The sequence below is a fragment of the Peromyscus maniculatus genome, chromosome 19 (assembly GCF_049852395.1).
Source record: "Peromyscus maniculatus bairdii isolate BWxNUB_F1_BW_parent chromosome 19, HU_Pman_BW_mat_3.1, whole genome shotgun sequence".
In the NCBI taxonomy this organism is placed as follows: domain Eukaryota; kingdom Metazoa; phylum Chordata; class Mammalia; order Rodentia; family Cricetidae; genus Peromyscus; species Peromyscus maniculatus.
This window is the reverse complement of record NC_134870.1, coordinates 35,220,853-35,365,031: the sequence shown is the minus strand read 5'-3', so window position 1 is coordinate 35,365,031 and position 144,179 is coordinate 35,220,853. Positions and strand designations below refer to the sequence as shown.

General features: G+C 39.2%; 3 protein-coding genes and 1 long non-coding RNA gene across 5 annotated transcripts; 2 read left to right on the top strand and 2 right to left on the bottom strand.

The window, feature by feature from the left end:
* The first annotated feature begins 50,196 nt into the window (after window positions 1–50,196).
* C19H5orf46 (chromosome 19 C5orf46 homolog) lies at window positions 50,197–66,766 on the top strand. Its single transcript, XM_006977678.4, has 4 exons — window positions 50,197–50,327; window positions 57,942–58,107; window positions 62,614–62,672; window positions 66,339–66,766. Exons 1-3 carry the CDS (start codon window positions 50,258–50,260, stop codon window positions 62,669–62,671), a joined length of 294 nt encoding a protein of 97 aa, XP_006977740.1. The 5' UTR covers window positions 50,197–50,257; the 3' UTR covers window position 62,672; window positions 66,339–66,766.
* Window positions 66,767–75,657: 8,891 nt separating this feature from the next.
* Window positions 75,658–79,011, bottom strand: Scgb3a2 (secretoglobin family 3A member 2). Its single transcript, XM_006977679.3, has 3 exons — window positions 78,854–79,011; window positions 76,191–76,390; window positions 75,658–75,824 (listed from the first exon to the last, which is right to left on the bottom strand). The coding sequence occupies exons 1-3, from the start codon at window positions 78,906–78,908 to the stop codon at window positions 75,801–75,803; spliced, it is 279 nt and encodes a 92-aa protein (XP_006977741.1). The 5' UTR covers window positions 78,909–79,011; the 3' UTR covers window positions 75,658–75,800.
* A 24,201-nt stretch (window positions 79,012–103,212) lies between these two features.
* Window positions 103,213–109,490, top strand: Spink1 (serine peptidase inhibitor Kazal type 1). The gene is made up of 4 exons (XM_076554698.1): window positions 103,213–103,327; window positions 105,104–105,135; window positions 106,246–106,352; window positions 109,367–109,490. Exons 1-4 carry the CDS (start codon window positions 103,276–103,278, stop codon window positions 109,410–109,412), a joined length of 237 nt encoding a protein of 78 aa, XP_076410813.1. The 5' UTR covers window positions 103,213–103,275; the 3' UTR covers window positions 109,413–109,490.
* LOC143269480 (uncharacterized) lies at window positions 105,945–125,756 on the bottom strand. Of its 2 annotated transcripts, none has more exons than XR_013045905.1 (3): window positions 125,524–125,756; window positions 121,262–121,379; window positions 105,945–106,156 (listed from the first exon to the last, which is right to left on the bottom strand). It is a non-coding gene; the product is annotated as an uncharacterized LOC143269480 (long non-coding RNA). The 2 variants fall into 2 exon arrangements; XR_013045904.1 differs by lacking the exon at window positions 105,945–106,156 and adding an exon at window positions 119,829–120,170.
* Window positions 125,757–144,179: the final 18,423 nt, after the last annotated feature.

Genomic DNA, 144,179 nt, shown 5'->3' with positions numbered 1-144,179 from the left:
AACATTATGAAAATAACATTAAGATAAATGAGCTAAAGACAACACACAGGGGTGTGGAGTAGAAGAACAAGTTCTCATCCCAGCTGAGGAAATGATGTGCTTGACTATTCCATCTATGGTGAATATTTAAAAGTATGTAGATAATATCTTGAAATTTTTACTTAAAAATTTCAAAATATTTATTATAATGATCTTGTTTCTAGAATTTGTTTCAGGACTTTTATCTGCCCTCATTAAGTTAGCTAAGCATTCTCTGTCCTTGCCTTAGAAATGGACTGATGCCTGGCGGTGGAGGCGCACGCCTTTAGTCCCAGCACTGGGGAGGTAGAGGCAGGTGGATCTCTGTGAGTTCAAGGCCAGCCTGGGCTACAAAGTGAGTTCCAGAAAAGGCTCCAAAACTATGCAGAGAAACCCTGTCTCAAAAAAAAAAAAAAAAACTAAAAAGAAAAAAGAAAAAGAAAAAGAAAAAGAAAAAAAGAAATGAACTAACAGCAAAAGGCAGAGTCACTTGTTTGCTCTTGCATTTACCTACCCAGGTACTATGACTTGCAAAAAATCAAGACAAGAGAGCATGCACTGAGAGATAATGTTCAGATTTCCAAGACACAGCAAACTTCTATAACTAGGAAGACTAGAAAGAGAGAGAGAGATGGGTCTTAAAGGTAAACATCAGTTGTGTAAAGATGAGGAGACACAGATAGATGGACCACAAAGGCAGAAGTGAGTCAGCATCTGAAGGATGGCCAGTGTTCACCTAAGTGTGCATCCGTGCACACTACACAGCCATATTCCAAGGACCTCAGCTACCGCCTTATCTATAAGCTGCATACATCCCTTAGACTAATGAGCTGGGATGAGTTACCCACTTTGGCAGAAGTCAGCATTTGGTAGGAAGGATAGCCTTACAAAACTTTAGACTTCAGCTTGGTTGCTGCCATCTAGCTTACCCTAGGAGTGTCAAGTCTTCATCAGCATCATGGGCCACTTGTATATCTATGGGGTGGACGTTAGAGAAGTGAATATACTGAGGCATGGATGAAAGACCATCTAAGGATTTCTCTGTATATTTGTCAGTCAGAAGGATAGATTAACATCTAAGACACATAGAATAATGACTCTCAAAGACTGTCCTCCAAGCCCAAGTCTGTGATGTGTAGTTTTTGGGGAACAATGAAACTCCATTTGTATGGTTAAGTTTAGCATCTTAAAATGGGACATTATCTTGGATTATCCTAGAAAGCCCAACATAATCACAATAGATGTTATAGAAGAGGGGCAAGGGGTTCAGAGCCAGGGTAAGAGCTGTGAAAAATGGAAGCAGAAGTTGAATGGATGCATAGTTGTGAGCCATGTAGTATAGAAAATCTCTAGAAGCTAGAAAATAATTTACCAACAGAAACAAGACAGATTCTTTCTAGATACTAAAGACCAAACCTTTCTTTAGTAGCACACTGTCTAGAACATTGCCTTAGATCTGCTAAGTCATAGTACCTGGATTTGAGCCCAGATCATTATGATCTAGCCTAACCTAACCTGTGACTAAAACATACTGAATCTAAGCCAAATCATGTTCCATAGCCCCTATTATGAATTTCAACATTTTTAAAGAACTTTTTCCCTCCCTAATATCGAGATCTAAAACAGGTTTCAAGATACTATGTAAATTAGATGCAGGTAAAATGAACTTTGGTTCCCAGCAAAGGACAATGCCCAGCTATAGGACAATGAACAGCAGCACTCTGTTGCTGTGGCCAGTGGAAGGGCTTCGCACGACATAATGATGACAGGGAAGAAAACACCATGGCATGGGTGATTTATGACACTGGCCCAAATGCCTAATGATTCCATGATCCTCACAGAGGCTGGGCTCCCTATTTGTGACTGAAGATGTTCTCTTACCTTCAGCTTGTTAATCTGAATGCTGACTCCACTTTGCTCCCTTGGCTTCTCCGGGCACAAGGAACCCAGGCCTGCCTGCTGAGTCCCACCAAAAACCTCCCTCTGTACCTTAACACCTAGGGTATGGCATCTGTGTTTGTTATTAGAGGGGAATGTAATGAGACTCCTATTCTATATTTCCAAATCTTTTGTTGTAGTGTATACTTTATGTCCTAATTCTTTCCAGACAGTCTGCCCACTGGTTCTGAAAGGTAGGCACTGGGTACTAAAAATCCTTTTGCCAAACTCTTCTGTGAACGTTGAGTATCAAAATCCTGTAAAACATGACAGAGGGAGACTGAAAGTGAGGGGAAAGGCAACAAGACAACACTGTCAAACATTATTTCTCTTTACAGTTATAACTTCCAGGGTCATGCAGGTAATGAGAAGAACCCGGGGATTACACCCACGGTTTCTGATGTTGTTCTACAGGACACTCTGCTCACTATCAGACTTCTCTAACTGGTGTACCCACGTCTAAATCACAGAAAATCCCATCATGGGTCTTAGTTCTGGAACAATGGAGCACTTGTGTACTTCCTTTCTCAGGAGTATATTCCATTCAGGCACTGGAATATAAAATTATATTGTTACCTGGGCCATCTCTAGACTAAGAACCACTGATTCCTTTGTTCCTATCCATAGTCACGATATTGCTCATCTGTTCTTCATGTTGGACCTCTTTTTGAACGTACTCAGCCTATGCAGTGTCTCTCTCTTGACTTTCACTTTAACAAGAAATCTCTGTCATTCCAACCGAGGAAAGTAAAAATGAATCACTAAAGCATTTCCAGTCCTGCTGTTCTTGGTAACACTTTCCTAAATCAGTGAGTGATGGGACCATGCAGATGCAGATCACTACTACATCTGTCTGTAAGAACCTTTCTCAAAGAAGATGTCTAGGTTCTGTTTAGGACATGTCTCAACCTCCCTCTGGAGGTCAAAGGGTACTCATAAGGCCATAATGTACTAAGAGTGCCATGAAGACTAGGGAAAAGATACAGAATGTATTATGTGTCAACATTTGTAGCATTAGAGAGTTCCTGAAATCACTCACTTGTGTCTTACTACAGAAACCATAAAACTGGGGAGCAAGGAATGAGGTGGGCAGGTTTGCAGAGTGATGCTGTGTGAAGAGCAGAAGCTATAGTTCATACTGTGGACCATCAGACAATCATTTTTACTTTTAGTTGCATTTTTCCTATTGTAAGACAAGGGAATCATTCAGAACAGTTTCCTAAGGTGTTTGTTTACTGATGTGAATTAGGGAAATGTTTCTTCATATATTAAAATAAATATTACATTTTATTTGTTCATGAACAACATGCAGAAGCTATTCTAATGTTTTCAGACTACAAGACCTAATAGAAATAAAATGATTAAATAATTATATTTTTAACAAAATAACACTTTAATACATCTTCCTATATCCTTTTGAATTATCATAAGGTGGCAATTTTTTTGAACAAAGCCAGATGATATATATTTCAGGATTCCTAAGCCAGATACATAGTGTTTTAAGGGCTTTTAAAAAATGTTACTACCCAGTTTTCTTGGTGCCTTTAGCTTGCATGACATCAATTTTTCATCATTTCGCCTTCAATCTCTTTGTATTTTTTAACATAAAATAATGTCTTCTAAATTTTAAATGGTAAAATGATTTTGGAGAAAATGTTGAAAATCTTTAGAAAACTAAAAATGGAATTATCCTATTATCCAGAGATCTCACATATATAAATATATGTGATATAGATAGATAGATAGATAGATAGATAGATAGATAGACAGACTGACTCAGAAATTGTAGCCTGTAAATTGGGGGCATTAGCAGCTCTCTCATGGTTACTGTGGAACTATTCATAATAGTCAAGATAGAAAAACAACCCAGGTATATTTCAGTGAAGAACAAAATATGTGATGCTTGCATGTAATGGACCACTATGCTGTGATGCTTTAGAATAAAGGATATCCTGTTATTTATAGCAGCATATATCAATCCAGAGTACACTATTTTAATTAATGTAAGATAGAAATGCACACTGGAAGATGAATGGTACATGATCTCACTTGAGAAATTTAAAAAAGATAAACTGAAAGGACTAGAAAGTAGAAAGGGGAGAATATAAAGAAAATTAATGCCAAAGAAAGGTTGATTACTTGAAAAACAAAAGAAAGAAAGTAGATTGATGGTGACCAGAGACTGACACAAAAGAAAAACAAGGACTGGATTGGAGTAGGATTCAAGGTTGTTGCCTGAGTGCCCAACTACCACCTAGCAACACTAATGGACTTTGGGAGGGGCCAGAGCATATAGAGGCCTGGGAAGACTAAAAGATATCTATTCAGTAAGGGGGGAATCTGTCTGTTATCGCAAACACTTCAACACATGAGAGTCATTTTTGTACTCAGTTTATTATGACAATAAATACAAAGATAGAATTGAACCTGATGGCATAGCTTCCAGTTTTTGAGTAATGGTATTGGACCCTCTTCTACGTGGCATGCAGTGGTTCACAGATACAACTTGGTGATGCAAACAAGGTAAAAGACTTGCATTTGTGTTCAATCCCCACTTCACAGAAAACTTTATGTTTCTATTCTGTTTCATTTTCCAAACTAGAAGGATTGCATCTAGATTGCATCTGAATGAAAGAGAGGGAGGGGAGAAAAAAAGGAAGGATGAAAGGGAGGGAGGGAGGAAAGAAAGAAGGAAATGAAAATCTCAAATAGTCTTTGTAGCTCTGAAATTATGCCCCATTCATCTACAATGGCACTAGATGATCAAAAACTTGGAACCAAATCAGAGTTGATGTTGAAATCAAAGCATTAAATCTAAGATCACTATAAATGGAAATTATGGGAAAGGACATTTTTTTTTTTTATATCTAGCCCTAAAGAACAACAACTGAGATCTTATAGCACCCTCTTGTGTCCACATGTAATCATCACACTGCTAACCTACTATTTAATAAATTTTAAGGTTAGCTAACAAAGTTGAATTCCTAGAGGTGTGCCATTACTTATTGGTCCTGTGTTTAATGTACCTATAAAAACAGTAGCCCCATCCAAAACACTTCCATTTGCTCCTGCCCACTCTTTGAAAGTTGATCACCTGTTGTGGAATAGTTGTTTAACTAGGTAAATATGTGTTTCATTTGCTTTATGTTGTGGAATATTTGTCTAAATATGAAAAGATGTATTACATTTGTTTAATTATGTAGAGATGTATTGTTGTGTCACCTTGCCTGATTAAGGCACCTGATTGGTCTAATAAAAAGCTGAATGGCCAATAGAGAGGGAGGAGGTATAGGTGAAACTTCCAGGCAGGGAGAATAAGTAGAAGGAGAAATTTAGGCTCAGAAAAGAAAGAAAAGGAGATAACAGAGGCTAGACAACCAGACACAGAGGAAGCAGGAAAGGAGGACATACAGAATAAAAGAAAGGTAAAAAGCCCTGCAGCAAAATATAGATGAATAGAAACAGGTTAAATTAAGTTAAAAGAGCTAGTGGGACAAGCATAAGCCAAGGCTGAGTATTGATAATTAAAAATAAGTCTACATGTCTTTATTTGAGAGCCAGTTGGTGGCACAAAGAAAATTCCAACTACAAATGGCATCCAACATGGGGCCTGAATTTCCACATAGAGCTGAGAAAGCTGGAAAAAATGGATATGGCTCCTTTAAGAGGAACTGCTGTGCAACAGAGCACTTAAACAGTCAGCCTGTTAAGTAGAAACGCAAGCTGAATAAAAATACCTGCCACAGTATGAGCATCAACTTCCTAGAGCAGACCAGGAGGTAAGACCTGCCCACCCCCGCCCACTGGACCCTAGAATCTATAAGCACCACTCCATCCCCCTCAAGCCCACCCTTCACCCAAGAATGGCAGCTCCTCCCTGAGACACAGACTCTGCCATCTCCAGTTGGACCAAGAGTAACCACTGGACCCAGAGCAGTTCCCTGAGACACTGACACCTCTTGCACTGATTGGAGAAAGAGATGAGTAGATGCCAGTGCAAGAATTCATTCAACAGCATAAAGACCAATATAGAACCACCAGAACCTATCAGTTCTACAACAGCAAAACCTGAACATCCCAACATAAAAGAATCAGAAGAAAATTACCTTAAAATAACTTTGTGAAGATAAAGGTCTTTAAAGAGGAAATAAAAAATTCCCTTAAAGAAATTAAGAAAAAATAAACAAAAAATTGGAAGAAATCAATAAATCCCATAAAGAAAGCCAAGAAAAACAAGAAAAAGCAATCAAACAGGTGAAGGAAAGAGTTCAGGACTTGAAAATTGAAATAGAGGCAATAAAAAAGACACAATCCAAGGGAATGCTGGAAATGGAAAATCTGAATAAACAAACAGGAACTACAGAAGCAAGCATAACCAACAGAATGCAAAATATGGAAGAGAGAATCTCTGACATTGAAGATATAATAGAGGAAATAGATTCATCAGTCAAAGAAAACATTAAAAACAACAAAATCATAACACAAAATGTCCAGAAAATCTGGGACACCATGAAAAACCAAACCTAAGAATAATAGGGAGAGAAGAAAGAGTAGAATACCAGCTTAAAGGCACAGAAAATGTATTCAACAAAATCATAGAAGAAAACTTTTCCATCCTAAAGATGGAAATGCTTATGGAGATACAAGAAGCTTACAGGATACCAACTAGACTGGAACCCCCCACCCCAAAAAGTCCCCTTACCACATAATAATTAAACCACTAAACATACAGAATAAGAAAGAATATTAAGAGCAGTGAAGGGAAAAGGCCAAGTAACCAAGTAAATATAAAGTCAGACTCATCAGAATAACACCCAGCTTCTCAATGAAAACTCTGAAAGCCAAAAGGTCGTAGATAGATGTTATGCAGACACTAAGAGACCACAGATACCATCCAGACTACTATACCCAACAAAACTTTCAATCACCATAGACAGAGTAAACAAGACATTCCACGGCAAAACCAGGTTTAAATAATACCTAGCCACAAATCCAGCCCTACAGAAAGCACTGGAAGGAAAAGTCCAACCTAAGGAAGTTAGATGCAACCACAAAATCACAGGCAATAGATAATCCCTCACCAACAAATTCAAAAGAAGGGAAACACACACACACACACACACACACACACACACACACACACACACACACACTACCACCAAAAAAATTACAGAAATTAACAATCACTGGTCATTGATACCCCTTAATATCAATGAACTCAATTTGCCCATAAAGAGACACAGGCTAACAGAATGGATACAAAAACAGGATCCATCCTTCTTCTGCATACAAGAAACATACCTCAACTTCAAAGATAGACACTACCTCAGAGTAAAGAGTTTAGAAAAGACTTTTCAATCAAATGCACTTAAGAAGCAAGCTGGTGTAGCTATACTAATATCTAACAAAATAGACTTCAAACTAAGATTAATTAATCAAAGGAAAGAAAAAAAGGATATTACATATGCATCACAGGAAAAATTCACCAAAATGAAATTTCAGTTCTTAACATTTATGACCCAAATACAAGGGCACCCACATATGTAAAAGAAATATAACTAAAGCTTAAGTCACACATCAAACCCCATGCACTAATGGTAGGAGACTTCAATACCCCAACTCTCACCAATGAATAGGTCTTCCAGACAGAACCTTAACAGAGAAATCAGGGAACTAACAGATGTTATGACTCAAATGGACTTAATAGACATCTACAGAACATTCCACCCAAACACAAAAGAATATACCTTCTTCTCAGCACCCCATGGAACCTTCTCTAAAACTGACTACATACTCAGCCACAAATCAAATCTCAACAGATTCAAAAAAAATTGGAATAACCCCCTGTATTTTAGCAGATCACTATGGCTTAAAGATAGAATTCAACAATACCACAGATTACAGAAATCCCACAAACTAATGAAAACTGAATAATGCTCAAATGAATCACTACTGGGTCCAGGAAGAAATAAAGAAATTAAAGACTTCCTAGAATGTACAACACACCCAAACTTATGAGACACTATGAAAGCAGTACTAAGAAGACAGTTCATAGCACTAAATGCCCACATAAAGAAGTTGGAGAAATCTCACACTAGCGACATATCAGCAAACCTGAAAGCTCTAGGACAAAAAGAAGCAAACTCACCCAGGAGGAATAGATGCCAGGAAATAAGTAAGTTGAGGAATAAAATCAATAAAATAGAAACAGAGAGAACAATACAAAAAAACCAATGAAGCAATGAATTGCTTCTTTGAGAAACTCAACAAGGTAGACAAAACCTTATCCAAACTAACCAAAAGGCAAAGAGAGAATTCCGATTAACACAATCAGAAACAAAAAGGGAGACATAATAACAGGCAAAGAGGAAATCCAGAGGATCATCAAAACACATTTCAAAAACCTGTACTCCACAAAATTGGAAAATCTAAAAGAAATGGACAATTTTCTGGCTAGGTACCATATATGCAAAATAAATCAAGACCAGATAATTTAGATTGACATATAACCCAAAAGGAAATAAAAGCAGTTATTAAAATCTCCCAACCAAAAAAAAAAAAGCCCAGGGCCAGATAGTTTCAGTGCAGAATTCTATCAAAATTTCAAAGAAGAGCTAATTCTAGTACTCCTCAAATTGTTCCACACAATAGAAACAGAAGGAACATTGCCAAGTTCTTTTTATGAGGCTACAGTTACCCTGATGCCCAAACCATACAAAGATGCAACAAAGAGAATTATAGACCAATCTCTTTCATGAACACTGATGCAAAAATCCTTAATAAAATATTGACAAACCAAATCCAAGAACACATCAAAAAATCATCCATTATGATCAAGTAGGCTTCATCCCAGACATACAGGGATGGTTCAACATATGAAAATCTGTCAATGTAATCCATCCTATAAACAAACTGAAAGGGAAAAAAACCCACATGATCACTTCATTAGATGCTAAAAAAAACCTTCCACAAAATCCACACCCCTTCATGAAAAAAGGTCTTGGAGAGATCAGGAATACAAGGAATATATCAAAACATAATAAAGTTTACACTAAACAATTTACAGCAAGACGACAGCCAACATCAAATCAAACAGAAAATCTCAAAGTGATTCAACTAAAATCAGAAACAAGACAAGGCTGTCCACTCTCCCCATATCTATTAAATATGGTGCTCAAAGTTCCAACTAGAGCAATACGACAACAAAAGGAGGTCAAGTGGATACAAACTAGAAAGGAAGAAACAAAACATTCACTATTTGCAGATGATATGATAGTATACATAAGTGATCACAGAAATTCTACCAGGGAACCCCTTCAGCTGATAAACACCTGCAGCAATGTGGCAAGATACAAGATTAACTAAAGAAATCAGTAGTCCTCCTATATACAAATGATAAATGGACCAAGAAAGAAATCAGAGAAACATCACCCTTTACAATAGCCACAAATAATATAAAATACCTTGGGATAACTCTAACCAAGCAAGTGAAAGACTTGTATGACAAGAACTTTAAGTCCTTGAAAAAAGAAATTGAAGATATCAGATAATGGAAAGGTCTCCTATGCTCATGGATAGGTAGAACCAACATAATAAAAATGACAATCTTACCAAAAGAAATCTATAAATTCAATGCAATCCCCATCAAAATCCTAGCACAATTCTTCACAGGCCTCTAAAGAACAATACTCAGCTTCATATGGAAAACAAAACAAAACAAACAAACAAACAAAAACAGGATAGCTAAAACAATCCTTTACAATAAAGCAGTTTCTGAAAGCATCACCATTCCTGACTTCAAGCTCTACTATAAAGCTAAAGTAATAAAAACAACTTGGTGTTGACATAAAAACTGACATGTGGACTAATGAAATTGAATTGAAGACCCTGACATTAATCCACATACCTACTAACAGCTGATTTTAGACAAAGAACCCAAATCTGTACAATGGAAAAAAGAAAGCATCTTCAGCAAATGATGGTGGCATAACTGGATGTCAACATGTAGAAGTTTGCAAATAGATCCATATCTATCACCATGCACAAAACTCAAGTCCAAGTAGATCAAAGACCTTAACATAAATTCATTTACAATGAACTTGTTAGAAGAGAAAGTAGGAAGTAACCTTGAATAAATTGGCACAGGAGACCACTTCCTAAATATAACACTAGTAGCACAGACACTGAGAGCAACAATTAATAAATGGGACCTCCTGAAACTGAGAAGCTTCTGTAAGGCAAAGGACACAGTAAATAAAACAAAAACAACAGCTTACAGAATGGAAAAAGATCTTGACCAACCCCACATCTGACAGAGGGATGATCTCCAAAATATATAAAGAATTCAAGAAACTAGACTTCATAATACCAAACAATCCAATTAAAAAATGGGCTAGAGATCTAAACAGAGAATTTTCAACAGAAAAGTTCAAATGGCCAAAAGACATTTAAGGAATTGCTCAACATCCTTAGTCAGTAGGGAAATGCAAATCAAAATGACTCTGTGATACCATCTTACACCTGTCAGAATGGCTAAGATAAAACACTGATGACAGCTTATATTGAAGAGAATATGGAGCAAAGGGAGCACTCCTCCACTATTGGTAGGAGTGCAAACTTGTACAGCTACTTTGGAAATCAGTACATCAACTTCTCAGAAAATGGGAAATCAATCTACCTCAAGATCCAACGATACCACTCGGGCATATACCCAAGGGATGCTCAATCATACCACAAGGACACATGCTCAATTATGTACATAGCAGAATTATTCATAACAGCCAGAACCTGGAAACAACCTGGATGCCCCCAACTGAAGAATAGATAAAGAAAATATTATATATACACACAATGGAGTATTACTCAGCTGTAAGAAACAATGACATCATGAAATTTGTAGGCAAATGGATGAAACTAGAAAATGTCATCCTGAGTGGGGTATTGCAGACTCAGAAAGACAAACATGATATGTACTCACTCATGAGTGAATAACCAAACTACAACCCACAGATCCAGAGAAGCTAGGTAACAAGGAGGACACAAAGAGGGATGCATGAATCACCCTGGGAAGGGGAAATAGATGAGATCTCCAGGAGTAAACTGGGAATGAGGGGGTCAATAGAGGGGAGGGGATGCGGGATGAAAAATGAGGGAATGAGATTGTCAAGCTGAGGAAGGGACATAGTGAGAAAGCAATGAAGGAGATATTTTAATAGAGGGAGACATTATGGAGTTAAAGAGAAACCTGGTGTTAGGGAAATTCCCAAGAATTCACATGGATGACATCAGCTTAGACTACTAGCAATAGTGGAGAGGGTGTCTGAATTGGCCTACCCCAGTAATCAGTTTGGTGAATACCCTAACTGTCACCATACAACCTTCATTCAGTAACTGATGGAAGCAGATGCAGAGATCCATAGCCAAGCACCAGGCCAAGCTCTAAGAGCCCAGTCAAAAAGAAGGAAGAGGGATTATGAGAGCAAGGGTGGTCAAGATCATGATGGGGAAATCTACAGAGACTACTGCTGTGGATATCACTTTATATAAATAAAACACGGATTGGCCAGTGACCAGGCAGGAAGTATAGGCAGGACAAGGAGAGAGGAGAATTGAGGAAGGAGGAGGAAAGAGGGGACCGCCTGGAGCCACCGCCAAGACAAGGAAGATGTAAAGTACTGGTAAGCCATGAGCCATGTGGCAAAGTAAAGATTAATAGAAATGGGCTAAATATAAGAATAAGAGCTAGACAATGATAGGCCTGAGTTAATGGCCAAGCAGTTTAAATAATGTAAGAGTCTGTGTGTTTATTTTATAAGTGGGCTCCGGGACTGGCGGGACTTGATGGGACCTGGAAAGAAAAGCTCTCCGGCTACAGACTACCGAACCAAGCTCAGAGGAACTCATGAACTTTAGACTGACAGGTGTGGAGCCTGCATGAACTGGACTAGACCCTCTGCATGTGGGAGACAGTTGTGTAGCTTGGTCTGTTTGAGGGACCCCTGGCAGTGGAATCAGAATCTATCCCTGGTTCATGAGCTAGCTTCCTGGAGCCCATTATCTATGATGAGATGCATGCTCAGCCTTGATGTAGGTGAAAAGGGCTTGGTCCTGACTCAACTAAATGTATCAGGCTTTGCTGACTCCCTGTGGGAACCCTTACCCTTTTGGAGGAGGGGATGGAGGGTGAGTTAGAGAGGAAAACTGGGGGGGGGGTAGTGAGAAGAGAGATGAGAGGGGAATCTGTGTAGAATGAGTAGGAACATTTCTTAAATTAAAATAAATAAATATAGTCAAACCATTACAAAGGTAAAAAAATTTTAAGTAAGTTCTTTTTTTCTTTTATTATTAAGAATTTTTTTTTCATTTTACATACCAATCAAAGATCCCCCTCTTTCCTCCTCCCACCCCTCCAGCCACCCCCTCCCAAACCATCCCCAATTCCTTCTTACAAGAAGACAAGGCCTCCCATGGGAAGGTAACATTTACCAGAGGCAGGCCCAAGTCCCTCCCCCTGCCTCAAGGCTGTGCAAGGTGTCCCATCATAGGTAGTGGGCTCAAAAAGCCCACTCAAGCACCAGGGATGGATTCTGATCCTACTGCCAGGGGGTCCCTTAAGCAGGTCAAGATACACAACTGTCTCCCATATGTAGAGGGCCTAGTCCAGTCCCATGCAGGCTCCACAGCTGTTGATCTAAATTTCATGAGTTCCCCCTAGTTTGGTTTGGTTGTCTCTGTAGGTTTCCCCATCATAATCTTAATGCGCTTACTCATAGAATTTCTCTTTTCTCTCTTTGACTGGACTCTTGGAACTCGGCTGGTGTTTGGTTGTGGATCTCTGCATCTTCTTCCATCAGTTACTGCATGAAGGCTCTATGAAGACAATTAGGATATTCACCAATCTGATTACTGCAGTAAGCCAGTTCAGGCACCCTCTCTACTATTACTAGTAGTCTAATCTGGAGGTCATCCTTGGGGATTCCTGGGAACTTCCCCAGCTCCAGATTTTCCCTATCCCCATGATGTCTCCCTCTATTATGGTATCTCTTTTATTGTTCTCCCATTCCATGTATATTCCAGCTTGACCATCCTGTTTCCTTATGTTCTCATCCCCCATCCCCTACCCTCCATTGCCCACCCCTCAACCCCAGTTTACTCCTGGAGATCTCATCTATTTCCCCTTCCCAGGGTGATCCCTGCATATTTCTTTGGGTCCTCTTTGTTAGCTAGCTTCTCGGGAGCTGTGGGTTATAGTCTGGTTATCCTTTGCTTTACATCTAGTATCCACCTATAAGTAAGTACATACTATGTTTGTCCTTCTGAGTCTGGGTTACCTCACTCAGGATGATATTTTCTAGTTCCATCTATTTGCAAATTTCATGAAGTCATTGTTTTTCACTGCTCAACTCACATAGTTGAGCATGTGTCCTTGTGGTATGATTGAGCATTCCTTGGGTATATGCTAAAGAGTGGTATAGCTGGGTCTTGAGGAAGATTGATTCCTAGTTTTCTGAGAAACCACCATACTGATTTCCAAAGTGGCTGTACATGTTTGCACTCCCACCAATAGTGGAGGGGTGTTCCCCTTGCTCCATAGCCTCTCCAACATAAGCTGTCTGCAGTGCTTTTGATTTTAGCCATTCTGACAGGTGTAAGATGGTATCTCAGAGTCATTTTGATTTGCATTTCCCTACTGACTAAGAATGTTGAGCAATTCCTTAAATGTCTTTTGGCCACTAGAGATTCTTCTGTTGAGAATTCTCTATTTAGATCTATGGCCCATTTTTTAATTGGATTGTTCATTGTTTTGATTTAAATTCTTTATATATTTTGGAGATCATCCCTCTGTCAGATGTGGGGTTGGTCAAGATCTTTTTCCATTCTGTAAGCTGTTGTTTTTGTCTTATTTACTGTGTCTTTTGCCTTACAGAAGCATCTCAGTTTCAGGAGGTCCCATTTATTAATTGCTGTTCTCAGTGTCTGTGCTACTGGTATTATATTTAGGAAGTAGTCTACTGTGCAAATGTATTCAAGGTTATTTCCTACTTTCTTTTCTGTCAGGTTCAATGTAACTGGTTTTTGTATTGAGGCATTTGATCCACTTGGACTTGTGCAGGATGATAGATATGGATCTATTTGCAATCTTCTACATGTTGACATTCAGTTATGCCAGCATCATTTGTTGAAGATGCTTTTTTTTTTCATTATACATATTTGGGTTCTTTGTCTAAAATCAAGTGTTCATAGGTGTGTAGGTTAATGTCAGGGTCTTCAATTCAATTTCATCAGTCCACATGTGATTTTGCCAATATCAAGCTGTTTTTATTACTATAGCTCTATGGTCAGGGATGGTGATGCCTCCAAAAACTTCTTTATTATACAGGTTGTTTTAACTATCCTGGGTTTTTTGTCTTTCCATATGAAGTTGAGTATTGTTCTTTTGAGGTCTGTCAAGAATTGTGTTGGGATTTTAGTGGGGATTGCATTGAATTTGTAGATTGTTTTTTGTAAGATTGACATTTTTACTGTGTTAATCCTACCTATTCATGAGCATGAGCAGTCTTTCCATTTTCTGAAATGTTCTTCAATTTCTTTCTTCGAGAACTTAAAGTTCTTGTAATATAGGTCTTTCTCAGGTTTTATGTGGATGTAGGTACTGGACATTTAGGTGCCATATGTAGTCAGAGTTTCTCTGTGTCCCAGCAGCAGCTCCCAAATAACTATTCAGAAACATTATTAATTACGAATGCCTAGCTATAGCCAGAAAGTTTCTCCAGTCCCACCTGAACTTGCAGTCCTGCAGCCACTTATAAAATAATCACTCAGAGGCTTAATACTATTTACAAACTGTAAGGCCTGTGGCAGGCTTCTTGCTAGCTAGCTTTTTCATCTTAAATTAACCCATCTCTATTAATCTATATTTTGCCACATGGCCATGGCATTACCAGTCTGCTGGCATCTTGCTTCTCCTTCCGCAGTGGCTGGTGTCTCTCTAGACTTTTCTTTCTTCTCTCTGTATATCTTCTTGGATTTCCCACCTGCCTCTAAGCTGCCTTACCATAGGCCAATGCAGCTTTATTTATTAACCAATCAGAGCAACAAATATTCACAGCATACGGAAAGGCATCCCACAGCACCTAGCCAATAGCTCAGGCTTGTTACTAGCTAACTCTTACATTTTAAATTAACACATATTTCTTATCTATGCTCTGCCATGTAGCTCGATACTTTTTCTCAGTATGACAAGTTCATTTCCTTATTTCTTCATCTCCTCCTGATTCTGAGTGACTCCTCCTCTACTTCCTCCCACTCTTTTTTCTGCAAGTCCTGCCTAACCTCTATCTGTCCAGCTATTGGCCAGTCAGCTTCTTTATTAATCCAATCACAGTGGCACATATGCACACAGTCCAAAGGAATATTCCATAAATAAGCCTCTGTGTCTTTATTTGGGAGATGGTTGGTGGTCTATGGTAATATTTTATTTGTGCTGAAATGTGATTTTATTTGTATGTTAATAAATAAAGTTGCCTGGGGGTCAGAGCTAATAGCAAGGCATTTAGCAGAAATCTGGAAGTGGTAGCACATTAATCTACTCCCATGGCAGGCAGAGTCTGTGTGTTCAAGGACATAGCCAGCTTGGTGACACACGCCTTTAATCCAAGTACCAACCATAGAGACCTGGAGGTCTGTATAGACAAGCAGTGACAAAGAAGTCATGTGTTTGGGTTTAGAACCAATGAGAAGGCAGAACAGAAAGTCAATAAAAAATTCAGACACACAGGAAGTATCTCTCTTTTCTCAGGGGAAAGACAGCAGCGGCTGGTAAGCTAAAGGCTACTTACTAGTGCTCTGATCTCTTGGGCTTTTAACTCTTTATTTGGCTCTGTGTTTCTTACTTAATAAGACTGTTTAGAATTACATCTACAGTGGCCCAAAGAAAATTCCAACTACAATCACCCTTTTTGCTTTTCCTTAAGTCACCATAATTATAATTTATTTGCATAGTCAAAACAGTTAATATAGAAGGATTTAACGTAAGACAAAAGTTTGAGTCTTGACATTGTTTTTCCTTGAATCTGTATCTCCAGGTATATTAACTAACCTTCTCTTCTAAGAACTCATACATGCAGTCATTTATCAAAGAATAGGTGTCACTCAAATAAGCACATTCTAGGTCACCTATGATGACTGACAAAAAGGTCACTTTGCTTTGGAAGTTACAACTGGAGGGTCAAGGACGAAAGAAAAGAATAACAATTTGGACTTCATCAAAGTTAAAGGTGTGTGTGTGTGTGTGTGTGTGTGTGTGTGTGTGTGTGTCTGTCTGTGTGAAAGGACACTATAGAGAAAGTTAAAAGACTACTCAGGGTACATATTTGCAAACCATTAACAGTGTTCTCTTCTTATTGATAATATTTTTAGTGCTTAGGTTTTAAATGTCTCTATAAACACCAAATTGATAAAGCCTGAAACACTGCCAATATGTGTGTAGTAGGGGGCAGGAAAGAATATGCATATATTGTCTTCACTCACAACATATAATGACTGTAGTGTCTAAATTTGTGATGGTTTAAAGTGACTCTATGCAGTAGAATGTACACTTTAATATTTTAGATTCTGATCATTTCTTTGGATAATAATTTGTACATGCTGTACAATGTTCTCACAGGGCTGGCAGTGGGAGTGAACCATAGATTCCAATAAACTATTTCCTTTCATTCACAACTAAAATTCTAGTGGTGGTGGTCAGTAAGTTAGGCATATTAAATGCATTTTCAATTCAGGATATTTTCAACCAGCTGTGGTTTTCTCAGAACATAATCTCATAAATTAAGGAATACATACACACATATGTATATATGTATATAATAATAATACTAAATCTTCAAAACAACCCAGGGTCTTGGTATGTTATTTTGTAAATGTGGATTTTACAGTTCATATATCAGGAATTTCACTCCCAACAAATCAATAATTCAACCAAATCTGCAACATGATTGAGAGCATCAAATTCAGAAACAACACAAATGCCTATCAACACATGAGTAGATAAACAAAATGTGTTGTATTTGTACTCTGGACTAATCAGCCATAAAAGTGAGATACGGGCATCACTCCATATTCCAAGGAATCGATGCCAAGGTGCTCAGTGAATACCAAATGTCTCAGGCCTTAAGAGTCCTGCACATGGGAAGATACATTGTTTACATATCACTTTTACTCAACAAATTCCTGATTTTCATAGCATCCACTCCAGTGCAATTGCTTTGCAAATAGCTATATGACCATATCACTTAGGTAATAATTGTAAGAAAAAGTTTGTACATCCTTGCTATAGACCTACTATAATAAATAAATATATAATTATTAGTTGAATCCAAGGAAGAAAAGTTTAGAGACATGGAGGACCAAATGACATCCTGCAAGTCCACAACATTACGCTAAAGGAAAGAAACTCCTTATGAACAGCCACTTACTGTGTACATCTATGCATGTGAAATATTCAGAACAGGCAAATCTAGTGAGAACCAAAGTGTAATAATGACTCCAGGTGCTATGAGGAAAATGAGGACCTACTTAATAGAAAAATAGTCTCATTTGGAGATGATGAAAAAAATTGGAATGAAATAGAAGTGAAGAATCTTCAGACTCTTGCTGAAGTATTAAATGCCATGGGATGAGCAAACTGAAGTGACAGACACTTAAGGTGTGTGTCTTTTGTAATAAATATGGACTACTAAATGTTGAGACTCAAGGCAAGGGAAAGATGGTCTTCATTCTCCAGATGCCAGCATGTGTGACATGGCAGTTTAGAAGTAATCCAACAGGATCTATTGCCTGCCAAGCGGACAAGGGGGTGCAAAGGAAGACATGCCACAGACAGGAGAGAACTGAAATCCATGGCAGAAACATTCATTCTGGATGGGAAGGAGCTACTCTATTTTAATGGCTGTAATTTCTGAATTCTTACCTGAATATTTTTCAGATACATTCTATTTCTCATGATGCTTATTTTGCCTTTCTTTAGGTGAGTTTTTATCTTGCAACTTGTGATCAAAGGCGTCCACTTACAGCATGCTCCAGATGAATAATTCCATGGACCATGGAGCCTACTGAGCCAAGGACTCCATTTTGAAATTTAATGTAGAAATTGTATCCTTTGTGGGCTTTTCTGAAAGGATGTGAATGGAACCACTCAACAGATCATAAGCCAAGAACTCTTCCTACCAAGTTATCAATTCACACTAAATAACTGTTATTAATAATGAGGAATTCATAGTCTCCATGGACAGATTAGTCCATATTTTAGCAACTGCAGCTAATAGAAAGTTACAGTGTATAAATAGGCATAAACCTAGTCATCCAAAAATGCTACAAAATATATATATTCATTTGGGAAGAAAAAATATTTGTATTTCTATAACAGATGTTTATTCATTTAGAGACCATGCACGTGTGTCCCGTACTCTGCCCTGTCACATGAACACATGCACACATGCACACACATATACACAATCTTCCCTCTACAAAATGATGATTCCACACCTGCAATGGAGACGTAGAACGGAGGAAAAACCAGAGGAAAAGAAAGAACCAGTGGAAGGTGAGGAGGGAGTACTGGAGAGAGCGGTGGGGGAGAAAGACAAAGCATAGAGACACATATATGAAGAGGCCATGATGAAAGATCATTACTTCATATGCTAATCTAAAACTTAATTTTAAAATGATGTTTCTCACAAGCACCTCGGAGCAGTTTAGACTCCAATGCTAAGTCTGTCTGGCAAGTCACACAGAGCTGAGGTCTGTCTCAAGTCTTGTCAGTAAAGCCAATGTTTCTGACTTGTGAATTACAAAGAAATTACACCATTAGTTTTTCAGTGAAAATCAGATGTGGTGGTATACATACTCAATCATATCAGGCATCTGTGGTAAGAGGATTGTGAGTTCCAGGTCAATGTGGACTTAGTTAGATTCTGTCAAAACAACAACAAATACTTAAAATAAAAGAAAAAATGCATCCATAAGAAGGACTTTTGTGAGCACTAAATAAAATTGTTCACATAAAGAATATAGTATACGAGGTATACAGTTAGTAATCCTGGGCTTTAGTGTGCTTTATTGTGACTGCTCTTATTAGTTACTATGGTTACTCTTCTCTAGCAACCTATTATTTCTGTCAGTGTATTTCAAACTGAGATACATAAAGCTATCCTGCTAGTAGCTCTGTGTGCTTACCATAAAATCAGGTGACATGAGGTTGGTGAGTGTCCTCAGATGTATGAAAAGGCTGAGGTAAGATAGTCCAAAGTAATCAGCAAATTTCAACACATGACCGCGCTGCTCATACTTATCCACAAGATGGCGCTCAACAACCGAGTGGCTTGTCCTGTTAAGCCCTCACTCTGCAAGAACTCAGAAGGCGAGTCCTACTTACCTTGACTAACAAAGGATCTTTCTTTTAAGAGAAAGACCTTTAACATTTGAGGAGGATATGTGTCTGTTCTTTTTTAAAGGTAAATCAAAATATTTAATCCAGGTTTGAAGAGAGTCCCAGATTGGGTTTCTATTGCTGTGATGAAGCACCATGACCAAAGCAAGTTGGGGAGTAAAGGGTTTATTTGGTTTATGCTTCCATATCGTTGTTCATCATTGAAGGAAGTCAGGACAGGAACTCAAGGTCAGGAATCTGAACACAGGAGCTGATCCAGAAGCCATGGAGGGGTGCTGCTTACTGACTTGCTCCGCATGTCTTGCTCAGTCTGCTTTCTTATAGTACCGAGGACCACCAGCCCAGGGATGGCACCACCCACAGTGGATTGATGGGATCCTCCCCATCAATCAATCACTAATTTTTAAAATTTCTATAGACTTGCATACAGTCTAATCTTATAAAATGCATTTTCTCGATTGAGGTTCCTTCCTCTCAGGTGACTTTATGTCGAGTTGAAATAAAACTAGCCAGAATAAGGAGGTTTGTCAGTAGGAAAGATATTTATTTATTTAGGAAAGATATATATTTATTATATTTATGTAATTGATATTTGAAGACAGCATAAAAGAAAAAGAGTGATTATTCATCTAATGATGAGTAATTGGATACAACTAACCCATATATGTCCCCATAACACAAACTTTACATGAAGACATCCACATTCAATCATTCTTTGGGAGAGATGGAAATTAGCCACAAGAACTACAGCTGTGTCTGCACTGATTTGTATTTATTAACTCTGTTCCTCACAACACGTTAGGGTAAATTCTGCATGATCTTTATTTTATAAGTCTCTTTCCTTCTTCAACCTCAACAGACAGATTCAGAACACTCTCGGATTTGCTTCTGCCCTGTTTTTAAAGTAGAACTAGTAAATGAGAAGAGATGAAGACAAAATTGAAGAGAGAAAAATTTCACCAGGAAGGCAAGTACTTACAAAAGTAAAAGCATAAAGTTTAGGAACTGAAAGAAGAGAAATAACAAGAAAGAGTCAAGCAAGCTCAGTTTCACTATTGTTGCTGTGATGGAAACAAACGGAGACTTGTGTGATCATGAAGGTTCAAATAAATAAAGGAAAGACTTGGAATCACCACAAATAGAATGAGATGCCAGGACTGTGAGGTCTGGAGAAAGGTATGGTAAGATGGTTTTAGTTATGCGCTGTATATGTATTGCCCTTTACCAAAAGACTAATGGAAAAATCCGAATGATTTTCAATTTGAATGCTGGACTTACTTTATTGAGTCAAATAGACATATTCCTGTCCCTGAGTTCACATAGTGACCCTGTTGGAGGAACCTATCCTCACATTTGGCCGATATGAACCAGTAGTTATCGCTTCCATTCTTTTGGATTCCAAAGCAGAAAATATCAAGTACATCATTTTCAATATACCCAGAAGCCAGGTTTGAGAGATGCCTTAGAGATTAAGAGCAATGGCTGTCATGTAGAGGACTCAGGTTCGATTCCCAGCACCCACATAATGGCTCACAACTGTCTGTCATTTCAGTTTCAGGAGATCCAATACTCTCTTATGGTTTCTCTGAGTACTAGGCATGCATGTGATATACAGACACACATGCAGGCAAAACATTTATATACATAAAATAAAATAAATAAATCTTAAAAAATACTAATAAGCTGAAATTCGACAAGTGTGCCCCTTAGCCACATTAAAGCATGTACTAAACACAAATCTTCGGTATATCTGCTGCTTCTTACATTGTTTTAAGCATCTGTTTCTGATCATAGGAACCTCACCAAATAGGTTGACAGCAAACAAGGGCACTGCTACCATTGGACAAGAGGTGGGAAAGCAGACTCAGAAGGTGCTTGGCTTTCATGAGGTCACCCATAGCTTGCACAAGGTCATCCAGTCTATAAGTGGGATAGCCAGCTTTTAACTTTGTTTTTTCATTGCAAGATGTTAATACTGAGGGGGAAGAGGAGTGGGTGGGGAGGAGGTGAAGAGGAGAGAGATGGGGAGGGTGGCTGTTGGATGAGTCATTCATAAGTTGCTCTTATTAGGTACTTTGTCACAGAAATGAGAAAAATAATGGACGTATCACATTTTCTTTATCCATTCACCTGTTGATGGACTAAGGCTGGATATTTTGAATAGAGCTGTAATAAACATGAGTTTTCAGGTATTAACTCAGTACCTCCTTGCCCATGCTCCCTTCTGAGCTGCCTAAACTCCTACATTAGTCTTTTGCTGTACGTATCACCAACTGTTTTTCATGGTGTGGCGCTAACACAGGGCAAACTTGTCAGCACGCTGTCCATCTATCAGCACACAGGAAAATTAAGCTCTGGTATCAGAACACGATAGCAGACAGGCTTTATTTGCCTCACCGTGAGGGCTTGTGAACTTTGCATGAGAGAATGTAAAACTCCAACACCTGTTGAGACAAGATGACCTCCATTCTAGATCATGTTTTGTTTCTGAAACACATGGTAAGCAAGTAGAACAGGTTTGGGCACTTAATCAAAATCTGTGGGTCCTTGACAAACCAAATGTAGGCCACCCCACCCTTACACTGCCAGAGGAAGTCCAGCTTTCACTGGGGAAAAACTGCTTCCGAGTTAACAGGAAGAAGAGCACCAGACATGGTCTTTGCCTTTTGCAGGCACCCATGCATGGCTTTCCGTTTACACCCAGGCAGGGAGGGGTCCTCGGCACTGATTTTTAAACAGCTCAGACAGAGACCTGGCCTCTTAGCTGAGAGGATGTTTCCACACCCTCTCACACCCTCTCACAGACACAGAAGCTGAAGACCAGACACTTGCTTAATGTGAGACAAGTCATGAAGTGCTCACTCCGAATCCCTGCCCTTCTACTAAGCCGGTGCTTAATCTTAGTTATTTGTTCCTGTAGAGAAGAAGTGTGATCCTTGCTTGGAAAAGTTCTTTCTTCCTCGCTAGCTAACAGAGTCTCAAACTACCCTGTGTACAAATGGTCATAGAGAAGCAGTCCCACGTAGCCACAAATTACTGTGACAAACAGGAGGAGGAAAGCAAACAGGTAGAGAAAAGGACAGAGAGAGAGAGAGAGAGAGAGAGAGAGAGAGAGAGACAGACAGACAGACAGACAGACAGACGACAGACACAGACAGAGACAGACAGAAAGAGAGAATAGGGGATCAAAGGAGGGCTCTATCGATACTCCATTAATAAGTGACAGAAATGTTGGGTTGCACTGTTTAAAACTATGCTTTATTTGATAGCTCCTGGGGCCTTTAATATGATTTAAAAGATATCGTGACTCCCCGGTAGAGGATTAAACTCCCAAGCTTTTTTAATCATAGTTGTTTTCTGGTCCCGTCCTTGAAGAAGCTCATAAAGTCGGTGTTCTAGGAACGATAATGTAGGCTTCTAAACTGGACGAATACCTGTAGTGATCACAGAGCTGAAGTTACTTGGTTGAGCTTCCTCAGCATGCTTTTTAAATGGTGCCCACCATCCACACCACATGTCCTCCCCTCTGAGGTCAATATGAGGTCTACTACACTGTTCCATAAAACTGTAGTCCAGGAGACTGAAACCCAGCCTCGGCTGCGCGAGGTCAGGAGCCTTGCCAGCCCTCTTGGGCCTTGAACCCATTGTATAGTTGCTGGCACAGTCAATGTCTCTATAATTTAAAAGAAAAACTTGGGTTGAAATTTCACACAGTTGACTTAGTAAGAATGACTCATGAGTCAGTCAGAGCTTGGAACCAGCGGAGGTGCAGAAAGCTGTGTTCCTCAGCCTGGGCAGCAGACTTCCACAGACAGAATACAAAGGCAGAGCAGAGGCATTAGATTGGATACAGGCGGGCGTTTGCCTTACTCATGCATAATCCAGGGGAGAGTCTCTAATTAGAAATTAGTTGGTAGTTTCTGGTTGTTTAGGCTTCTATTTTGCTTTATTGTTCATATCGAGTTGGGTTTTGATTTGCTTGCGTGGGAGCTCCAGTCACAGAGACAACTGTAGGCTAAAGTTTCCTTAATTGTTTTAGCAGTGTTTGATTAGTGAATAATCGCTGTGTGACAGAAATACATTGTCATCTTGACTCTTTGTGGTAACCTTAATATTATTGTAGTCGTCATATAGAAATTTGACATTTATAAGGAGGCTGTAACTTTATACATTTATATACAGCTGATAAGTACACACGTTCAAAAAAAAAGTCAACTTCAGTCCCACTATGCATGCCATATCTATGTCTGCAAACCAACTCACTAGTTTCCAAATTCTGGGTATCTTTTCTAGTGTAGATTCCAACACAATAAGTTCAGTGGTGTCTGAAATGGCATTTCTTCTAGTTACCAGAAGTTGATTTTTCATTTCCATACATTACTCTTTATACATTCTGTATTCAGAGGATGGAAGAGTCTTAAAGTCGTACTTAGGCAAGTAAACCATGTGACACCTGATATTAAAAGTTGTCTCTTTTTTGTCATTTATTGATACACACACCACCACACTAACCTATACCTAGCCAGAATTCCACTGAGCCCTCCTACAGACAAGGCACTGTGGAGGGACACAGCCGCACATGATAACAGAACAAGCAGCAAATTGAGAGAAGATAACCCACAATGCTTTCCTGCTGCCAATCAGTCACACTGAACAAATACAATGGGTAAACAGGATAAGAGGAAACCCACTGGTAAAACCAACTAAATCAGCTTCACTGATCAAAGAACAGAGTAGGAATGGGTGGCAGATGGATCTGGATGAGCAAACAGATGCTATCTGATGGACTTTGGTCCTCTAGAGCAATACCAGGTGGTTTGTATCTCTTTGACCTAGAGTGGAGCCAATTTTTTTAAAAAAGGAGTGTGGATAGGGAGTATACTTTTTATTGTGTGTCCGTGGATTTTGCCCACAACTGGACCATACTCCTGTTTGGGAAAGGAAATACAACTTTTCATTTGGGACCTTTTTCCAGTCTTCCTAGCACCATCACAAAAACTCCCCTTATCCTTGAAACTCTGTTTACTCCTTCAGAGAATCAACTCTTAAGTGTCTCCTGCAGATAATCTTAGCACTTCTTCACAAATTTGTTGGTCATGATCTGTCCTTGATTTGCAGTGATTAAAAAAAAAAACGCTACCAATTCAAATTCACACCTTTTGTTTTCTTAACGCTTTAACCATTCCATCCTTGGTGTCCCAGTGTCAACACCATTCTTCTAGTTCCATCTGCCGAAAGAAAAATACCCAGATGTTTAAGAAAACCCTAATCTCAACTCATATGATCCCCCGGAATTTGCCCTAATTCCTCTGATTTCCCTTGCCTGCTTCCTTTTCCTGATAAAGTCATTGTCATAGTCTTGATGACCAAGAACGATCAAGTCAGGCCTGAAAAACTCTAGTGCACCTGCCACTGTTATCTGTATCCTCAATTTAATCTGCACAGTGAAGTCTGTTGGTTGATTAATTGCCTTTTCCCCCTTTGTCTGAGCTCATGAGATAATTTTAACTTATTTCACAGCTTCTTGCTAATTTTCTTCCTAGTCCACTTTTTCTACCCCATAATATTCCAATATATAATCTGATCACATTACATTTAAAAGATGTTGCAAGCCTCTGGACAGCTGTGGAAGGGAAAGGAACTGTGGATACGTGTGAACATGGAGGAAGGGAAGGCTAAGGTCTCTTCTCACTACTTTGGACTCCCAGATACTCTGCTGCTTTTCTCCCACACTGTTCTGTGGTTGGTGAATGGTATATTTGTATTCCTTTTCTTGATTTTTTTCAAATCAGAGTTACCACAGGATGGATGAAGGGATAAGTGAAATGAGAGATAGAAGAGAAGAAGGAAGAGATTCTGTTTATGGAGGTTGGTTATAAGAGGACAAATGAAGGGTTTTGATCACTGTAAAGAACCAAGGATCCTCAGTATGACTGAAGTGAACTAACTGCGTGCACATGGAGTCAGAGGGACAATGTTGTTTCTGAGTCTGAAGCCTGGGGAGGAAATACCTAAACGCTAACTATTTCAGTTTTAGTGGAAACAAAGTCAAGATCTTTGCTTATTGGATATTCTTCAGACACTTAAAAACAGTAACACATCACCTTACTAATTCCAAGGGGTGTCAGTCCTAAAAGTTAGTGAGAAAATATTTTAACTGCCAGCGTAGAGCACAGAGGGCTTTGGTAAGCAGCAGAGTGAACATTAACTCTAGAGCCAGGCATTTTTTGTGAAAACAGCAAGTTTCTCTCTTACTAATGATTGTGTAACACTCCACGGTGTATTTGTACCACAAAAAAATTTCTTTGATATTCTTCTGTTGATGGACATCTATGCTGATTCAATAGCTTGACTCAATGGTTGTGAGTGGTGCCACAACAAACATGCATAGGCAGACAAGTCTATGCCTAGTTGGTTTCTCCACGTATATGCTCAGGGGTAGGATAGCTAGAGCTATGTAATATGGCTGTACTAAGTTTGACTAACTGCCATACTGATTTCCATAGCACTCATTCACATCACACTAACGTGTATGGATCCCTTTCCTCTATATCCTGATCAACATTTGTGGTTCTTACATATTTTTATTTATATTTTATTTTAATGATAGCCATTCTGACCGTGGTAAGGTAGATATCAATGTAGCTTTGATTCACATTTCACTGATAGCTAAAATGTTGAGCATTTTATTTTGTGCATTTATTGGCTATTTGTATGTTTTCATTCTTTTTTTTTTTGCATTGCTCCAGTGAATTTGTCCATTTACTAACTGGACTTTCTAGAGGTTTGATGTTTAATATTTTATCTTACTAATATCTCCTGTATAATAATCTCCTGCCAGATAACAAACTGGAGATGACTCCTCATCTGTAGCTTGTCTCTCCGTAGACATGGAAGCTTTTTTCTTTTTCGTTTTTGGCTTTTTAAAATTTTGTTTTTAAAAAGTTTTTTTTTCATTTTACATATCAATCCCATTTCCCTCCCCTTCTCCCTCCCCTTCTCCTGAACCCCACCTCCCCCAATCCCACCCCCCATGCACTCCTCAGAGAGTGCAAGGCCTCCCTTGGGGAGTCAACATACTCTAGCATACTAAGTTGAGACAGGACCAAGCCCCTCCCTGCTGTGTCAAGGTATCCCACCCTAAGGAATGTGTTCCAAAAAGTCATTATATGCACCTGGTCCCACTGCCAGGGGCTCCCAAACAGATCCAGCCATATAACTGTCATCCACTTTCAGAGGGCCTGGTTTGGTCCCATGCTTGTTCCCCAGCTGACAGGCCGGAGTCCATGAGCTCCCACCAGCTTGGGTCAGCTGTCTCTGTGATTTTTCCCATCATGATCTTGACCTCACTTGCTCCTCTGATCCCTCTTCCCTCTCTTCAGCTGAAGTCTAGGAGCTCAGCCCAGTGCTTGGCTATGGATCACTGCATCTGCTTCCATTAGTTACTGGATGTAGGTTTTATGATGACAATTAGGGTAGTCACTAATCTGACTAGGTAAGTTCAGTCCTTCGCCATTATTGCTAGGAGTCTTAGATGGTGTCATTCTTGTGGTTTCCTGGAGATTTCTCTAGCACCAGGTTTCTCCCTAACCACTTAATGGTTCCCTCTACCAAAATATCTCTTTCATTGCTCTCTCTGTCCATCCCTCCCTCCACTGGGCCATCTCAGTCCCTCCTGTTCCCATTCCTCATCCCTTCCCTTCTACCCCTTCTCCCAGTTTACCCAGGAGATCTCAACTATTTTCCCTTCCTAGGGCTCTCCATGTGTCTCCCTTTTAGGATCCACATGGAGACTTCTTATTAAGTATGAGTGCTTGACCTTAGATTATACTTGTTCCAACTAGCTCATAAAACTTAACCCATTTATATTAATCTATGTTCTACCACATGGCTCATTACCTCTCCTCAGTACTGTAAATCTGACTTCCTCTGTGTCTGACTGGTGAATCTCTTACCTCATATTCTTTCCCAGAGTTCCTTTCTTTGCCCAGAAGTCCTGCTTATCCTTTCAACCATGAAGAGGAAGAAGACGAAGATGGAAATCAAGTTAACAAAACTGAGGTGAAGGATGACTTGTTCCACCTAGATAAGGAAGAGGAAGACAGCAGGACCACCACAGAGCCATCTCAGAGCTGGGGAAAAGGAAAAGAATAGTTAAGGGATAAAAGAGAAGTAGGTGGTAGGGATAATAGCGAGAACGAAATAACACAATAAATAACACATTTAAAGCCAGACTCCCCAATGCTACTGGTTGTCAATTGCTTCTGTGCAAAGTAACATGGAACATTTCACAGAAGATCTGTTCTACATTTTATGATACTATGATTTTTACAATAAGTTTTATTAGTCTTTTATATTAATGATGATGTTGTACATAGAGAAAAAGTTTCACTGATCCCATTATAAAATTCCATAGAAATGTATTCTGAGTTCTATTTTCTTAATAATGAAGAACAGAAAATGGAGACATGCTTTTAATGCAGCCAGTTTGAAAAGAGGGACAAAGATATCCAGGGACCCTTCCAAGTCCATCTTGTGGGTTTTGACATGAGCTTAAGGTTTATGCAGAGGACCAGAGCAATGCACAGCCAAGTATTCCTGGCCACAGTTCAGTCCAGCCCCTTGTTGATCACTCATTGTCTCTCCAGTAAGGTTCTTTGGAAAGGTGTAAATCTCTTTCTGGGAGAATTTCCCCCTCTTTTCTAAGTATGAGATCCTGGAAGAATTCCAATTTCTTGGGATATAGTGTTTTCATAATCCGGAAAATAAATGGTGGACATAGTGTCTTTTTAGAATATCTTCACTTAGAACAGGCTGATTGCATTTCTCTGCCTTCTCTTTCCATATTTCACTCTTGAGGTGAAACATGTCTATGTCTAAAACAATACTATAAGCAGAATGCAAGTAGGTGCCAAAGTTAGAACACAATCAGTTAGTGCCAAGTAGCCCTGCTTGAGAGCTATTTCTGAATAACTTTTTGACTAGTATAAGTCAATAGTATAATTACTATTCCATCTCATTGGTTTGAGACAGGACAGGATCTCTAGGCTAGAGTCTAGGCTGGAGTCAAACTTGTGATACTCCTGCTTCAGATTCCCAAGTAGGTGCTAGGATTCATCATGGCCAACACTAAGTGTCTTTGATTAGCTAGTTATGATAGGTCCCCAAAGCGTGGCTGGTTTTACATAAGTTTCCCATGATTCATTGCATTAAGAATATGTTTGAGTTATCTTTCACAAAATGAAAAAACAGTTGCTACAGCATGCATGCTATGACAGTAGCTTCTCTCTTGAGTGACAATGGCATCATTTTCACTGCTGAACTCAAAATCTCCATTTGGAAGTTACTGCTGTTGTTGACTTACTTGGCAAGAATTTTAAATGATTTTTAAGCACCTTTTTTTCAGTTTTCTTTGTTTTGAAGAGAAGCAGTAAAATAGTAACTATTCTTTTTGGCCAGCAATTTACAGGTTCTCATAGTGTTCATATGGCAGTAGATATTTTATGTAGAAAGTTCCTCGAGAATCACACCTTAAAACATTGAATTTACTTGTGTGTATGTGAAATCTTGTTCTAAATAAAACCATATAGCATTTTAAAAACAACATAACAACTCTGGTTGTTGTTTTAGTGCAAAATATTATCTTTTTTCTTTGTATTATACCTTAAAATTTTAGAAATGGAATCAATTCTCATAAACTGGGTGTGTGTGTGATTTGTTTGTTTTGTTTTCTGAAATAAGAGCCATACAGTGGTTTCATATCCTGAACTGCATTGCTAATTGCTTCCCAATGCCCCATTCAATTCCCACACAGCCTGGGTGATGGCCAGAAGACTGATGGATGGGACCAGCTCCACCCTCCCAGCAGAGATTGGGTCTGCCAGCCTAAGCCTATTTACACTCCCTGTCATGTGTGCCATGCTGGATTTGTCAGGTACCCGTCAGCAAATGGCACTCCCTTAGCCATAGGAAAATCACACAGGAGTAGGCAGGCACATGAAAGGGCAAGTCTGGGAAAGAGCCGGAATTTTCTTTACCATGGGTGGGAGGACGATATGCTGTCTCTGTCTGAACTGGGCCTTTTGTGAACTTAAGCCTTACCCTGTGGGCTGGAGAGAAGGTGGTTAAGAACACTTGCTGTGCTTGCACAGGGCCCAAATTCTATTCCCAGCACTTACTAGAAGCTCAGAAACCTTTTGTAGCTCCAGTTCTAGGGTATTAGGTGCCCTCTTCTGGCCTCTCCAGGCTCCTGCACATGCATGGTGCACATAAACTCATGTGTATAGTACACAAGCACACATTCACATAAAATCAATGAAAATTCTCCCCGCCCCCCCTCCCCGACAATACAATTCAGCCATTTTTTTCTGTGGTAGAAAGTCAGGCCAAGGGTGAATGGGAAATGACAGTAAATAAATAAAAAGAAAAAAGCACTTGAATGAAAGCTTTGAAAAAAACTGTTTCTATAGCCTTTTAGATACCTGAAAGTTCTTTTGCTGTTCATGTCAGATTGAATTGAGCATCCTATATTTTTTATTACCAAAAACATTTTACTTCATCTAACAACACAGTGAAGTTTCAACTTTAAAAATTGTGTGTGTGTGTGTTTGTGTGTGTGTGTGTGTGTGTGTGTGTGTGTGTGTGTGTGTATCCTCTGATCACAAGCAACCTTTATAATTTCTCTGTGTGTTTCACCACTCCCAGGACAGCAGCACACAAGCGAACTCCCTGAGATGTGTTACGTGAGCAGCTGTGTTCTAACAAGCAAGCTGCTAGCCCTGTTTGGCTATTGAATGCAGAAAGGTGACAAGCATGGATGAAGAACTGCATTTTTAGTTCATGTGAAATAATTTTAATGCAAATAGTCACATGTGTCTGGTGGCCACAGCATTAGACATCCCAGCTTTCCCCTGGGGACAGTTCCCTTGATTACCGCCGTTTCCCACCTTCTTTTTCTATCTAGTTATTTCCAACTGACCATAATCTTTGTGTGCTGAAACATCACATAAGTGTAGCTCCCTTGTAAGTCAAGTCCAAATACAGAAATGTTAACACCCACAATACAGTGATTTATTTGTAATTTCCTGCCATTTATAAAATTGTATAAAAGTGTTAATAAGCACGTTACTTCAAGAAAATTTTAAAAATGCATCCATTCCAAATATTCTAGGAAAAGAAAAGTCACAGTCAGCCTTGACAATGCCTTCCACTGGTCCCTTTCTGCCAAATCATACTACTTACAATGGATTTCATTATAAGACCATTACCCTTTTTTCTGTTTTTCTTTATGTCCACACCTGTTATATTTCTATAATGTGCAAAAATGTCTGAGATCATTCACCAGGAACACCAAGGAATTTAGTGGTCAAGTGAATAGAATTAGCTCCTCAAGAAGGTCTAAAATGGTCTTCTCATGGAGTCTTAAACATTTCTAATCCCAGAGCCTCGTCTTCGCTTGCCTTGTCTCTGTAACATCTTTAAACAACTCAGAGCAAGTTTTTCCATCCTTCAGTTATCAGATCATCTGCATCATCTCCATTCTGAATGGATAGGGATGCTCTAGAGCACATTTGAAAATAGCAGGAATGTTGTAAATGAACCTTAATGCTCATCTTTTAAGGAACATTATAGGCATTGGAGTGAGAAGAGTTAATGGTAGGATAGCTGCTGTGGAGAATACTGTGTCCATTGCTCAGACCTGAGAGCAAGAGCTAAGGCCCGGGAGATAGAAGGAAAACTCTTGAAATGAAAATAACCAAAGAATATTTGACCAGAAAATTGAAACAAAAAGTACCCCTCACAACATGATCTCTGTGCCAAAGCTTACATTGTTTGTTTTACATGTATTATCTGATCTGTATCTCTTAGTGAGTCTCAAGCAAGAGGCAGGTGTTTTAATTCCTATTTTATAGACAGTAAAATTAAATCTTAGAAAGTTTCAATAACTTGCCAAACATATGCTGGCTGATGTTTAGATGAAGCAGCACCCAAACTTTATCCTTTCTGACTTCAAAGCCTGTGCCATATGCTCTCAGTGAGTTCCCCTGGGAACCACATTTATGGGGTGACTGCAAGTATTCCTGAGGAGCCAAGAAAGAAGCTCTGGACAGATGATTGGGAGTTACGTTCTCAACACTCTAGCCTTCCCAATTGCCATGGGACCTGATAGCTTGAATAGATTTTGAACATACACAGATGTATTCAATGGGATATTGTGGATATTGAACAGGTAAGCCCCCATAGACACATGTGTTTGAATGCTTGGCCCATAGGTAGTGAGTGACACTATTAGGTGGTGTGGTCTCACTGGAGTAGATGTGGCCTTACTGGAGGAAGTGTGTCACTGTGGGGGGTGGGCTTCGAGGTCTCAGAAGCTCAAGTCAGTCTCTCCTTGCTGCCTGCAGAACAAGATGTAGGACTCTCAGCCCTATCTCCAGCACAATGTCTGCCTGCATGCTGCCATTTTTCCTGCCAGGGTGATAATGGACTAAACCTCTGAACTCTAAGCCAACTCCAATTAAAGGCTTTCTTTTGTAGGAGTAGCTATGATCATGGTGTCTCTTCCCAGCAACAGAAACCCTAAGACAGATATTTCGTGGAGAAACAGCAGAATCAGCACAAACAAACTTCCCCTGTTCTCTTTTGTGTGTCAAGGTTAAAATTCATCAAGTTCTGCCCAGCATTAAGTCCTTCTCATCCCATTAAGCTTCAGAAGAGGAAAGCAACTGTCAGCGGCTGTGTTTCACAGACTTGAAAACTAATCTTCAAGGAAATGTAAACCCTGATGAAATCTGTCTTCTTGTTTCCTACAAACACTTCCCACCACTTTGATGACAGGAGGTCCACTGCACCACCACCTGACACTCCTGTAGGTGAGCAAAATTCTTGTACAACTTGGATTATCTCCTCTGTATAGTGTGTTTGAGGCTAGGTTACATGAGATCCCATCTTAAAAAAAAAAACAAAACAACAACAACAAAAAGACAATAACACCAACAAAAATGAACAAAAACCAACAGCACAATTGTCACTGGAATTATCTCCAGTCCTGCCTGGGCTGGCAGCCACTCAGACTCAAATAAACACACAGACACTTATATTACTTAAAATGTTTGGCCTAATGGCTCAGGCTTCTTGATTTCTAGTTCTTATATCTTAAATTAACCCATTTCTATTCATCTTAAGTTGCCACATGGCTTGTGGCTTACTGGTACCTCACATATTGCTTTTCATGGCGACAGCTGGCAGCGTCTCCTGACTCAGCCTTTCTGTTCCCAGAATTCTCCTCTCTCTTTGTCCTGCCTATACTTCCTGCCTGGCTACTGGCCAATCAGCACTTTATTTATTAATCAATCTGAGCAACACATTCACAGCATAGAGAACAACACATCCCACAGCACACAATAGAAAAAGTATCAAAGTGAAAAGACTCCCAAAACAGGCTTCAGTCTACCTGTTCCTCTGTATCATCCCTGCTCCAGTTCTACCTCACATTACTATTGTCCTCAGTACTATTATGGTGACAGTTTTTTGCAAAGCAAATTTTCTGAACAGTCCTGTTGCATTCAGTCTTGCTTACTGTCAGCTTCTGCTACAGGTGAACAATCTGACAAATACAATCGGGCCACAGCACTTCTCCACTTAAATCCCTTTTACATTGTCCTAAACAGGAATCTCAGCTACAGAAACTAGCCTACAGAATTCCAGACGTGTGGAGTCCTGGATATTTTCCAGCGTGCATGCTACCCTATGACACTATCCTGAACTCCTTGGATCTCTTATCGACTTTTCGTTTTTCTGCCGGTAAATCTTGGTCTGCTTGACACTCCCCTTGGAATGTCCCCTGGCCTTCCTTTATATGTTTGTAGCAAGCTATGAAGCGATGATCTTGTTGAGAAAGAATTCCCTGATCAGTTCATGTACATCCCCAGCAGGTTCCATGACTGCTGGAATTGTGCTTGGCTGGGCCATGTCTGTGTTTCTTGAATATAGTGTGGCTTTTGGCACCTTATAAGTGAGTATCTGGGAAGAAAGAGAGAGAGAGAGAGAGAGAGAGAGAGAGAGAGAGAGAGAGAGAGAGAAGCAGAGAGACAGAAAGTGACAGACAGAGACAGGCAGAGAAGTTAAGTCTAAAACATTGCCCAGGTATGGTGGCTTAAATGAAAACGATGCTATAGGCTCACAGGGAGTGGCACTATTAGGAGGTGTGGCCTTCTTGGAGTAGGAATGGTGCTGTTGGAGGAGGTGTGTCATTGGGGGGTGGTCTTCAAGATCTCAGAAGCTTAAGCCAGGCCCAGTGTTTTCTCCCTCTTCCAGCTGCCTATAGCTCCAGATGTAGAACTCATGGCACCTCCTCCAGCACCGTGTCTGCCTGTGTGTCCCCATGCTTTCTGCCATGATGATAATGGACTAAACCTCTGAACCTGAAAGCCAGTCCCAGTTAAATGTTCTCCTTATAAACATTGCCATGGTCACGGTGTTTCTTCATAGCAATAGAAACACTAACTAAAGCACCAGGTTTGTACAATCCAGGTTATACACTAGTTATCTGACCTTCCTTTACTGGTTTTATTAACACACAGCAACATGTGTACATCATACCTCTGCCTGTTAGCAGTGGTGAGGCTGATTTGTGCATTACAATGTCCACACCTTTAATTCCAGCACCTGGGAAGCAGAGCCAGGTGGATCTCTGTGAATTCGAGGCCAGCCTGGTCTACATATCGAGATCCAGAACAGGCACAAAAACAGAGAAAACCTGTTTCAAAAAACAAAAAAGAAAAAATGTCCACACCTCAATTTATTTTGTCATTGTTGGTGTTAGATTTTTTTTCAGTAATTACAAAATGAGGATAATTATACTCAACCTGACCTATATTTCAGGGTAGGGTAATTGTGAGGAATGCATGAGTTCCCAATGGGAGTGGGCCTAAAGAATGGAAATTTTCTTACTAAATTATTTGAGCTATTCAATCAAGAGAGGCAGAGAAAACGGAACACCTCATGTGCAAGATAATTGCTTGAGATTTGTTTTTGCTGTGTGTATTTTTTTTTTTATTCATTCCCAGGCTCTGGATTGCTGATGACAATGCATGTTCAGAGCTCAGTCACACACAGCTTGCCCAGTCATCGATAACATACACCTACTTGCAATGTATGGCAATATGCCAGGACATAAACCCAGCCCAGACTCCAGCAAAAACATCAGTTCTCAAAGATGGAGGGAGTATCTTTGTGGATTTCTCTTTAGCACTTTGTTTCTTCCTTTTCTCATGTGGTCTTCATTTACCATGGTCTCCTATTCCTTGTTCTCCCTCTCTGTTCTTGATCCAGCTGTGATCTCCCGCTCTCTTTTCCTCGACCCTCGCCCTTCATTGCTCCCACTCATGTCCAGGTTGTTCATGTAGATATCAGCCATTTCCCCATCATTGGGCGATCCTCGTGTCTTTCTTGGGGTTCTGTTTTCCAGGTAGCCTCACTGGTGATGTGAGTAGCAGTCTAGTCATCCTTGTTTCACATCTAGTAACCTCCTATGAGTGAATACATACCATATTTGTCTTTCTGAGTCTGGGTTACCTCACTCAGGATGATTTTTTCTAGATCCATCCATTTGCCTGCAAACTTCATGATATCATTGTTTTTCTCTGCTGAGTAGTATTCCATTGTGTATATGTGCCACAATTTATTTATCCATTTTTCAGTTGAAGGGCATCTAGGTTGTTTCCAGGTTTTGGCTACCCCCACAAAAGACTCCTGGCAATGGCCGAGAGACAGCCGGGACTGACCTACTCTGGTGATGGGATGGCCAAACACTCTAATACTTGTGCCAGAAACCCCATCCAAGGACTGAGGAATCTGGATGCAGACATCCACGGCTAGGCCCCAGGTGGAGCGCCAGGAGTCTAATTAGAGAGAAAGAGGAGGGTTTATATGAGCGAGAATTGTTGAAACCAAGGTTGGATAAAGCACAGGGACAAATAGCCAAATGAATGGACACACATGAACTATAAACTAAAGGCCCCCAACTGGATCAGGCCCTCTGAATAGGTGAGACAGTTGATTGGCTTGATCTGTTTGGGAGGCATCTAGGCAGTGGTACCAGGTCCTGTGCTCATTGCATGAGTTGGCTGTTTGAAACCTGGGACTTATGCAGGGACGCTTGGCTCAATCTGGGAGGAGGGGACTGGACCTGTCTGGACTGAGTCTATTAGGTCGATCTCAGTCCTCGGGGGAGGCCTTGCTTTGGAGGAGGTGGGAATGGGGGGTGGGCTGGGGGAAAGGGGAGGGGGGCAGGAAGAGGGGAGAACAAGGGAATCTGTGGCTGTTATGTAGAACTGAATAGTATTGTAAAATAAAATAAAAAGATGGAGGGAAACAAAGATAACCTAAAAAAATCACTTCATTTGCCATCAGAGGATGCCAAGGCAAGAGAGAATGCCAGTCATTATTCTTTCTACCTTCCTCTTTGGAAAACTGTAGACATTTGGACCCAGGAACAGAAAAAAAGACAAGTTCAAGTTCACACAACGAGTTAATTGCATAATTGGCACATAACATACACCACCGGTCCACGATTATCCTAAGCATTCCCACCACACCACTATCCTCAATGTTATTATAAGTATCATTTCTTTCCTTTTGTTAGAGTATAGTTTGTATGGAATAAAATATTCATGTATATTTTATACACATTTAAATAAATCCCAATGGAGTTTTCCAAACACAGCAAATTTTGTACCTATGTTCATACTCATGACACATTATGTCTCAGAGAAACCATTTCATGCTCACATGTACTCCCATATGCTCCTCTCTCCCTACCAATCACTCACCTGTTTTCTCTAGCTACGATATTTTCCTTCTGTGGAGAAGGTTATACAAGTGAAATTCTTCGTGCAAAGTTTTGCATTTAGATCCTATCATTTACAATGATGGTTTGAAGTCCATTCGTACTGTTACATATGTAAGTAGTTCACTCTTGAGGCTGCATAGACATCTACTTCAAGGAGCTATCTAAGCTTTATTATTCAATTACCTGTGAAGGATATTTACATTCATTTCAGTTTGGGGTTATTAACAAAGTCACCGTAACTATTTATGGGTGTATACATCTGTATATAAAGCAATATTCAGGAAAATATTATATATACATTAAGGAAACTGTTTAATGGGTCAATATAGCCAAGGATATGCTGAGATATATATATGTATATGTATGCACATATATCCATATATATATGCATAAAAATGGCAGAAACGGGACACTGGAGAATATGCTCCTATTTCACACTCTACCAACAATGCATATGAGTTTCTATTTCCTGTTGCTTTTTTTGTTTAATTTAATCCAGTTTGATAGATAGGTGGGAAAAGACATTTTGGGTTTTAGTTTTAGTCTTCTAGGACTAAGGGAGCAGGCTATCACTTCATATATGTCCTTATATCCATGTATGTACTTCAATGAGATATTTGCACAGATATTTTGTCCACATTTTAAAATTGGGAAATTTTCTAGTTTTTTCATTTTGAAAATAATTTGTATAGTCTGGCTTTAAATTTTACAAAGAAATATGAGTTTTTCTAGTGATGGAATATTTTCTTTTCTAAGCAGTGTCCCTGAGTATGTGTGTTTATCTTATATTTAGGGTTATATCTAAGAAACTTTTGTCTAGACTAAATTAAAAGATTTTTGCCTTGTAATTTTATTCCTGAAATTTTAAAGTTTTTGTATTTAGGTGTGTGACCCTATTTGAATCAATTTATGCATAGAACAGAATATAGCCCCAAACTACTTTTCCTTTTTCCTAAGAATACCCATATATTTAACTTGTGCTAAAAGGAGTCTTTCCTCCATTGGGTTACCTGTCTACCTTCAATGTATACAGTTGACCACAAATACTCCTGGACTATTCTATCCCATAAACAAACTTAGCCTCCCTCCTTTCAAACATTTCATATTTTTTTACACCATATACACAACACACACACACACACACACACACACACACACACACACACACACACACACACACATTCTGGTTGCATTGGTTCTTTACCTTTCTATTTAAACAGCAAGTTAAAAGTGTTTTCATTGACCTGGCAATCCCATTCTTAAAATCACTTTATAAGTTTCTGTACAACATCCTCTTAGAATTATAAGAGTTACATTTAATTTATGGATAATTCAGGGAAGACTGTTTTTTATAACACATTAAATTTCTTTGCTTATTTTTATTTATTTCAACAGAATAATATAAGTTTATGCGTACACGACATACTTATTTTCTTAGATGTATATTTAAGTATATTGCATTTGGTATTAGTGAGACTGGTACAATTAAATTTCAATTTCTAAATAGTCCATGCATATAAATGCTGTTGGTTTTCATGTGTTAATCCCCCTTCTCCCACTTGGTTGACTAAGCATTCGTTCTGTGTTGCTGGCTGTTCTGCTGCATCGTTCAGACTTTCTACGAAGTCAGTGTTTCTGTGAATAGAGTTGGCCTCAGTTCTTCCTAATGGTTAGGCAGAATTGCTTACCTCACTGCTCTGGGAATGACTTCCAGCACAGCACCTTAAGGAGCAGTGAGAAAGGAGATCTACGCCTGGTTTGTAATGTTAGGGGAGAGGCTGTCATCATGACTAAGCATGTCAGCCAAGGGTGTTGCATAGACTTTCGTTAAGAAATTTTCTTCCTGTTTCTTGTTTACTAGCAAGTACACACACACACACACACACACACACACACACACACACACACACACACACTGTATTGTATGTTTTACCTATATATTCATATAATGAATCTTAAACTGTCAAATGACTGTCACTATTATATTAATTACAAGAATTTTTTTCTGTTTTAATAGGTCCATATTGTAACTATTGACCTGTAATTTTCTTGCCATTTCTTTCTCTTATTTTGGTATCAAGATAATGTTAGCCTCAAAAAATGACTTGGCTAATAATCACAATGAAATAGACTCAGTGTCATTGGCTACCAGGATGCAAACCAAGATCGAACTCACATAGCACTTCACATCAGTTACAAAAGCCAGAACAAAAAGAAATGATAGCGACTGGGTTATAATATAGAGGAGACTGTAGCTCTAGAAAAAAAAATGCCTTTAAGAATTTAAAATGGTTCAGTTTTTAAGTTATAGTTCTCAGACCACAAAACCTCCCCCTCTGAACTATCCACTTCACTGTCTCAATACATTCATTGACCTGTTACAAGCAACAAATAAAGAGGTTGAAAGTCTTCTTAAGGCTAAGGTGAGTCATGAGATGAGCAGGTAATTCTATTGTCATATGATATCTGTGGAAACTGATAATGCATGTCCCCTAAAAGACTCACATGAATGCCCATCTCCTTGAAGGTTAATGCTCAAACAGCATAAACAATGTCTGCTAATGTGTGACTTGATGATTAAAGTTTAGTATATTCATACAATTCAGGAATACTATTCAGGAATAAAAGGAAATGGCATATAGTTATATAAAATAACATCCAAGAACCTTGATAACATTGTAATAAGTGAAAGAAGCTGGACGCAAAAGCCATAAATAACATTATTCCTATATAAAAAAGACAGCAACAGGCCAGTCTGTACCGATTATAAGCTGTGGTTGCCAGGGTGAGGAAGGGAAAAGTTCTGATGGAGATGAGCCACAACTGCTAGTATGTACAGGTTTCATTTGTAATTGATGAGAGTTTCTAAAAGTGCCTGTAACAGGTCAATAACTGTATTGAAATAGTGAAGAGGATACGTCAGAGGGGTAGGTTTTATGTTCTGTAGACTATAGCTTAAAAAAAACTTTTAAAATTGGTTGGAAATTGTTTTATCCTCTTATATATTGTGAATGAGTTGTAGCTCTTTTATTATTTGCTTGGTCAGTGTTTAAACATTTTATTGCTGAAGACCTCCTGCATGCCAGGGAAGTGCCCCACCATTGTGCTCTATCATAGGCCCTTAGGGTGTCATTCTTCTTGCTTTGGGTTTTTATTTTTCACTCATTTGAGACAGGGTCTCACTAAGTAGCTCACATTGATTTTGAACTTACCAGCAGGCTAATGTGGCCTCAAACCCATGAAATTTATGTCTTGGCCTTTCAAGTGCTGGAATTATAGGCATGTATCATCATGGATGAAGTTTTTCAAGTATATGTTTAATTTCTTAATAGACATAGAAAACTCAGAATAATTCTTCTTATTCTCCTCCTCCTCCTCCCCCCTCCTCATCCTCTTCTTTGTGTGTGCACCTGCATATCTGTTTGCATGTGTGTAGGGATACACATGAGTATGGAGGTCTGCACATACGCATTCAGAGGCCAGAGGACAACTTCTAACATCGCTCATCCGGGGCTGTCCACTTGTCTTTTGAAAGATCTGATTGGACTAGAGCTCACCAAGTTTCTAGGCTGACAGGCTATCAAGTCTCAGGAATCTTCTTCCCTTGTGCTGAGACTGTAGTTGGTACCACCATACCCATATTTTTATGTGGCTTCTAAACATCGAATTCATGTCTTTACCCTGGACCCTCTGAGCTATCTTTCCATCCTGTCTATTGTTTCTTCAATGATCGTTACTCATTTTTGTTTCAAGGGCACTGTCTGTTTGACCTAAATTAAGTCCTAATATTCCTACCTCAGTACCTCATCTTCAGTCTCTCTCTCTCTCCTCTTTCTTCCACTTCCCAGTCTCTTCCTCCCCCTTTTCCTCTTTCTTTCTCTCCCTATCTCCTTCCCTGACTGTCTCCCTCCTTCACCTTGAAAAACTGATCTGTCAGTTTTAGGGATATTTTGGAATCAGATTCTGATTCATTGGTTGTCCTTTTCTAAATTTAACTGATATATATTCTTTCTCTCGTAGATCTCTTATTTTAAATTACTCACTTTTAAGTATCTACCTGTCTGTCTGTCTGTCTGTGTATGTATGTATATACATGTCTGCATGGGTAGTGCACAGAGTGCAGATGCCTTTGGAGGCCAGAGGTGTCCAAACCTCTGGGCATGAGTCACAGGTGATTGTGAACCAACCAACCTGGGTTCTAAGAACTGAACTGGGGTCCTCCACATGAGCAGTTTGCTCTCTCAACTGCTGAGCCATCTCTCCATATTCTAGGTTCTTTTTCTTTATTATTTTAATTATTCTACTTATTTTTAGCTAAATTCACAGTCTCCCCTCTAGTTTCTTAAGGCAGAAGTAAGATCATTGATTTTCCACACTGCTATTGGAAGTATTTAATACCATAAATTTCCCTCCATGCACTGCTTTTACTTCCATCCACAAGTTGTCATTTGGCATATCATTATTCCATTTAAAATGGTCTTTTAGTATTTATTGAGGCAACTTTTTTGACTCAGTCTTAAGTAGAACTTTTAAATTTTGTTTCCAAGCATTTTGAGATCTTTGATATAAGTGATAATTTGATTTCTAGTTTGATAGATTCCATTGTAGGGGGAAAAAATCTCTCTTTTTATTACTTCAATTCTGATAATTTTGTTAATGTCATTTCATGATCCAATAGTCTATCTTGATTAACATTCCCTTTGCACATGTAAGAAGTATGTATCACTATATGGGATTTTTTTTAAGATTTATATTTATTTATTTATTTATTTATTTATTTTTTGAGACAGGGTTTCTCTGTGCAGCTTTGGAGCCTGTCCTGGAACTCACTCTGTAGACCAGGCTGGCCTCCAACTCACAGAGATCCACCTGCTTCTGCCTTCCGAGTGCTGGGATTTTAACTAGGTGTGTGTGTGTGTGTGTGTGTGTGTGTGTGTGTGTGTGTAGAAGTGTGCATGTCACTGGAATTGTGAGCCATCTGACATAGGACTTGACAATTCCTTTTTTTAAGTTTTAAAATTCTCTTTCACAAATGGATTCTTCTCTCATATAATATATCCCAACCACAGGTTCCCTTCCCTCTATTCACCCAGCTCCTCCTTCCAGTCTTCTCTTTCCCCCAGATACACTCCCCCTTTGTTTTCTCTTTAGAACAGAGCAGGCCTCCAAGAGACAACAGCCAAACAGGACAAAACAAGATATAATAAAGCCAGGCAAAAGTCCTCATATCGAGACTGAGCAAGGCAACCCAATAGGAGGAAAAGAGTCCCCAATGTAGGTAAAAGAATCAGAGATACACCCACACCCACTGTTAGGAGTCCCACCAAAATTCAGGCTAACAGCCATAACATAATCTCAGAGGACCTGGTACAGACCCATGCAGGCCCGTGCTTGCCATTTCAGTCTCTATGAGCCCATGTGAACTCTGCTTAGTTGATTTGCTGGGCCCTGTTCTCCTGGTACCCTCCATCTCCTCTGGCTTCTATAGTCTTTTCCTCCCCCTCTTCCATGTGGTTCCCCAATCTACAAGGGGAGGGACCCAATGGAGACCTCTAATTTAGACTCTTTCTCCTCCTAATGTCTGGTTGTGGGTCTCTGCGCCTGCTCCCTGCTGCTGGAGGAAGCCTCTCTAGTGATGACTGTTCATTGGCAAGAACAATATCCACATAACTCATTGAATAAAGAGAGGTTGAATGTGTGCCTACAGAAATTGACAATTCTTACATTTTTTACAAGTATAGTATTCATTTGACTGTGCAGTTCACCCTCTTGAGTGCCACATGTGTGCCACAGAGTGCATGTGGTGGTTCAGAGGACAATGAACAGGAATCAGTTCTCTCCTTCCATCATGTGTGGCCTGGGGGCAGCAGATGACTTTACCTTCTAAGTCACCTCACTGACCCAATCACTAAAGTTAAATCACACTCCATTCTGAGTACCATGATGGTGAAATTCCACATCATGCTACAACCCACTTGGAATGAGAATGGACGGGTTACAACCTTTCAGTCACTTAGGCTGACTGTATTATCAGATCAAGTGCCACTTGGTCCACAGCACTTCTGTTCAAGTAAACCTTACTTTATTTTGTAATGGTCCAGAGGGCAAGAGAAGCATGCTGTCAGTTCAGCTGAGCTACAGAGAAGCCACCTCTAAGTGTGAAGCCTCAATAAGGAAGGAAACTGTATGCTGAGATCAATATATTTCATTAAAATTATCATGCATGTTGTTAGAAATTGTCTCTATCATTAGTTATCAGGAGTTATGTGCCTCTTACTATGTTTGATTGGTGAATTAAACTGTATCATAGAAATGTATGGATGTTAGAACGTTATGTATAGAGTGTGATACTGTCTGCGGTTTTGTATATCCATTGGGGTCATGCAAACCATAAAAAAAAAAAAGAGTATGGCTCTAGTAACTCTTCTGCATTCTTCTTGATGTTATGATCTGTGAATCACTGGGAAACTTGAGCTGTCATTGGCTGTTAGGTTTTGCCCCATAGGTGTTATAAATCTGTTGTCATTTGTATAAACCAATCATATAATGTTTTCTTAATTAACTCTGTAGTTTTGTAATGCCTCCCCATGCCTTTGAATACTATTTGTTCTGAATATTATGTGTTTTGATACTAACATAAACAATGTGGGTTTTTTTAATTAGTGACTGAAGCTACATCTTTTTGTATTTTTAAAAACTTTTAGCATTCATTTATTTATTGGAGGTGTGTGTGTGAATTGCACAGGGCATGTGAAGGTCTGAAGGTATCATATGAGAGTTATTCCATCATGTGGGTACTAGGGATTGAATTTAGGTCATTATGCTTAGTAGCAAGTTTTCTTATCCACTTAACCATCTTAATGACTTTTCTTGCTTTTACTTAACGTAATTATTAATACATTAATATATTAATATTAATTCTTTTGTTTTCACATCCTTTTTACCTACTTTCATATTGCACATTTTTGTAATGATAATTTAGTGCTCTGGTTTTCAATATTTAAGAAAAAATTCTATTTTCTGTAATTAATTTGGCAAATACATACACACACATATATTCACACTTATATGTGGAGAGAGTGGAGAAAGAGACAGAGAAGGGAAGAGAGAAAGAGACAGAGAGACAGAGAGAGGACACACTGGAGAGGAGACTAAGGGGGTAGCTCTCTGATAGAATTAGTGTTTATTGTGCCTGAGGTCCTGAGTTCAGTTCCTAGAAAGATGATAGATATACATGCATGTACATCTGTCTCTCACACTTCATCCCATTTATCCAAGTGAGCTATGACAAAATTCGTCTTCTGGAATGTCACCTCCACCCTCTGCCATGTTTTAGCTACTAGCAAAACAAAAGCCACTGAACACCTAACCACCTTACTTGTTTATACTGGAACCTTTAGCTCAAGCCTTGAATCTCATGCCAATGGGCGTCTGAAACCAGCTCTGGAGTTAATTGTTATTCACACATTTAACAGGCACCCACTGGACACTCAATGTATTTATTCAACAGTCTTGACTTGCCAGTCATTGCCGAGTATTCAAGACAAAGGGTATTCAAGGATAAATAAATCATGGCTCATTCTTGAGGCACCTGTAGCTTAATTGGTGTGGCAGATATATAAGCAATAACTCATGATTCAATACAGTATATGCTATCATGAAGGTGTGTGCACAGTGAGCTGACAGAAGAAGTGATTGATTTGTCATGGATTAGATCAGTGACGTGATCACAATTTCTTTAAGAAGGATGCAATATTTAAACAATGAGTTGGTGGGAACTGGTTATTTCTAAGCAGAATATACAGAATGATAAGCATGTAACACCACCTGGGGAGGGTACTTCTGGTAAGATAATAGAGGGAGTGACATGCTGGAAGAGATCAAAAGGTAATAATCATGGTCAGAGAGTGCTGAAGTGTTATAGCATTTATTAGAAATACACCATGCCAAGGTCTTCATAGCATAATCTCAGCTATACCTATAAAATTTGTATGAAGCTGATACTCCAATTGCCTTCATGCTGGAAATGGGGACATGAATTTAGAGACCATAAGCTACTTGCCAAATCAAAACTCAGGAACTCAGAGAATGCTAAGTGATTTAGGAAGTAGGGTATGGACACCAACCCAGAATGTACACTGGATGTAAACAAACAGTGTGTACATTCCAGTACATGCCAGACAAATTCTCCCTCTGGTAAAGTCACAAATTGATTGGAGGCCCTCTGGCTGTGCTTTAGGAATTATTCTACTATATTCCTGAGAGGAAGCATCAAACGGCAAATGTGGATGATACATTGAGAGGTCTTATCTGCATGTAAGGATCCACAGTATTAGGTGAGGGAGGTGACAGAGGGTGTAAACATAATTATTGTTTTAGAAATTAAAAAATTGCAGCAATATGGCAGGTGACCTGGAGTGGGGACTGTCACAAAATAGAAACCTTTGGCTGCTCTCACTGTGTAACCAGATAAAGTTTCAGGGGTAACATTTCCTGTGGACACAGGAGAAACCATTTTAAGAATATCTGGAAAGAGAATCCACAGGACTTTGTTCAGAAAAATTGGTTCTTGGATGATAAAGAGCTCAAGAAATTTCCCATTTCTAAGTAGTAATGGGATGGTTGACAGTGTGCTTTTTAAAATTCTGGTTGGGAAACACAGCAGGATACTAACAACAGGCTGGGTTTTTAATATTTAGTGAACTTTTTTATTCCCTACCTGGAAACATGTCTTGCTCTCTACTTCCTCCCCCCTCCTCTTTCTTCATCCTTTCTTTTATCATTCACCTTTGCAGAGTAACTGAAGCACATTTGAGAATTCAGTCAGCTCGCTTTAATTGTTTCTAATGTGATCAGTCCAGAAGCTGAGAGCTAATTCCTAGAATCAGGCCTTATTCCTCCAGGAACCTCTGCCTGTGTGTGCTTCATTCCTTCTGCCTAAAGTGTCTTCTCTATACCTTGCTGGCATAGCCAACACTCATATAATTACCTTCCAACACCCAAATGACCCTCCATGACCCTTCACACACCCTGCTGATGCCCTGTAAGAATCTGTCACAACTCCATTAGCATCTGTCTCTGCTGTAGACAGCTATTGGAATTATTTGGTTACGAGTGTGTCTCCTTAAGCAAAACAGGATTAGTGTTATGTATTTTCCAATGCTAAGCAGAATACATGGCAAATACTACAAGCTCAGAAATGCACACTGAATGAAGAATTAATAAATGCATCTATGTCATGAGAATTAGCTATGTGACAAGTTACAGACAGAAAGGTCTTACAGTGACAGAGTGCTGGCACTCCTCAGCCACTGAGAATGAGAGTCTCCCCTACACTGTAAACATCCCTTCCAGGCCAGGTCTTGAACCTCAGCTGAATTAGAGCTGGAATAAGAGAGGGTCCTTGTGACTTCTAGATGAGGAATAAGGAGGCAAATATATTTTAGGTAGGATTCTCTTAGGGAATGCTCAGAGGAAAACACACTCCAGGAATTCGATTAAAGAGCATCTAGTGCCATGCATGATTTGGGCTTCGCACACACTATTTATTTTTTATGTACTATTCCTTCATCATGTACTTGACTCCCTTTTGTCCTCAATGTAACTCCATGATTTTGATGTATGAAAACATGTATGAGGGCATAGCCAAGCACAGTTACTAGATTCCACAAATAAGTATAGGATTTCCCTATTAAATTTCAGTGTTGGCTAAAAGAATAAAATCAGTTTTAGCTCAAAAAATAAGTAATTTGAATATAGCTCTATTCTGTGAAATATCTGAGATATACTTCCTATTGCTTATTTGAACTTCAGTGGAATTAGGTATCATGTGTGTGATCTTTAAGCTTTGTCTCCTGTTTGCCTTGTGCCAAGAATTAAGAAGGCACTACAGGCATTGAACATTCTATATATCAAACTGAGATCAAGCTATCATGTGTGCAGAAGAGCAATAATTCCTCCAGAAGCCAATAAGTACTGAAGAGGTCAATGCAAGGAACTAAGCAGATGCAAATAAATTAGTGAACTGGGCTGTAGACTACAGTGCCCTTTGCTTGATCCAGGCGCTTTACCAAGGCAGCTGGGTGGCGGTCAGTGCAATATAATGTCCTGCTTACTAGCAGATTCTTGGGAGTCACAAAACCTTGGGTCCTATCACCTGTTCTGTCTCACACAGAATTTGTAAGCTTTGACAAACTACCTAATCTTTCTAAACTTGTATTCCATTATATCAAACAAGATAATAACAGCAGCTTCAGGCTGCTCTGTTTATGTGTTGTATCTCATTTGTCATGTGACCAGAGTATTCTATTAGTAATAGTAGTCTTAATCTCAATGTTTCTTGCATGTTTAAGTGTCACATCTTTCTTGGGACAATCCAAGTGAACAGGATGGGAAAAGGGTGGGATGGGATCATATGAAGTGGAATATAAGGAAAGGGAACACAGAAGAGAAGAAAGAAGGGTGGAGAGGAGAGGAGGGAAGGGATGTTAAGAGGAGGTTGAGGGGAGAGAAGTCGGAGGGAGGGGAGAGAAGAATATTTCCATCATTTATTTTCCCTTAGTGTGTACAAGGCAGTGTGCCACCTGCTCACATATATTTTCCTGTTGAGTCTACAAACAATCACAAGAAAAATAAATGTTCTTTTTTTTTTTTCAGACATTTGGATCGAAGGTACGGAGAAATTGAGGAATATGTCAATGTTCGTAGGAGCCAAAGCATAGTTCTTTCATTTGCATACTTGCTAACCAAGTTAGAGATATGTTCTAGAAAAAAATCCACTGCTTCCTTTTACCAGCATGGGTAAAACCCTCTTTCATTTTCTCTTTATCTAAGTCAAGTTCATTTGCGTATGCCTGTGACTGACAAGACATAGCCAGTTAACTGCTATTAGCCTGACATGCATGAAAGGCTCTGTGCAGGTGATCAGACATTTCATCATTGCTATTTAATGTACTATGGAGACACGGGCCAGAAAACATTATGTTCTGATTTTACAGATAAGGAATCTGGAACTCAGCGTGGCACCAGATGCTCTCACACAGATACTGCCTGGCAGATCTACCCGAGGCATCCAGTTTAGGTCTGTTCTCAAAAATATCCACTACTTCATTTATTCATTGCACATGTATTAGTTATCATCTACACATAGACATGGTGCTAGCAATCTGATACTTATGACAATGCCATGTTCTTGCTATCCAACCTATAAAAGCCGTTCACTCAGGGTTTTTGCCTGATCCATGTCATTGAACTCCCAAGAAGCCAGCAGAATTCTATCATAAATCACACTGTCTAAAGCTTTTTGCTTTCCTGTGGTGCATTAGAAAAACATGCCCTTCTGGAATGTTCTCAAAAGTTATTGCTTTTCCAGCAAACAGCCACATGCCAGAATCCATGGCATGGTTTATGGACTATTCAAAAGGTAGTCACTGGACTGTCTTTTCTCCAATGACCCACAATATAAGCACAGTGCCACATCATAAGCAGTGTACCAGATGGCATAAAACTAGCTTGATGAATTTTCTGATGAGTGAGACTTTCTGAAGACCAACCTCTCTTTAAGGAGATCAATGTCAGGTCTTTGGAAGAAATGGATTGTAAAACCTTGACAGTATGTATTTATTTTTATTGAAAATTTTATTTGTAGATCGATAATTAGAAAAAGACGGAAGATAGATAACAGATTAGATAGATAGATAGATAGATAGATAGATAGATAGATAGATAGATAGATAGATCCACGGAATGAAGGAAGATAAATCAATTAAAGTCATTAACTCTTGGGCAATGAAATTAAGGGTTCTAAGGGCAATTAATGAAGGAAGAAGTTACAGCAGAAGTAATGTATGATAGATATCATAGCAATTACATAGAATGTGGGCATTCAGACCTAAGCTTGTAGAATAAATTGCAATGCCCCAGGGAAAGAAGATGGAAAAGTTATCCCAGCAACAAGAAAGAGTATGAGCAAAGGACCATGATCTGAGAGGGCATACCCACCTGTGAATAAGAAGTCAACTCTAAGCATGGAGAGAGACATTGATCTATATGTTTATTTTCGTGCCAGTAGGAGGCTGAATTCATCAGCTACTTAGTATAACTTGAAGTCTGGTACTGTGATAATTCCAGCAATATTCATTCTTCTTAATAGAAGCTGTTTGTAATTGATAGCTTCTGGGAATGGGAAAATTCATTTTCTTCAATGGAGTGACAGTGGGTATATCAACCACACTCCAGGGCCAACCCCCTTGCTCAGGAGCAATCAGCCAGCAAAAATTGGACATCATGCTTTTTTTGTCTGATTGTTTCTCTTTATTCAAGAAGGAGAAAGACAATGAAATTGAATGGGTATGGATGTGGGGGAGGATCTGGGAGCAGTTGGGTTGGGGAAAGAATGTGATGAAAATATATCCTATGAAATTCTCAAAAAAATAAAATCATTACTTAAAAAATAAACAATAAATTTAAAATACATTGTCTTTGCATGGTCTTTTCTATTTCCAAATAAATTTTTGCATTGTTTTCGTCTAGTTCTGTGAGGAAACTCATTGGAATTTTGGAGGGAACCGAGTCGTATCTTTAGCATGTTCAAGGAACAGTACTGGGAAAACCAGCTATCTACAAACTTAGATCCACATCACTCACCCTGTACAAAAAAAAACATCAATTTAAATGGATCAAGTACATGAATTTAAAACCCAAAATGCTGATGCTCCCAGCCGAAAATACAGGGAACATACTTGAAGTTATAGATACAGGCAAGAACTTTCTGAACTAGACTTCAATAGCATAGAAAATATCCCTAAGTATCGACGATGGGACTAGGTGAGATTAAAATGTTTCTGCACAGCAAGGAAACTATGGTCAACCATTTTACCAGCGACATCTCAGAGATGAAACTGGTATCCAGAACAAATAAAGAATAGCAAAAATTAAACACCTAAACCACAAACTGTCATTTGGTAAGTGTGCTGATGAACAGACAGTCCTGAAAAGATGAAACACAAAAGCCAACAAATATATATTTCAAAAGTTCAATGCTCTTAACCATAAGGCAATATAAATTAAAATATCTTTGATATTCCATCTCACCCCAATCAATTTGGCTATGACTAGGACAACAATCGACAACAAGGATCAATATGAATATGGAGAAAGAGAAAACCTTTACTCACTGTTGGTGGGAGTATAAACTAATGCAGCCAATCTGGAGGTTCCTCCAAAACAATTCCAAGTAGAACTACTGTGTGGCTTAGCTGTACTATTCTTGGGTATATACTCACAGGACTACATATGCTACCACAGAAGTATGTGTACATTCATGTTCACTGCTGCTGCTCTATTCACAATATCTAGGAAACAGATGTCCATCCACAGAAGCCTGAATATTGAAATGTAGCCTGCTAAAAAAAAATGAAATTGTGAGGTTTCTGGATGGAGAAATTTTGAGGTTTCTGGAAGGAGAATATTATATCAATAAGGTACTCTAGTCTCAGAAAGACAAAATTCACATGTTTTGTCTTATAAGGAAATCTAAACTTTTAATGTTTACATCAATGTAAAGCAGCAGTTGTGGGGGTGGGGTAAACTATGAAACTAGACAGGAGCCCTGAGAAAGAAACAAGAAGTAACAAGAAAGCAGGATAAACGCAAAAGATCACATGTGACTTGAAAGTTGATAGAAGGCTATTAGGCTATAACAAGGGAGAATGGAGGGATAGAGGAGAGGTCAAAAGAAATGACAAAGGTGAATTTTGTTTGAAAAAGGCCTAAATAGAACCCGATTCTTTGCAAGCTACTGAAAATTTTTAAAAAGAAATTGCTCTGATTTTGAAAGATAGGGCAGAGCCTATTGTTGGAGATCTCAGAGCAAGCTGTTCAGACATCTTGTGCAACAGCCTAAATTCCACAGCAGATGACGTCACCACAACTGTCCTATAAATGGAGCAAAGATTCAGGTGCATCTAAGCGATTTATCTGCACCAATACCCAGGTCGACAGGAATGGCTGTCTCGGTTCTTCGGCTGATGGTTGTCCTGGGACTGTGTGCCCTAATCCTGACAAGCCAGGCAGGTAAGTGTTTCAGATCACAGCCCAGAAACTTTGCTATAGTTAGCAGTAATGGGTGGAAGTTGGCACAGAATATGAAGGGGAGGGGCATTTTGGCATTGCTGAAAGAACATTTGGCAGGGAGGTTGGAAACACATGTAATACAAAGAGCAGTTGTATTAAGATTGATTTTGGTTGTATCCTGCATCCTCAGTAAATTATGAAGTTTGGAATGAATCCTTTCCTATATTCTTAAATGGTGAAGTGACACTATTACATTATAAATTCACTGAGGGGTGTCAGTGGGGTGATTTGATGATTATAACTAATAATGTTTAATGATGACAAAGATATAATTTTCAGTAGCACCCTATTGTGGTTCTACCACTAAAGAGAAATGTATATTCGGACAGGACATCTGAAATTTCTAGATGTGATACAAATAAGGGACATTAACTGCTAACAGTCTCACAAATGTATCATGAAATTTAAACAAAAGAGGCAACAGTCTGGAATAGTGTCTGCTCAATAAAAAAATCACTAAATAAATAGTAAATGTTATTGTTATTATGTATAAATTATTTTTAAGTCTATTAGAGTTTAAAAGAAAAACACCCCAGGTAGTTTGTATATCTCAGCATATATATGTGTGGTGTGTGGTGTGTGTGTGTGTGTGTGTGTGTGTGTGTGTGTGTGTGTGTGTGTGTGTGAGAATATCTCAGTTTGTATATCTTAGCTAAGGAAAAATAAGTAATGTTATTTAGGTTACCAGTGTGGAGATCAGCTACATGGTGGCTGGCAGACACAGGGCAGGGAGGCAGCTTAAGAAAAGAAGTTAAGAAAGCCCAAAATATCAGAAAAACACAAAGACATGGAAAGGTGCATGCTTAATATAGAGATAGAAGAAGATGAAAAGTTATGCTTTCTGAGTACTTCACACAATCAATCCAACTCACCAAGCTGCCTGCCTGTAACCTGCTGGGGGTGGGAATTCTGAGAGGAACAAGTACAGTGCCATTAAAGTAAACTTATTCCACCTATCTCTTTGGCATAGATTAAAATTCTTTGGAAGGGGTAGCCAGGTGGTTGATGTGGCACAAATAGAAATATTGGGTCTCCACCCAGTCCAGAAATTCTGTTCTCTTAACCAAAAGTGTCTTACATTAATGGACCTTTATTGCTACTCCCTACTAACCTAAGAATCATTAGGAACCATATCAGAGATCAGAGACTCCCAAACAGTTCTGGCATCTTTGGCCTCTGCTAAAGATGAGGTTGCTAAGAAACCCAAATACATTTCTTGCTTTTAGCAGAGAAAGAACTGAGTACTTCTAGGTTTTTGTGTTGTTGTTGTTGTTGTTGTTATTTAATCTTAAATTACTTAGCCAATTTCTACCCCCTGTTCTCATTATTCATGCTATAGAAGACCTCTAACTCAATTCCTTTATGGAAGTGTGGCAATGATCAATCTGGCTTCTTATTGCTGAAAGAGGTTGTTGGTCATAGTAGTTGGGGGACCACTTCAGTGGGTCTATTTAAAAGACCCCAAGCGAGCATTGGTAATTTCAATAAAGCCATGTTTAGAGAGGAAAGGAAGTCCTTGATTAGTTCCCAGAAAGACCTGTGAGAGAGAAGACAAGAGGAATTAGCATTGCAAACCTTAGACAAAGAATCAGGAGAAGCCAATACTTTTAAAATACCCAAACCAAAGCCCACTAGAATATCTTGATGGTCTCACCAGAGTATGCATCTATTGGTCTGGTCCTTGTTTTCCATTTTTCTTTTGGTCTTTGGATTGGACTAAAGTGTAATGAACTCAGGATATGCTATCAAGTACTTCAGTTAACTGAGTGGCTAGAAGGACAGTGTGAAGTTCCTCCCAGATAGTTTCTAGAATAGGAGAGAAAAATAAGATACTTAATCATCCTATGTTTTTCAGTTGAAGACAACAGTGGAGGAATCCCACCTCTCTTGGCTGCAAGTAGACAGTTCAGTGTTAAAATTGAACCAACATCCTGATATCTTCTATCTTGGGTGACATTTTCTTTACAAAGAAGAAAAACATTAGAGAGACCTGATTGTCTAAGTAGCATCTCATATACACTTAAGCGTCATGTCTTTGAGTATGATTCGGTATGCAGTCAACCAACATGCATCTTAACTTTAGCTGTACTTTTTGTCAGGTGTATAAGACCAAGCATATATTCAAACTTAATCATTTTCATTTTGTTTCAAGGCCAGTCGAGGTTCTGATCCTCAGGGGTCTCTGAGGATTGCAAGGAATCCCTGGCTCCTTTGGCCTCCCTTTTATCATTTGTCCCACCTTCTGAGAAAAAGTCAAAGGCCTTGATTGTCCTTGCCTTCACTTGGAAACACTAAGGTCATTTTTCCTTCGGTGTTGATCCTTTTGTTTGTAGACTAGACAGGCCCATCCAATGTCATCTCCATGGCCTCCTTGAACAAGAAGACAAGTGGCTCATCAGAGCTACAGGTCATTTGTAGAGACAGGCCAGGGGCCTAGTTGACCTGGAAGGGCAAGTGGCAAAATATTGTCTCTTTAAATCCCTCTGTACACATGACTGCCACACTAGGTCACTGAACATAAAGAAGGTCAGTTACACCAGCTTGGTTTTTTTAACCACTATGTAATGTTTAGATAAAACATAACCAAAAACAAAACATTTAAATAAACCTTCATTAGACATATGTTTTTGTTCTTTTAAGACAGTATTTGTAACTAATACCAAGAAAGCAGATTAATAAGAGAACCTCACTGATTTAAATAGAAGTTTGACATCAACAATATATATATATATATATATATATATATATATATATATATATATATTCTAAGTTTTATCCTTTACATACCTTAAATGATTTACCCAGATCCTCCATAACTTATTTAGTCTTTCTGGTTTTCTTTCTTATTCTGGAATCATATATAATTGTAATAGACTCTCGTAATAATCCCACTAAGTAAACATGCCATTCTCTCATTTTGTTTGATTGGTGCAAATTCAAGATTTGCAGGGGGAAGTTGTTTTCTTTATTTGTTTTGTTTTTTAGTATAGGCACAAGTGAAAGTTCTCTGATTGAGAAATCTGAGTTTCTAGGTTCTTCCCCTTGCAACAAAGCATGTGTTTCTTTTGTATCCCATGCAAGCACACAGGACTGCAAGCAGCATGCAGCATTCTCACTTAGGAATTTATCATTTTGTCTGCAGAAGCTGTGAATCCTTGAATTGTCTCTCTTCAGGGTGACACAGAAAGCAGAGTGTGCAACCACTTAGCAACAGGTCCTTTTGCATGTAAGCCAGCAGATCTCACAGCCCCAGGTGACTCATGGTTTCATCGATAGAAAACACAGGTGATAGATGCAAAAGTTGCAAAAGAACTATGCCAGAGGGGACATGGAATGTCTGTGCCCACTCTGCTTCTAAAGTCGCCAACACAGGGATGTGAAGGGTGAGATTTGCATTCTATTCTAAAGACAATTCTCATTCATCTCATAAACTGTGGAACTGGTTAAATAATCCAGTTTTGTGTTACTTTCCTTACCTATAAAATTACATAACTATTGATTTTACCAGATAAAATGAGCATACTTTTATAATAACTTTGTAAAATGTAGAAAACTATATAAATTAAAATGTGTTTTTTCAGAATTTTATAATCTCATTCAATTAAGAAATCCAGCTTAATATAAATAAAGGCTACTCTGTATTATATTTTAAAAGAGGAAATATTTAATTATGGACCTTGATGATTTGAGATTTCTGGGTATTCCAATAGCATTTAAATTTTCATAATATTCTAAAATGCGAGAGGAAAATGGAGCTACTTATCACTGTGTTGCTGTTTTTGTTAGTAATACTAATAGTAACACAAACCAATTACTGTGAGCTTATCCTGAGTCTGATTCTGTGTTGAGTGGTATATACACTACAGATATATATCTATATACACATTATAAACATAAACAATATATACAATACTTTTCATCCTAGCAACATCACAATGAAGAAACTAGAAGACAGTGGTTAAATGTGATTTGCAAAAGTACGTGACTAATATTTTGATGAAAACAAAATCAGATTGTAGGACCTTAAACCATGGGTCATACCACTCACTAACACCTATGTCTATGCATATAGACCAAAGACTGAGACTAATTCCCAATTTCCCATATTCTAATCTCCAGCTCTGCCGATATTGAAAAGCTAGTACTTAGTATTACATTAAAAGTGAATAAAACTGTTATATGTTGCAAAAGAGAACTCTTGTTTTGTGCAGGGACTTTCTGCACTACACGTGGCTGGTATCCTCAGAGAACCAACCTATGGGGGTAGTGTAATACAACCTGAAGACCATATTCCCTGGAGTTAGACAGAGTTCAGGGTCATACACTGACTCAGCTGAGTTTTACAGAGTGACTTTAGGTGAATCATTGAATTTCCCAGAAACTGTGACTCCATCACTGAGTGGGATAAGGATACAGGTCTGTGAGGATGTACTAGTCCAGCACTGCATGGCAGGTACTCCACAAAAGCATCTGTTTCTTCTCACAATGAAAATAAGCCCATTCTGGGAATTTTGGTCACACAGACTTGTATGTGAGGGTCACCATCTTTAGTTTAACTCAAGTGAAAAGGTTCTGTACATGCTCTACTCTGAAAGAAACTAAACCAAAGCAAAATGTGTTCTAAATGAAAAACTCAACTGTTAGATGAATGCATATTTGATTATTGTCTTTTATAAACCCCAGACTAAAAAGCCTGTCAAATATTTGATTATAACATAGTAAACAATAAATGCTTATGGAATTTAATGCTATTTTCCCTAATAGTTTCTATCTTAGAATATAACATAGATCCCATATTTTTTTCATCATTTATTAGCCTTAAAAGAGATGTGGCTACATGACCTTCAGCTGAGTCTAGGGAAAATAGTGTTACACAGTTGAGATTTTATGAGTCAAAACTTGTAGTGAGAATGCAAGAGAGATATAAGATACTACTGTGCATCTTCAAAATCATTTTATGCAAACAATATTTAATATTGATCTTAAAAGCTGGGCAGTGGTAGCACACACCTTTAATCCCAGTACTCAGGCAGAGCCAGGCGGATCTCTGTGAGTTCGAGGCAAGACTGGTCTACAGAGCAAGATCCAGGACAGGCACCAAAACTACACGGAGAAACCCTGTCTTGAAAAGCCAAAATATCTATATTGATCTTAAATTTCATAAACTTCCAGAGTCAGGAGCAAGATAAATTCTTTAATTCCTAAACATCACTTAAATGGACTTTTCTATAATTCTTTTTTTCTAGTACTATTGGGTACCTCAATAAAATACTTACAATTGATTTTCTTATAAATTTGAATTTTTAAATAAACAATGGATTATTGTTATTTTGATACTGTCCTAGATATCACATTTATCGGTTTTATCCTAAAAATAACCCGATGTTCAACTGAAATTGAATACTTCATCCAGTATTTTTGTAGAGTCTGGCAACATCATAGTTCTGTTAATAAAATGAAAAAATAAAGGTCCTACATCATCTTATTATCAAGATTCAGAGAGAAGGCAGGACACTGTATTTTATATCAGTCTCCCAGACCTTTTCATCTCATGAAAATGAAGAACATTAACACATGTGAGACACATATAAGTCCTATAGTCCCCATGCTTTCTTCTCTTGCATTTGCACAGCTTTCTGGCCTTCAAATATTACCAGTGTCTCCAACTAATAAGCTAAAAACTGCATATCTTAAAGCATCACCCAGGGAGAAAAATTACACAGCATTTGTAAAATCATTGTTCATAAAATTAATAGGTGATATAAAAATGACAGAAATTATTTATCATTTGTCTTCTGTTCATTCTCATAAATAAAATGCAGGTTGTATACTTCCCCTGCAAAGAGCACACAGTTTTATCACCGAATACTGTAAAAAAAATCTAGATTTTGTTATCAGACAAACACGACCTTGGATTATATTTCTATCACCTGGTAATTCTTTCTCTTTGGAACAGCTTTGAAATCTCTGTCCATTTCTTCAACTTCAATTTGGCTTAGTAATTTTCTTACTTCATAGAATTGTGAGGAAAAAAAATGACAGTGCATGTGAACTACCTGTTAGCGGTATTACACAACAAAACTACCCATGAAGATTTTTATCTTCCTTATTTATATTACCATTGGCATGGAAATCATGTGGAAACACTGGTGTTCTACATCATGTGGACAGCTAGGTTTTCTGTATCTTGAACCAGACACTAACAGCTACCACCACATGTTCACCATGTCCAAGCAAGGTGTTGTGGATTAAAAAAAGACAAAAGACAGTAGGTCATTCACCCCTGCAGAATGCGGAATGCGTTTATTGAAAGAGGGAGGAAACCTTAAATACAGGCTTACAGCACAGTGGAGGATCCCTGAGGGCAGAAGTTCACTACCAAATGTTCTACATTCTTGCATCTAAGCTGTTTACACCAAATGCAGGATATACAAACAAAGAACCTCTGGTGAGCATTCAGGAAGAAGGAAACTGGCAGGGAATCAGCATAGGGAGGACATCTGGTCAAGGTCCGCAAGCAAGGCAACAGCTACCCAAAATGGGGGGCCAGGGCCCTACACATTAGTGTAATATAATGTAACAACTTATTGTTGTACCTGTACATAAGAGCATCTCTCAGTTCTCATCAGAGAAGCCTCTACTTGTAGTAGATGGCAATTAACACAGAGACACACCGCACCACACACACACAACTTGTCAATATGCAGAGAACAAAAGACTGTGGAGTGATCAGCCCCAAATAGAACATTCCTATCACAACATTCTTCCCTAAGGCTCAGGGAATCTTCATGGAAAAGGGGCTTGGAAAGATTGTAAAAGCATGAAGTGGTTGATAACTTCAAGAAAACATTGTTTTCCAGACACACCAGGGAAGATGCACATATAAACCCACAGCAATTGTGATAGCATGCCCAAGACCTTCACAAGTCCAGCAAAATAAAATCTCAGCCTAGAAGGGGGAAGCTGGACATGAAACACCACTGACTGAGGAACTCTTGGTACTTGATAGCTACTGAGAGAAGTCAGTTTTCTTTAACACCTCACCTTGATAGGCTGACCAGACACCAGGAAGAGACCAAGTCCCAAAACTAGGTAGGAAATATAAACTGGACTTGATGGGGAGAGAATAAAAAGAATCTCAATGTTGGATGGGAAGGGATGGGAGAGTGCAAAGGATGGTAAAGGGGGGGGGGAGGGCCTGGAGTGAAGATGCTCAGTATACATTACATGAAATTCTCAAGGGATGAATAAAAAAAAATCTTCCAAAAAGAAAAATAAAGGTACCTCTGTGTGTTTTGTTTTCTTAGTAACCAAATATGATCATTGTCTACCTAAATACTTATGTCTGTTACTCATTTGTTTTTAGAAATAATGAGATAATGTTGTAAAGGATTCAACCAGACAAGCACTGGTTGCTCAGGGACAGGAAGATGTAACTAATGATTTGGTTGGATACCCAGGAGCTCAACAGTTCCTGTATGAGAAACAGATTTTCCTTTTTGATTGCTAAGAATCACACCTGAGAATTTTTTCTGTTTATTTTTTTGTTTTCAGATGACAACCCAAAGGAAGATGAGACCCCAGATGAGAAATCAGATAAAAATCCAGATGACTCCAGTAAAAAACCAGAGCCAGAGTTCCCCAAATTCTTAAGCCTCCTGGGTTCAGAGATCATTGAGAATGCAGTGGATTTCATCCTTCGCTCCATGTCCAGAGGATCGTAAGTACTGAGATAAACTTCGATATTGCCAGCATCACTGTAGATAATGAGCACACTCATGAAATGGAACAAAAGCATTCCCTTTTCCTTGAAAAAAACAAAATGTTTTCCTACCTTGTGGGGCGTTTACCCACCAACCCCACAGTTCCCCAGTTTTCTTGAGTGTGAGCAGCAGGAAATATTAGATAGAAGGATTTAGATTATGGAGATAAACAGATAGAAAATAAAGGACAGCCTCAAGAAGGCCTGGAACCTATTCCAATGGGCCCTGACTGTCTCTGCCTCAGGGTATTTATAGAGACACCAAGGGGTGGAGCAAAAAACCTTCCCTGGGCACAGCCAAGTGCAGATCATCTCAGACACCTGCACTCAGGCCCATGGTCCTAACCATCCTCTCTAACCTGCTAGGTAAAGCCATGAGGAACCTGAAAACAGGCTCCCACTCTACCTTAAGTTACATTTCACATATGAATGAATTGCCCTGAATTCTAGAGTGAGAGTGCTCCCTCCAGATCCTTCACACAGTATTTTAAAATCTCAGGGTGATAATAGAAAGGCAAAAGGATGCAGAACCAAGAAATGGAAAACAAGGCAATTCTCCCCTGGGGAGTCAGCCCAGCCTGGTAGACTAAGCCTAGGCAGGTCTAGTCCCCTCCTCCCTACACCAAGGCTGAGCAAAGTGTCCCAACATACGCTCCAGGCTCCAAAAAGGAGGTGGGAATGGGGGGTGGGAGGAGGGTGGACGGGGGAATCCATGGCTGATATGTGAAATTAAGTTAATTATAAAATAAAAATATTTTTAAAAAAGAATTTGTACTGTATCAAGCTGATAATAGAAAAAATAATAATAAAAGTAGTCATGTTCAGCATAAAAGAAATGGAAAACAAGCTGTGGTCTTGATAATGAATGTGATAAGTCCTGTGTTTGGTTTCTAGCTAGTTTGTGTAGCTCAAGAGGCCTGGCTGAAGTAGCTGATAACTCTCTTTAGACATAATGTGCAGAACTCTGAGGAGCAGTGCGTTGACTGCCATGGAGGATGACCCAGCCCAGTCTTTCTAATGTTCCCAGCCTGCTTCTTAATACCCCTTAGATCTGACATATTTTGGATTTGACATGACTTTTCCTTATTCTTCAGAGGTCTTTCAGTCTGCACCCCTGCAATTTACTGTTTTTAATTCGTTTTCATCTAGAAACCTAAGCATAGTTTGACAGAACTCTGATTTATTACCTACCAGTTTCACAATACAGTGGATAATTATGTTTGAATTAATCTTCCTGCATTCCGTAGTATAGCCACCCAAAGGCAAGGCTAAGAATGTGGGTTTTAACAAGCTTTCTGGGTAATTCTGATATGAAAGGCACACATAACCAGGTGTTCAGCTACAGAGCAGGGCCCTAAAGTTCTACTGAACGTTGAAGTTCTGTTCATATTCTATTTCAACATGAATTCTCAGGTTTTCCTGGGAAAAGTATACACAGCTTCTTAAACTCAACCAACAACAAATGAAGAGCCATTTTTATAAAGGGGTTGTTGGTTCTCTTCTTGTAGACTTTGATATGCTTAAAAATCTATGTTTTGTTGTATAGGATTCTGTATATGAGCCTTCTCCACACATTGTTAAAACTCAAAGATGATTCTATTTTATTGTTTCACTTCCTTTTGTGGAAGTTTTATTTGCATATGTTGCCTCCTCATGATTATTAATAGAAACAAGAAGAAAAGTTATAAGAAATAGTAAGTAAAACATTTGATATTTGTGCAAAATACAAAATAGCTAATAATGTCACCTACAAAGCATAGCAAAGCAAGGAGGCAAAATATTTACTTCTCCTTCACTAGGAAAGTCTCCTTATGCAAAATGTCAAACATGCCATTGCATTGCCCTGAAACTTTACTATCAGTTCCATTAAGGACTTAAGGTTCTGAGCTCAGAAATGTTAACTCTGTGCCTATACTTCTTATCATATTTAGAATAGATTCCTGCTTTGTGATACTAGAGTCTTTAATGAGGTCGGGCATGCTACCTTAGAGTTCCCTTCTGCCTGAAATTCTCTTTGTAGTTCGCACTGATTTCTCCTGTATCTCATCTTCAAGCTTCTCCTTAGAAAACAATTCTGTTATTCTTTTATTACTATTCTCTCCCTCCCTGCTCACTGTTCTCTGTCACTTTGCTTTGAGATGGTATAATATTACTTACTACAGTCTAAAATTATTTCTTTGTACTCATGTAGCTTAATGGAACACAGAAACCAGATAGGTCTATCTAGTACAATACAATATCATAGAATATTTCCCATGGTGTCAATCAGTAAATATTTATTCATTTGATGAAATAGTTAAGAAAAAAGGTCTTAGAGATTAGATTATACTTAAAACCCACCTATTTCAAATCAGCTATGGAAACCTAAAGAGTCTTTGTTCAAAGACAAAATATTCCTTGTTCAAGCGATCAGATGTACTTGAGAATGGAGTCAGGATGCAAAACATATCACAGAGTTCCTGTACAAAGGAAGAACACCACAGGTGTTAAGGAGGTGCTTCATAGGAGGAGGCTTCCAAAAAAGTCAGTTCTAGGGACTTAATATATAAAAAGATGGGATGAAAATTGTGAAGAACAAGATCTAGTCTATAAATTCCTTCTTAAAAAACCTTCAGTCTTTAAGGTTAGATAACATGAGCTGACACAAAGACAACTATAGATGCCTAGCAAGATAAATTCTATCTGAATATCAAAGATTACTTCCAGAGTAGGCAATGGGGAAAATGCCCATAGGAAAGTGTTTGGGGGAAATGTGAACTATAATTTAGACAGCAAAATTAGATAGTTAATAAATTTAGATATTTAATAAGAATAGATAAATATAGATTTGCATTTCTCATGTCATCATCAAAAATAAAAACCCACAAATTTGCTTATTCATTACCATTCCTGAAACTCTCCTATGAATTTCTATTGTCTACCCAGTGAAGCATAAGCCTAGGTTTACCGAGGTGGTGAAGGTCTATTCATGATGTCCTTGTCTTTCCTGTTAATTCCAGCATCCATCTCAGCAGACACCTAAGCCTGAACCACTGATAATATGTGTATGAACCCTCAATGTCTTTGCATAAGCCTTTTCTTTCTCTGCCATCAGTTCAGCCTGAAATCTATCATTCTTTATTTATTCAACAAACTGAGTCACTTTCTAAAGCCTAATTCAAAAACCAAGCCCTGAGAAGAAGTTACAGACTCCTACAGTTACAAAATTCAGGATTTTTGTTTTGTTTTGTTTTGCAATTTGGGATTCACAATACTTTGTGTTGTGGATGCAAAGCGGCTGCTTTCATCTTCAAGGGGGTAAGGAACCATTTATCCTGGAGCCATTTGGAGTGACCACGGCCGGGAGCACAGACTGAGGTTACTCCAAATTCCATGTTCCAACGTGAAGGCAGATTTATAATTTTACAGAGCAGAAAATGTCATAAATCAAGGCAAGTTTAAAACGTTGATGTGTACATCACAGAGGCAGGTACATTGAGATGGGAGAATCTATTCTGTAGGCTCATGATGCTGTCTGATGACATTCTTAGCCTTTGGGTTGGTAGAAACTAGTGGTCTTCTAAATGAATAGATTCCAAAAGGATTTAGTATACTGTCACAAGATAATAGTTCACATACGGGGTGGGGGTGGGGGAGTGGAGGTGGGTAATAAGTAATGGCTGTTCTGGACGGCTAGAACTAGCTCAAGATAAAATAATTAGCCTCTGGAATATATTCCAATCTCTCCACACTACTGAAATTCTCATTAACCAGGCAGTCTCTGCGGACACAGACTCCTCTCGGGAGTTTTCATTCACAGCCGATTGCAGCGTTTTGTCACGAGCTGTCATTCTCAATATGCATCTGTATGACAGTATCCCCACGTTTGTTTTAAAGACTGGTTCCTGAGTGTGTCCCTGTTCTCCATTAGATCACAGTCTGTCCAAAAATCATGCTTGCATCATCTTTCATCTTCTCAAAGACTACCCTGGTTTCCACCCAGCCTGTGGACTATAGGGGGCAGTATGCCTGGCATGTAATCATCACTCCAGAGAATTCACTTTTGAACTTTACAAAATCTATCAGCCATGTGTTGTGAAAATGTGGTTTCATCTTCTTTTTGTTGTTGTTGTTTTCACTTTTAAAAGAATTATAAAAATTAGTAAAACAAATACACTCAAATTCATACTGGATGTTAGGTCCCATTTTTAGTGCTAGCATAATACATATGTGTGTATGCATAGCTAACACATGCATATATACACAGCTAGCACTATATATACATACATATATAAACACACACACACACACACACACACACACACACACACACACACACACACACACAGTGTACTCCTGCTAGCAATCCCATAAATCTGCATAGTGTGCTCCTGCTAGCAATCCCATAAGTCTACATAGTGTGCTCAGGCTAACAATTCCGTAAGTCTACAAAGCTCCTGATTTTTTTTTCTTCTCTTTTTCAAGAAGTTTTATGGAACTCGATGAGGACCTCGGACAGCCATCTTCAAAAGTGACCTCCTAAGGTGATTTTTAACTTATACTTTATAGGTAAAATAATAGCATTTTAGAGACAGAAAGCAGAGGTTAAGGTAATCATATTCATAGATTTTCGGGAACTCATGCATAGTTATAACCATTAGATAGGGCTTTTTGGTTCCTTCTTTGTCCTAATTGTAGTTTGTTTCTAAAATTACGTTGAAATGTCTGTATTGTTATCATCTTACTTGTCAGCTTACCAGGAGGCTCTTAAGGGAGGAAGCCAAAAGTGGCATGAAAGAATTAACAATGGGGATGAAGAGGTCGGGTCCCTGCTACAGTTCTCCTAAGAACCTCCTGTTGGATTTTTGTCCCCTTGACAAACGTCTGACATGATCAGGTTATATAAAGAAATTATTTATTTTGGCTCTCAGTTTTCAAGGTTTCATCCTCCAATGCACTGGTGCCATTGGGCCAATGGTGAGGGCCTCATTACAGCAGGAGGCTGTGAACCCTTCAGCTCATGGCCTGGAAGAGAAAGGGGGGCAAACCAGAGTCTTATAATCACCTTCTGGTCATAATCTCAAGGCTGCGGACTTTTCACCACTCCCAATAGCACTGAGCTAGTGATCAAGTCTTTCACACCTGGGCCTTTGCGGGGGTATTACACATACAAACTCTAGCTTGCTTTGTACAAGTTCACCTGTGAAATAAGAGGGCCACGCACAGTTTAAAAAAAAAAAAAGGACTCATGCAATCATAGAGTTAGTGTGTGGTGGCAAGAATGGAATATGCTGTGTTTAATCCATGGAAAAAGCACCAGCAATTTCTCTGTCACACACACAGATCTTGTTTATGTGCAAACCTTATGGTTTGAGTCCCCAGAACTCCCATTCTTTCTTTACTCAATTATCTCCCCAGAACTTAGGTTGGGATACAAAAACAAACACTTTAGAGATGGCAAACTTGTATCAGTACCTGACTTGAAATGAGTTACTGCTCCATTTAATATATGGATATATGCCTAATTTATAGTCTCTCTGAAGACAAACACCATTATCTTACATTTCACAAATGAAGAGATGAAGGCATGGGAAAAAATGTTGATGGTCATATTAATTAGGAAGGAGGAAAGGACTGGAAATGAGTCCCAAGCCAGAATATGCGTCCTATAGCTAAGCCATATATCACTGCTAGAGAGCAGAAAATGGCACAGGAGGATGCAGCGGAGGGTAATGATTAAGTCATGATGCATGCTAAAATGAAACACTTCCCTCTTGGTTCGTTGATTTGCCTTATGTACACCTCCAGAAATCACGGCCTTTCCCAACTTCTGTTGTTATCTAAGCTGGGAAAGTTCCTTTTCTCTACTGGTTTCATTTCATAATTTAGGTGTGGCCAATGTGAGGTCAGAAAGCTACTCTTACATTAGCCGAGAACATAGCCTACTCTTTCATGAGCTTTGATGGATGGAAATAAGGCTTGGGCATCATAATCAAGATATGCCTGACACACATAATCCCGACTCTTGCTCAAAGCTAGATAAGCTTCTAAAAGCACTCACTTGCGTGTTCATGTTTCCATTTCCTCCTCAGGGAAGAACTTTCCTCTGTTTCAAGTGCCCAGTACTTTGTCTTCCTTCAAGTTGCTACAGTACATCTGGAATCATTTGTGCCCATATCCCAAATACTTGAGGGCCAACCTGGGCTTCAGTGTAGGAGTAATAATGTAGATGAGGCATTATGGAGGAGTCAAAAATCAGTTGGCATCATGATAATACAAGTTCAACCTGTACTGTGGACACCTGCTGTCTGTACCTCCATGGGTAGATAGGTGGCTTCACCTCCTGAAGCCTCATTTCCCTCCTTTTGAACTTGAAACACTAGAGGAATGAAATGGTTTCAGACTGTAATGGAATGATTTCTTTTTCAGTTACCCAAAAAATCTTGATGAGAGATTTCTGAATGAACTCTAGATAACTTAATGACCCATGAGGAATTAAGTGATTCACAGCAATGTCTGTTTCTCCAGCTCAGAAAATTTGGCCAAATTAATATTTGTTTCTTAAATTAAGATTTATAGACTATAAATTAATATTTATAGATAATATAATATATATATATTATCTTTAAAATGAGCTGGAGAAGTAGCTCAGCAATTTGAGTGTTTACTGCACTTCAAAGGACTTGTTTGGTTCCCAGCTCCCATGTGGGGCCTCTCACAAGTGCCTGACTCCAACTCCAGAGCAGCCAAGAATTCTGGACTCCCTAAACACATGCAAGCACACACAGAGAGACATATGTATACAAATAAGTAATAAAATAAATCTTTTAAAAAGATACACAATTAAAGGTAATTGACAGAGGATCAATAGATAGGTTCCTATGTTTCTCTTAGTAATGTGTTTAGCACCATTTTTATACCATTTACCATCTTTATTACACACTCCTTTAAAGAGTATTTATTCGGCCGGGCGGTGGTGGCGCACGCCTTTAATCCCAGCACTCGGGAGGCAGAGGCAGGCGGATCTCTGTGAGTTCGAGGCCAGCCTGGGCTACCAAGTGAGCTCCAGGAAAGGCGCAAAGCTACACAGAGAAACCCTGTCTCGAAAAACCAAAAAAAAAAAAAAAAAAAGAGTATTTATTCTACTCCAATTAGGTGTTAAACTTTGTCAGTGTTACCATTAGGAAGCTCATCATCTGTGGGAGCACTGTGCTCAGTGTACCCTGAGCACGTGCATATAAATGATAGGTACCTGTGGGAAGGCATGGGGAATGTCTTGGGACAGGGCAACAAGGAACCCCTGGAGGAGGGGTGAGTATGACGAGGGCTTTACAAAGAAGGTGAACTGTCTACACCCAGTATCAGGGGATGGAGAGAGAGCAGTATAGAGATCAGAAAAGAATGATGCTCCAGCAATTGAACACCTGGTTAATCTGAGATCCCCTCAACCTCGGCTCCTCCACACTGATGTGACTTCTGCTAGGCACAAGGTTTCCAAAAACTTTTAACTCTTATTGCCCCAAATTACTTGAAGCCACTTAGAATCAATTTGTCCCCTCTTATATCTTAAGTCATTGGACATAATTGTCTATAAACTGCCTTTTCTCAAAAACAAATGATAAACCTCATTAGATAATTAAGATCTGAAAAGACGAAGTAGTGGATGAGAATGTCCTTTATTAATTTTTAATTTTTATGCACATTACTTGGGTTAAGAAAAATACATATTTTGGACACACAAAGTCTTGTGCTTAGATTTACTATATCATACCTAAAAATAACTAAATTAAATGGAACGTTCCGATGCAACTAATTAAATTAACTAATTTAATTAATAATTAAAGTTGGGCACACTATCGCCTCTTCTCAGGTCAGCTTGCTCTCCTCCAATCATAAGATGTATATGATTGCTGTGTCTTTTCCATCTGCCTAGCATCCAGGTCACAGAGACAGTGATGTCTCTGTTCATCCTTAAGTTTATTCTGCATGCATCCCATCCTCACCCTTGGTGCTGAGTTTTTGCTTATCTATCTTGAGGGTTTTTTTGTTTTTTTGTTTCTGTTATTGTGCTTAATTATTTTCTCAAACCTATTTGACAATTGATTTTATCATAAGTCCTCTCATGCTTTAACATGAGATGTAGAAAGTCGTCACTCTATTTGTAAAATTGGAATGTCAATTGCTCACTTCTCTCTATCTGTGTTTTGAAGGACACACCCATCTGGCAGCAGGACAAAGCAAGGACAGCCAGATCCTGAACATCCAGTTCTGTTTCCCAAAGTCGTCCAGAACCAGAGACCTCAAGGCAGCTCCCAGCAAGTTACTGGGAACGAATCCCCATTTTCAGACAAATATAATTCGATCTTTTTGACCTTTCATTCCTCTTTCCACAAAGCCGGGAAACGGCATCCTTAGAGTTATAGAATTACATACTTGACTTTACAGAGATTTTATTGTTCCTGGCAATTTTCCCTGGCATCTTCAATTTTGTAATGAAGCAAAAAAATGAGATTACATATTACATATACAAATGTACATAAGCAAATTCAAGGCTTCTTTATATATACAATATACATGTATGGGAACATATTCTAAAAGATAAAGTAACACATTTAACATTAAAAAGCCAGTATGTAGTAAAAAGAGGATTTAATTGTTGCTCCAAAAAATAAGTTCTTAATTTCTAAACATATGTGAGGTTTCAATATTTTACACATTTTTTTTTTTAAGTTTTCCATTCAAAATATCTGAGCCTCATGTCCTGTGTTCGTGAACTCAAAACTGATCTACTGGTCTCCCTCTTTTTATTCAAATGTCTGTTTCTCATCCGTGGTCATTGTTCTGCTAGAACAACAGAGTATTGAGGAGGGAAGAGTGCCAAGACTGATGAGTGCAGCCCCTTCCCACTACCACCTCAGTGCACAGCGCTGAGTCCTTAGCAGCCATCGCAGCCCACTTGACAGACACAATCTCCCAAAACTACCTAATACGTTCAGGAGGACAAGACTGAAGTCGTGGAGCAAGGTGACCATGACAGGTCTAGCATACAAAGCCATTCTGTTTCCACTGTTCAGTCCACCAGATTTGCCCGAGTCCTGTCTTTCTCCAGCATTGCTGCTAATCCAATCCCACCCTGAACGCAGCCATTGTATTTTCAATAACCAGTACTTGTCTGTCTTGCTGGTTTTGTTTATCAGTGGAAAATGAAAATCAATGTTGCATTTTACAGTGAGTTGGGATGGCCCACTCTTTTCACTTTTTGGAGAAAGATGTCATTTTTCAAATACCACATCCTTCCTAACCAAGTTACCTAAGATATCTATTAAACTCAGCATCTGACAATTAGAATGGTTTCTATACCAACTGTGCTCTTAAAATCTCTTTCAGGGTTTTTTTTTTTGGGGGGGGGCGGGTGTTGTTTGTAGTACTGTGAATTAAACACAGTCTTTCACACTCTAGGCAAGTATTCTTCCACTGTGCGTGTGTGTGTGTGTGTGTGTGTGTGTGTGTGTGTGTGTGTGTGTAAGAGAGAGAGACAGAGACAAGGAGGGAGGAAGGGAAGAAGGGAGGGAAGAGAGGGGGAGTATGGAGAACAAGAGCAAAGTGAGAGCGAGAGTACATATACACCTCTGTGGGTACCAGGAGCATGGAGACTGTTGCATGGAGACCAGAAGAGAGTATGCATCAGTCTTCCCAATTTTTAACATTCTCTGCTTTAGTTCTTGGAGACAGGATGTCTCCTTGAACCTGGAATTTGAGTGTTTTAGATGCTTGACAATCAACAAGCCCATATGAACCTCATGTGTTTCCCTCCAAATGCATGTGTTTCCCTGGGGCTACAGGCCTGGGCAAGACCACACCCAGCTTGCTACTTGGGTGCTGGGCTACAAACTCAAGTCCTTACCATTGCACACCAAGCACTCCTAGCCACTGAGGTGTATCCTTAGCCCCTTTTAGACTTTAATTCACTAACTTGTACCTGTGCAGTAATTTTACTACAACAATCAATGCCATACCCATGCAAGCCACTCACTTCTGCCATCCATCTTGAAGTGACTCTTTCAGGGTAGGACTGGAAATGGGAACAGGTACCATGTCAACACTGAATGGGGAGTAGGGCTAAAGAAGTCTGGAAATTCTCAGTTCTTTGCAGAACATTTTCTCTTCTCTGCCTCTGGTGTTATCTACCCCACTCTCCAATGAGATCCACATATTCAGGCAGCAAATACACTCATTTTGAAAAACAAAACTTTCTTTCGTACGAATAGTGCTTTCCTTTTATGATCTCACTGAAACTTCATAATCACGGTGTGATTGAAGAGAGGTAAAGAGACTCCCTGTGCTCACCTGGGTTCAAGCACAGGATGCCAAAAAGCAGGAAGAGCGACTAGGTGAACACCAAAGAAGCACGTGTAACTCCAAACATAGCATCTGTGACCTGGTGGGCATGGTTCACACCACTGCTATTCTGACCTCACCAGTTCCTGCCTTGACTCCACAGTTTGTGGGGATCGGCACTATGCCCTTCATGGAAGTGCTGGGCAGAGGAGGGTTTCTAGTTAAATAGAATTCAAATTGTATCAGTTCTTTTGACCACTGCCCATCTTTTCTTCTGAGAAAAGGCTATGTTTTAGTTACCTCATGGTAGAGGTTAACCCCACCGGAGCTGCTCACCTGACACCCCTTCTGCTATATATCAGCCTTTCATTTTTTTCTCTCCAAGCATATTGAGGCAACCTTCAAGTATTTCTAGAATGCTCCTTTTCAGGTTTGGAATTTGCTTTTTCCCTTACTTAACATTTTCCCATACAGCATAGCCATGTAGCTGTGCCTTCCTTTCATTAAATCCTTTCTCCAATATAACCTTCTCAGAAAGATAGCCATAGGTTCTTGGATTTAAAATCCCATCCCCTGGAGAGTGTTTCCCATTTGGGATTATTCATTTCATTCCATCATGTCCATCTCTTAACATGATGTTTTAACTCAATTTATTTCATTTCTTCATTAGAATGTTGTATATTTATATTTATGAATATATGTGTATATATGCACACATACATGAATGTAACAATCTTTAATGAAAAAAAGGTCATGAATTTACAAGAAAGCAAGGATGGGTAGATGGGAGGTTTGGATGGAGGAAATGGGAGGGGAAATCATGTAAATACAATATAATCTCAAAAAAATAAAAGAAATCATTTTTAAAATAAAAGAAATAAATCTAAAAACATTTTAAAAATAAAAATTTAATCTCATGAGATAGGAATTGTGATTACTTTGGTCAGTGTTCCTGGCCCAGTTGTGAGCAATAAAAACAGACTCTACTAGCAAATACTTCTCCAGTAACTACTTCTCACATCCATCAATAAGGAAAAAATGGAAACCATAGAAACTTTCCTTAAGGTGAATGCATTATGAGTGCAAAGCAAACATCACTTCAAGTTCAATGTTGCTTTCAAGTGGCTCAGTCTCCACACAAAGGCTAAGTGAGTATCTTACCAACTGGTCACACACAGCATGGTGTAATCATGAGGCCAGTCATGGCAATATGAGAGAAGGAAGAGCATCCCTTATGCTCCCTGGAGAGATCTGGGAGGTCTTCTCAGAGGCAACAGTATTGGAGCCATATCCTGATAGAGAGGAAAGGAGAAGGAATGGCAATTCAATTGGGGCCAGGCAGGTGAGTAGTTAGCCATGAGAGAAACAAGGAAACAGCAGCGTATTGGTGGCTGTGTCTCAGTCAGAGGGCCAGTTTGAAACTGACATCTTCCTATACATCAGAGAGAAAGCACTGAGGCAAATTCCAGTTGCCATGCATATGCATTAATGGGGGATCTACATCTATTACCTTAAAAGAACCAGGTTTCATTACAGCATCATTTCCAATGTGATTTTGACTACCCCTTATGGGATTTTCCTGAGGGACATTGGTGGTACTTCATGGGTAAGTGCCCATTTTCAAAAGCTAGTGAATATTGTGAGAAAGACTTGGAGATACAGCCAATTCCTTATTGGTTCAAATTGACACTATAGTTAAATGGTAGATTAAATCTGTATCTCATGGTGCAAAAGTAATTTTATGTTTATTGGATCAAGATTGATGTATTATAACCATAAAAATTTGAAGTATGCATTTGAGGAATTTCAATAAGTGTCTACACACAAAACTGTCATGTAAGATACTGAACATATTCATTGTGCCTAAAAGTTTTCTTTTGTCACTTGTAATCCATTTGCTTTCGCTATAGATTGGCTTGCACTTTGTAGAGTCATTAGATTGATTTTAAAGTACTATATAGGCAATTCTGTCTTAAGCACTAAGACAACACTTGATAGCATCTTGGGCTTAGTTGGTTTATATGAGTCCTAGGCTACCTTGGGAAATCCTAATCCATTGTTAGCCCACTCCAGATTCAGATAAAATGAGAGGGAAGCCATCTATCTGGCTTTTCCTATTGCCAATATAGTTTGCTTGGCAACATGGGTAGAGAACGCATTAACCTAAATATAAATCACTAGAAACAAAATTGAGAATAATTCATCTCCTACAATTTCTTCAAAGTAAATATTTGGTAGAATATCTAAAGTGTTGATCATTCAGAGTTTTATCATGTTATCCATTCATTAATAAATTTCGTGGTGAGTGTTTTCATGCTTCATAGGCAATGGTGGATGCTATATTCTGCTCATTTTGAACTTCCCCAAAGTGGGGAACAAATCACATCCAATCATTTATGAAAACAATGTTCTGTTTCAAAAGAAATGTTCAGAAAGGAAAAATAGTGATTCCTTTTTATAATCTATTACAATTGTATCTTGCCAGCACAAGTGACCAAGGATATTTTAAAAGAAGTAATACTTGTGTTGATATGTGGAGGGTAAAAGAAAGAACTTGGCAGAATGGGACAAAACTCTCAAAGACAATGAAGAGGAGACATTTAAAGCTTAGTGTGTGACATTTGTAATAGTGCTACCGTGCTCTGGCCACAAAGGAAAGCCAAAGTAGCTGTAAGCGAGAATCCATAGAAGTCCAGGAGAAAAGTAATCTTACAGGATCTCACAGGGTATCCTAAAACTTTGCTTCCCAAACCTGAATCAGAGTGCTTAAGCAGTAGAATGAATGTGAACACCGTTTTACATTTTAAACCTCTGATAGGTTGATGGAGAGGCCAGAGGAAAGTGAAAGCCTGCACAGGAGCACTTGCAAGACAGAAACAGACCAGAGCAAAATAGTGTCAGTGAAGAAGTAGTGATGTGGAGGAGTTCAAGAAAATAGATGAGTCCATGCAGATGTGGTGATGAGTCAGATGGGATCTGTCAGGGAGAGGGAAGTATCGATAAATGACTGACTTATGTCTCAGTATGTGTGGGAGGACACTGGACACAAAACTACTCAAAGCTTTCCTAGGTTGTTAGAGAAAAAAGTGGCCATGATTCTGATACCCAACTCTTGTTTTCTACTCTTCTATCCATACAGCCTCTGTTCATGTTCACTGCATCTGCTCAAATGACTTCAGGCACACAGATGTGGCTTCATTTCTTTGAAGAAGCCATATTCTCTGCATTATGAGCATATTCATTCCCCTAGTAGCTTTCCAGAACATGTTTTGGCTAAGATGTCACAATGTAAGGTCCTTAGATGAGTGGGTCATGTTAGTTAAACTTGTCACAGTATGTTCAGTATCAATAAAAAATATAGCAATGTCCATTTATTGAATAAAATACACAAATCAAATAACATAACTAATAATTATTACTTTTAGTAACACAACACAGTAGACAAGTTTACAACTGAATGAGCTACACATCTGGTTAGGAGCATTGCAAAGAGTGATCTTTGACATAAGTATGAAACTAAGGAGCGTCTATGTCTGTGTTATAAATAGGCTAAAAATACTGAAAAACTCTTGAAGAATTTGAAGTTTGACTTAGTTTACTGTAGAAAATATCTTTCTTGTTGTATAGCTGATGGACTGAAATGGAATCTTTGGGAATAGAGAGAATTGAGAGATTAATATAGCATCCTGGTGGCAGTATTAAGGTTTAAAAAGAGTAGTTAGTACAACAAAAAATATGTAGGATTAACAGGGAAAAATATTATTGACAGAATTTACCTGCTATCTAGAAGGGGATGTTGATAAAAGAAAATATTTAGCATAGTTCCAAACCTTCTGTCTGAGAAAGCCATGAGAATTATTCTGTTATTAAACTGAGACAGGAAATTAGAAAGAGGGTTATTTATTATTTAAAAAAAAAGAAATAGGATTCATAGAAAAATAACAACAAACTCCAGAAGCAAATGAACAAAATAAAACCTCTAATGTGTGTGGTTTTTAAATACCCTTGTCAACAGCTTTAAATTTTTCATTTAAAAATTTTTTACATACAACATATTTTGATCATATTGTTCCATCCCTCAACACTTCCCAAATCCTCCCCCACCTCTCTATGCACCCAATTCTGTGTTCTTTCTTTTCTCCAGACTCCAAAAAGAAACTAAGAACCGAGATCAAAACAAATGAAGAAAACAAACAAAAAACCCAATAAGACAAAACATACCAAAACAAAACAAAACATACACACAAGAAACATACCAAACCAACAACAAAATAAACAAACAAAAAACAAGCAATCAACCAAACAACAACAAAAACCTCAACAACATGGAGTCGATTTTTGTGTTGGTGAACTACTCATGATCTTGTCTCCTGGGATCCTGGGCATGAAGGCTGTGTTGGAATGTGGTTGATATACCACAGATAATCCACTGGTGAAAATTTATTTTCCCTTTCCCAGCATGAATCAATCATAAATAGATTCTTGGTTAGGAGTGGGACTTTGTGTTCACTTCATCTTCTCTATATTAGGATTTTTTTTCTGGTTTGAATGCATGCCGGTCTTTTGCATGCTTTCACAGTTTCTGTGAGTTCCTAGGTGTGTCAGCTCTGTGTTTTGAAAGAGAGAAAGTTTAAATGCAGGCCTATTGAGGTGAACCTTAGAAGGATCATCTCTTAGTTGTCAGACAAGTAACTAAATCTCTTCTTTAAAAGGGAGATAAAGACCAATGATAGATTTCAAAGTTTAGAACAAGGAGAGTCTAGGCATACTAAGACTTCATACAAAATGAAATGAGAATACTCAAATTTAGAATCCTAGGAAAATTGTGGGGAAAATCAGAAAATAAGGGCCATTTAAAGAAATTAGTGATCAAATAGAAGTAAAGTAGATTAAAAAAAAAGGTGAACAATAAATAGGGCATAAAACTTTAAATATAATAGAATTGTATCACATAACAATTACCTTGAAGTGTGATTAAATATGTTATATTGATGCATATGTGTATGATACTTTTACTTCTTATTGAGGAACTATGTACTATATCCCTTCCAAAGTATGTCAGTAGTGATCATTCATTGACTAGCTTTGGACAATAAAAAGAATAGTTGGAAATGATATGTATCACCTTCAGGTAGAAGTTTTTAAAAACTAAGCATACTTTTAAATTTTCATCTATGTGTACTGTATTTTACATCATCCCCTGATCCTCCCTCCAACCTTCCCATATTCTCTTATCCACCCACTCTTAAATTCATAATCTTTTCCCTCATTAAGAATCCAACCATGATTTCACCAGTTTGTCTTTCTCTGTGACTATTTTAGTCTAAATTGCTGGAGAAAGAATTGGATAATATTTGGTAGACTATTGTCAACCAAACTCGGTCATATACTGTGAGTCAAATGTTGTATATATACAACACTAGGATTTAAGGCTGCTTATTACTGCACCTGGAAACTAACCTGTTATTACATATTTGGATAAAATGAGAAAATGAAATAGGAAGTTTCACCAGGTGCAACTACAAATTGTCCTGACTTCATGATTTTTCTACTTTACAATAGTATAAAAGCATTCTTTAGAAATGGCACTTCAAATTTTGAATTTGAGAGGTCAACATTAACAATAAGATTCTCTCTGATCATCCTGGGAAATGGTGTCAAGCCACACCTTCCATACAGCTACAAGGTAACAATGGTACATATTAGCATTCCAAACTGTCCTGTGAGGCCAAGCTATAATGTTCAGTAGGCTGGGAGTATTGAATGCTCTTTTTGCTTACAATGGATGTATTGTGATATAAACCCATACTAAGTCAAGAAATAATCTGTACTTTTGTGCTTTAGTTAAAAAGAAAGAAAGAAAGAAAGGAAGGAAGGAAGGAAGGAAGGAAGGAAGGAAGGAAAGAAAAATAGTCAATAAATGGTAGGAAATCAAGATTTATTTTAGTATTTTATTAGTCAAAATCCAACCAGGAAATAGAAGTACTCTTATGTGCTTAGACTACATAAAACATAATGCAAGGAGTTGATTCAGATGTTAGAATTGACTGAGTGATGATAGAAGAGCTTCAAATCATGTCAGCATTAGGAAGACAATCTAGAAACTGACAAGAGGAAAAGCCACAGTCACATCATGCTTGCTGGAGAATGAAAATGCATATGCAATCAGATAATCAGAGTTCAGAGACTGGAGTCTCCTGGCAAAATCTGGGCTCATTGCAGTCCTAACCATCAGAACCTAGAACCTTGGACACGGTGCTCTCACTTCCAGAGACTTCCATCAATGAGAAGCAAAGAGATCCACTCCCACAATAGGCTCCTCTCTCTTCGACTCCTGTCAACTGTCTGTGTCTCTCAATGTCCACTGACCTATGACCCACAGAAACACTGTGGCAATCAACATGCTATTTTCTCTCTTCCTTCAACAGAAACCAGAGTAGGACAAAGAAATATGTCTGATGGCAAATGTTTCTAAGACTGTGATAGGCCCAATAATGCAAAGAGAGTAACACTCTCCATAGGAACAAACTTGATTTTTCATGAAGGTCTGCTAGCACTAAAGGGGTTCAGTTATATGTTTTGTGTGGTTGTGACTGGAGTACACATAAAAAAATGATATTAATGAGATTAGGCATTTGAACAAAAACCAGATCATTAAGAGCCCTGTGTGTCATGCACAGAAGGTTGAAATCTATTCTGCAGGTGATCATAACATAAGCAAAAATTCTGTCATGGAAAGGTAAGTTCAACATTGTTGAAGATGCTAGATTTAGCAGAAGAAATAGATAATTTATAAATGCTTTGCCCAAGGATTCTGTAGTAAAGACTAAACTTGAGAGAAGACACATTAAAGCTATTGAATGGTCTTAATGTAGTCACAAACTTGGTAGAAATTAGCATCATGGGGTTTCAATGATATCAGCATGGTCTTTGTCTTATTAAACATTACTTGATCTTCTTTTTCATTTTTAAATGCAACTTTTTTAATGGGAGAATAGGAAGTTGATGAATCTAGAAACACCAGTAGATAATGGCAGGGAATGGAGATATTTGACACACAGAAAAGAGAAAGTAATGAGTATATCCTTCACATGCTAGACTATCTGTCGAATAACAGAGTCTCTAGAGACTGTGGCCCAGGAAGAAAACTGTCTAGTTAGGTTCCAGAATGAACACAGGCTGAGCCCCAGATCTTTTCATTGCTTTATTCATTCTTTTCTAGACTCAGTACGCTTTAGGACATTCAGTCTCCAAACGGTAGAATGAGATTCGGCCAGCCAGGATGTGCACATCCTTCTCTTTCCACTCCCACCTTCACTTTCTTTATGCAGATGTTACACTAGGTGTGATAAGGCCTCCTGGAAAATAGAAGCACAAAGATAAAGATGCCAGGCCTAACTTACATGTAATTAGCAAGTTTCAAAAATATTCACTTTCACTCTCCTATTTGACAATGTTTTGCTAATGTTGAAGCAAAGACTCAATGTGCCCTATCAAGGATTTTAAAGCTGTGCAGTTAGGTGAAGTCACACCTTGCACTGTTCAAATGTTCATTGTATAAATGCAGATATTTTGCTTCTTGGAGTCACTGGGATATTATACACATATTTCATGAGTATAATCAATGAAGAAGAAATAATATACTTATAAACAATGAGAGGGCATTCAGGTAGCTAAGGCTTCTCCCATGGAAACAAGACCTCCCCCACCCAAGTTGTGATTACCAGAAGCTTCTTCACAGCCTCTGAAGCCTCTGGTCCCAGTTCATCCACACATTTCTTCAGCCCTGCCACCAGATGTTCTACAGAGATTCCCAGAGTTTTCAGAAGCATCTTCAAAGGATCAAATAAGGGAAGAACATTGTCCAAAGGTAAAGGTAGGTTTTTAACAGGAAGAGGGACACTGTTGATGAGGAAGGCAGTGGCTGCAGAGCAAAAGAGAACAGATTGAAACACGGTACCCCCATCCCTGTCTAAGACCCCATTTCTTTCATCTCTGCCCATTGCAATCTCTAACCTCCATCCGTTCATTTGGATTTCCCATGAATATCTATGCCTTTGGGAGTTTGAATGTGGCAATCCATCTCCCTAGAACTTTCTCTCTCCTGGTAACTGTAGTCCTTTTTTCCTCTTGTGGTCTGGTTTCTTTTTACATGTTACCCCGTACAGAAGCCTATAGCAGCCACTATATTTGAACGTCATCTTCTGTTACTCTTTTCTATTATGTATGTGTTATTTTACCACCTTCATCCTCTCATTGGAATAGAAACTTCATGAGAGTAATGTATTTACTTTTGTTGCTGTGCCTGATGCTCAGAACTGACTATGGCATGTAGTAAGAAAAAGTGCTGAAAATGAATTCAGTAAATATTAATGGGTCATATTGAATAAGAAAGTACTTTGTATATAGGCTGTCTGTAGCCACAGCCTTCCAGCCAAAGGAGAGGTGCCATAAAGCTTCTCCATTCAAGGCCAAGCATAGATGCAATATGATATGTCCATGAAATCAGTTCAGTTCAGTGTAACACCATAATTGCCACCAGTTAGATTAGGAGCAATTCTGAGACTAAGGAGAGAGAAAACATTTAGACACAAAATCAATAAATCATTGGGATGTTAAAATGAATATATATACATATATATGCACACACACATATATATGTATGTGTGCATGTATGTGTCTATACACACACAAGATCAATAAATCATTGGGATGCTAAAATGAATACACACACACACACACACACACACACACACACACACACACACACACACACATTTAGTCTGGCCATCTATTCAGAGAGGAAGACCAGAGTGCAGAATTTCAGTGGGTATGCTCAATAGGTAGATGATAGGATGGTGCTGTAAAAATTCATTAAAATCAAGTTTTTAAAAGCCTTCAATGCCATACCCATAATTATGGAACTTTTTCCAGAGGATAGTAGGGAGTTATCAAAGTTTTTTCATGGGGCAATTGCATTTTACATCTTTGGTTTAAGTCACTAGTAATAGTAAGCAGCAGGGAGGATGAAGGATAAGAAGAAATCAGAAAGGACATTTAGAGGCTGAACAAGGTACTTATAGAAGGAACAGGTAGAGATACGGGAAACTGCCCATGATTAGTTCATGATGTATGAATATGTGCACATATCATGTAAAGCCTATTAATTTGTACAATTGACAAGTTAATAATTACAATTTAAAATAATGGTTTTTAATTTTCCTGCTTAAAAAGGAGGTAAATTACTTAGCATAGAAAATAAACAGAATAGAAAAATATGTGATGTACTTTATTTATTTTTTGGAAAACCAGTGCAGATACATAAATACATGTGTGCATGCGGGTATTCACATAAAAATCTATACCTTAGTAGCTAAGACTTTCCATAGTTCATTTTTTTCTTTGAAAAACGTCTTGATTCCTGATTCAAAGCATGAAACTGAGCCTGTCCCACACCCTGTCTCCATCTTCTATCACTTATTTTCCCTCTCAAACATTCTCCGCATAGGGTGCTAGTTATTTTAATCCATGCTGCTTTCCGCTGCCATATTTGTCTACAAAACTTTCTTTGCACACCAAGGGACAATGAAACATTCACAACTGTCCAAATTTCTCAAAAAAAATACAAAGAATGATCTTAGATCAGGATCTTAATTGCAGGTAGCACTCAGCATCTCATGGTTAATCCTCATACCATTCACATTAAAGTTTTCCATGAGTTTCTGTATCTTTCTGGGGGACATTCTTTGAATTTTTTACCCTTGGTGAACAACGACTACCAAGAAGAATTTTTCTCAGGGATCCAAACATCTCATTCTGTTAGTTACAGTGGTTCCCTCTAAAAGGAGTGGCTCAGACCTCTAAGAAGCCAGCTTCTGTACCTTATTAGAAAATTAAACACTTCAGGTTTCAGTACATCCACTGAACTCTGCCTGTATTGCCTGAATTGTGCAGTGCAATAATCTCTGCAGAAGTTTCATCCCATGCCCAACTGTAAGAACTTTTGCAACAGTTTTTATAGCCAACAAATGAAATTGTTTCAAGGGAATCCGCCTAGCAGTCTGACTAATTGGAGATAAGAGCAAGAATAACTTCAAAACACTGTTAAAAAATTAAGGGAAACTGTGATGTCCATTGTCCAACAGGAGAATGGGCTTTGTGGACCCTCAGTAGGAGCTGGCTAATTTACTATGAATTGAAGATCGTCCTTACATTGGGTTAGCTTGCCTGATGGAGGATCCCCACTATCTTCTAACAGTTACCAACATTTTCTGTGACTCTGAAATTTCTTTTATCGTGCTTCACTGCCGGTATGCCAGGCCTAGTTGTGTTATTACAATAGAAACAGAAAGGTAAAGAACTATTGATGCTCCAGATGGTGACTTACCAGTATAACCACAAATGCTGATGATCACCAGCAGAAAGATGGATATCACCTTCATAGCTGCTGTCTGTGATGGTTTCCTGGACTTTGAACAATCGGAAAGCCCAACGAATCCACAGGGATGTCTGCTTTGCCACACATGCACTAATATATGCACCGAAGACCTGAATTTCAACCATTGTCTTTTGACTCACCCCACAAAGAAGAGCATGAAGGGCATGCTTCCTAACCAAACACAGTGGAGGGCTTTCCACTTTTCATCACATTCTCAGGAGGACCAAAGCCACACACGGAAGTAGTCTCAAGTAGTTCTTTCCCAAGCCCTCACATGGAAACGATGGCAGACTGCAAAGAATTCTTCACCTGGAAGAACACTTAAGAAGAAGAGAAGGCTTTATGTCAGGATAAAGGCATATTTTCCTCCAGTTTGTTCTCTATTTATTTAAAGTTTAGAGAATTGCATTACCTGCTAGGCTTCCTCGATTTAGCTTAATGACATTGCCATGTATCTCTTGAATGTACCCACTGATCAATATTAACATACTGACTATGACAAGGTCACCAGATCTCTGTTATCTTTCCTAGTGTCCTCCAGTAATCAAAGGACAATTCAGGGTATGTTTATCTATCATCATCTAATACATATCTGTGTCATCTATAACATCTTGTACATTCTGAGAATCAATCAACATTCTGAGAACCAATCCATTTCCAAGGCTGTCCTCCCAGGATCCAGGGCTCAGCCATGGGACATCAGAATGACCACATCAGTAAACAACATTTACTGGAGTTCGTTAGGGGCATTGGCTAAGCCCTGAATACAAAAAAAAAAAAAACAGGTCATAAGAGAACATTCAATAGGAGAAACAGGACAGAGTCCATGTGGTTCCTGGAATGAGCTGAGAACCCATTGGTCATGTTTTGCTGCCTATTTCCAGTACCAGAAAATGTGAAGAAGTCATGTGTTGTCAGTCCCTTAATATGTGAGATCAAACTTGCCCTAACTTCCCCCCAAATGAAGGTATGGTATTACTATGAAGACTTCATAAATAGTACAAAGGCATATGCGTGCCAAATAAAAATTAATATGTAGGTCATTGTTAAGTTGTACTGTTTTACTGCTGTTAATTTCAGCTACTTGATAAACTAAGTGAAAAGACTACAGATGGCTTCTGTGCAAAATGAGTACTGCTTTCTCTATGTGCTGCCTCTAGTTCTCAGACATATTGATACCTATATTAATAACAATAATATATGGGTGGCTATGCTGCCTCCCATAAGTTTTATGTCATCATTTCTTTTGGCATACTAAACATCCACTGTCTTACACCAGGTCTGCCATGCCTAGTGTGATTTAAAAATCATCTTAATAGTGGTTTCTAGAGTTTCCCTCTCTGATTCAGGAGACATGCTGGCAGACACTGTGCTTTCTCCATGCCTCAAGCTCCTTCCTGCCAAGGCTTCTCCTGTGCTTCTAATGTTCTGAACTCTTATGTGAATTGCCTTTTGTAGTGGGTAGCCATTCCAGCTTGGATCTGGAAGCTCCAACCCCCATTGAGACTCTGGCAACTGTCACGCCTACAAGGCGGGGCGAGGGGAGGTGCTGGAAACCTGAGAGCTGGATGGGCAAGCGCTCGCTCTGGACGCGCTCTCTGCGCCTGGTTGTGCAGAGCTCCAGAGAACACCGCTGGATTGCTATACACCTTCCCCAGACCCCCGCAACCTATCCATTCCTTCATTTGTAAGTCATCCACTAAATAAATCTTCCTTTTAACTACGTGGAGTGGCCTTTATAATTTTCCCCAATAGCCTTTTTATTCCATATTTCTGTTATTTAAGACATGTAGAATCCCTGCTGACCCTGAAGACAATGGCTTCACCCAAATTCCTAATTCCTAGAGGTTAGGAGCAACTCAACTGTGAGTTCATTTTTTTTTTCATGTGCAAAACAAACAATTCAGAGTCCAAACATTTCCCCTGGGCAAGATCTCTGTTTGTCAAGACACTCTGAATCTCTGTTTCCCCTGTCCTTATCACTGCAGTCATGTACTAGCTGACTAAAGACAGTTCAGTAGGACTGGAGCCCATTGAAACTGTTCAAACTAGTCATTCTTTAGTTCATTACTCTATTATTCTTATCATTTCCCTTGGAAACAGCAATAAGAGCTCTTGGCCACATTTTACCTACTCATCTCTCTCCCCAGGATCTCGTTGCTCCCGTGAATTCCTAGGCCCTCTGCCATGCCATGTTGCTGTACCAAATACCAAATTCTGTTTACACTGCCAGTCATTTCCTGATGTGCTGGTAAGAATATTTATAAAATAAAATCTTTTTTTTTTTTTAAATTTGTTCTTTGAGAATTCTCAAACCCTTTCTTGCACGTTTGTCCTGACACTGCTAACTTTGCAAAGCTTTCTTTGCATCATGGATTGAAGTCTTCTTTCTAAGGTTTTGTTGAGAGTATCTTGAGAATGTTGTTTCCTCATTTTGGATCCCAGTACAGAGCCCAGCAAAGTTTGTAATTATGAGGAGTCTCGGTGCCAGATCCCATGTGCAATCATTTCAGTCTTATAATATACCCTCTATTGATAAGTTTTCATTGCATTTTTAAACAAATGACATGAAGCCAGAAGCATTGAGTTAATTGATGGGATCACTTAATCAAAGATGGGATTCACATTATCACCTCAATAGATACAGGTAAGCATTTGACAAATTCCAGCATTCCTTCTTGGTAAAAGCCCTGAAGAAACTAGGAATAGAAAACAAGTGTTCCAACATAATAAAAGGCTATATCCTATCAACCTTCAGCCAACGTCACACTGAATGGGGGAAAACTCATTGAATTTCCATTACAGTCAAGAAGGGGACAAGGGCCGGCCAGCGTGGCGCCCGCCTTTAATCCCAGCACTGGAGAGGCAGAGCCAGGTGGATCCCTGTGAGTTCGAGGCCAGTCTGGTCTACAGAGCAAGATCCAGGACAGCCACCAAAACTACACAGAGAAACCCTGTCCAAAAAAACGAAGGGGACAAGGGCTCCTACTTGCTCTACTTTTATTCAACATGGTCATAGAAGTATTAACTAGAGCAATAAGACAAGAAAGAGAAGGTGTACAAATAGAAAAAGTAGAAGGCTAACCCTTATTTGCAAATGATATAACCCTGTACATACAACATTATAAAGATTCTACCAGAAAGTTCTAACAACAAACACTTTCAGCAAAGTAGTAGACTACAAATTCAACAACTAAAGATCAGTAGCTTTTCTATATACTGATAGCAAATATGTTGATAAAGAAATCACAAAACCAGTGACATTCACAGTGGCTTCAAACAATCTTAAATACCTAAGAGTAAGTCTAATCAAGGAACTTAATGACTTCTCTGACAAAAATGATAACACACTGAAGATAAATAAAAGACACCAGACTTCCTAGACCCATGAGTTAGCTGAATTAATAGAGTGAAATACCTGTATTACTGAAAGTGATCTACAGACCAAATACAATTAAATTTCATTAAAATTTCAATGACTTTTGTTTGTACCTGCAAACTCATGAATAAAAGCTCTATGAATTTAAACAAAAAATTTTTTTTTCAATGGCTGGGACCCACCTAGGCCCTCTGAATGCAGGTAATAGTTATGTGGCTTGGAACAGATGTTACAGCCACATTGCCCTCATCTTTAGGTAAGGACTTTCTTAAAATGACTCTAATCACTCGGGAAGTATGACAATTGAGATTATTCTATGAAATTAAAAAACTTCTGCATAGTATGAAAAACATACAAAAACCAAGGTAAGAATAAGTCCAGGCTGGCGGGCTGACCAGCCCTGCAGCTACCCAGACCCAGAGCCAGGGTTATGTGTTGGCCCACCCCAACATCCACCTCAACTTTAATTTGCTGGAATGAGGGGCAGGAGGATCAGTCCTGAGGATTCCAGGGCAGGAACTCCAAGGCACAGGGAAGCATCAGGATGTCTGGGTGGGTGGGAGGTGGGGGGTGGGGTGCAAGAAGTCCCAGTGAGGGCCCAGTGTCAATGTTGTGTCAGAGATCAGGGGCCTCAAACCAGACCAATGATTCTTTGGGATGAACGCCTGTATGGATAAAGGGCTTTACTCCATGGCTCACTGTATTATACTGCAACTTCAATGAGGAGATTTTCCCTTTCTTCCTTTTTTTCTCTTTAATTTTATTTTGTTTTACTTGGGTGGAGGAGGAGATGGGTGGGATCGGGAGGCATAATATGAAAGATATAAAGAAATAAAAAGAAAGTTAAAAAAATTAAGTCTATAGAATGAGAGAAAGTCATTACTAGCAGTTCTAAGAGAGAAGTAATATCCAGAATAAACAATGGACTCAAAAACACTAGATGCCAGAAAGCTGATCAACCCATTCAATAAATGAGCTAGTGAAACAAATAGAGTTTGTAAAAGATGAAATATAAATCGTCAAGAGATTCATTTTTAAATATTCAACATCTTTAAATACTAAAGAAAAACAAATTAAACCATAGTGACATTCTATCTCACACTGGCCAGAAGTCCTATGGAAAAAAAAATTGCAAAATGCTATTGAGAAGGTAAATTAGTCTAACCACTATGGAAATGAATGTGAAGATTTCTCAAAATAGCAAAAATAGAACTACCACTGAACCCAGTTATACCACTTCTGGTTATGTACAAATGACTCCAAGTCAACATATCACAGAGATATTAAAGCATCAATGTTTACTGCAGCACTGTTCACAATATCTGAGTCATAGGACCAGTCTAAATGTCTATCAACAGATAGATAAAGAAAACGTGCTGTTGATATACAATGGAATTTTATTCCTCCATGAAACAATAAAATGATGTCATTGGCTATAAAATTGATGAAACTGGAGATTGTCATATTAAGTGAAATAAGCCAATCTCAGAAAGACAAGTATGTTTTCTGTAATTTGTGGATCTGGAGGATTCACATATTATGTGAATACATGCTGGGGGAAATACATGTGAAGACCAGAGGACAACCCCAGACACCACTACTCAGATGTGATCCACCTTGCTTTTTGAGACAGCGTATCTCATTGGCTAGGCTTCCTGGCTAGTGAGCCTCTGGAATCTATATTTGGTTTTTAAGGGAGCATAATGCCATGAATGCCTATAAACAGCATGAAAATAGAAGGGAAATTAGGAGGAGAAGGTTAGGTAGAGAGGGGAAATGAGGGTAAGGAAGACAACATAGCCAAAATATGTTACACATATGAAAGAAGTTGTCTTTATGAAACCCTATACTGTATACAGTGACAATATGCCAATAAATAAATTATAAAAATCAAACCGCATCCAGAATTTAAGGTCTTTCTATTCTTGTTTGCATTTTGCTATGTTTAAATGATTAAGATGTATTCCACGTAGCATTTGTTAAACATACTGTCATAATTAGTCTTCATTGTCAACCTGACTGGATCAAGAATCAACTCAGAGCTAAGCCTCTGCATACACTTAGAGGATCATGTTGATTGTATTAACTAATGTGGGAAGACCTTCCCCCTCCCAGAATGTACATGGCTCCCTCTCTGGCGGCAGGCAGGATATGAAAAGGTCCAAGATTAAAGTTCTTTTTTTTTTTTTTTTTTTTTTTTTTTTGTCAGCTTGCCTTGGATGGAGCCATACTTGTTTCTACATTATTGATACCTTGCTGATGAATTCATCTGCGCTGTTACTACTGTCACTATGGCTATCCTTCTCAGACACAAGAATCCAGCTTCTTTGGCCTTCCAACATGGGGCAGAGACCAGCGGCTCTTCAAAAACCCTCTATTGCAGACCAGCTCCAGGCTGCAGGCAGGGCTCAAAGAGAATGTCCCAGTGACTCAAAACTAAGACATTTGTTTCTGTCTGAGGGGTTAGAAATAATACACATTTCCTTCTATTTTCTTGGTGGTTACTTTTCTTTATTCTCTCATGTTCGCTCTGAATCCCTTTGTTCTTTACACACACACACACACACACACACACACACACACACACACACACACACGTGAATGTTGTATATAGGAGTTATATTTGAAGGTAACGTTTTATTTGATAAGAAAGAGTCATCCTGACAACACACTTGTAATAAATCTCAACCTCTTAATTGGTAGGGCTGCAAAGTGCAGCTGCAGCTGCAAAGAGAGAACAAGTCATTAAGTTATCTACCTAAAGAGATAATCTTATAAAGGATTAAAAAAGTTATAAAGCCAAACTATTGAGGAGTCTAAAAAAATAAGGAATTCGTGCATATATCTTTTTTTTTTTTTTAGTGTAACAAACATTTTAAACTAACATTTTGTGATTAACAGAAATACCAGGCTTTCTAGAGCTGGAAGTGTTTACAAAGAGAGCTGAGTCTTAAATGCTTTGGTTGGAACTCAGGTTTACCTTGAATCTCCTAATATAAGCCCTCCTGGCGTGTTCCAAGGCACAGTGACACTAAAAGCATTTTAAATCCTGAAATATATTTTTTCTGTCTTGCGTGTAACTTTAGAGCATAAAAAAGGGAACTTGTAACTCTTTTTAACCTGTGCAATTTCAGGCCCCAACATAAAAAAACAGTGAATTGGCTAAATTTTGAGTTTTGAGGTTACATGCCCATATCAGAAAACTGAGGTTAGGTATCTGTGCAGAGTTAATTGCTATCATATGTTATCAGCCAGACTTAGCAAGAGAGTCTGGAATAGTAATTGGGTTGCTTTGTGCCTTTAACGTTGGCTCAACAATTCAGACAGCTGGCTACTGTATCTTTGTGAACTGGGCGGCTTTTCCGAGGAATAGTTTATTTTAAAACCCACTAGCAAGGCACCTGGCCTAATCTAAATCTACTTTGAAGCTTTAAATCAGCTAATAGTTATCTTGGCAGCTGGGGAGATTCAACTATTTTCCTATGCCAACCTGAGCTGTGGTATAAAACAGCTTCTCCTGGAACTCAATCGGCCCTGACTGTGTCAAAATTATATAGCATCTTCCTGACAATCCACAGATGTGAATTGCCCAATAGATGGGATGTATTCAAGAGATAAACACACTACAATACAGGCAGTGGGAGACTCCTCACATCATATACATAGTAGCAGCAAGCATGCAGGGACGCAACAGAAGCTAAATACATTCTGGAGTCTTTATTCTCACAAGCCTTGCTTGAGCAATGATAGCCCATCAGAGAGTCCCTCTTCTGGTGGGCTGACATCTGAATTTCAATTGTCATCTGCTGCATCTCTGATATGGCTACCGCCACCAGCTACTCTCCAGGCACCACCCACATGGACTGAGCAGTTAAAGGTTCTCAGTATCTCCAGCATGAAGGCAGTCATGTTGCTTTAATCCTGTTTAGGCAAATAGTGCCATGCTACCTCAGGCTTCCTGCCAGTGGCTTTCCAATACTTTACAGGGAAATACCAATAGAATGCAGGCCTGGGAAGCAAAAGCAGAGAGAATAATAGATGAATTGAGAGAACCAAAGCAAAATTAAGGGAACAGCAGAACAGGAGGTAAAATGCCACAGCTGACTGGATGTTTTCAGTCAAGGCTACATGGCTTCAAGTGGTTCTTGAGTTTAAAGATTTGGGTGAGAAGACAGAAGAGAAAACTTAGAATTTGCAATGGTGTATATTAGAAAGTAAACTGAAGTCATTAAGTAGATTGATAATGGGTGGGTTAGAGTCTCTTAATTTTCTATTCTTTGTATTATTATTCTCTTTCACAACACATGCCCAGCACAAAAATCAAACATATGCTACACATGTTCACTTTAAATCAAATAAGCACTACGTGTGTCTGATAAATTTTTCTGGGAAGTGTGACACTAATCTAAACTATGACTAACTGAATGGGATTGGAATTTGATCTGGGAAGACCTAACCTGGAGTTTAGAATGGGAAACATTTAGAAACAAAGGGCAGTTAGACACACCTGTGTCCAGAAAGACTTCATGCTCATGCATTGCCCATGCAAGCAGCACCCTATAACTGGCTCTCCAGCAACAGGTGCTCCCAAACCTACTCTGTAGTCACCACTTTTTTTATGTGATCCTTTCTAGTGTGTGGGGCAATGCCAGGGTGCTCATGTCTTTGTTTTATACTTTTGTATTCTAAACCATAACCTGGAAAAATCTAACCATGATTTCTCCCTTTAGCCTTAGGCTTTGGCCTTGGCCCTGTCTAGTACTGTACAAGGGAGCTATGTTCCCTCCCAGTAGGTGTCAAACTTAATGTGACCACACTCAGTGACCTTCAACAGTTCAGACTGCACTTGGCCAAAGCACAGGCTGGTTTCAGTGTCTTGGCTAGGAACCATTTCCTTTTTCTTAAATGTTTACACTCACTGTGGTTTTGATGACCAAGACTCAGCCCTGGAGAGTTGCAGGGGCTCCTGGCCAGCATGGTATTTGCATAACACTTCTCCAGCTTCTTGAGACCTCCCAAACATTGAGGAAGCTCTTTTTTCCTTGAGTTCCTTGTTTTTGGTTCTTAATTATTAAGGACAGAGGTCCCCAGTGCCACATAAAGCAGCTTTGGTGTGTGTGTGTCTGTATTCTCAGCAGCCAGGAGACAAAGGCAAGAAGATCAAGGATTTAAGGTCATCCACATACAGACTGAGTTTAAGTCAGCCTAGGCTACAGGAGACCTTATTTTTATTGTTTTGTTTTGTTTTAAAGTGGGAATGGGGGAAAAAGTAAAAGTCCAAACTATGGGACATCCTTAGAATTTCTGAAATTTGAAACTGTACAGGAATTACTTTCAAATTGGTGGTACATGTATGCTCTCTTGTGGCTAAATTTGAGATTACACTACAGTTTGTCTACAAAGCAAAGCCTATTAAGAAGTAGTTGTCTTGTAGTTAGGAGAAAATAATTGATTATAAAGCTTAAAGTCGAAAAGGAACAATTTGAAATGGAAGATTGTTGCGTTCTCTCTGATGTGTTTGTATTGACTTTAGACTTCACTGGAATGATAAGTCCATGAAAAAGAAACATTATCTGAAGCAAACCAGAAAGTCTGCAAGATTTCTTACTGAGTTTAGTGATATGTGGGAGTGAGGGATGCAAGTACAGAGAGTGTTCAAATTGGCTGTTGTTCTTATGGTACCTGTTTCACAGTGCCTCTAAAGAGTTGACAGTGTGGATACCATCAGAATCATTCTGTCATGCCAAGACCTTGATAAATAAGCAGACATTCTAGTGAACACAGGCTGTAATAGTACTCAGTCTCCTTTTGCATTCTCTCATCTATAGATCTTAGTTCTAAAACTTCAAGATACTGCAATTGTGGGGAATATTTTGAAAGAATATTATACACACACACATATATACATACATATACATATACATATACATATACATATACATATACATATACATATACATATACATATATATATAGTGTGTGGGGGTGTATATGCTGTGTGTGTGTGTGTGTGTGTGTGTGTGTGTGTGTGTGTGTGTGTGTGTGTGTGTTTGTGTGTGTGTGTGTGTATCTTGGACAGGAACTTAGAAAAGTAGCACTAGTAAGAGTGAAGAACCAAAACATCTCCATTTTAAACAAGCCCCTAACCCCAGTTTGAAACAGGCCTGAGTTTTGAATCCTCAGAACTGCTGACATAAATTCTAGGAACCAGAAAGTACAAAGTCAGGATGTCAGGAACGGCCATCTGGTTATTGGGTGACAACTGATTAACCACAGAATGTCCCAACCTGGAGACAGCTCAGGAAAAGGGTTTAACAAAGAGTTAAACTGGTCATGAGAGAACAGCAGAATTCTGGAACATCCCTAGGCACGAGCCAATCAGGATTGTACCTGTACTGAAATCCCCCTGATATGGTAACCTGATGGTTTTGCCTTCAAAAACTGTACATTCTCAAGGAGGGGCACCTCCTCTAGCCTCCACTGCATCAGTGTGCTCAATGAGGTCCCTGCTGTGGCTTGAACTGCTCCAATAAACCTTGCTTTTGGAGCCAAACACCTACCTTTTTGAATGGTTAGTATAATCCAAGTATGGTATGTAACAATAATAAAAACACTAATAAAAATGATAATGACCAGAGTGCTGAATTTTTGCTTTATTAGATATATTTCTAAATATTTCCAAGAATTAGCTCCTTAAATCCTGACAACATCTCTGTATGGTACTCATATTATTTATCTCTGTAGAGATGTGTTGGGCCGTGTCCCCCACCCCCACCCCATTCCTTGAGTAGCAGTTGCCCTGCTTGCTGACTTTGACCAGATGTCCTCCCTGCCAGTTTCCTTCCTCCTGATTCTTTGTTTGGGTAGCCTGCATTTGGTGTAAACAGTTAGGATGCTAGTATATAAACATCTATAGCGAACTTCTGCCCTCCGGGGTTCTCCCATTGTGCTGTAAGCCTGTATTTAAGGCCTCCTCCCCCTTCAATAGACAGCATTTGGCATTCTGCCATTGTTCTTGTCTCATTTCTTGATCCTCAGCCCCTCGCTCGGACATGGTGAACGGGTAGTGGTGGCGCTAGCGTGGGCTTCACTGCTGCATAGATGAGGGTCTTGGAGTTCAGAAAGGATAGATTTCCTTCTTAGAGGATGGTGTTAAAATAAGATGATGCAAGTGATGCCTCACACGGACATCGAGACACCAATTTCTAAAACCCAGAGCCTGCTGTCAGATTCCAGCCACCAGTGGTAGTGTATGTGCACTAAAATTCACCCATAGGGAAGTGTGGAAGGGGAGGCATCGCAGGCATCTCAGAACCTTACCAACGCAATGGAGGCACTGGTAGGTTTGAAGACTGTCCCATCCTTGAAAGGTTTAAAAATCAAAATGAGAGAATAGAACAGAACCAGATGGCAATGCCGGCACCGTGAAACAAAGATTACTAAGATTTCCATAGAAACAGAGAAAGCAATAATAGCCTGGTCTGACCCTCACACCCGAATCCTAAATGCAGCCAATGTGACTGTCCTTCTCTAAGAGAGTACGGAGGCTCACTGGGAGAGCTTATCACGCTTAGGATATAGGCTTCAGGATACCCTTTTCCCATACAACAGGAGAGTGTGGTAGTGATGGGGACAAGTCAGGGTTTTTCCTAGAAAGAGATGGTTCAAGACACGGATGTGCCAGTAGTGAGGTGAGCTATGAAAATAACCCATCTGGCCAGAAGGAACTCAATAGTAAAACACGGTTTGCCTGAGTAGCATGAAAAATGTTAGTGTGAAGCCCAGGAAAGCTCTTTGGAAACCAACTTGGGAATATAAATAGGAATTCCTTTCATGTCATTCAGAAAGTGATATGCAGAGGGAACCAAATTGCAGGCATCAAATGTGAATTTTAAATAATCAGAACTAAGCTCAAAATCCACTTCTATGACCTTCTGTAACTTATTAACCTCTCTGAACCTGGGTTTTATCATCCGTTTTAACTAATTCTACTCTACAGATTTGTAGGCAGGAGGAATTAAATGTGATACATGCACAAGGTGCTAGATAGGCAATGTTTGCTTAATTTAAGTAATATTATAGCTGGCATAGAATAATAGTGCAGTCGGGAGGCGGTGGTGCATGCGCCTTTCATCCCAGCACTCGGGAGGCAGAGCCAGGCGGATCTCTGTGAGTTCGAGGCCAGCCTGGTCTACAGAGTGAGATCCAGGACAGGCTCCAAAGATACACAGAGAAACCTTGTCTTGAAAAACAAAAACAAACAAACAAAAAAAGACTAACAGTGCAGCTGAGAAGATGGGTATAAACAAGTAGGCAAAGGAGAAAGGAAATAGGAATGGTAGTGGGTCTGGAGGGGCACTTCATCAATGAGAATGGAGCAAGAAAGCCATCTTGGATTTTCACAACACAATGTAAGGTGAGAATTTATACAGGGCATAGTTAAAGGAGCTTGAGCCTAATGAAACCTGGGCTATATATGGTGCCATAGAAAATATGTGTGTTGATAGGTATCCAAGTGCCATTTCCATTGGTGTGATAAAATATCCCGGCAACAAGAAATTTAGGGAAGAAAATGTTTTATTCAGCTTGAAATCCTAGGTTACTGTCCATCAGAGAACTCACAGAAACACATCCTATCCATAATTAATTACTCTGTGGTATTTTTTTAAATTTTTCTGTAAATTTAAAATTATTCTGAAGTAAAATATCTACTTTTAATGACAAAATGTAGATCAACTGATAGTGGTCTGAACTAGGGAATTGCCAGTAAAAAAATATAACTAGTCAAAATTTTGGAAATTGGTTCATCATGGCCTGGTTAACTTGGTTTGTTGTAAGAAAATGACCTTTGAGAGAAAGAGGCAGAACAATGATTAGCAGGAGCAAGATACATACTAAGGTCCTCTGCCTCTCTGGGCCATTAGAACCATAGCCTCTCATCTATCAGAGAGACCATCCTAACTCACTTGCAGGGATAATCCTGTAACAGGGCACAGTGGCAGAAGAGGAACCTGAAGGACGGAGACAAAACATACATTTAGAAAGCAATGACTGGTTTTGTAAAAATCCTTGCAAGGCCTGGGAGGAATGGTGACTCCATGGGGTAAAAATGATGCTTCCAAAGGAAGTGGGGACATTCAGAAAAGGAGAGTTGACAAAAAGGTTAGACAGACTTGCATTAAGTAGTACCAGTGAAGTGATTTCGGGACACCTAGTAGAAATGCTCACAGAAGAGCAAAGCCAGGTAGAGTCTGGAAACACACACTGCGTGTCAAGGATGTGAGAAAGATCCTGGGATTCATTGGTAAAGTGCGAGAGGTTGGTCAGGAGTGGCAGGGCCTGAAGGGGATCTCCTCCAACTGTTGGCAGTTACTTCTCATATTTATGCTCTAGCTGTACTTGCCCCCTGCCCCTCCTGTGTTTTCTTATTTAAAATTTAGTAACTTAGTGGTTGATCTTTGCCCCTAGATATACATTATAATCTTTAACTTTTGAATTTTTTGGCATCTAGGTAGCATATGAATTCCTTTCTTTCCAATAAGCATTTGTATTTCACAATTGGAATGCTTCCCCCCTCTTCCTGCTGAGAACTTAGTTAATCATTGCTGAAGAGGACCCATGACTGGCGAGGGAACAGAGCATCTGGAATGAGAGACTGCGGCTCTACAGTGAGGAGCTGGGTGGGAAGGCACTCACGGGTGTTGTGTGTCGCATGCAGCTGACTTCCACCTGTGCCATTCGGAAAAACTGACATAAGAGAAGTTTCTGGAGATTCACGTAAATTAAATTTACAAGAGAGAAAGACTGCCCACAGAAAGAAAAAAGGCAGGAGATTGATTGCAAATTCAATAAGAGTGGCCCAGTAGCAGCAGTAGTAATCATTTATTAAGCTTATGTTGGTGTTTGTCATAATGAAATTTACATGCAATATCCTATTTATTTTCTGTGATAATTCATTAAATGGGTACAAGTTCACAGTCCTTATTTCAGTGTTCCAAAGCCCACAGAAATCTGAAAAATAAGTTTTCATTTTATGTTGTAGTTCAGATATAGTAAAATCTATCAAGACATTTAGGATATTTATTTTCTTTGTAGACAATGCCCAACTTAAAATGGTTTGACTTGCTCTTTTAACAATGCTATGATACTATCAAAGCATTCCCATATAGTCATCCTATCTTCCACTTTTATTCTCTCTCTCTCCCTCTCCCTCTCCCCCTCTCCCTCTCCCTCTCCCTCTCTCCCTCCCTCCCTCTCTCTCTCTCCCTCTCCCTCTCTCTCCTCTCCATATAAATCTTAAGAATAAAATAGGCTTAGTGCAAATTGATACTGTTAGGACTCAAACCCAGGACAAACTGCAGAGGTGCCTACTTAACATATCAAAGCAGACCTGGCCTCCAGGTTCTGCCAGCATCCCTCATTCCACTCCAGTTACAGGGTGGGGCTGGCATACCCCACCCCCTACCCGGAACTCTCCAGCCCAGGGGCTGGGCTGCCCTTCCTTGAGAGGCTCTTCCCCTATAATCCAGACGTTTCTGTTACCAGCCCCATTTTGTACCTTTGGCCTCCTGGCTGCTGCACCTCCTTTCCTCTGTTCCCTCCTCCGTCCCCTCCCTATCTCCCTATCCCATAAGACCCAGCTCAGCCTGGTCATGTCCACCCTGGACACTCCCAGCTGTCTCTGCCTCTGACTATGCTCTCCCACATGTCTAGAGTAAACTTTCTGCTCCACCATACCTAGGAGCAGGCATGTTCTTTCCTTTCCTTTTTGTTTCCTTTTTCATTCAGATAACTTAGACAATATGCATCCTGTAGGCATGTTGAGAGCTGCTAGGCTCAGACAGAATGTTCTGAAGGTTAAGTAGTATACTGAATGCATTTTCTATTACCAGTGGGTTTATCAGGATTTTACCAAAATTGTGACTTTTTGGTCTGTGTTTTGCTGCAGCATCACTGGCCTGTTTGATAAGAAGAGTCTCTGGTATTTTGATTAGATGCCACAGGCAGATACACTTGAACTTTCTATAATGTGCAGTGTAACTAATAAAACGTAGATAGATGATAGATAGATAGATGGATAGATAGATAGATAGATAGATAGATAGATAGATAGTAGATAGATAGATCAATCGATCGATCGATAGATAGATATATAGACACATAGGTGTATATGAGAGTGTGCATGTATGTATATGTATATGTATATACATGTATGTTTCTGTATTTTCTTGTGTATGTGAATTCTAACACTTGTCTGGTCCCAGGGATTTTTGCAGAAAGTCTTTGGAAGCCGAGTCCTGAGTGCGAAGCTTAGTTCACAGTCACGTAGAAAGGCTTTGAGTTGTTGACTATCCTCCCCACAAATTGGGCTTGGAGTCATCTTGTAGTACACTGGGAGCATTCATCTCTCAAAGGCTGGTAACACAATTCATCTGGTTACACAATAAATGAATAAATAAAAGAGCTGTCTTTATAGGGTGAGAGTCTGAAAAGCACCTGCTGGCATTACCTCATCAGGGCTGAGATTTTGTGGGGTTCTTCTGTAGACAAGAAACAAAGAACAGTATAATCAAAAATATGTGTTTGACTACTGATTGTGTGGAAATGACCAAAGATTTCCAGGGAGGAGCACATAAGAGACTCCTGGGTTTTTTCATGCATTTTGTTGTCCAGTGTATTATGATATTATCCCCTCAACTACATTTTTGCAAACTTATAAAATATTCTGTGCCAGAAAGTGATTAAATTTTGTGAATGGATAATGCCGCCACCCCCTCCCCAACACACACACAAATAATGTTGTTATTTCATGACATTGGCTGATGTGCTTGATTCTGGAGATAAAAGTCTTCACATCCAGGAGTTCAGTCTCCTTTTAATGCTTTCTCAAGGAGGCATGCATAAGGAGATGTGAATGGATGAAGGAAGAATTGAGACTGATGGTTGACAATTGTTTCCCATCTCAAAACCCTTTTTAATCATGTCTCCTTCCAACAACGCCAAGTTTTCTATCCCTTTAGAGCTCCACTTCAGATGGATGCTATTCCTTACCTGATCTCTCTGGTTTCATGAAAATGAAATTTATGTATTCAATCTGCCAACACACCTAATGTACAGTAGGTACAGATAAAACTTGTTGAATGAAAGGAAAGCTCACTTTGAGTTATTGTTTCCACATGCTAAGGAAGTAGGAAAGTTGAGGTTCTTCTCCTTATATGGGGTGTGAAGAAAAGGACAGAATTAAGAGCAAAAGCAAGCAGCCATTCATGAAGAGCATGAAAATCAAAGAAATATAGGCCCTGCCTATGCATAAAACAAGTAAAAAGTATGACTAACAGGAGAGAATTACTGCAATTTAGACGCCATTATCAGAGTTACGGGGGTGATGTGTAAACATTGCATTGTTCTAGAATAGCATTCCTCTTCAAAAATCACAAAAGTAAAACAACACCTTACAGATGAAAAGCTTTAAACAATGTCAAATGCGGAGTGCCTGCTACCCTAGCTCTTCTTAAAGAAGAGTTTAGGATGGACCTCAGACATTATTAACAAATATCTGAAGGGGTATCATGGAGACAAGTAGAATTGCTCTGAGGTCAAAGATTAGATAAATGGCAATTTCAAAAGAACAAAGGAGAAGAGATAAGGCTATATCTTAAATAGAGTGTAAGTAAACAGACACCTTTGAGAATAAGGGATTATTGTTCCTTGTACATTTTATTGAAGAGATGAAAAATTGCCTTTATCTTAGGGTAACATTCGCCTTAGGCATAGAAGCAGAGCTTGCCCTTTCTTGCCAACCAACACACAAGTATTTAGCCTTAATGCTGTTTGTTTTAACTTGAAGGTCACTAAGAGTTGCTATGAATGTCTTCCAACTGAGAACATGTCTAGATGGAATAACAACTAGTTTCGTATACTATAATCAGTTCGCTTTCTTGTTTTTTTTTTTCTTGTTTGTTTTTTGTTTTGGATTTTTTGGTTTTGTTTGTTTGTTTGCTTGCTTGCTTGGGATCAGGTCACATAAACAAGAGCATCTGTCGCTGTCAGCTTGTGCCAGGCCCTGCCATTGGTTCATCTAACCTTGCAGTTAGTCACAGGTCTAGTGAACTCTATCGCTCACAGAGGTGTGGGCTCTGTGTCTGGATCCACTGTTTCTCATCATCTGAAGTATTACAATTTGGGTTGATGACCAGTAGTAGATGGGCAGTACTTAAACCTCAGTCTGAGAGCCAGAAGCATGACTATTATCCTGCCCAATGCCATCAGAGGAACAGTTACGTATATTCTAGGGAAAGCTGAAGACCCTGGAAAAATATATTGAAATTGCCAACTAACATGTGTTTGATCTTACAATGGTAGTGCTAAAATATTTTTTAAAAGTCTTTGCATCCCCCTAAATGTGGCAGTAGATGTTTTTGTTTTGTTTTGTTTTTTGGTAATAGCTTGTCCTGAAAATACCACTTGCCTTCAAAGAGACTGAAGTTTCATCTGGTGTTGTAATCAAGTTAATAAATGCCCTGGGATCATTTAAAACAATGTACTCAATCTCTTGTCCTATTGTGTACTTCATCTCTTGAAGTTTAACTTGCCTTTGAGAAAACAATGGAAGCAACCTGACTTTGCCATGCACATCCAATGGAATCAGCTTTCCAATCTAAGTTAAATGCTTAGCTTTAATTTTAAACTATGTACTACTCTTCCACTCCCCTGGGCCAAAATAATATATGTATGTGTTTTTTGTGGTAATCACTTATGGAAAGCAAACAGGTTGAAAACAATCATAAAACAAATGTCTGATAAATAACGGCAGCAATCTGTGGTTGTATCTCAGTACATCCGCCCTTCCTTGATGTCTGCATACTGATATGCTCATCTCACAATCTTCCACATTCATTGTCTGTTTAAAAGTGAGCCAAGGAAGGAGAAAAAGCACCTCAACTCCAGTTAGCATGATGCTTAGATAAGCTCAGCTTACCTAAGGGTAGGTTGCGGTCTATTTCCCATACTGTTAAGCAATCTTTACAGAGTCAAAAACATCCTGGCAATAACAGAAAGACATAGTAAAAGGATGACTGCCACCTGATGTGCATCATCTTAACAAAGGTGGGGCAGTTGTGAGGGACAAAATGATCACAGGAGGGCCAGAAAGCATTAAGGAAAAAGAAAGTCCCATGGGCATGAGGTCCCATGTGGTACTGTAACCAGGGGAAATGGGGTCCACCAGCAGGTTCTTAGGTCTGCAGATTACAAATATTTAAAACTGTCTCAAAAGGAGCACAATAATAATTTTATCGAAAACTGGGTAAGCTGTGGTTCTTGGCAGCTGCCAGGAGGAGGAGAAAATGATAAAAGGAGATGAGGGGAATCTAGAAATTAGGCAGGCTAAGCCACAGAAGTCCTTGAGCAGTTGTGGAGTTAAGTCATCAGAGATACAGAGGATAGCTGGAGTGGCAGGGCAAGCAGGCTTAGATATTTGATTAGTATTTGCAGAAAGGAGATAAAAGAAGAGAAAGGGAAAAAAACAGTTAAAACTTTAATAGACTGTAAGTAAAAAGACATCTGCCTAGACAAGGTGGGAACAGTGGAGAACTGGGTGCCCAGAGTATTTTTTTCCCTTGTTTTTATCGAAAGGATGAAAATTGTCCTCCTCTCTGGCTGATGTGGGCCTTGGGTATAAAAGCAGTACGCCCCCATCTGGGGCCAACCAAGAAGGGTATACTTAGTTAGCATTTGTCCTTCACCTTCTAGTTTAGTTAGCTTTAAATCAGGGATGAATAATGAACATCTATTACTGTTAAGTTTCCTTTTGATTTGGTTAACTTTGGTCCAGTTTAAAACCCCTATCATCGGCTCACCCATAACCTTATGATTAGTGACAGTGGCTTAGGACTCCTTATCACTTCCTGAAAGGCTGTTTGTTGATTTGTTTCCAGTCTAGCCACTGGAGACCAGCAATGTAGAAGACAGTGCCACCAGCTTAGAAGTTGTCCCTCTGAAAGCCCATCTCCCTTGTGAAACCTTTCACTCTCTGTGTACCAGGATGTTACTGTTCCCTGATCATGATCATTTGACTCAGAGGAGGCTGACATATTGATTGTCATATTTTCCAAAACATGACCCAGAAGTAGATGTCTGCAGGGGCCATTAATTCCCTCTCTTCCTGGCTAGCATCCTCCTTCAGCATCTCAGCAAAGATAGAGAATATTCACCCACACATGTGTGACCAAATGGATTCTACCAAGAGTAACGTTGCATTGCATTTGGGGAAAAGTTGTTGATTTTAGTCATTGAAAATGATTCCCAAATCCATGTTGAAAAAGTTCCATTGTAACTTTTATTGACATCAGTCACTATAATTAATTGGGTAAACTGTTCAGCAATATTTTCATTTATTAAAAAACTAAGAATAAGTGAAAATATTGGTAAACATGACTCAATATTAAAAACTGTCATGGAGCCTGTGAAAATGTAAGCATCTCATTAGAAGGTGCTTAAAACAGATGTAACTGGGAAATGGGGGGTGGTAGAAAAATGTGAACCTATAAAACATAGAACATGTTGGAGTTGGAGAGATGACTCAGTTGTTAAGAATACTTTCTGCTCTTGTGGAAGACCCTGGTTCTATCCCCAGCATTCACAAAGCAGCTCAGAGCTGTTTATAACTCCAGTCCTAGGGGATCTGACTCCCTCTTCTGGACTTTAAGTATAACAAACACACACACACACACACACACACACACACACACACACACACACACTCAGTCAAAGCACTCATAAAAATAAAATTTTTTTTTTAATCAGACAGATTGTTAATGACAATAAAAGATTAGGAAACTTGCTTCCTGAAATCTAAGTCAGTGTTCTAATCATGTCATTAAGTTCAATTATGTATAAGTTCAGCTTGATCTCCATGGCCAGAAATGAGAGAATCGAAATCCTTGTGCTTCTATTTCCTTCCTTATAACATGGGAATAAAAGTGCCACAAGGATTAAGATGTGGAAATGAAGTACCACAGAGTGGTTGAATTTTCAGCAGTAGTATTTATATTTGTAAGGATGATGAGACTAATGCAGTAGATATAAATATCACAAAGCAATAACTTTATAAAGTGCTATGAGAGACCAGAAAGTTAAAAAAAAATTACTGATCCAATCAACTGCCCATATATCCTTCTAAGATTTAGAAGACAGGCCTATTAAAAATCTCTAGACCTAGTTCCAGAGCATGGAGGGAGACAAAACCAAGTGCATTTAATAAAAATGATGAGGTGGGGGATATGTTTCAAAGGGCAGGAGAGCTCACCTCATAAATATGAGACCTTAGATAAGATCCCCTGAACTCACATAAAAAGTGGGGTGTGATTATGCAAGCTCATTATGTCCTGCACTGGTGTTGCAGGGTTGGAGGGTGTGGGGGTGTGGGCAGAGATAGGACGATTGCTGGGGTTTACTGGTCAACCAGCCTAGATGGAAAGGGTGAAACTGCGGGACAGAAACTAATAGAGCAGGGCACCTGAGGTTCACTGACTTAGATTTCAGGAAGCAAGTTTCCTAATCTTTTATTGTCATTGACAATCTGTCTGATTAAAAAAAATATTTTTACATGTCTGAACTCTACAGGTATATGCATGGACATTCATCTCTCTCTCTCTCTCTCTCTCTCTCTCTCTCTCTCTCTCTCTCTCTCGTGTGTGTGTGTGTGTGTGTGTGTGTGTGTGTGTGTGTGTGAGAGAGAGAGAGAGAGAGAGAGAGAGAGAGAGAGAGAGAGAGAGAGAGAGAGAGAGTCTAAACAGTTATGAAGTTCCTTGAATATAAAAAAAAAAACTAAGTTGTGTTACAGGAGACCCTGTTTGAAAAAACAAGCATGAAAAAGACTTGGCTATGTGAAGGGCATCGTCAAATGTGAGATCAAACACCTTAGGATAGATGTCTCTTTTTTCCTTACATGGGAAACCTTTGTACAGGATGTGAAAATCAACAGGTACCTTCCCAACATCGTCATTCCAGTAAGTTTTGTCAGCATCCATTGAAACAGTTCTCCTAAGTGTTGTTATCATTCTCTGTTTATGTACATAATCAGCCCTTGCACCAGTGGGCAATAGGTCATGTCATATTTGAGTTCCCAATATACACCAAGAGGTAAGAAAGGGAAAGAGATTTCTACAAGGCTAGACAATGTAAGCATTCTAAACATGATCAAGATTGAACACAAGAGTATCAATCAGGGTTGTTCCAGTCAAAGCCTGTACCAATCCTCCAAGATAAACAACTGTTACTCTGTCCAGACAATGAGCACAGGAAGCCGAAATACATTGCTCCAACTCATGGAAGAAGGATCATATTACTACCAGTCAGCAACTGTAATTTCAGAATAAATATCATTGTGCAATACTTATGTACACATTCTAAGTCTATTCTCCTACCAAATAAATACATTTTGATGTATGTTTTTGTCCCTGAGGGAAGAGTGTCACCCCACAGCTAAAATAGTAGACTTAGTCTCGAAACCAGGCCTGCCTTGACTTCTGTGCAGACTTTCTTCACAGCCTTCAACATGATGCCACTAAAAGGCCATTCCCATCCCAATTTAATGGCCAATTTCTAACCAGAACTGTGTCCCATATTGTATCATTCGGAATCACAAGATTACTTGGAAATTACACTGCGGTGAAGTATTTCCCAGGGCACAAGCGGGGACTGGTGAGTTATGAGTCAGAATAGAATAAAAATACAAAGTCATAATGAAATTGATCTTTCTTTCTTCATGATTTTACTTATCAATCCATCATAACATGATTTTTTTTTCCTTTGGATTCAGAGTCAAAGAGTGTCAAAATCACTGTCAAGACTCTAGAATCAGCAAGCCTAAAGCAAAATGCTGTTACTACCGCTAATATTACTTAAAGGATGCCTAGGACAAGATTCTAGAGGACTCCCTTTCCCACACTATAAGACCTTCCCTTACTTTGTTGGATCAAAAGAAATAATCCTTTTCTGGAGGGCAAACTCTCCTTACCAGTGGCTATTGAAACTTTCTTGACAGCAATATGGCACTACACAGTGGATGACAAGAGATGAAACGCAAGAATTTTACTGATTCAAATACTTCATGGTGGCAGAAAACACATCCATGTCCTAAACATGCAAATGAGAGTTTACAGACAGAAGAAAACAATATTTTATTCTATCGAGACTTGAATGAATAAACTGCTAAATGAACCAAGAATGGAATACCATATGGAAAAGACCGAAAACACATGAATGAGCAAGACATAAACTTTGGTCTTTGGAAAAATCAGAATATTTACATTTTACTGAATGCGTATTTTCAGCAAATATTTATTTAATACCCAACATTTTGTAGGTACTTTGCTAGGTGCTAAACCAAAACAACCATATTTCTCCCCTAAAAGTAAAAAAAAAAAATCTTTTCTAGCAGTCATATAAGGAGATATAGATTTTAAATTATTTTTAAATTGTTATATATGTGAATTTTTTCTGCCTGCATGCATGTATGTACACCACATGCATGCCTGAGGCATGCAAGACCAGAAGAAGGCTTTAGATTCACTAAAACTGGAGTTACTGATGTTTATGTGGAGAAATGTGGGTTCTGGGAATCTAATCTAGGCCCTTTGGAAGAGCAACAAGTACTCTTAAATTCTTAAATTCACCTCTCAAGTCCATAGAATCAAAATTATTTTAAGTGACATGAAGAATACCATGACCATGAATGTAAATGAAGGGTAAGGTTAAGGAGGATTCAAGAAAAAAGGGAACATTTCATGAGAAAATATTTATTAACACATCTTAAAGTTTGAATGAAGAAGTTTATGTTTTACTTCTCAGGAAGAACACAGAAATGACCAACATGGCTGGGAATATTAAGGAGAATGCCATCCAAAGGTAAAGCAAGTAGAAAGAAGTAGAAAGAAGTCTAAACCCATTCCAAGGATCTTGAAGAATGGAAAACTGGAAAGAAGTATGGTCACAGTTGCATTCCACAGAGACTGTTGCATGGACAGAGCGCTGAAGTGGTTGGAAGTGTGTATAAGTTTTGGACATAAAACAGAGAGAGAGAGAGAGACAGAGAGAGAATGGTGAGAAAAAAATTGCAGACTTTTTTGGGCAATTGGTAAAGGAATCATCAAGATGAATAGTAAGGTTTTACTTGAGTAATCAATTTGAAATAAAAAAGCAACAGTCAAGAAAATGAAGAAAAATTCTAAGTGATTAAAATAATAGCACAGGGCATGCTACATTTGAGATGCCTATAGGATGTCCTGAGAAAGATATCAAACTTCATATCCCCAAATTTTCCCATTCATAAAAATCAATATCCTCACATGCCCCTTCATGACTCAGGCCCTTACTGTTTTCTCGGTATCATGCCCCACATTTCTCTCTCATTTCCCTCAAAATGGGCTGTCATACTCAATGATGGTGAATACATCAACTGGTTCTTGCCTCAGAGCCTAACCCTGAACTTTCTCTCTGCCTGGGATGAATATTCATAGCTTTACCCATAGTTCAATTTCTTACTTCCTTCTGTTTGGATGCTATCTGGTCATCAATGCATTTTCTTACCACTTTGTTATGAGTATCCCCCACCTTCCATTGACATCTCCCCAGTCTTCTCCATAAATTTGTCATAATCTTATTTTTATAATCTTTTATTATTGCCTATTGTCTGTCTCCCTCAACTAAAATGTATGGAAGCTCCATGAGATACAGAGTTCTATGTCATTTGTATCCAGTAATATATACCGAAAGATGGGTAGTGTTTAACAGTTCTGAAGACTTGAAGAAGGTCTGAGAATTTACCCTACTGGTTAGCTGAAACATTAGCCAGTCACCATTTGGGAATGTTGAAATAAGCCAGGCACCAAGGTCAGGCAAATGACTTAATTATTTTGTAACAATAGCTAGCGTGTCAATATTTGTATCAAAGTCCAATTTCCCAAAGATGATGTAAGGCAGACCATATGACATCTATGCAGAAAGTGTCCTGTGCTGTGAGTAAAAGACACCAAACTTAAAGTAAAAAAAAAAAAAAGTAAGTCTAAGTCGTTTTAAGGAGCAGTAACTCCACCTTAGTGCTGCTCTGAAATATGTTCTTTATTATTCTAGACAGTAAAAGAAAAAAACTTACCTTTCATGACAAAGGAAGACATTATTTCATATGTCAAGGCTGTTTGCTATACAAAAAACAAAAATCCTGGAAAAGATAGTTTGAAACAAAGTATTGATTATCTCTACTCACAAGACAAGCAGAAACTTGAAATAGAGAAGTACCACCATGCATGGTAGATACTCAGTACATATCAGTTAATGAAGGATCAATCCTGTGAGTTACTTATTACTGTTACATCAATTTTCAAATGCATAAATTGAAGCAATCAGAAAGTGAATTGATTTTCTAGAGGCATGCAGCTACTCTGGTAAGCACACACAGCCCCAATACAGGGAACTGAGGAGACCAGGAGACAGGTAACTGAGTCCTCTTTATCTTTTACTCTACCCTGCCATCAGCCTGTCAAGCATTAAAGAACGCATGGAGACTAAAGAGAGAAATGTGAAAAAATGAAAAACAGGAATGGAAGAAAAGGAAAGAATGGAGAGTACCTTTGAGCTGTCCACTTTTGCTCATCTGTTCAGAACTACAGAGGAGACAGGACTTTTGATCTCGCCTACAGACAAGAAAACCAGGTTCAGGAAAGCAGGGAGCATTTCTCAAAACCTGAAAGGATATCAGGAATCAAGGTAAGTAGCTGTTCCTGGAGAATTTGGGTCCAGCCTTTCCTGCCCTGTTTACTACTCAGGTAATATTTCCCCAGCCTGACAGCCTCACAGAGTCAATCAATAACCAAGGATATCTATCATACAGCACAGTGGGTGGAGCCTGGTGCTACCATCTGTCTATAAGACCACTCCTCAGTTTCTGAGGAGAAGTACAGTACTCCTGACCTTTGCACCTGGATCTGCAACCATGAAGGTGGCAACTCTCTTTCTTGGCGCCTTGGCCCTGCTCAGTTTAGCAGGTAGGTGTGTTTGCATATTCTTCAAAAATTAAAAAAAAAAAAAAAAACTTTGATCTATTGCTTTACTGAATATATCTCGTGGAAATTTAGATAGTCTAGTGTTAGCTCATTGGTGCCAGTGAATTGAAATGAAGTCAATGGAGTGAATACCAAGAAGAAGTATCTCTAGCGTGAATTACAGAAAGAAGTCATTTCTAACATAAATGAAGAAAGCATCTCCGGTAAGACGTGCCCAGAGATAGTCACGGCCTGCTCTAAAACAAGGCTGCTACTCCATTGGGGATGTGGTAGAGAAGAAAGGGTTTCAACCTAAAATACCCTTCCAACTCTGGAAATGGTCACTAGACCATGTGAGGCCGACTTACGAAACTGAAATTCCTATGAACTCGCACAAAATAGGTAACAATGACTGCCATTTAGTTTGCATAAAAGTCATATTTTGAGTGATTAGAAGTTTGATGTTTGATCTGTAGGATGTTTAGAAAGAAAACATCCTGTTTGAACCGGTGAAGGAATGCTCAAACTTACCATGAGACTGTTGGGAGGCGAATCTGGTTGAGATGGGTTTGGCTTTTGTAACTGGCATTGATGGACACTCTCCCCTCCCGTGGCTCAGGCAGAACTTTGACAAGAGCCTCATCTATGCTGAGCTAAGAAGGGGAACACCATTGCTTGTTGTTTTAGATAAATATTTATAGAAGAAAAGGGCCCTTTGTCCCACCTTAAGCCTAATAATTAATATAACTAGATGCCTGTAGTAAGCTTCCGCTCATTAATTTTTAGACTCGTTTACATTCTGGATCCAAAGGGACCCGAGCAGCCGCACCTTCTCTGATGAATCCCCACGTTCCTTTTCATTTCTTCAGAGATCATTGACTGAAAATTAAGTATCAGGAACATTTCTCCTTTGGGGGGCTATCAGATTAGATTCCTTTCCCTGGTAAACTCATCTACATTCACAGTTGCCATCTTCTCTTTTTAAAAAAATATAAATAAATAAATAACTTTTTGAGAGTTTAACATGATTACATCATTTCCCCCTTCCCTTTTCTCCTTCCAAACCTTCCCATATACCTTCTTGCTCTCTTTCAAATTCAATTTTTTTTCATTGTTGTTACATACAAGCATATGTATCATATGCTTCGATGTCAGCAAGACTTGTTTTCTGAAGAATGGAATCTTTTCTGAACTATGTAGATACCCAAAAGACAACATGGACCTTTAGTCAGTAAGTGTAATGCACCTGTGGGAAAATGTTCTTTGGGAACTGATGGTGAGCTGGCAGAAAAGCCCCATTTTTAACACTATTTACAAAAGGAACTTAATTACATCCCAAGGCCCGATGGCTATTTCCCATACTGCCACTCACACCCTGAGAAACAGATATTTCTCAGTCACTGATTGAGATGAAAATTCTATGGGATGCAGAAAGAACACTGATGGACACCCAGAAGGTGTCTGAATAATTAGTGCCAATATGTTTCAAACTCTGAGTACATAATTTCTATTCTCAAGGAAGTGGATCAAATTTTCTGAAATGCCAAATGGAAATGCTCAGTAGCAGTCAGAATTTTACTTAATACTTTTCAAGATCTTAGCAGGCAGGGAGTGGAGAAAACCTATCCAGTGTCCTTGAAAGTCTATGGAAATAAGAGGTGGGAAGTGGATAGTGGAAGCAGAGAAGTTTCTGTGAAAACTGCAGTCTTTTGTAAGTAAGAATAGATCTGGCTTCTTTACTTGGGATCCTAGTTGACATGTCTGATTTATGTTTTCTAGGTAATACTACAGCTGACTTCGTGGGCAAAAAGGTAAAGAGAATTGTATAATTTCTTGTTTCTTATAATTTATAATTTCTAAATTCTCTAATTTCCTATGCAAGCTGTTAGAAAGGTTGAGGGAAGGTCCCCCAAGTATTGATCCATGAGGAGTGAATGAGTGCCAGCAAAACTGGTGGTCGCGCACGCCCACTCGGGAGGCAGAGCCAGGCGGATCTCTGTGAGTTCAAGGCCAGTCTGGGCTACCAAGTAGTCCCAGGAAAGGCACAAAGCCACACAGAGAAACCCTGTCTCGAAAAACAAAAAACAAAAAACAAACAAACAAAAAAACTGGTGGTCGACGTCCTGGAACGGAGGGGTGATGATGCCACACCCAGGAGCTGGAATTCAGGGTCGAAGAATCACTAGCTATGTGACTTTAACTCAATTCATCACTTTGTGATCCTTCCATTGTGGAAGAGTGGAATGATAGCCTTACAAGATTGTTATTGAGTAGATTGGTGGATGGATAATTGACAGTTTCGATTATGGGGTGAGACTTTTCCACTAGAACGATGCATAAAAATAAGACAGTGCCCTATGAAAGGTGTTTAATAATAATCAGCAAGGAAGACTACCCTGTTAGCAGCTGGCCTTCAGGAAGCCAGCACACCAGGAAATGTGAGCTTGAGAGTTTTCTTCTTCTTCCTCTTCTTCTTCTTCTTCTTCTTCTTCTTCTTCTTCTTCTTCTTCTTCTTCTTCTTCTTCTTCTTCTTCTTCTTCTTCTTCTCTCTCCTCCTCCTCCTCCTCCTCCTCCTCCTCCTCCTCCTCCTCCTCCTCCTCCTCCTCCTCCTCCTTCTTCTTCTTCTTCTTCTTCTTTTTACCAAACCTCATCATAGCATCATGATGTAAGTTGGGAACTGATGTTTTCCCAGTTTGCAGATGAAGTGACAGATCAAGGGCGGAATTAGTAGACAGCCATAACTTGACTTTAATCAGATTTTCTGATTCCAGGGCAGATTTCTTTTGTTGTTGTTATTGCTTTCTTATACAACATCCAGTGTCATTATCCTAACTGAAAAAGATTAATTTAAATTTTTAAAAATATTTTAAGATCAAACATTGAAAATGATAGAAAGTGACTGTTCTTAATTCTGTGTTTAGGCTGATTGCAATTATGGAGTTACAGGATGTCCCAGGATTTATGACCCTGTGTGTGGGATGGATGGAATTACTTATTCCAATGAATGCACGCTGTGCTCTGAAAACAGGTGAGGATAAAAATCAATTTAAAAGTACTTATTTTAACTTACTTACAATTAGAATTTCACGTTATCCTATTGAAACCTAGGTCAATAAATAAACCTTTCTTTTCATAAATTTGGTATGATAATATGATTTAAAAATCGCTTGGATGATAAAAGCCCTAATTTTCTTAGCAATATAGTTAATAGTCTAGATTTTCAAAAAGCCTGTACATACAAAATAACTTTAATCTGAAAAAAATAATTCTCCACAATAGCTCAAATGGCATTTTCTAATGCTCTCCCAAATTAGCAAATGTGAGTTATATAGGTTTTAGTGAACAGAAATATATTTTATAACATGTGTATTCATGGGAATGAAATCTAGGCTCAGTGTAGTTTAATTTTCTGACGTGTTTAAAGTTGGGGAACAGGAATCACTCAGGACTATGGGACAAAAAGACGTATCGGTTTTTCTCTTGCACTATGGCCGAGCAGTCAACCATGTGCCAGTTATTATGCCTGTGTCCCATGTGTTTGTGACAGAAACAAACAAAACAAACACCAAAAACACAGCCCACCTCATGAGCATGTGTAAGAGCTTCTTATACGTGGTGGAAATTAACAGCAAAAAAGAGTGTACAATGTTGTGTGACCAAGCAAAGATGGCAATATCTTCTAACTGAAAGGGCAAAAAACAAAAACAAAAACAAAAAGCAAACAAACAAAAAAAATGTTTAATGAAAAAAAGTACCATTTAAATGAGACTGAGTTTCAACTAAACAACAGGGATCCCACATGGGACAGGAACCACTTAGATTTTCTAGAATTGACTCCATGTTAAAGACTTCAGCTCAGACTCAAGTGACTATAAATTGTCACTGTTCCTCTGCATGAATCTCCTCCCTGTAATGCAAATTCTTTTCTGGGATGGCTCTAAAAGAGTTCAGAAAAGTCTCAGAGTTTATCCAGGATTGTAGACATTTTTGACCCCAAACACTAGGCATTCAGCTTTATGGTGAGGATTCTGCCAGTGTGTAAAATATGCCAGGCATGATAGCACATGCCTGCCAACCCCACACTGCAGGCCAAGACAGAAAAAAAACTGAGTTCTAAGCCAGTCTGTTCTTTCACCTGTCAGCCTGGGCTACAGGCTGAGCTCCTGGCTCAGGCGTTTGGGGAGGAACAGGGGAAACTTGTAGAAAGAATACGTTTGAAACCACTTGTTAATTTTCTCATGACCTATGTTGTTGACATTAAGGTCAAGCATCATTATTTCCATCCACAGGGAGGAGGAAAGCCCCATAACACCCTTGAGACTTGTGAAATCTCCAAGTGTGAGCTCTAAAGTCTGAAGGCCTCTATTTAGAGCGAAGCATTCGGAAAATATGAGCAAAATGCTGAACACGCTCGCCTTTGACCTTTTAACCTACTGGTTGCAATTAGCTCTTTGTATTCTTTCAAATACGTGTGAATGTAAGAGGCACATTCCACTGCCCGAAAGTGCAATGTTTTCCCCTGTGTTCTGAAATAATATTTATGTCTCAAGATAGGTTTGTCTTTCTCAAACGTAAGAGGATGATCTGAGGTTTCTATAGTGGCTTTGTTTCGATTGCCCATTAAAAGTCATACATACAAACAACAAAATTGGACTCAGCAGGTTGTATCTATTTGTACACACACACACACACACACACACACACACACACACAATAATAATAAAAGAAAAAGAGCCTATCAATTTGAAAGTGAGTGGGCAATGAGGGTTTGGACAGAGGGATCTTGAGAGTGGTTAGAGAAGAAAAGTAATATAATTATATTTTAATTAAAAATGTCATCTTTTGAAGTTGCACAAAAATGACTTGTGTGGTAACTATTACTAGAGCCAGGCTCTGAGTCTAACTCCTGGGATTTGAAACACCAAACAGGCCTTTCCTGTGATAGGTCCCATGTGTATAAGGCGCCTGCCAGGCATGTTAAGTCAGGACATTGTATGTCAGAAGAAACACTTTGTCAGAGAAGCTCTTAACAACTCTTTTCTATAGGAAAGCAGTGTCTGACAGAACTTTCTGTGGTGCTAGAAGTGTTTTCTGTCTGTGCCGGCCAATACAGAGCCACTGGTGACATGTGCTAGTCACTGACTCTTAAGCACACATAGTATACTGAGAAACTGAAGTGTTAATGTTGTTAAACTTTTAAGTGTAAGTAACCCAATGTGGCTAATGAGAAGAAGGAACCAAAGTGAACAGCACAGCTGTGGATAGCAGACTTATATAAGCAACTTTGAAATCGGCATTATTATCAGTTAATGTTAATGTTAAAGTGAAGAAACAAAAGATCCAGAAAATGTACATGTGAAAATAGATGAGTATCACATCTTCTCCAATAATAGAGAAAAAATTGTTGCATTCCAGTCTGTTCAAGGAAACATTAACTACAAAGATAATGCTAGAAGCTGTCTTAGAACTAAGGAACAATTACAGAATTAAAGGGCATTTAGATTTTGTGAGAGAAACTGGTTTGGTAAAGGAAACATGGGAAGGGCAGAGAAGATTTTATCTACAGAGGCCTCAGTATTGGCTGCTATTATGAGACTCAAGATGGCCTGACAGGTTCAAGCCCCCATCTTCTAAGACAAAATGTTAAACAGTGAGAAGGCCCTGCTATAGCCTTGGCATCAACTAAGATTTCCATATTGTTAGCAAGTTTGCAGCATCTGCAGTAAAAGAAACAGTATTGAATTTGAGATTAATTTCAAAGGTTCCCAGTAACATTCCATTAGATCTGTAAATACTAATGATAGAAACGTTTACTATTCTGTTGTATCCCATGTAAATACAATAGAAAGCAACAAATACCCAGTGAAAAGTGAACGAATGAATGTATTGGAAAAAGAGAAAACTGGGAATAAAACATAAACCTCTCTTCTTTTAAAAGGGGAAATTATTTTTTTAACTTTCATTGTCATTCTCACATAGTCACTTATTTGTGCCAATAAAGTTCAAGCTGACCATTATTTGTTTTCTTCAATTCTTCTACAGGGAACGCCAGGTTCCTGTCCGCATTAGAAAATACGGGCCTTGCTGAAAGTCAAGATTTCGAACTCTTTTAAGACTACCACTATGCTTGGCTAGCCTGTTTGTTGAATAAATGCATCTGAATAGACCTTGTTCTTCCCAAAGCTTTCTGTTCAAAGCCATGGGAGAATATCTTGGGGATTGGGAACTTGGGAAAGATCCAGACTAGACTGATCTTCACCAGTTAACTCCTCACACCTGTAAAATCAGCCGTCAGAGATAATGACAACACACAGTTGAGCACAAACCTGTGCAATGAATAGGGTTTGGCTAAGAGTGAAGAATATATCCCATGCCATGCCCAGGAAGTCATCTGGCAAGGAGAAAGGGGGCCATCTACCCAAGGAACTGAGTGTGAACATTTTGTGTGGCTTGTACTGCTTCATTTGTAAGGCACCACAACTCTGCAGGGTTCCTCTTGTCTTGTGAGTAAACTTGGAAAAGTAAAATCACTTGACTATCAATGTAGCCAACAAGCTGCAGGGATGCTCTTTTAGATCGGGGCTGGCCTGAAGGTCAGTGCTGCTGCCATGAGCCCAGTCACCTCATGTGGATTATGCCTTGACTTTCTTCAGTAGGAATTCTAGATCATATCCCCCTATTTTAAGGTCTTCTGTGTCTATATTCAATAATAATGAATAAGATAGAAACAAGGAAATATTCCCAAGGGGGAAATATCTACAACTACTTAAAAATAAAAGGAAAAGCAACTTGAGATTCTGAGTCTCTAAAAAGTTAGTCTGCGATGGAGAGGGAGTAGAGAGCTAACACAAGCAGGCTGTGTCAGGATCTATAGTACAGTGGGGGGTGGGTCAGCCACTGAGCTGAAAATAATCAAGGCAAAGTTTTCTGCATTGGGGAAGCTGAGCTGTCTAGTCACCCACTTCTGATGACATGCCAATATTCCTGTCTTGAAATTGAACTCTGACCACTAGAGGGTGATGTAGTCTAGCAACTGACTCAACTGAAGCAGCCTGCCGGCTCTCACTAAATGCCTTGCTAACTCAAGTTATGGATGCAAGATGGCTTCCAGCATCTTATCTGTGATGCTAGAGGACACTTGAAGGACACCAAACATTAAAGAAGTCTGTGATGGTAAAATCAATTTAATCATTCAATGTTTTAAGTTGCCACGTGTAGTTAGACCAGTCTGCAAGTCCTCAAGGAAAAAAAATGATTTGTGTTTTTTAAAAATATATATAATTATAAGGTAATCTCAAATCATATATTTTTAATGGCTTTGCTTCCTGGGCCTCTCAGAAGGCACGTGGATTCTATGTCCATGTCTGGTGGTTGCATTTCAAAAGGGTGGATTCATGAACCAGAATATGCTTAAAAGAAAGAGACTATGAGCATTGATATCAATATAAAACTCCAACCTATGAAGAGCAATTAAAATAAGGAAAATTGGCTAACAGGAAAACCCCTTAGCACTTGGAAGGTCCTTCCAAACAATTCAGGGGTTAAGAATATCGAACAGCTCAACTCTAAACATCTGTTCATACACACACATACACACACACACACACACACACACACACACACACACACACACACACACACGAGCCAGAACGCCAGAGTTCAGAGAACATTGAGGAAGAAGAAGTAGAAATAGTACAAAAGTCAGAGAAAGAGGAGTTCTGTGAAATGCTATCTGTAGTTACCTATACAAGACCTGTACAAAGTTGCATCCATCAATATTCTATTATTAATGAGGAAGGGGCTCGTGACGTCACATCCCTCTCTGAGAAGCTACTGACAGCTAATGAGTGTGAAAGGAAAGTCAACAACACTCATTAAACTTATTAGGTCGTTTTTTAAAAGTATAATACAGGCGTTTTGATATTTGTGTTTTAAAATATAACATACTTCTTAATTCTCTGAGAACATGATATGTAAGCAATAGATTCTGATCATATTTACACATCCCCAGCTCCTCCCTTCCAACTCCTTCTGAGTTTCCCTTTCCTAAGTGTCCCCTTCCAACTTTATGTCCTGTTTTTAAAATAACTCACTGAGTCCAATTAATGCTGCTCATATACTCATAAATGTAGCACTATCCACTGGTACTGTCAATCTACCAAAGACTACACCCCTAAAGAAAATTGATTCTCCCTCCCCTAGGAGCCTTCAGCCATCAATAGCTCCCCATTTAGGGGTAGGTACTTCTGTGGTCCTCCCATATTTATGCTGGAATGTTGATTGGCTTGATCTTGTATAGGTAATCACAGGTGCTGTGGGTTCCTGAGGGCAAGAAACCTGTCATGTCCAGAGAAGAGTTTCCCCTAAGTCCCTCCTGATCTCTGGCTCTTAAGATATTTCCACCCTCTGCTGGAGGGGGGAATATCCATTTTCTTTAATGATGTGATATGGGGTGTATCAACCTCATTCTAGGGCAGGCCCCATGCTCAGGAGCAGTTTTCCATACATATAGAACTTCATGTTCTATGGTGACTTTTTTCTTTTGATTTTTGTTTCAGTTCTAATTTTTAAGAGAAAGAAAAAAACATGAAGTTGGGAGAGGGTAGAAGTGGGGGAGAATCTGGGAGGAGTAAGAATGTAATAAATATATAATGTTTGAAATTCTGCAAGAATAAATAAAAATAAAACTATCCACCCACCCTTCTATGTTTTCTGAGCCTGGGGGAGGGAGGTGCAATACTCATTTATGGCAGAGCACTCCACACAGACTTGTTCTCTGTACCTTCACCAGTTGGGAGTCTCTGTATCATCTACACAAAGATGTTTCTTTGATAAGGATTGAGAGCTGCACTATTTATGGATATAGATGTATGTTTTTGAAATCAGTTTTATACTATGTCCACTTAGCAGAATAATACTAGCAGGTTTACCTCTAGGGCTTATAGGTCCACAAGTTTGGGGTTTTGGCAACATTTACAGAACCTAAGACTAAGGTTCCTCATGTAGAACAGGCTTCAAGTTCATTCTGAAGGTTGATTACCCCAGTAGCATGCAAGCCACTTCTGCTCCCTATCATATCTTGCCAGAACAGTCAATTTTTTAGCTCCCAGCATTCATAACTGAGTAAGATGTTGCCCTTTCTCCCCCAGTATTTGCACAGCACTTTCTGATCCTCTGAAAGATAGCTAGCTTGACAGAAGCTCCTAGGTCAGTTCTAGCTTGATTTCTCTGTGACTAGAAGATTTGGTGTTTTCCTCAATAGAATCTTACCAGGAAGTTCTGACTGGAAACCGAAATCAATGGAAAAAAAAAATCTGCATTATTTGGAAAGCCTCTTGGATCCCACTAACCACCAACTTTTTAATATAGTCACTTGTAGCTTCTAGGAGAAACATGATTCTTCATGTATGATAACTCAATTTAAACAGTATCCGAGTTTGTGAAACAGTGGGTTTCTCTATGGGTCTTCAAATATTGTCAACATTGCTTAATCTTCCCTCAACTTCTTTCCCTTTATTACCTTCTCATCCCTCTACTTTGCCTATCCCCCACTAGTCCCATTTCTTTCTTCATAACACTCTTGTTCTACTATATCTCCTCCCTTAAGATCTTGCTTTCCCCCTCTGCCTTCCAATGGCCCCTTTCTAGTTTCCGGGCTTCTACAAGCACTTTGAGGTAACACACAAATCTGAAAATTCATTCAATGCTGGAAAGTCAAATGCCAAATATTCTTTCTCATATGTGGACCCAACCATCAGGTCATTAGATTTGTGTGTTTGCTGATAAGCTTTTTACAAAACCCAATGGCTGAGTCCTGGCAAGGCACCTGAAGGTCCTCAGTTGCTGTCCTAAATTTTTACTCATCTTAGATTCCGGGAACAGTAAGTCCCACCAACATCTATTATTGAAATTCACCCCATACCTTGTGTAGGAGCCATTATCCGATATTGGAAACTGAGGCTCTCTGCAAACAAGAATGATCATCTCTTGGGAAGTAAATTGCTTACTCAAAAAACAATGGTGATGACTTCTCTGAAGTTGTCTGGGGCCTCAGGGTTGAGATACTGCCTCACTCTGCTGCACACAGCCAGAAGAATCACATTAAAAACTTGTAATGGACTATAAAGGCAAGCTCTCTAGAGCTTTCTATTTTTTGATTTTACAAACTTCATTATTAAAAAACTTGCAAATAAAATAAACATCATACACAAAAATAAACCAGACCCAAAGTTTATATATCTCAGTGAACTTCTATCCAGTTAGAATAGGCATTCTGAATCTGTAGAGCTTCACATTGGATTTTACACTTTCATTATTTATATATTTTTATGTACTTATTCACCGCCAACCTGAAAAATTAATACCAGAATTAGAACTAGAAAAAAACAATTAGCTTTACATACTTTTATAACTTGTATCTATTACTTGTATTCAGTCTTTCCTCATTCCCTGATATTTAGCCTTTCTTATTCTCTTTTCTACCTGTTATACTGTATCCACATGTATGTTTGTTTACATATGTCCATATAATACTGGATAAGTTCTACATATGAGAAAGAGCATGTATTTTTTTCTGAGCTTGTTTGATCTCACTTAATATTATACATTCTAAGTCCATCCACCTTCCTGCAAATTTTATTTCATTTTACTTTATCTCTCTATAAATATATGTATCACATTTTTATTATTAATTCCTCTGTTGTTGGACAACTAGGCTGATTCCAATTATTTGTTATAGTAATTAAAGCAACAATAAATATTGTTGTTAAAATATCTCTATGGTAGGATATTGGGTTCTCTGTGTATATATATACCCAGGGGTGAAATAGCTGGGTCATATAGCAGTTCTAGTTTTAATTTTTGAGAAATCTCTAAAATGATTTCCATAATGACTATATTAATTTGCATCCCCACCAACAGTGAATAAGGGTTCCTTTCTCACCACATCATCCATAACATTTGTTATCACACTTGGTAATAGTCCTCTGACTGGGTAGTATCTCAAAGTAGTTTGAGTTTGCATTTCTCTGATGACTAGGATTATTAAACGTTAAAAGAAATAGTTGCTGGCCATTTCCACTCCTGTTTTAGTTAACTGTCTACTCATTTAATTTGCCCATTTCTTGGACTTTTAGGGACCCTCACTCAAGTAAAGATTCTTTGCTTTGCTACAGAAAGAATTTCAAGAAGGTTCAGTACAAAGCAGTTTACTAAAAGACATTTTCATGTAGATTCAATCATAAGGATTAAAAGGAAGCACTAGGAAAAAAGTAAGACAGACTTAAGAGCATGTATCCTTCTCAAAGGGAGGGGGGTCATACTTCACTGTCTGTATAGTCATCACATAGAGGACTTTTGAGGTTTTTTTTTAAGTTGTTACTTTCAAAGAGTGGCTTAGGAACTAAAGTGAGATTACAGGGAAATTCCAGATGTGCATCCAGAAGCAAGGTGATCTGTGCTATTAAAAAAAAAAAGTTAATAATCTAGTTTGTGAGATTCCCAGAAAATATCTTGGGCAGGAATGAAGCTATCTCTGAGGTCACATATGCTCTGGCTTTAACCCTTGTTTATCACTATTTCAACATAAAAGAAATATTTTCCCTGTATTGAAATCCTTCACATCAATTGTTAGTTGTGTGGGAATTTTTGGTTCTCGGCTGATTAGAGGCTTCAATCAGACTCTGCAATGAGGGGCTCCTTTCCTTCCCATGTCCTCATAATGCTCCCTGTCTTTTTCTCTTGACCATAGCCATTTCCCAGAAGCAGAAGAGGGATCGTCTAAAGAAAGCTGGGTACAATGGGCTTAACACAATGATTTAATTCCTACTTGGTAGGTGTCACATGTGGTAGTTTGAATGGTAATGGCTCCCATGAGCGCATAGATTTGAATACCCGGTCAGCAGGAGCGGTGCTGTTTGAAAAGATTACCAGGTATAGCCATATTGGAGGAAGTGAGACACTGAGGGTGGGTGGGCTTTGTAGTTTCAATAAGCCCAGAGTCTCTCTCTTCCTGCTGCCTGCAGATCTGGATATAGAACTCTCAGCTACTTCTTCAGCACCATGCCTGCTTGCACGCTGCCATGCTACCTGTCATGATGATAATGGACTAAACCTCTCAAACTGTAAGCAAGCCCCAATTCAATGCTTTCTATTGTAGAGGGGCCCCAAAACAGCTTGACCATATAGCAGCCGTGACAGGCTTTGGGGCCTAGACACAGCTTCTGTGACAGGCTTACTTGCAGGCCACACCCAGATCCAGGAAAAGCCTTAAGCTGATACCACCCAGGGGTGAGGAAGTCCCTGACATCCCAAACTTTCCAACCATTAGATAAGGTGGCCAGATGTCCTTGAGTCTACTACACACTTATTTTTTTTTTTTGTTGTTTTACAGATACCCCTGGACAACTGTCAGCCAATCAGGGTCCTGGACCCTGGAGATCCCCTCACCCCAACCTCTGCTATGATAAAAAAAAAAAACTCTGCCCCACCTGAGCTCAGGGCTCTCTGCTCTCACGCTGTGTCAGACAGACAGATGGACCAAGCTCTGGTTGAAATAAAGGCTCTTTACGTTTGGGATTTGGTCTCCGTGGTGGTCTTTTGGGGTCCCCATGATGTGGGCATAACACTATTATAAGAGTTACCATGGTCATGGTGTCTTTTTGCAGCAATAGTGTGAGACCAAAATGAGCCATCTTAGAAATAAGACCAAAATGCTTTCACCCTAAAATTAAGGCCTAAGATTTCTCCTTTTGGGAATAGGCCATTAGTTACTGAAACCAGTCAGTTCAGATTCAAGAAACCAGGAAGTGTGAACGTATAGAGTCACAAGATAGTCACGAGGTAATGCCTGCCAGACTATGGAATGTCCTCTCCCTGGTTTCCAGGGTAACTGACCACAGAAATGCCCTCACCTGAGAACAGCCAATGAGAAATGGTGGCGGGCAACCATGCCCTTAGAAGTAATTTCTAGAAGTCCCTAGAAGCGAGCCAATCAGAATTGTACCCGTACTAGCACCCCTAAATGATGTAACCTTGTGATTTTTCCCTTTAAAAGCTGAGGTTGCAGATAGGTGGGCACTTCCTCCAGCCTCCACTGCGTTGGATGTATTGGACGAAGTCCCTGCCTAGGCTTGTATATGCAGAATTAAACCTTGCTTTTGCATTCCGGCATGCTCGTCTTTGGTGGTCTCTCTGGGGGTCATGATCTGGGCACAACAATAGAACACAGACCAAAACAACATAGTATGAGAACACCTAGGAAGCACTGTGTGTGATTATTTGGAATTTGAACCAGAAAGTAAAATATCTCAATTTTGCTCTTAGGCTTCCTCAGATTATAATCAGGGGCATTAAAACTGTTAGTTATTTTGTGGCACTCTTACCCTGCAAGGAAATGTCACAAAACAAGACAGAATCCACTAATAAGAGTTTCATTAAGATAAAAGGGACAGAGAGTGCTCAGGCCTGTGGAAGACACATGTGTAGAGAAGAAGAAGGAGCCGGGAATATGGTGCTGGCTTATAATAGCTGGGCGTGCACAGGTCTAAGTAACTTCTCCATGCATGTGCATAGATCACATGGCTATGCTGCGCACTACATAACCATGCAAAGTCACGGATCCTGGTCACACGAGACGCCTTGACCGAGAAATGGCTATCTTGACCTGGAACTGGCTAGGCAGAAGTGTCCAGGTCTGCCGGGCATATGCAAACACACCCAACCATGGAGGCGTGTTGTGAACCCTTCAAAATCTCCCTCACCATTATCTATACTGTTTTGGGATATTTGATTGCACTGTGATACTCTGAGATGGTTAATAAAGTTAAACCTTGAATCAAGGAGTGGAGTCCACAACTAGGTGACTGGAATTAGCCATAGAAATTTTGGAAGACCGAGATAGAGAGGCAAAGGAGAGATAGAGAGGGGCTTGGAGAGATGTGTGGCTTTTTTCAATCTGGGAAGATGGAAAAAGAGGGTCAGCTATTCATTCCTATACTGCTTTCTTGATCTATCAGGTTTGTACCCCAATATCTGACTCTCGAGTTTTTATTAATAATAGGGCAATTTAGGTAAATGTTTCACTGTACTTTTCACCTTTTTTCATCATACAAGTTCAGCTACCCTGGGAGCACACAAGGGCACTGATCGCAAATCACTGTGAGGACCAAGGCACAAGCTGCTGTTGGGCCACTTCTTCACTAGATCATTAATTCACTCAACACATGCTGGTCACCTACTGAATGCCAAATACGATTCACTATTCTAATCAGTGGGGATTAGTATTCAACGAGTCAGAGAGGGATGCCATCCCTCTTGGAGCTCATACTCAAATGGAAGAGGAACATTCATCATCAAATGCAAGTTAACACACAGCTATTTTCAAATAATGTTAGGAACTATGGAGGAAAGAAATGTGGCGATGTAATAAAAGGGATGGTCAGGCACAGGAAAAGGGGACGTGGTAGATTAAACACAGACAAGGATTATTATAACAAGCCCCATCAAGAGGTAGAATGTGTTTGTTACCCTACATCTTGGCTAATTTTGTTTCAGACTTTTACCAAAAGAATGCAGCTAAGGTAACAGATGCTCAGTTTCAGAGAATACCCCAAGAGACATTGTAGTTTCTATTCTCATCCTTTTCAAATCTGAGATGTCCTGATTGATGGAAGGGTCTTACGGGTAAAACTTTCAATAGATCCATACTGGAAACTCAGACTGGTGAGGAAGGCAGCCTAGAAGTGGTCTCTTAGTGAGTTTCCAGTTGACCACAGGTGCCCACAGGATGCAGCAGACAGACTAGTCCCAAAAAGCCTGAAACAGTTCTGTTGAGTTATGAGCAAATGAACAAAGCTACATGACAACAGACAACTGAAATTGAAACAAAGATGTTTTCAGCTTTAACTGGAGTTGTCATCAGGAGGGCATCAGCAAGGTGTCTATGTTTGAAAAGAAACCTAAGTATTAGCCAAGCCAGCCATGCAGAAATTCATGGAACATATTTCTAGGCAAATGCAAATAAGTTCCTAAGGCTGGAAGAATAAAATAAGATGCACTACAGAAACAAGAACACTACGTATGGAGCAAGATGAGTGCAGGGAAAGAAAGGCAACATGGGGACAGGAGATGAGGCAGGAGAGTAAGAGGGGCTGTATCATATAGAGCCTGGTAGACTGTGCTCTCAACATTGGATTTCATCCTAGATAAAGCAAAAGGATCGTGAGAGATTTTAGGAGTAAAGAATACAGTATTTTAACAAATAAATATTATCTCCAAGAACAGATCACAGAAATGGCAAATAAGACCAGTTAAAAGGCAGTTGAGTTATTCCAAACTACAGACTGAATATAATGACTTTGCATGGTACTGACTTTGAAAATGAAGGAAATATTTAGATTGTATTTTAGGTACAAAAGCTATAGGGCTAACATGATTTGGATGAACTGAATGGCTGAGGAGAGAGGATAATCAAGAATGCCTCTAGGTTTGAGCTGAAATTAGATGGATGAATCACAGAGAAATACACTGACAGCAAAAAAAAAAAAAAAGGCAACAAAGATTAAATTTTGATGATGTTTCATTATCTGGTGTGAAGATGCAGAGAAGGTAATTGGCTATCTGTCTGGATACAGGGTAGAATACACAGAGAAATGAATTTGCAATTTTTTAGCATGTCAGTGGTATTTAAAGCCATGGATAAACATAACTACTGAGTGTGGATGAATAAAAAAGTTTACTCACATAGAGATGAGATAAAAAGAGTGACCTGTTAAATGCATAAGCCATAACCATATGAAATCATGAAGGACACACTACAGAACATAAGGTTTTTAAAAGAATGGGACCTAATGCTACCAAGAAGTTTAATGATGGTCTGGGGGAAGGTCTGGTGGACATTTTCACAGAGAAGTCACCGGTGACAAAGTCAATAACAATTTCGAAGAAATAATAATCAAACTAGAAGGCTATCATGGGATGAATTGAAGAATGAACGGGAAAGAAAGAATGGAGTAAAGATAGTTATTTGAATAAATTTTGCTGATAAGGAGGAGACAATTAGGGCTATCTATGGAGTAAAATGAAGTCAATGAAGGATCATAGGTGGTTTCAAAGCATGTTTGAGTCTCCCATACCTGCAGTTGTATCCTAACATTGATCTCTTGAGCACACAGTCAATACAAAAAAATGGAATCTTCTATTCCATGTTGGACATTGCAAGCCATTTTATTTAGTATCTACTTAGCTGTTGACTCCTGAGATCAGTCATTACCAGATTACAATGGTGGTTGATAGACCTTCAGAGATTTTGCCTACTTTTGCAAAAAGGCTTCATGCAATACATGTGATGCTTACCTCATTCTGTTTCACAGAGTTAGAATAGTAACTGAAAAACATGCAAGCTTGCCTAAAGGGGTGAGAATGGAAAATTCATCCACACATAGTATAAGGGTCAGGCACAGCTAGGACGTTTTTGAGTAAGTCACAGAAGATATATACAATAAAGTGAATGAAAACAGTCTTCCAACAGATTTTAAATGATAGTTAGAGCTTGAGTGAAAATAGCTTGCATTAGTGGGAAATATACTCCTAGAGACCAAGTCATAAATTTATTAAAGAAAAATCACAGTGCCAAGAGTAGGCTACCTACCTAGGAATTACTATCCATAGAGGCCCTTTAGTTCCCCAGAACAATAAAGACCATTGTCACTGTTTTTGGTTGCCCATCAATGTTAAGGTCCTACTACTGAAAATTGCTGCAAAGAACATGGAGATATTAAGTTGAGGCTGAACTGGAGTTTCCTCACTGCTTTCCAGATTTCAGTGCCAAAAGTTGCTTTGCAGGTTGCTGGGAGAGGGGGTCATGGAATGAGAAGCAGAAGAAGGAAATATGAGTATCACTATAAGTCTCATGATCTATTAACAACCATTATGGAAATGATGATGGTGACTTTTACACATGATTTATCTTGCCTTTTCTGTTCCACTTGTATGTGCTAATCAATTGTTTATTTATTCTCTTCCTTTTTCTACTCTACATTATACCAGAAATGGGAAGTAGGCAATCTTACAATTTAGTATTTAAACTATAGAATATTTACAGTGAGATCATTTTGGCTTATATGCAAATTTGTCCATTTCATTACATAAAAGCATGACATCATTGTTATTATCATTGAATAAAGTTCAAATCAGAATAGATAAAAGAGGGATGACTGAGCACTGTATCACCAAAGGATGAGCTTTGTTGACTATCTGTCTAATAGTTGTCAGTCCTAGACTCTTTAGCATGGTTGTGGTTTTTGTTCACTTGGTTGGTTAGGTTTTTTTTTTCTGCCATGAAATTGGCAGGAATAGGAACCTGCAAACCATATTTTCCAGGTTCCCTGGACAGCCAGTATTAAAATGACACAGAATGAAAGGAGGAAAAAGAAAGTTATTTCATTTCTGTTGTCTGCGGAACACCAAGAAATGACAGCACCACCCATAGAGTGTCACCCAGATCCCTGCCCAGTTGTGGTACAGCACTCCCAGTTGTGGAAAAATCATCATCATCATCACCACCACCACCACCATCATCATTAGCAGCAGCAGCAGCAGCAGCAGCGGCAGCAGCAGCAGCAGGAGCTCCTGCATCCCTGTTCAAAGGCAAGGATGCAGTCTTGGCACCTTCATCTGACAGCTGCCGAGGGCGGCTAGGCTTCCGTCCGGATTCAGTAGCAGCTTCTGGTTTTGAGCCCCAGCCTTTTCTCTTTTCTTCCTTTCTGAGCTTGTTGTAATGGACTCTCTGCACTAAATCCCTTTTACTTGAAGTATCAAGAACGCTCTATAGTTTCTGGGGTTGACACCAACTGATGCAGATATGAATGCCAGTTTTACAAAGTACGTAAGAAAATAGTTTTCCAAAGCTGGGACCTCTTTCTGGTAAGTATTACCTACCTGAGACTTGAATTGTTTGGGAAATTAGGCTTCCCACCTCTCCAGGGAGAATGGGGCATAGTGAAGGAGCAATTATGTCATCTTAGGCAAGTGAAATTATTTTTCAAAGCAGGTCTTCCTAAAAATGGAATAAAAATATAAGTTTGATAAGAGAATAGATGCAATTATAGAAACCATAAACACAATTACAATTATTTGTTTCTGTGAAATTTTGAATGATTTCAGAAAATGTAAAATCAATAGGACAGGTGACGTTACCTGACTACTATGAATGTTTAGAAATTTCTATCTGTTAGAACCTTATTCTCTACCCTCCCTTTCTCTTTTGCCATTTCTATCTCTGTCTCCACTTCTCTACATTATTTTTCATCATGTTAAAAATTAACATGAAAGTACAGGTTTTATTATATTTTCCTATCATGTGCTTTGCTCATATTCACCCTCCAGTACCAGCTCTTGTTCATTTTTCTTCTATTGTATCTTTCTTTTCTCCTACCATATATACACCTCTGATTTCATGTCACACATACACACACACACACACACACACACACACACACACACACACACACACACAGAATAGGGTGGGGGTGGGGAGCCCACAAAAGCTTCCTAGTGAGATCTGAGCTTGCTTTACACAGCATAGCTGCATTAGGGGGATGGCTTGAACACGTGCAGGGTCACCAGGTGTCTGGGATGGTCTCCACTTGGTTGTGCTAGGGAGAGGTCTTTTGCTCCATCCCTTGGCATTCCTTTAAAAGTGCTTTAGTAGCCGGGCGGTGGTGGCGCACGCCTTTAATCCCAGCACTCGGGAGGCAGAGCCAGGCGGATCTCTGTGAGTTCGAGGCCAGCCTGGGCTACCAAGTGAGCTCCAGGAAAGGCGCAAAGCTACGCAGAGAAACCCTGTCTCAAAAAAAACCAAAAAAAAAAAAAAAAAAAAAAAAAAAAAAAAGTGCTTTAGTAGAGACAGAAGGGGCTGGTGGGTTTTGACCCAGGTCTTCCCTAGCTAGCCTATGTTTCTGTTTCTCTTCTTTATTCTTTTATCTACATATTTCTCACTTCACCTTCCTCACCCTCCTCAAGCATACTCTGGGGGAAAAAAAAGGAGCTGATCTTCCTCAAGAGAAAGGGAGAGAAAGAGGGAGAGGGAGAGAGAGGGAGAGAGAAGAGAGAGAGAGAGAGAGAGAGAGAGAGAGAGAGAGAGAGAGAGAGAGAGAGAGAGAGAGAGAGAGAGAGAGAGAGAGAAGCATATATGCCGTATGTTTCAAACCCTTCAGAACTGATATTCAAATGTCACTTCATTAACTGGAGATTATATTATACCAGAATAGATTCTTGACAGATCTGGGAACTTCTGAAGAACATGGCTAAGGAAAAACTTGCTCATACTAAAGGTAAAGAGTCAAGGTCCCAACTGAAGATGAAGCTCTTGTGGTGATGGACCCCCAAACAGGCAAAAGCCATTGTTCCCTCTATTGAATCAGAATCCTTGTAAGTAAAGATAAAAAGGATGAAAATTAAAGGACGTGGTGGGTCTGTGAGACAGTACATGGAGGGAGGTGCAAACCCTAAGAAAAGAGAAAAACACAGATTATACCTTCCCACCATGCAGAAATGCCCCGTGCCCACACGCTGCTCACAGGGAGTCTTGTGAGTCTTACGGTATATGTGATATATATGACACAGATTCTGCATATGACAGCGAACATGCAAACTGACTTTTTCTGAGTCTGACCCAGATATTCAGCCCCTCCAGTCTCATCTAGGACAGCTTCTGATGACTGCAGTCAAACAACATGTCCTGATCACCTGTGGCTGAGACTGCTTATTCATTACAAAGCGAAGAATTTTGAGCTGGATGAAAGGACCGCTACCAAGGGCACAGGGTGGGGACACAGCAAATCAAGGAAGGAAAAGGGGAGCGACCTGGGACTGGTGCCTTTTGGTACCTTCTACCTCCAGCATAAGATGTTGATGTAAACAGAACTTCTTAAGAGGCAGTTTAAAATCCTAGGCATGAAGAAGCCCAGCTAAGTTTCAGGGCAAGTTATCTTCAAAGGAAATATTACCATTGTTCTACTGTGATTTATGAACCACTTCTCACAGATCCACCATTCTCTCTCCCCTTACCACATTTGACTGCGCTTCTACTGCAAGAGAATGAAGCATGTCTCTGCCAACTGTGTCTCAAAAAACAAACATGGTTATTCTGCCTCTCTGACTAGGAAAGATATACTTGCCAATGTATGGTTTTAGAAAATTATAGAGACTTCCCTCTCAGGCATAAAATGTCAGAAATTTTACATTGTATAAAATATTCCCTTCTTATTTTTGAGTAGGTGTTTTAATGGAGTGAAATGATTTACATAGAATCAGAACATCCACGTTTGTTTTGTAGCTTTGCTCATTGTCAGTATAGATAACACTGGGCCAACATAAATAATACTCTACAGATTAACCATAAAAACCAATAAATTATGTGACACAATTATGTTTGCATGATTTCGTCTCACAAGTCACACCTAAGTGTAGCACGAATCTTAAAGGTGTGTAGCCCGAATCTTAAAGGGTCTTATTAATAAAATCAAACCAGATGCCAGGTACTGGGGTCAACACTGGAAGATCAGAGAAGCAGAACAAGCCACAGCCACCTCACCTTGCCAATTCCTCAGCTGATCCTGTTTTCCTCAGACTGGATGCCTCTCAGCTGAACTGTGCTGCTCAAAAACCTAAAAGCTTAACCAGCTTTAGTTCCTGGTCCTCATTCCTTAAATACATTTCTGCTTTCTGCCATCAATTCCTGGGATTAAAGGCACAAGTCACCATGCCTAGCTGTTTCCAGTGTGGCCTTGAACTCACAGAGATCTGCCTGGATTTCTGCATCCCACGTAATAGGATTAAAGGCTTGTGTGCCACCATTTTCTGGCCTCCATATTTAGTGGCTATTCTGTTCTATGACCCCAGATAAATTTATTAGGGTGTACGATATATTGGGGAATACAATATCACCACACCTAAGTAAATTTGTTTTAATATTTCAGATTATGTTGATGAAAAAGAAAGTATAAAATTATTTAATCCCATGACTTCTTTTATCTTGTATATATCACTCAAATGCTAAATTCTAATTTGCATTGATGTTAGAATTACCTCTAACAGTTGATATGACAAGTTGATATTATGATATTTTCCACTGGTATAACAGTGCCACAAATGTTATGGTAGTAACCAACTATTTTCTGGTTGGATTTAAGGCTCACTTCATGAGATGTAACTTCCAATGGAACTAAAATGGTCATAGGCCCTAGGGGAGAATCCAATATTATGGACATAGTATCAAAACAGCTCCTGGAGACTTACTGTTATACCCACAAATAAGTTCATTCCTCAACTCTCATCAGGGAAGCTTCTCCTTGAAGTATATGGAAATTAACAGGGACCACAGCCTGCAGAGTGTTTATTTCTAAAGGGTATGTGCACATCACACACCTCCCTGACAAGGCTCAGCAATCTTCATGGAAGAAGGAACAGAAAGATTGTAAGACCCAGAGGTGATGGGTAACTTCAAGGAATAGTGTTTACCAGACACAACAAGACAGTTGAATATATGGATTCACAGTGATTGTAACAGTGTGACTGAGACCTGTACAAGTTTAAGTCAGAAAAAGAAAAACCTCCCAGCATGCCCAGCATGGAGGGGGTAGGCAAAAATGTAGTGTATTTTAAGTGATATTGTTGAGTGATTTGTACCAAGAATACTCAGTTCTAACAGAGATAGAGGAATAAGTGCTCCCTTTGAACATCACTAAGGCAGGAGAGACAGGGACTGGGACAGAGGGAAGACTCCAAATCCATTCAGCACTTGATTTCTGGAGAAGCCAGGAATCAGCCTCTGGTAACCAACAAGGCTAAGGGAGAATTTTCACTATGGAGAGATCCATTTATCAATGAGGACAGTTCTGAGGGTGAATTAGTCACTTCTCGTCACTGTGACAAAACACCTGGGAAAAACAATCCCAAGGAGGAAAGACTGATTTGGACTCATGACTTCAGAGATTTGAGCCCATGTGGGTAGCTCCATGGTAGAGGTGAGGCAAACATCAAGCAGCAGCAGCTTGTGATAAAGGAGGCTGTTCATCTCACAGTGACCAGGAAGCAGACAGACAGAGAAAGGAAGAGATTGGAAGAAAATTATACTCTTCAGAAGTATCCTTCCAGAAATCTACCTCTTCCAATCAAGCTCCACCTTCTACAGTACTTACCACCTCCCAATAGTTGACTGAATAACAAGCTCATTAATGAATTTTTTTCCATTAATTGTGACAGTAACCTCATGGTTGTTCAATCACTTTCCAGATGCCCAACCTCTGAATCTCGAATTTGGAATCAAACTTTTAACATAAGAGTTTTGCAGGGACATTTCATATCTAAAGCATGAGAGGCAATTTGCATTGACCTACAAGGGGTGAACTAACTTAGCAAAACACATAACTAGTTAGTCTAACCCTGGAAGCCCTTTATTGTTCCAATGGAGCTTCTCTTGGAATTCAGAAGTCCTCAGGGGGTACCTTGATGTTCTTTGTGATGCCCCCAAAAGATCTTGACACCAACCAATCAAGTTTCCATGTAACTTTCTACTCATCCTTTCAAATGAAGGGAAGTTCATGGATCTCTTGTTTTTTCCTTCCTATAAATGGAGGACAGAGGGTTAAGCATCATATAGAAGTATCTGTTATTCTCAACTTTTTATTTCCACCTTTTGGAAGTCATCAAACCCTTAGATGTTTGAATTCTTTATGAAAAATGAGATATATAGAGGAATACCTTTTTAATTTTATCTCCTATTATGCCTTCACAGACAGAAGCCAGTTGGTCATACTCTAATATAACTACCTTTAGGTTGGCTAAGTTCACTAGGATCAATTGCTCACCCTGAAGTAAGAGAAATTACTTTACACGTGAGAAACAAGATAGGTATAAGGGCACTAGTACAAGACTAACTAAAATATATTCATATGAAGAAAGTCACAGAACAAACACAAATCAAATACTATGGTTTCTTGGGCTTAGATCACATGCTAGGTTCCAGGTTAACCTAGGTACTCACCTGACTCAGTTTCTAAACCCCATCTTTACCTATTTTCCTTCTGTTTTCTCTCTTTCTTTGGGTGGGAATATCTATTGCTTAAGTAGAGGAGGAAGGTAGTTATAAATATTTACATCTCTCTTCAGATCAACTTAAATTTAATAGATATGTGCCCCTTGCTGCACGTCAATAATTTTTTTGTTGTTGTTGTTTTGTTTTTTGAGACAGGGTTTCTCTTTCCTGATACTCGCTTTGTAGACCAGGCTAGCCTCGAACTCACAGAGCTCTGCCTGCCTCTGCCTCCCGAGTGCTGGGATTAAAGGTGTGCACCACCCCCGCCCAGCTGATAATTTTTTATTACTGCTTTAAGAAAAGTGTACTGGCCCAGTTGTTGGAATTGGTCAGGAGAACCCAGAGCACCCAAACAATACAAGCTTTAACCAGTTTCCTTTGTCACCTACCCGAACTAGAGGCTCTATTGTGAAGACAGCATCCATGCTACTATTATTTAACTACATTGACATGATCCAATTGCCTTCTAAACATCAATGTTTATATGTGTAGACAAAATCTACTCTCATAAAAGGCTTTCTCTGAAGTAAATGATAGTATGAGATACAGGGAAAGCATGCTAGACTTGAGCTAGAAAGTTCTACAATACTGGCTAGATTTCAAAGTGGTGAAAAGTATCATTCTGGCTCCTGGGGGAAAACAGACATCAATCTTCTTACCCAGCTATGACTCTTGTGAACCACAGAACCAACTTGCCAGGTAAAATAATTTCATGACTGTTATAGAGGTAAACAACTATTCCAATTGGATTTGAGTCTCGCTCTCCAGGAGAGGGCCCATTCCTAGTATTGTAAGCCCAATTAACAGCCCATGCCTAGGAACATCCTAGGCCCAAGGAAACAACTTATTACTGTTGTTTTAACTAAGTGATATGGCATCAGACTATACTATAAATATGTATAGATGAAAATAGATGAAAGTTATTCTTGGTTTTAATCAGAGAAGCTTCTTTTCGTAGTGAATCATGGTGAATATAGAGACCCAAGGCTCCTCAAGATGCTGAGAATGACTGATGGGTGAGAGGGCCTATTACCAAACAAGACATCTAAAGCACACCCTCTAAAGCATGAGAAACTTTGTGAAAGAGAGGGAAGGATTTAAGAGACACAATATAGTGCGAAGGGTTATGAAATGCTATCCTCTTCATTTAGTATAATGTCTACAGCCATGAATTAATTGACAACTGCAGTCAGAGAGACGCTGCCAGCCACCGCCATAACAAGCAACATGTAAAGATACAGGTAAGCCACAAGCCATGTGACAACTTACAGATTAATAGAAATGGGTTAATTTAAGATAGAAGAAGTAGATAACAAGAAGCCTGCCACATCCACACAGTTTGTAAGCAATATAAGTCTCTGTGTGTTTACTTGGTTGGGTCTGAGCGGCTGTGGGAGATTTGTCCTGACTGGGCCAGGCAGGAAAACTCTAGCTATACACCTTGTCTGCTTACCTTAGCTTCAATGTTAACAGTCATTGAGAATGTCCTTCTGAATTGCAGGGAACTCTTTTCTATTTAAAGAAACATGTTTCTAATATTCTCATACTTAGCATATTTCCCTTACAATGTGGACTAACAGGAAATCACATCAATGTCAATGCAGTAAGACTTGTGAGTGGATAAGAAAAGCAGAGTGAACCTATTTTTTTTTAATTCTCTTACATAAGAATAAGTCATGCAGCACATTTGACCTGTACATTGTTGGAGAATAATTACATTATAAAATTAATCAACAATGACATGACAGTTATTACTGGACCATGAGAATTAAGATATATCATAGTCATTCAAAATTTCAACTTAGCTCACTTGAGTGAGATCCACAACCTGAGAATTACATAAGCAGGGGGATTTCTCATTCCCTACCTCTTCTGGATCTTGCTTTCAGTTTCTCGGAACTAAGTGTCTTTTCCATTTGTGCTGCTGCAGCAAAATACGACAGGCTAAGTAATTTCTTTATAAACCACAGAATTTGTTTCTCATGGTTCTGGAGACTTGGAAAGCCAAGGTTGCAGTATAAGTATGTTTGATATGTGGTGAGGGCCCCTTATCTCCTTCCAAGGTGGTGTCCAACTGCCCTTACATGGCAGAAGATAGAAGGGCAAGAAGAAGCCCCAATAAAGGTCACCAATCCCTTTCATGAGAGAAACTGCATGACCTAATCATCTGCTAGAACAATGCCTACCACTATTGATTATGCCAAATACTATACAATTAATGCTGGTTTAGTCTAAGCACCTGGATTTCAGTCAAGCACTTGATCACTTCACTAACTGTGGTAGTGAATTTTATTTTATTCACTAATTTATTAATTTCATTCACGAATTTATTGGATGGCTTCATCATCTCTGAGAGGTCAAAAAAAATCAAAGGACTGAAATGTTTAACAGGTAACTGCTCAGTGGTGTCTAGGCCTATAGAGGGCTTTGAGAGGCAAAGAAAGGGGCCATCAACTATCATGGTGAACATCTTGTATTTTCATCAAGATAAATAGTCACATCTAATACAAAGCATCAACATATAAAAGTAGTTCAGTCTCTATACTGGGAAGAGGATAATAGATGTCTGTGAGACAACCACTAACCACTGTGCTGTGGGATGTTCTGTATGTCAAATTACTCTGATTGGTCAATAAATAAAACACTGATTGGCCAGTGGTTAGGCAGGAAGTATTGGCGGGACTAAGAGAGAGGAGAAAAGAAAGAACAGGAAGGCAAAAGGAGTCACTGCAAGCTGCCGCCATGACAAGCAGCATGTGAAGATGCCAGTAAGCCACGAGCCATGTGGCAAGGTACAGATTTATGGAAATAGATTAATTTAAGCTGTAAGAACAGTTAGCAAGAAGCCTTCCATTTCCGTACAGTTTGTAAGCAATATAAGTTTCTGTGTTTACTTGGTTGGGTCTGAGCGGCTGTGGGACTGGCGGGTGACAAAGATTTGTCCTGACTGTGAGCAAGGCAGGAAAACTCTAGTTACACCACTGCTTTTTGCTTTTGTTTTGTTTTGCTTTGTTTTTTCTTTTGGTTTTTCAAGACAGGGTTTCTCTGTGTAGCTTTGGGGCCTGTCCTTCAACTCACTCTGTAGACCAGGCTCGCCTTGAACTCACAGAGATCCACCTGCCTCTGATTTGCTATGGTTGCCATACCAGAGAAATAGAACACAAATGAGAAATTGTTAGACAAGGGTGTTTTTGTCTTGTTTTCTTTTTATTTGTCTGAGTGCTGGGATTAAAGGCATGCACCACAACCACTGTTTTAAATGTTATCATTAGATGTAGACTGTATTCTTTAGCACAACCAGGAATATCAGTAAAAGTTCTTAGATAACTAGAAGCCAAAGTTGGCCCACAGAGTCAAATCTGAATAGTTCACTGAGAATTGCAAAGGAAATATGGTTTATAGCATATGCGAAGATTTAAGGAAAGACAAGACTAGAATAATAGGGACCAGAGGAAGGAAGGAAGGAGGTAGGAGGGGCTTTGAAATTGTGATGAACTAAATTAATTTTGAATGTCTGGTTTTAGAATATGCACGCCATGAAAGATCATTTTCTTAGAAAGAACAAAAGTCAGTGTATCCAAAATATTTTTCTAAAATAGTTTCTGGGATACACTTTGCCACCTGGCAGACCTACTGAAGGTGTATTTGCTTTACCTGAGAGGTGGTAAAAGCCTCTAGTTCCACATTTAACCAAGTTTCTAGTAGAGCACTTGTAAAGGCTATGGACTAGGGAATATCCAATAGATACAACTGATTATAGACACCCGACTGAATTTCAGGTGTTTATGCTTTGCTTTGTTTTATGCCCAGCATGTGGTATGCTCTCCCCAAATTTAATGAGGAATAACTAAGTATAAGATGTGTTATTTGGGGAATACTAGGAAAACCTCCAAAGAGGGGCTCAAACATGTTCTCTAGTGACTTTTGATTTTTTAATATAGGCTTTGAGCCCCGAAGACAGTATCAGTGCAATGCTCAGGAGTTCCAAAGGGGTCTCATAAAATAATACCTTTTTTTCTTTGCTTAACCTTATCTACATCACATCTGGACCACAAAGCAGAGATAAAAATATAGAAGAAGTGTCTGAAATAAAATAGAGCCTTTTGCTCTACCTAGCAATGATGTCATCTATACTGACTTTTAAAACCAAGAACCAACTGGAAGCAAGTGTGTTCATCACATTCTTCTTACCTAAATGTGTTGTCCATCCTCAGCTGTGACTCATTGGCACTGGCAAGTTGTTAAAGCTCTCAGAGGGGACAATAGAGAAAATATCACATGTATTTGAGGATGCAGAAAAAGGAGATGAAGACCTCTTTGTAGTATCATTTCTTTAGCTGGACCACAAAGATCTTTCTGAGTGAGCTCTACAGGCAAGCAAAGGCTGCATAAAATCATCCTTTGTTGGGATTCTTTAGTCCCTGTGTGAGTCCTTTTCCATGAATCTGAGGACAGGGAAACACTAGAAGATGAGAATGACTTTTCCGTTTGTTCTTCCCTGGTTCACAGTGGGTGGATAACTTGAACTAGGATGAAGTGATTTGAAAGAATGCATAGAAGTGTAGTGAACATAACATTCATCTTCACTTCTTCAGATTTCAGCGAAACTCTTCTTGTGATCCCGAGAGTTAAAATACTATTTGTGTTCTCCTTGGAAAAACTAAGCATCAAATCTAAGATGTTAGCTATCAACCACCCCAAAGAAAATGATAGAATCAAATAAACTTTAAGTTTCTTTACTTAACTTACAAAACTGATTTGCTGTGGTTGCCATACCAGAAAGCTGGAACACAAATGAGAAATTGTTAGACAAGCGTGTTTTTGTTTTATCTTCTTTTTATTTTTCATAACAGTACTCTGAGAGCCTCCCACTCTGACAGAAAGATTTGTTCCCCTAAGATTCAACAACAGGGGCTGGGAAGATGACTCAGCAGTTAAAAGTGTTTGCTGCTGGCACTGGAGAGATGGCTCAGTGGTTAAGAGAACTGGCTCCCCTGCCAGAGGATTGGGGTTCAATTCCCAGCACTCACACTGCAGCTTGTAACTCCAGCTTTATGGGATCTGACACTCTCACACTGATGTACATATACCGAAATTAATTACTTAAAAAAAATTAGTACTTGTTGCTCTTCTAAAGGACACAACTTGAGTTCTCTTATGCAATATTGGGTAGCCCACAACTGCCTATAACTACAGTTCCAGGGGAACAGGTACCCTCTTCTAACCTTAGGGGGACAACCCCAGACATGTGACATACCTTCAGACAAACACACACACAAATAAAAATATATCTAACAATTTTTTTTAAATTAAACAATAGAAAATTTGGACATGCCCAAGTTGTAATGGATTCTTCCAAGAGAATCTGCCATGCTGAGGACTGACTTGCAAAGGCACCTTCTAAGTAGTTGTGACATACTTAAAGGAGGTTTCAAGAGATAAAATGTTTTCTTATTTCTCATACTCTTCATCCCATGGTCACTAAACATGATTGCTGGGTCCACGAAAATGGCAAGAAATAAGGGCATTATTTGAAGCAAATGATTCTGTTCTTTTTTTCCCCTAGGTATCTAAATACATCAGGACTTGGGGAATTTGGGGAAAAATAAAGAGACACATTTGAGATTACAATGTGCAGTTGTAGTTTTTCTAATTCCCCTTCCCTGAACTGTCCTTGTTAAAGCTTGCCTCTAATTTCACAAGTTAAACAAAGAGCATGCCTTATTAACAATGTGATGATGTTTTTCCAGAAGACAGACTCTGTAAAAAGTAGAACTCCTTCCTTAAGGTCTGTGTCTGAGAGCTCTGGTAATGCTCTTAGGAAGGGATGGCATTCCTGTAACGGAAGCATCTAGCATCTAATAAAGTCTGCAGGTAATAATCAAATGATATTTAATATTCTTCCTTGGAGAAGATCATATTTGTTTGCATATAGTAGATTCCATAACTATTGACTTGAAAAACTTTCTGAATATTTTATAGGAATTTTTAACTGTAAGAATACAACATAATGTATTCCCTATGGGATGGAATGGAATCCTAGAAATTTTGGGTATACACAAGTTGGAGTTTTGCTTACCTTAGAAATAACATGAAGCTTGTTCTGCAAGGTTGAGTGTCATGCTGGAAGAGATACCAGGAAGGTTCCAAAGCCACTAATACTCTGACCTGTGATACTAGGATAGAGATGGAGAGAATATGATCCTCACTGCTGCTTTGCAGACAGCCAACTCTGATGATAAGGAACACTCAGAGTGACTCATTGTTATTTGCTTTTGTCTGAAGGTTCTTGTAAGCATCTCTGAGCATCTTCTTTACCAGGTCACAGCAGTTTCTTCAACAGTAGTAGATGGTTCACACCACACTATACAGAATTAGGCTTATCCTTACTGTGACAGACAACCACACCAACTATCCAGGGTTTTCCTCATGGGCTCAAGTCAATGACATTGTGAACAAATGAGAAGTTCACCTTCCTAAGAGGCTTGAGTTTAATTCCAAGCCATTCCTCCAAGAATCTATGTTTTAACAATTCCATCTCTTCCCATATTCCATCAGTCTTCTGGAGATAGTGTCTGATTTCTTCCTTTTATGTTACACACAGCCCTCTTCTTTTCCTAATTGTATAGCAGCTGTGATGAACTTTATCTTATTTGATGAAACAATCATGGTATTTGTTTCCAAATGGACCTATTACATGCTCTGCTCCTCATGTTTCCTCCACAAAGAGGGGATAGGAAAGCTAGAGCAAAAAGGTGTCCCTGGGAAATAAAGAATACTTATTACCTTCTAAGCACCTATAGCATGAAGTATAAGCAGACACATATGTATGAAAACATCATAACATCAATTAATTTTGGAAGGTAAAAAAATTGATAATGAAAAAAATTTGGAAAAAGAAGTGAATCATTTGTAGAGAAGCATATAAGACATTAACTCTACTCTCTATTCAAATCCAAAATTCAATTCATAAATCTCTTAGCTTAATCTTTGAGCAGAAGAAAAATAGCCTTTCTCCTTAGCCATTTCTTGAAAGATCCTTTTTGTTTTGTTGTTGTTGTTTTCATTTAATAAAGTGTGATATTTGGAATTAATGGTCTGGAGATTCATGTACCACCACTTATTCTTTCTCTCTCTCTTGCATCTCACCAACACAATTTATATGTATTTATTGCTCTGTGACTTCATCACTAGAAGCTGAGTCTTTTACAATCGGAATCTGATTGTGTAGCATCTCAAGCCAGTCTTACTCAGATCTGGGTAGTTGGGAGACACAGGGTGATCAGAAGTTAGAAAAATGCTTTCTCTGATGAGACAGACTATGACTGAAGCTCTGCTTTGTGGTTTTCATTGCAAGGCAAGGTGAGTGTTTCTGCAAACACTGTCCTTATATTCTGTTGCCTACAGAAGACCAAAGAAAAACTGGAACAAATTACAAAAGGCACATGAAGTCCTGCCTCCAAGGCCAGTGTTTGAAATTAGATATTGGAGTATTAAGACTCCTGATAATTATTATGGCATGTTCAAGGGTAACTCAATGAAAAGACATCATCATCTCCCCTCTCCTAGAAACTACATACAAAATTTTAATTTGAACACAATTTAAAGAAAGCTGGAATCTTGAAAAGATGGGTGTGTTACATGAAGGAATTATATTATTGTACTTTGTTCTTTCCTCAACTTTGAAATCTTGGCCAGAAGAAAAATGAGAAAGAGGGTAAAAGAGTTAGGATCAAGCTCCAGCCTACCTAAAACTGCCATAGCAATTTGTTGACCAAAATATATGTGTTAAAACCCATACCTTAACATTAAAAGATGCAATATTATATATATATATACATATATATACATATATATATACATATATATATGTGTGTGTGTGTATGTGTGTGATTTAATAAGATATATCAAACATAAGATGACTTAATAAAATATACATTATATATAATTGTATATACATGATTAAAAAGATAAAAAACAAGATTATATTATATATAATATATGATATAAATAAGATATATATCTTATTAAACATCTTATGCTGAAATAATAACAGTTTTCTCACATCTGAGAGGAAGAGAACCCCATAAATTTTTCAGTTCTTAGGTACCAGGCAAGAAAGGTCCACACAGAAGAGACTGACAACATGGCAGTTGCTGAGACCATGAGGCTCAATGCCTCAGAAGTCCCAATCTGTCATTGGAAACATAGAGGGTTCCTGAAGAGCTGCTGGTTGTTGGTCAGTGATGGAATCCTGGAGACCAGGGTTCTATAACAATAGCAGCAGCAGAATAAATCAAGAGGACATCAAGAGGGAAGGCCAAGTGAGCCAAAGGCCAGTAGTCTTCCTTCTACCATGCCCCTTTACATCTGGGCAACTACCAGAAGGTTCCATCCACCTTTGGGGCATCTTCTCCCAGAAGTTAAGGCAATCAGTGTAACTTTTCAATTGAGGATCCCTATTCAATTGATTTTACTCTATGGAAAGTGACATTAAAACCAACTATCATAAGTACAAAAAGGAAGAATAAGTGATGGCCAAAGACAAAGAAATAAGGTAGGTTAGCTAAATCCTAAGAAATAGGAGAAAGTGCAGGCCTGTATGTCCAGCTACTTAGGACCCTGAAGTGAGAGAATTGTAAGTTGACTAGACTTGAAAATTTAGCAAAATCTCACAAAGTAATTCGAAGGCTAGATAATTCAGCTAATGGTAGAGCTCTTCTTTGGCATGTATGAAAGGTCCTAAGTTTAATCTCCATTGTGAGAGAAGAAAAAGAAAGAAGAGGAGAGAGGAGGAGGAAGAGGAGATAAAGGCACAAAAGGTAGTAGTCTTCCAAGCATGAGGTTCATTTTTTTTTTCACTTCAAACTATTTGCTCCTACAATCCTACATATAGGGTCTTACTTACATTGATCTGAGGGACTGAAAGTGAAAAATAAAAATTCAATTTCTTCCTATTTTTGGTCCAAGCCATTAACAAAGACTATCTCTATATAACTTTAATAAAATTTAAATTTGAAAGGTCAGGCTTTTGACATAGTGTTATTTAGGTTAAAGAGGTTACAATTAGGCATAAAATATTCATTCTAAACCTGATGTCCTAGGCACAGCTCTGGAACATGAAGATGTCTATTCAGAGAAGAACCATGAAGCAAATCTCTCATTTCTTGTATATTACTACATGCAGCAGTTTGATAGAAAATTGCCCCCAAAGGGAGTAGCATTAGTAGGAAGCATGGTCTTGTTGGAGGAAGTGTGTCACTGTGGAGGCAGGCTTTGAGGTCTCATATATGCTCAAGTCATGCCCAGTGGGACAGATCACTTCCTGTGAAATAAGATGTAGGACTCTTAGTTACTTCTTCAGCCTGCACACCACCATGTCCTACCATGATAATAATTGACTAATCCTCTGAAAATAAACCACCCCATTAAATGCTTTCCTTTATAAGACTTGCCATGGTGTCTCTTCACAGCAATAGAACCCCTTCTAAGACACTATATATCCAGATGTAGGCCACTTTTCAGAAAATTATATGAAACTGGGACATTGTATGACACAAAGCACTTTTATCTCTTGATATCATCATGATAGAATGTCTTTGGGGACAAATGATCATTATAATGGAAAATTCCAGATATAGCAGTTTATATCTAAGATCCCAGTTCTTGGAAAACACAGACAGGAGAATGGTAGATAGCAAGTTCCAGAGCAGCTTTAACTAGATAGTGGGACCCTGTCTTAAACAACAGAACACAGAGTACCCAGGAAGGCAGAGTGCTACAATATATGGGAGATGCCACAGACATAAGAAGGGGGCAGACTTGACTGAGAGTAAGATTCACAGGTGGGTAGAGTCCCACAGTATGTGGAGGATGTTGTAGAAGTGGCGATGAAGCCAGAGCTGACCCTGGGTAGGGTGCTTAGGCACAGCCACATCGGACAGCAGCAGATGCTAACACCTGCCAGAGTTATGACGACATTTGGTCATGGACTGTCATTGCAGACAGTAGCTGACTCTCGGTGGAAGATTAGTGATAGAGCCAGCAATCCTGTATACCAATCCCCAGGAAAAAATTGTCCATTCAACCCTAATACTATTTAGCCCTTTCCTTAATATTGTAAAAACCTCTGCTTAAGAAAGAAAGCTATCTTAAACTGAACAAGGACAACAACAATGGACATGCTAAATGTGCTGAGGGAAAGCCTACAAGGCCTCAACTCTATTCAAAGAACTATAGGCAACCAAGGAATGCTGAGAGTGGGGGACATAGTCTTCCCTAGAGAAAAGGACACCAACTGGTTATTCAATACCAGAAGAAGAGGGCGAGGGGGAGGAGGAAGCTGTCAATGGCAGAAAAAAGTTTGCAATAAAATCATAGAAGTAGCTGGGCGGTGGTGGCGCACGCCTTTAATCCCAGCACTCGGGAGGCAGAGCCAGGCGGATCTCTGTGAGTTCGAGGCCAGCTTGGGCTACCAAGTGAGCTCTAGGAAAGGCGCAAAGCTACACAGAGAAACCCTGTCTCGAAAAACCAAAAAAAAAAAAAAAAAAAAAAAAAAAGATCATAGAAGTAAATAAGTATTTGTATTGTAATCATAATATGGTAAACCCTCATTGATGTAGCAATGAATGAACTCTGATCTACTCATTTGGATTGGTCACTTGGCTCCTCAATCTATTCCATGACTTCCTTCTACATCTTCAGGTCCAGTATTTCCTTAAAAGTCCCCAATAGGTTACTGTAGGAGACCAAGAGATGGTACAGCAGTTATTCCCTCTAACATGCTTCTAGATGCACCTCACAGAGGTCTGCATCTCCTGCCACCCTGCAGGAAGGCTGATCTTCATGGCATATCAGTTGACTAGTTGACCTCAGCTACCAAATGTTCTTAACACTGGCAGAAATGCTTAGCTATCTCTTTCAAGGTAGAAATAACTCAGTTAGACCTCTTTTTTTGTGCTCTTTTTGGATATATAAGAACTTTGCCTTCTATGTGAAACCTTTTTAGAAAAGAGAGAACAATTCCCTTTGAGCAGAATTTCTTAGGCTTCAATGTATTGTGTATCATCAACTTTCCAGTTTTCTCACAGTTAAGCACAGTGTCTTAGTTAGGGTTTCCATTGCTGTAAGAGACACCATGACCATGACAACTCTTATAAGGGAAAACACTTAATTGTGGTGGCTTGCTTACAGCTCAGAAGTTTAGTTCATTATCATCATAGCAGGACATGGCAGCATGTGGGCAGACGTGGTGCTAGAGAAGGAGCTAAGAATTCTTACATCTTGACTCACTGGCAACAAGAAGTGGTCTGTCTCACTGGGAGTGACTTGAGCATATATGAAACCTCAAAGCCTGCCTCCACAGTGACTCACTTCCTCCCACAAGACCATACCTAATCCAACAAGGCCATACCTCCTAATAGTGTCACTTTCTTTGAAGGCTATATTTTTTTTTTCAAACCACCACACACAGCATGTTTGGCACCACCATTCTGACTGGGTGAAAACTGACACAGGTCTAGCATCCTAGTCAGTGTAGGGGAAAAGTTTTCATATATTCTTTTCTTGTCTTCAGTTTTTAGTTATTTATCTCTCTACCATACATATAAATTGGGAAGACACCATGAGAAATAAGGCACAGATAAAACACTCATCCTAATATTTGTCTTTGGGCATGCTGTGAGTCATAAGATGATGCTAAAACCATGTGGTAAAATCCAACGAAAGTTTTGATAAAAGGTAGATTTCATTTCTCTGACTTTAATATCAGATCAGTGTGGTCTTAATACCCTGTGTACAATATCTTTTAGGAAGAAGAAAATAGGTTGATATGGAGGTTGATATGGAGGTGACAGAAGATCTGGCTTTTGTGACCAACAAAAGGCAACCACTAATTCAGCTTAATCAAGGTCACAAAGGTCACTTCGCATATAACATTTTATACTAGGGTTTCAGAATCAACTGCAATTTCAAAACCAAAGTTAATAGTTGTCCTCTTCTGCATAGGCACTTCAAAATAACTTGATTCTCTAATGTTATTTTGGATAGTTGTAACACCTAACTAATTAAATCTTTGACATATTTATTTTGCATTTGTCCAAGAGTCTTGATTTTGTCAGCTTTGAAAAGGATACTTCAAGAAGAACTAAGAGGTGATCTATTTGTTATCTCTATCTATCTATCTATCTATATCTATCTATCTATATCTATCTATCTATCTATCTATCTATCTATCTATCTATCTATCTATCTATCATCTGTCATCTAATATCATCTATCTCTTTATCTATCGTCATCATTCTCTATCTACCTATCAATCATCTATGTATGTAATTATTAAATATTGAAAACTTATTAAAAGGAGAACTGAATAGAGAAAAAAGAAGAATTTTTAATTTGGAGTAAAAGAAGTTTGAAAGTTAAAATGTGGGAAGCTTCCTTTCTAAACTACCTTCTCTAGTTTTGGCTCAGTGTTTCCTTCACTATTTTTATTGAGATCCAAATCCACCAGTCCAGGAAAGGCATTTCTAACATCTCAGTTAGTTCCTTTAGCTTGTAAGAAGTAACTGCGACCAAGGGCATGTTAACCAACTGATCTCTAGGAGGACGCAGTGGGGCAGAGGGTATGCAGGTTTCTTCCAAGGACTTGTCCTCAGTGAAGAAAGTTAAAGGAAAACACACCCCCACCTCAAACCCTTCCATTGTGCATTTTTCTAACACGGAATTATGGACAAGTGCCAGCTTCCCAATTTCATACTTCAGATCAACAGTAAGAAACAAATCCAATAGTAATAAAAAATAAATTCAGGATGTAAATATTTAAAGCAAGCTGGCTCATAAATATAAGAGACAGAGCATGAAATCTGGGAGCTTCATGCTCTGAGAGCCCTTTCTGCTCCCGTCCTACAAACAACTTGTTTCTTAAAGGAATATAAGCACTCAACTCTTAAGGTCTTTAAGGGATAGTTTTGGAATCTTTAGGTGGACAGTATAAGGAACATTTTTCACACACATGGGTGGGGGAACTGAAGGAAAAGGCTAGACTTCCAAGCATTTCACAGGGAAGTCAGAAACTAAAGGGTGAGTGATTACAGTTTACCAAAGCTGGGGTTCACAGAGTCTCATGTGCCAGACATGAGCTCAGATTTTTTTTTTCATTTTTCTTTATTAAGCAATTTTCTACTCACTCCACATACTATCCACAACCCCCTACCTCCCTCCTCCCACCCCCAGCCATCTTTCCCAACCCACCCCGCAATCTTACATCCCCCAAATCGAGGTCTCCCATGGGGAGTCAGCAGAGCCCAGCACACTGAGCCTAGGCAGGTCCAAGCCCCTTCCCACTGCACCAAGGTTGTGCAAGGTGTCACACCACAGGCACTGGATTCCAGAAGCCTGCCCATAGACCAGGGAGAGATCCCAATCCCCCTGCCTTGGTACCCCCCAAACAGTTTGAGCCAAACAATCACCTTCCATATCCAGAGGGCCTAGTCCAGTCCCATGGGGGCTCCTCAGCCACCAGTCCAGGGATTTTTTTGTTTGTTTATTTTTATACTGGTTTGCTTACATGTGTATGTATACACGTGTGTGCATGCCACACAGTGGAGATAAGACAACTTGCAGTGGTCCTCTCTTTCTACTATGTAGGTTCTAGAGATTGACCACAGGTTGTCAGGCTTAGTGGTCATCCCAGTGAGACTGAGACATGTATTAGTTTATGTCCCCTTACTGTGACAAAATGCCTGACCAAAGCAGCTTAGGGGAGAAAAGGTTTGTTTTGGATCACAGTTCCAGAAGGAAGGCGTCCATCATAGAGAGGAAAACATGGCGACAACAGAGCAGTCGCAACAGCGGTAGCAGGAAGCTGGTTGGTCACATTTCATCTGCACACAGGAAGAGGGAGGATGGGAAGTGGGGTATAAGACTTCAAAGCCTGCTTCCAGCAAGGTTCCACCTTCTAAATGTCCCATAACCTTTCCAAAAGCAACAGCAGTTGATGGCTAAGTATTCAAACACCTGAGTCCATAGGGGGAAAAACAGAAGATATACTTTACCAAGTCTCATAGTTATGGAGTGAGAGTAAGTCCTACAGAGAAGGAAGGCAGGCTAGTTCCAGTGGGGAGTGGAATTTAGAGTGTTGGGAGACCCTGAGGAGAGGAAGGCAGTTTCTTCTTTGCAACCCACTTTTCAAGGACCTTGGAATTTTCAGAATGAAAAGAATCTAAGACCGGGGCCTCTTTATAGTCTTCTCAGCCACATCGTTCTCACTGTGGCAGCAGGAGCTCAGCGCTCATGTTCCTTAGTGCTGAGCTCAGAGAAACACCAGGCCTGGGGACTTGAGCACAGGAACCATGTTAGTCAAGTATTTAAAACCCCCTGGGCTTTCACACACTTCCCAACTTCCCAAAGCCAGCACGCTGAGCCTTTTACTCACTGTAAAATGCAAAGAAAGTAAAGCTTAACAGTGCATCCTTCTGAAAGAAGACATTGACTGGCAACCATCTTTGATACCTTCCTTGCCCTCAACCTGGAGAGCTAATCCATGAGTAATGCCTCATCATTCTACCTGTAAAATATCCACGAAGCAGTTCAGTTTTCCTTATCTGCACTGCCGCCACACTAACCTAGCCATCAGCATGCAGATGCAGCCACTGGACTCATCACTAATGAATTTTCCATGAGGTCTTTAGTCAAATCTTCACCCCGGCTTACTTCCCCAAATACCTCTCAGAATTAGTTTGTATTTTATCACTATACCCTATCTACACTGCACTTTTGAATATGTTTCTCATTCCTGTATTTTTCTTACCCCAGAGGTCATCTTTCAAACCAGATCTCTTTTGTCAGCTGCTATATGACAAATACAATCCAAATTTCACATTTTGGCTCCACAGTGGATGCCATGGCGTCATTACCATTTTACCATGCTATTGGTTATTTTTTCCTTATACCCACACTTAGACTGAAAACTCCACAAGAGCAAGAAGTATGCCTGCTTTGCTCCCTGTGAGATGTGAGCACTCATTGTACATCAAAGCTCTTGATCATGTGTCTTATATTGAAAAATGACTTTGAAAGTCTCTAGACAATATTATGTCTCTACAAATACAATGGAAAGATCCACACTTCCTATAGATAACTAAAAGATGAAGTAAAACGTGCATGTGTGCTGGGATTGACCTAGACTGTTTATAGGTTTTATGGTTGCAAATGTTAGAAACAGCCATTGAGACAAAACTGTTCTTATGGCTTTGGTGTCTCTTTTGAGGTTTTTATTGCTGCAATGAAACAGCATGACCCAAAAGCAAGTTGTGGAGGAAAGGGTTTATTGGACTTACACTTCTACATTGTAGTTCATCACTGAAGGGAGCCAGGACAGGAACTCAAACAGGGCAGGCACCTGGAGGCTGGGGCTGATACTGAGGACATGGAGGGTTTGCTCCCCATGGCTTGCTCAGTCTGCTTTCTTACAGAACCCAGTACTATTAGCCCAGGGATGACACTACCCACCATGGGCTTGGCCTTCCCCCATTGATCACTGATTGAGAAAATGCCTTACACCTGGATCTCATGGAGGTATTTCTTCAGCTAAGGCTTCTTCCTCTCTGACGACTAACCAGTTTGTGTCAAGTTGGCACACAAAACTAGCCAGTGCAGTGTCTGTGCTGGTTTTATAACAAATTGACACAGGATAGACTCATTTGGGAAGACAGAATCCCTGTTGAGGAAAAGCCCCCAGTAGTTGGCCTGTGGCTAGCCTATGGGGCTTTCTTGATTAATGATTGATGTAGGTGGGACCATCACACATGCCATCCATGGGTCCACTGTCTAGAATGATATAAGAAAGAAGGACGACCAAGCTCTAGGCAACAGGCCAGTAAGCATGTATTCCTCCGTGGTTTCTGCATCAGTTTCTTCCCTGAATTCCTTAGATGATGGACTGGAAGGTATAAGATGAAATAAACCCTCTCTTCTTCCAGTTGTCATGGTCATAGTCTTTTATCACAGCAGTAGAAACCCCAACTAAGCCAGAGTTCCTGGTTTGCTGGTGTTTTAAACCTAAATGTTATCTACCACTAACCCCTCTGCAATTGCCCAGGACTTGAAAGGGAAACCTGCTTTTTGTTTCCACATCAGAGCAAAGGTTTGTATTGCTAAATGCACTTTAAATCTATAATGGGACAGCTGTCATTGTCCAGGGCCCAGGTGTCTTTTTGTATTGTAAGAAAACTAATCCTTTGATTGCTTTTCTTCCTTTTTATCCTGACAACTTTACAGATTCTTAGATATTGATAATTCTTTACCTTCCAAACAAATTGACCCAAGAAACAGAGGAAAGAAGTTGTATCTTCCAATAAAATGCAATTGGTGCACAAACATCAAGAACCAGGATGATTAAAGATTAAATGAAGATTGAGTAACAAGTGATGTTTTATCCTGCAGGATCTGCACGCGCACACACACACACACACACACACACACACACACACACACACACACACACACATCCTTTCCTTTCTCTGAAACAGCCTGCTTCCAACCCACCCCACAATCCCTCCAATAATAAAGTATCTGCTACTCTCCTAATGGAGATTATATCCTTTCCTTATCCATTAGTGGAGCTCCCTGCTCTGAGCATTGTTTTTTTTTTTAACTTGCTCATATAATTATCTTTAGACTTTAAGCTTAGTGGAGTATTCATATTACGATTTGTGGGTAGATCCCTGGGTCTTAGTGCCAATACTCAGCATCGGCTAGCAGTAACACTTGCTAAAGCAATGCATCAGTAAACAAGTGAGCATTATCCTGATCTCAGTGCTAACAGCAAAGTGGGAGAGAATAACCAAGTAAGGAAACATACCATCCACTATCATGAATACATTTCTTAAAATGTCACAGGTGATGGCTTAAGCTGCTGTCAGAGTTTGTGTGTGTGTCCTCCTCTGTGTAGAGGGGGACAAAACCTGTCCATTTGATCACCTGTAGAGCAATATAAACTTGCCCTCACCATGTCTTCCCTTTGCTACTTTGTCTTATTTTCTGAGGATAGCACTTTTACTGACCCTAGAACTAACTGCTACAGTTAGACTGGTTGGAAAGCAAGGCCCTGGAACCTGAAGTTCTCTGTAGCATCAACTCCTGCTCTCGGGTTACAGACACGTGACACCTGTTCTAGCTTTTCTGTGGTTACTGAGGATCAAATGGAAGTCCTCCCACATATGCATCGAGGACTTGACGCAGTGAGTGAGCCACCTCCATCTCGTGTTGTCAGAGATTTCATCGCCATTATCTTCTTGCTGTTGTCACTTTAAGATGTATTTGGGTTTTGAATTGTGTTAGTCTGGCTCAGGATGATTTGTGTGTGACCGTGTGCATGTTTCTATGTTCTCCATGTGTGCAGTATACATGGGCATGCCCATGTATGTGAGGGTTTGCTCATCCGTACAAGCACGTGTGAAGGTCAGAGGCTGATATTGAGATGTCCTCTTCTGCTCTTCGTCATATATTTTTGAGATAGGCTCTCTTGCTGAACTTGGAGGTTGCTATTTCAGCTAGGCTGGCAGCCAGCAAATCCCCATGATCTGGCTATCTCTGCCCCTGATACTGCGGTTAGAGGTGAGTTCTGTCACATCCAGCTTTCATGTAGGTGCTGGAATCTGAACTCAGTTCTCATCCTTGTTCAGCAAGTATGTTACCCACAGAGTCATTTCTCTAGCTACACTGTTACTCATGCACTAGTTTGTTTATTTTGTGTAATGT

Bases quoted from the DNA above. Each gene is read 5' to 3' on its own strand.
- C19H5orf46 (XM_006977678.4), top strand. From the start codon at position 50,258: ATGGCTGTCTCGGTTCTTCGGCTGATGGTTGTCCTGGGACTGTGTGCC. The intron at 50,328-57,941 runs GTAAGTGTTTCA...TTTTGTTTTCAG, and splicing joins AATCCTGACAAGCCAGGCAG to ATGACAACCCAAAGGAAGAT. The intron at 58,108-62,613 runs GTAAGTACTGAG...CTCTTTTTCAAG, and splicing joins CGCTCCATGTCCAGAGGATC to AAGTTTTATGGAACTCGATG.
- Scgb3a2 (XM_006977679.3), bottom strand. From the start codon at position 78,908: ATGAAGGTGATATCCATCTTTCTGCTGGTGATCATCAGCATTTGTGGT. The intron at 76,391-78,853 runs GTAAGTCACCAT...TTTGCTCTGCAG, and splicing joins CAGCATTTGTGGTTATACTG to CCACTGCCTTCCTCATCAAC. The intron at 75,825-76,190 runs GTAATCACAACT...TCTATTTTCCAG, and splicing joins AGGCTGTGAAGAAGCTTCTG to GAGGCCTTATCACACCTAGT.
- Spink1 (XM_076554698.1), top strand. From the start codon at position 103,276: ATGAAGGTGGCAACTCTCTTTCTTGGCGCCTTGGCCCTGCTCAGTTTA. The intron at 103,328-105,103 runs GTAGGTGTGTTT...TATGTTTTCTAG, and splicing joins GGCCCTGCTCAGTTTAGCAG to GTAATACTACAGCTGACTTC. The intron at 105,136-106,245 runs GTAAAGAGAATT...TTCTGTGTTTAG, and splicing joins CTGACTTCGTGGGCAAAAAG to GCTGATTGCAATTATGGAGT.